Source organism: Carcharhinus amblyrhynchos, chromosome 8 (genome assembly GCF_965287045.1).
Source record: "Carcharhinus amblyrhynchos chromosome 8, sCarAmb.v2.hapA, whole genome shotgun sequence".
In the NCBI taxonomy this organism is placed as follows: Eukaryota; Metazoa; Chordata; class Chondrichthyes; order Carcharhiniformes; family Carcharhinidae; genus Carcharhinus; species Carcharhinus amblyrhynchos.
This window is the reverse complement of record NC_137331.1, coordinates 7732704-7854599: the sequence shown is the minus strand read 5'-3', so window position 1 is coordinate 7854599 and position 121896 is coordinate 7732704. Positions and strand designations below refer to the sequence as shown.

The window sequence follows — 121896 nt, the reverse complement described above, 5'->3', positions numbered from 1 at the left end:
TTAACGCTTGTCTATTAGTGCTACATCTAAACAGGTTAGACAGTAGGCCCATCACTTCTAGGTGTGACTCTAGAGAGAGAGAGCTTAACACATGACTGACTGGTATCAGTTGTACATCATTACCTATCATATATTTGCATATCCCATCTGGTAACCCTTTATACTCAAGTTCCCAGACTGAATGCAGGATTCCAGATGAGAATCCAAGCCAAGTTTCCTGCAAAAGGAAATGTTACTCCACTTTGTTTCCGAGTTGGTCCATCCTCAATGCCCAAGCATATTATTAGTGCAGAGCTGAAACCCGTTCACTCCAATGTTAAGTTTATGGTGTAACATGCCGGTTGACGTTGTGAGGCTGTTTTAAGAAGCAAGTCAGACACTGTAATACATTATTTCTAGATGTTTCTTGTTCAGCAAAACAGTCAATTGTACCACAATGTTAAATCTAGTTCAAGAATAACAAATAATGAACTAACAGACCCCTTGTAAATAGATCCAGATGTTCTTTGAACTTTGGCACTCCAATTCTCCAAGATTTGCACATTTGGTTTTTATTCAGTCACTTGGGTTATTCTGGCTGCAATCTTGTTAGTGACAAACATGCTCACTGTCTGTGTCAATCTCAGAGCAAGACACTGCAGAGCTAAAGAGATCAACAATACTTTAGCTTCTCAATTATCATTATGAGGAAACATAAGTAACCCAAATAAATGTGTTATAGTTGGACGGTGGCTGGACTCTTTGCTTACGATGAAGTGGCTTTTACAATAACAGAATGAGAAGAACTTGCACTTCTACAGCATCTTTCATGATCTCCAGATGACCTACAGCACTTTACAATCACTGAATACTTAAAGTTTAATCCCATTGGAATGTAAGAAACAGCAGTTTACACACAGCAAGGTCTTACGTACAGCGATCATATAATGATCAGACAACATGGCCGTAATTTTACTGCTTCATCCACCACAGGAATTGGAGCAGGCGAGGGGTGGACCATGGGAAGGTCCATTGCCCTCGGGTGGGTTTTTCGATTTCGGGATGAGTAAGGCCGTAAAATCCCAGCCCTTATGTTAGTGATGTTGATTGAAGGGTAAGTATTTGTCAGGAACCAGGGAGAATTCTCTAGCATTTAGAAGACGGGAACAGAAATGCTGGGGAATGTCATGCAGCCTTCTCATGGTCCACCCCTCGCCTGCTCCGATTCCTGTGGCTGGTGAACCAGTAAAATTACGGCCATGTTGTCTGATCATGATATGATCGCTGTACGTAAGACCTTGCTGTGCGTAAACTGCTGTTTCTTACAGTCCAATGGGATTAAACTTTAAGTATTCAGCGATTGTAAAGTGCTGTAGGTCATCTGGAGGTCATGAAAGATGCTGTAGAAATGCAAGTTCTTTTTATTCTGTTATTGTAAAAGCCACTTCATTGTGAGCAAAGAGCCCAGCCACAGTCCGACTATAACACATTTATTTGGGTTACTAATGTTTCCTCATAATGAGGATTGAGAAGCTGAAGTATTGTTGATCTCTTTAGCTCTGCAGTGTCTTGCTGCTTTGAGATTGACACAAACAGTGAGCATGTTTGTCATTAACAAGATTGCAGCCAGAATAACCCAAGTGATTGAATAAGAACCAAATGTGCAAATCTTGGAGAATTGAAGCGCCAAAGTTCAAAGAACATCTGGATCTATTTACAAGGGGTCTGTTAGTTCATTATTTGTTGTTCTTGAACTAGATTTAACATTGTGGTACAATTGACTGTTTTGCTGAACAAGAAACATCTAGAAATAATGTATTACAGTGTCTGACTTGCTTCTTAAAACAGCCTCACAACGTCAACCGGCATGTTACACCATAAACTTAACATTGGAGTGAACGGGTTTCAGCTCTGCACTAATAATATGCTTGGGCATTGAGGATGGACCAACTCGGAAACAAAGTGGAGTAACATTTCCTTTTGCAGGAAACTTGGCTTGGATTCTCATCTGGAATCCTGTATTCAGTCTGGGAACTTGAGTATGAAGGGTTACCAGATGGGATATGCAAATATATGATAGGTAATGAAGTACAACTGATACCAGTCAGTCATGTGTTAAGCTCTCTCTCTCTCTCTCTCTAGAATCACACCTAGAAGTGATGGGCCTACTGTCTAACCTGTTTAGATGTAGCACTAATAGACAAGCGTTAAACAGATACCAGAATACGCCTTCAGTTTGTCTAAGTTCCAAGTCCAATGACAAGAGTTGAAGATAGAAATACCAATCTTAGAACATGGTGACAGCAGTGGCGAAACCTGTGTAAAACAAACATAAATATTATTGAAGAAACCACCATTCAATGAAAAGATGATTGCTTAATTTTCCCATCCGTTACCCATACCTTTTTACTCCCCCATAGTTCAAGAATCTTTCTCGACCTTAAATAACCCTGCCTTCAGTTCTCTGGGGGGTCACAAATTCCAAAAGATTCACAATCCTTAGAGATTCCTCCTTGTGTCCATCTTAATTGGGAGACCCCCTAGTTTTGAACCTATTCCTCCTAAGTCTAGATACCCTCATGAGCGTCAAACATCTTTTCAACATCTGCCCTGTCAAGTTCCCTCCGAATCTCATATTTCAATAAGATCACGTCTCATTCTTCTAAACTCCAATGATTATAAGTCCATACCTTTTCTTATAAGATAACAGCTTCAGCCCAGGAATCATCCTTGTGAACCTCTGAACTTCCTCCAACACAAATACATCCCTCCTTAAATAAGCAGAGCAAGGACATCTGCAAAATAGTGCCACTGAATCAAGTTAATGCCTTCTCCGAAATATACATCAATAACAAATCACAAGGAGGCATTTGTTCAAATTGTAAAACTTCTGTTTTAAACATATATTCAATTCAATGCTAATATATTAAGTGCCACTTTCCTTTTAAACCATCAGATATAGCACATGCAATACAATAACAAGATTCATTAAAATAACATCTTGAATCCATAGATAGCTTTCACTTTGACAATAAAATGTTTCTCCAACACTGCCACCTGGCGAAACAAAGTTGAAATTAATCCTAAAGCTGTTTGAATGGATCCTCCCATGAAGAGTCCTGGGTTAATCTTCAAACAAATCCTTCACTATCTCATTGGAACCCACTCTCAATTCTTCAAACCACAATGTTCTCAAAAATAGCAGGATGAATAGCGTTCAATCCTCATTTTACTTGCACTCTATACGTGCAACATTTCATTAGAGAATACATCTACTTCCTGTATCAGAACAATGCTCAGTGGTATGAAGGCTTAAACTGGTGCTGTTTGCAAAACAATTTTTATTGGCTTGTTTGTAATGTTCTATAGATAAGGTATTGAACCCACAATTATGGACCTATAGTATTGAACCCACAATTATGGATCTATAGTATTGAACCCACAATTATGGATCTATAGTACTGGACCTACAATTTACCCAATCCCAGATTCACATCCTTCCAGATTAGGTGCAGCACAGGGCAGACAGATAATTGAACTCCGTGACCAGAACACCTGACTCCAGCTCCATTTCTTCCATGATAGTGCAATGGATAACAGCCAACTAGAAGGTGGAGGATTACATGGAGGAATATATTTTAGTGCTCCTCAGGAGTTGACATGGCTCAGTTTGCAGGAGCTCTTTACAGCTAATTGCATCTGTGTAGTTTAATTCTATTTTGTTTGGACTAGCAGCACAAGAGGAAATGCTTCATTCTCAGAGGTATGATTATACGTCAATAACAAAGCCCACACTTAGTTGTCTTTTGCCCTTCCTGAGCTATTGCAGCTATTCTGGTACAGGTACTTCCACAATTGTGCAGTTGGTTGTGGGTCACCATGGACAACACCGTGGCTCTCCCTGAGTTTTCAATACCTAGTGCTGCGAGAATGGAGATGATTACACGTTATGAATCCCGTTGTTGTTAGCTGCAAGAGCGTATCAAAACCCTGAAGGATAACCTGAAACACTGATTCCAAATGGTGCACATTTGTTTGGAATAATGTGAGGAACAATGAACAACCCAGGGAGGAACCATCCAGTCATTGTGTAAACATTTAATAAAGATTACTTATTAAAGTAAAAGAAAAACACATACAAAAGAAGAAAGGCTAATATAAACTACAACATTTAAGTATATTGTCTAAACACACCATTTCATTTGAAATGATCTTCTCAAAATATACCCACGTTCCCTGAACTCACCAGACCCTTTTTCTCAAACAACATTCAATTTAGTAGCTCCAGAAGTCAAATCAAGCTCGTCGCTATCACACAATATAGTTTAGATGACCAAATGTGGGAGAACTTATTTTCCTGATTCAGCAAAGACACAAAACTGCGTCTGAGAATATCTGCAATCTACCATGTGAGATGGAACAGGCCTGCATGGCTCTGATCAGAGCTGGAACCGGCTTCTGTGAAGATTAGACAGGAGCTAGCCTGACTAACTGCTTGCTTTCCCAATGAGGATGCTGGCAATTATACTTTTCAGTCTCTTTGATATTTCATCCTGTGGATTCATCTGTCCACATCTCACAAATTCCTTGGCTTTAGAAGTTGTGATCTCTGGTAAACAATGTTTCCAATATGGCAATTCGCACCTCAATTTCACTAGATGCTTGCTAATCTCGTTATTTGTTCTTTTGTTTTCATATCAAGTTCAACAGTTCGTTAACTCTCCAAATTCTTAACATAGGAATCTGTTCCTCCCCTCCAGAACATACGCACCTCGTGTTTTGTTATCGTATACAGTAGAACACTATTCCCTTGGTTCCTGTTGTTTAATAAACAGATAGTCAACATAGAACATTGGTCCATAGAATGGGGATCCAAATGCAAGCCCCAGAAAACACTAGAAAGCGACCTGACCTGCACAGCCCCTTCATCCTGATCCCATTTGCATTTATGTTTATTATTGTTTTACAGATTTACTCTTGTTGAATGGGGAGGGGGCTGGGAGTTTTAAGAGGGCTGCTTTTTGTGCTGTTGCATCACCGGTGATAAACTTTAAATGCTAGCCAATTGCAGAAACCCACTTAGCCATTATGTTCTGAGCCTTGCTGGAACAGGTTGGTTGAATACAGTCAGGACTTTGCTTATTGCAAACAGCTGAAGGGATGTGCTATTTGACATGATCCACATGTCACTGGGACACTTGAGAAGACATACCTAGCATCACGACTACACTGAAATTCATGATCCAATTGTGTGGTAGGCAGAACATATTTTTGGCTTGAAGGCAGCATCCAGTTAGTAGTACATGAATTTCAGTGTTGATGTCCTTATATCCGTTTGGCTGTCCACAATAAAGTGCTGACTGCACGCAATCAGCTTAAGCTTGCAAAATTCAGAACATGTCTAATGTTAGATCTCATTCTGTGATTGGACAGCACTTGCTAAAGAATTACACTATCAATTTAATATTATCGTGTTCACAATATCTCTCATTTATACTTGTTACAAGGTACATATAGTCATACACAGACCTGTCCTCTGCAAGCAAAACTTGTCCAGACATTTAAAAAAAAGTACACTGGTGTAGTCCCCAGTGCACGACCTCAACGAGAGTTGACTTGCCAACCCTTTTCTCATGCATACAAATTGTTGCTCCCTTTGAAAGTGGCATTTTTGCATCTGTCTAGATGGATGCAGGACAAAAGATTTCAATAGCGTCTTGTCAAAAATGTATCCAAGCCAAAAAAGGAGACATTAAGACAGGTAACAAAATATTTGGTTGAAAAGGTAGTATCTTAATGCAAGAGAGAAGAAATTTAGGGAGAAAACTCCATGGCTCATACAGCTGAAGGCATAGCCACGAAAGGTGGGGGGGGTAAAGAAATTTGATGATACAAAACTTCCAAACTAATCCTCTGTGTCCTGCTGAATAAATTAGGTTGAAACTACTCCTGTCAGTTTAATCCTAATTTCCTGATCTGCTGCACGTGGAAATTCATCTTCTGCATCACTTTGAAACATCTCTGCAACATGCAATACAGATGGCAGGAGGATGAGTTAGGGCTTTGCTGATGATACAAAAATTGACTATGTGATTGACAGTGAGGAAGAAAGCTGTTGACTGCAGGAAGACATCAATGGACTGGTCAACTGAACAGAAAAGTGGCAAATGGAATTCAATCCAAAGAACCATTAGGTAATGCACTTTTGAAGGGAAAATGGTAATAAATGGTAGGATACTGAGAAGCATAGAGGAGCATAGGAACCTTGGAGTACATGTTGACACATGCCTGAAGATACAAGCAAGGAGGTGGATTAAAGATATTTTGCCAACCTAGACAAAATGGAACAGCAGGAAAGTTATGCTAGAACTGTACAAAAGATTTTTTTTCCCCACAGCTGGAGTACTGCATAGAGATCCGATTACATTGCAGGAAGGATGTAATCATACTAGAAACAGTGCAGCGGAGATTTACAAGGATGTTGCAAGAAATCCTGGGTGATGAAGAAAGATTGGCTACAATGGGGTTGTTTCCTTTGGAACACAGAAAGCAGATGGAAGATTTAATTGAGCTGTTGAACATTATAAGCAGTCTAGTTAATGGATAAGAAAATCTATTAGCATGAGTTTTTTTTTAACCCAGGGTGGTGACAGTCTCAAATGCACTGCCTGAAAGGGAAATAGATGCAGGAATTGTCATCAGGTTTAAAATAAACTCTGATAAGCACTTGCAATACTGTAACCTATAAAGCTGCAGACCAGGAGTTGGAAAGTGGAATTTGGCTGGCACAGACATACTGGGCTGAATGGTCTCCTTCAGTGCCATGGGTCTCTGAGTGATTTGATATGATGTTAATCAGGGCATGACAATACTGTAAAATAACTCAATAGCATACATTGTCATGTCTTACTTAAAAAAAAGCACACAAAAAACAATTTCCTCTTCCAACGTGTGGGTCACAGTTTTGGCTTCAGTATTTATAACATTATTGCTCAACCTGGGATCAGCATCAGAGCTGTTAGTGTGAAGCGTCAGTCGGCATTTCCCACACACGTACTCCTCCCCAAAATTCTTTCCAATACAATGGCAATCAACTCTGGAACATACCAGCTCTTTGCTTCAAAGTTTAATTTTCTCCTAAAACCCTAACATCTCCCTAACCAGTGTCATTAGCTTCCTTGAGCCAACTACACATGTCTAGTAAATGAAGGCAAGATCCAACGTTGCATTACGCCACACACATTATACGGCCAACCCAGCGCTTGAATCTCGGTCTGTGATTGTAGCTGGAACTGCATTAATTCAGAGGCAGAACAGGCATCGTGGGCTGACTAACCTTCTATGCTGCAACATTCTATGACTATAATAGGTTTCAGTTGTCCAGGCTGAAGGAGCAGAGAGAAAAAAAACGTCAGAGCATTTATCTACTGGCACTCACTGGAATATGTGTCAGTACATTGATAAGAGATGATTGCTGTGATTACAATTAATCCACTACAGACCCAGACAGAGGAAAACCTCAATGGTCATGGGTTTTAGGAATCATTGATTCAAAGTCATATGTTCCTCTAAAGCTACTATACTTTCCATCTTTTGCCTCAAATTAGTCAAAATCTATCCCTCCTCTTCTTGCATCTCAATTATCCTTCAAATACATGCCACGTCCGCTAGTTCTATGGTTCTGCAGAAAGTGAAATAGCTTGCTATGGCTCACATTATTCAGTTCCTTTAGATTCCTAAAAATAGAAAGCACATCTAAACCCTCTCATTTCCAGTGAAAACAGGAAGAAAATTGGAAACATTAACAAATAGTGGAATACAAATACTAAAGTGTTGTTTATTCAAGAAATAGGACCAAGGCAGTGAGCATAGTGATTATTTTTATTTTACAGGATGTATTTTCCATCCATCTAGATATAATTTACACCTTTACTGCATTGAAATTCCACAGCTTAAAAAAAAGACATATACTCAAACAATGAAATATTTGAACAAGCACAGCATATTCTCATTGAATATCCCTTAAAAATAATACAACAAATCCAACAGATTTTTATACATAATTCAAAACCAGATGGTTTACACCCTTTCCCCAAATTCCAATCACATTAAGTTCAACCCCTTACACACAATCCAAAATCAACTGATTTCAATCCCCTTAGACATGATCCAAAATCCCACAAATCTACACACATCCCTTCACCATGATTCTCAATGCTTTACTTAAAGTTTATTTATTAGTTACAAGTAAGGCTTGCATTAACACTGCAATGAAGTTACTGTGAAATTTCCTATGATCAACACAGTTGTCTTGTAAGTGGTAATCATTTAAATAAAACATTCATGGACCACCTACTGAATCGCCGAACAATGTCACAATTGGAGCTGTGCAATGTATGCGTAGTTCAACCCTCCCTGTGTCTCTGATGTGAAGCAGTAGGTAACAATGTGTAAACTGAACAACACATCAACCATAAAAGTTTTTAGTATATTGGACACACACATCTGTTGTTGTTCAGTATGCCTGCTCTTCTCCTTATTACTGTATTTGAACAATTGGCCCATCTTTTTATGGAAGAGATAATTCAAGACATGAAGTAAATGTTACTGATGCAGATGACACAAACAATCCCAACCAGAAAGTGAAGATTTTTATAAAAGCAAATTACTGCAGATGGTGGAATCTGAAACCAAAAGAGATGAAGATTTTTATTCTGTGCTTACCATCTCAGTTATCAGGACTCATTATTATTATCACTTATTCTTCCTCCCAAGATATTTGGGGTGATCCAAAAAAAAGCTTTCAATTCAAAATGGAATGGAAAATTCACAAAGTTGACTTCGAACACCTGGTGAAAGGAGATTTACAGATTATCTGTCAGTTTCCATTATTCATGGAGATGGCTTCATTATGTGAATGCTAGATTATTGAACATATTCAAACCTGAGTTAGACAGGTTATTGATCTACAAAAGAGTCAAGAATTATGGGGAAGTGGCAAGAAAGTGGAGCTGAGACCTTTTTCAGATCAATCATGGCTTTATTGAATGACACAATAGGCTTGAGAGGCCGAATGGCCAATTTCTCCTCCCGTTTATGTTTTTATGATAGTTGATTGAAGGACCGGTGGATTTTACTTATATTGGTTGAATGTTTTCTTTGGTAGTGAATGGTGCAACAATATCCAGCTGGGTCTATAATGGGACATGCTGACCCAGAAATTGCTAGAATGGCGGGTGCATCATGAGGTAACTGCCAAGAATTTGATATAGTTTCTCACCCTAGAGATAGATGCTACTATATTTGCAATACAAATTGCTGGAAATGTAAATGGTAATGGCAGAGCCATTTTAAAGTCAAACCGAGCAATTTGTGAATATTGGATCCAGTGAACTGAAAAAAATAGAGAAGAAACACAACATACGATTGGTAAAGAAACAGGATCAATTTGAGTCAATTTTGGTATCAAAAGAGAAATAAAGAGAGTAGATTAAGGGAGAAAGAAGGTGGTACACAGAGGAAAAGTAGAAACACAAACTAAAAGAAATAATTAGAGAAGAAATTGTGTTTGGGATTTGTTTTCTTGTTCCTGGAAGTGTAAATGAGGAAATGGAAGGTATAACATTCTTGACTAATGAACTACAGAAAAAGCAGCAACAAAAACAGAAAACACATTAGAACTCTGACAAAGGGTCATCTAGGCTCAAAATCTTGGCTCTATTCTCTCTCCACAGATGCTGTCAGATCTGCTAAGATTTTCCAGCGTTTTCTGTTTTTGTTTCAGATTCCAGCACCCGCACTATTTTGCCTTTATCTACAGAAAAAGCAGCCCATCACGATTATGATCACGAAGCTACCTTCAAAGAAATTAGGAATTGCTTAAAAAAAAAATGCCCAAGTTCATCTTGTTTGCTTTCAACCATTCTGGTAGTTGCACAGCACATCAATATGGAGTCACTTATGACAGCATTCAGTCTCTATGAATAAGGCCAATGCAGATCCAGACAAACATGTACGAACACTTAGTGGTGAAGAGCTTTGGAAATGACCAATGCCATTTTTTTAACTACCAAGAATGCTAAATTACTCACCTTACATAAAAACAATTGTGTGAAAGAAATCATTCTAATCTGCACTTTTGAATTAAAGCAGTTTTAAAAACTTCTAGGGACAACACCTGCTGGATTGAGGGATGACAGTGTCAAGTGTTCCCATTTAGAGCCTGCAGGGTTGGAGTGTCACATTTAGGACCATGAATCTGATCATTAACAGCATCCTTACAGAATTGAATACCAACTCCAAATAGCAGCGATGAGAATAATTTGCAATTACAGCACAAATTCCGAAATTTCATGATGTAATGGAGGGGCTCACAATGCGATCTCAATTTTTTAAATCTTTTGCATGGCTAATATTAAATCGTCCACAATTTGTGCAGAGTTGGAACTCATAATGTAGTTCTCCACTTCAAATTGCAGGATAATTTGTGAATTGATAATAAAGCTAATTCATCATTATTTTCCAACAATTACTAGTACAATGATTAACTATTTTAAAAAAAATCAACATTTTAGTTGACTTGTTTCCCCATTAAGGCTGCTTCTACTTTCTTGAATTTCTGTAGCTCAGCTTGAAGCTCCCAATATGCAAGATATATCCACATTAACCTGCCATTTTGTCTTTTGTCCAGGTTATGCACAGTTGCACAGTGTGTTTCATGTTTAAATATATCGTTCAAGCCAACTTCAATATCTAACTCTCTAGCTACTGGGTCTGTAGCAGCTTGGCTAAGCATCTTCCTTTCTAATTCCAGTCTTTCTTGCCGTGGTCTAAAGTAGCTGCAGAACAGGCTTTGCCTGTTGACCAGGGATTTTTCAAATTCTTTAATTAATGATCTAGCTTTGCTTTCCCACACGCCTTCCCTCTCCACCATATCCTGATACAAAGCTCCTGCTACACCAGAATATTGCAGGGAATGTTTCTTCTGCTCTAACTTTAAGCGTTCTTGCTCTAGCTGTCTGCGTTCTTCAACCAACTGCCGGCTCTGTGATGAGAGGGCTTCACGATAACTCTGGACTTTACTTCTGAGCTTCTCCTGCTCTAACTCACAATGTGCAAGTAAGCGCCGATTCTGAATAATCGTGTCTTCATACTTCAACTTGAGATCTTTTTCCACAGTGTCTATTGTGTTCTTACATGCTGCTCTTACTTGATCAATCTCTTTCTGCGAGTCCCTGGACCAGATCCAACCTTGAGAAACAAAATTAAGACAACTTTCATTCCAATTTGCTCTTTTTTCAAAAACCTGTGGGAGAAAAACTTTCAACTATAGATAGCAGACATCAAAAAATAACTATGAAGTATGTATATCTTATCATACAACAGCAATATTATTAGCATAAGATCGATGGAGGAGTGGTTATACACCGAAGGAAAAAAAAATCAGGATTTTGAGTTGCCCACTTCTGTTCCCAGGTCTGTTTTTACTCCCAAAGCACTGTTTTACAATGTTAAGGGGGAAAATGGTACAGCCAGAACATGGCATCATAAATCTCAATTCACAACACTTACGGAAGGCTGCCAGTCCCAACATAGGCACGAGTAAAGCATAATTCCATTTGCTTCCATCACCTCCACCATCCTGGCGACCAGGGCAAATATTCCACACTGGTTCGTTGAGGTTATTCATGAAGTCACAGTCAACTAGCTATCTGGATTCAGGTAATAGGAAACACAAAGTAAAATACGTAGCATTATATTGAATACAGCACAAAGAAAGAAGTCATCTGAGCCAACCAGTTCATGCTGGCATTTATGCCCCCTTCAGGGATGTTCCCATCCATTATCACAATCATATTAGAATATCCCTCTCTCCCTGTCTCCTTCTTGACTATCTTCCCCTAAACACATCTGTGCTATCTGCTTCAACGAGCCCCTTGTGGTACTAAGTTTCTTTTGAATTCTGCATTTTATTTCTTGTATCAATAATCTCAAGTTTGCTCATCCCCGCACACTGGGTAGCCACTCACAGTGTAGCTATTTCATCAAAATCTTTCATAATGTTAGAGACCTCTGGCAGGTCACTCCTCAGTCTTTTTCTTTTTGAGAAAAGAGACCCAGTCTGTTTGTGCACATCTGATAGATGTAACATCACAGTTCTGGTATTAAGTTGCAGCGACTTCTATTAAATTATCTTTATATGCTGCACTGTGGGATGATATTTAGAATCATAAAAAAAAAACTTGTGACCAACAATCTTTAGATTTTCTAATCACACATATGATGCAAAATGTAATAGGGTTTACTCAAATACAGAACTGTAATTCCCCAATTCTAGCATGCTGATAAAAGCAAAGACAATTGAACCTGGTCAATATGTTATATCTTCAAGTTGATGGATTCTTTTGTATTGTGCATTATTGCCACTCCTTCTGTCAGATAAATGCCATCTTATCAAAACATAAATTATACTGTGGGTAATTTGTGCTATATTTCATCTGGGTGTGTTTGATATGGCAGTAATAAAGGAAATTTTATTTTGCCTCTGTATTGTGCCCATGCTCTATAGCGCTTTATATAAAACCAAAAGCCATTAAAAAGTCAATAGCATTTTGTCTTTCTACTCTCACACTTTGGTGGTTATCAATCAAGCATCTAGCCCTAGCTCTTTCTTTTTCTCCCAAAATATATTGTCTCACACTTAATCAAACTAGACTGCATTTCCCACATAGCTGCCCGTTTACTAACTTCGAGGTAATTTTATAGTTCATCTCTATGTTTGTGTTGCCAGCAAAGCATTTTATTTCATCAAAGTTCAAACCATCCATAAAGGCAAAAGGACAATTAGACTTCAAAAGTATTCCAGCCGCTGTAATGTGTTTTGGGGCTTCTGAGGTTGTGAAGGGCACTCTATAAATAAAAAGTCCTTTCTTTCTCATGTACTCTGATTTAGGAATATGCAAATAATGAAACAAGCACACAATGAAACTGAATTAACATGGCTTATTTGAGTGATCGTACATCAAATCGCTACCAAAAGGTATTATGCTAGAACATCATTTTCTGCACAACTGAAATACCATTTTACTAGAAAAACATTTAGTGCATAAAGTTTAGCAATGTAAGGCTGAATTCTTCCTGAAAAATAAATATGTTAATGCACATTGTTATTAATGTTAAAATCATAGCAAATTCAGGAGACTGAGGCAAGCTGTGAATTGTGCATCTCTAGAACTTGCTAATCAATTTAGGTCACTTCACTGTTTAATTTGCACACAGAAAATACTGCCCTTGGCCTCATTATTTTTAAGAGCTTGTTGGATTGGCATATTAATTGCATATTAGAAGTGAAGTCTGGCAATTAGGAGCACACATACCTTTTCATTATCATGCTAATTATTAATGCAATGTCAATCACCATATCTGGCCCAAAATAGGAAAAAAAACTAAGTGTTGAGACTCATCCATACTTCGATACAAATTTTAAAAATGTAAAATCTTCTTAAAAACCTTACTATTCCTTTGTCTCTTTTTCTATTCCTTAACCCAAACTTTCTTTTCCATTTCCATGACACTGCAGGGAGATTCATCCCTATCTGAACTCATGTCAAAAGCAGAGCATCTCCATAATGCATGCTAGTGTCTTGTTTTAATATAGCCATAGATCAATGCTGTCCAAAAGAAATCACTGGGCTCGGGACAGATGTGGCTCTGGTGATACCATTATAGCAGAAATTGCCTACTTTCTCATGCAAAAGTTTGCTTCTGCATATTTGTTTAACAAACATCTGCCATCATTCAGTAGCTGAGGAAGTAAAGCACTCGTGTTCATTAAACACGTGCAGTCAGCTTTTTGTCTTACTATTTTACTAACAAACGTGCTAAAAAGTTAAAGCATGAATATGCTGTGCAGGTATGGGACTGAGATCACAAGTCTAAGTCTACTTCGCTTTATTTATTAATTATAATGCATTTTATCTTGAATCCCAATTAGCAAGATTTGGTTGCTATTTATTGAAAAAAAGACAAATTTATATACTGTGTTCACAGCTATCGGATACATCTTTACCTCACTTTCCTCCTTTAAAACATTTCTTAAAACTTACATACTTTACTAAGCTTTTGATCATCTTGCCCAATGTCTGCTTATATGGCTCATTAATCATATTTTGTTTTATAATGCTCCTGTTAATCAATTTGGGATGTTCTATTAGGCTAGTAGTGCTTTATAAACTGTTGTTTTATTAATTTTTCTCTGGGAACAAAACTGTTTGAAACACAAGACATTCAAGCACAGAGGTCTCTACAATATAGAAGTAGATATGGTTATTTTTCCTCCATTAGGAAAGACCCCTGTCGCAGTTCAGCACAAGTTCTATGGCATGTTAAGGTCACAAAAAGGTTCAGTATAGACTCACCAGGATTCTGCCAGATATCAAGAAATACAAGTAAGAAGAAAGGCTTAGATAAGTGGTTGAAGGAAAGGGTGATAAAAATTCATGGGAACAGGGCAGACACCAGGGCTGGAAATATCGAGAGACAAACATCACCATGATCTGCTTAGGGGTTACGGGGATGGAGCCTGAATGGGACGGTCTGTTGGAAAATTGATGCGGACTTGATGAGCTGAATAGCCTCCTTCTGCACTGTAGAGATTCTATGTCACAAAGCACTTAGCAGTCACTGCAGCATTTTTGAAGTGTAATCAATGTGTAGTGCAACATAGGAAACATGGGAGGACAATTTATACAGAAGAAGCTGTAACAAATAGCATGATCCTGACCAGATCACCTATTCAGATGTTGACTGAGGGATAAATATTGATGTTGATTGAGGGATAAATATTGATGTTGATTGAGGGATAAATATTTCCCAAGACCCCAGTAATTACTTCCCTTCCTGTCTTCAAAATCTGCCACAGATCTTTTACAGCTACCTGACAGAGCAGACTTGGTTTACTGTTTCATCCAAAAGACAGCACCTCTGACAATGCAGCACTCTGTCAATAATTTAAAAGCATAATAGTGAATGCTGGAAATCTGAAAAAAAGAAAATGCTGGAAAAATGCAACAGGTCTGGCAGCATTTGTGGGGAAATAAAGGGTTAACGTTTTGAGTCCAATGATCAAAGAAAATTACAGCACTGGAACAGGCCCTTTGGCCCTCCAAGCCTGCACCGACCATGCTGCCTGACTTAACTGAAACACCTTAACCTTCTGGGGACCATATCTCTCTATTCCCATCCTATTCATGCATTTGTCAAGACACCCCTTAAAAGTCACTATTGTATCCACTTCCACTACCTCCTCTGGCAACGAGTTCCAGGCACCCACCACCCTCTGTGTAAAAAATCTGATGTGGGTATGCCGGCGTTGGACTGGCGTAAACACAGTAAAAAGTCTGACAACACCAGGTTTTAGTCCAACCTATTTATTTGATAATACACTCACAAGCTTTCAAGGGGACTGCCTCTTCGTCAGGTGAATGGAGAGTTCTGGCCTCAGACAGAGCATATAAATCAGTAATCTCTAAACTGTCTGTGCTTTATATGTGACGGGGAGGGAACAAAAAATTTTTGTATCTAAAAAAAGGGTCAAGATAGAGGAGAAAGTTTACAGTCTAAAATTAGCACCCTGCTCTACTCCTTCATCACCCCAACCCCTCATCTCCTTCCCACTGCAGCTGCTTATGCAATCACCTCTTTACCTTCTCTCTGCCCAAGGCCCCAAAGAGACTTTTTAGGTGAAGCAGCTTACACCTCCTTCAATTTAGTCTACTGTAATGACTGCTCCCAACAGGGTCCCCTCCACCCTGGGGAGACTACTGAACCTGTTCCTGTGCTGTAATTTTCTTTGTTCTTTGGACTCAAAACGTTAACTCTTTATTTCTCCACAAATGCTGCCAGACCTGTTACATTTTTCCAGCATTTACTTTTTTTCAGATTTCCAGCATTCAGAGTATTATGCTTTTAAATTATTGAGACTGGATGATCGCTTTGCAAAATACTTATACACACAGCTACACACACATATAGCTTTTACAGTCCTAAACATCTTTGTAAATCTCTCCTAGTTCATACAAAGCACTGATCTTCCATTTTACTCCATCTGCTCCATCCCCTATTATAAAGTATAAAATCCATCCTATTTCTCTCTCTCAATACCTCTGAAGAGTCATATGGCCTCAAAACGTTAACTCTGTTTCTCTCTCCACAGTTGCTGCTAGACCAGCTGAACTTTTACAGCATTTTATGATTTCACTCCAACAGTAATGTCCTGGAGTGTCAACTAATTTTTTTTGGTTCCAATTTTGGAGCAGAACTTGGAACTGGAACTCCTGACTCAGAGGTGAGAGTGCTCCAACTGAGCCAAGACTGACACTGAACACAACTGAACAACACAGCTGCTGTAGCATAAATGCATTTGCTATATTCCAAGTTACTGCATCATACAGTGCTATGCTAACTGGAGAAGATTAAGTTGTTATGTGCATTGCAAATAGTTTCTCTATATTAAGTAATAGTGGCTAAGCTAAAACAATTCAGAATGTGCTATTAGGTCAATGGATATTATGGGAAAACATGACACAAGATATTTGAACTGTGTTAAATGTTTCAAAAGCCAGCAATTACCCTCATCATTGAAAGTTAATGATGTGTGGAAATGACCTTGGATTTACAAGCTCTCGTAGCATAACTGACTACTAGATGCCTCTCACCAAACTGTTCAAACTAAATGCTGTATCTACATCCTGGCCTTATCTCAAGAACATTCTGATCTTTTGACGAAGTAATTTATATAGATGAAACTTTAAATCTCTATGAATGCGTATCGAAGCTGAGGAGTGCACTCTGACGAAACATTGGCTCTACTCTCCCCATAGTTGCTGTCAGACCTGCTGAGATTTTCCAGCATTTTCTGTTTTTAAGTGCATTACACAGTTAGCAACATACTCAAGCTCTTTTATATCAAGTTATGATTTGCTGTACCAGATGAAGAATTATTCAGAAAGGCTGAGCGACTGCCATTTTTACCAACACTGAATACATTCTATTCAAAATTGCAGCATAGAGGTAATAGAAAGAAATACTCTATAATCAATGCTTCTCAAACTATTTTCCACATAGAGTTTTACAGCACATAAAGAGGCCCTTCAGCCCATCATGTCTGTGGCAGCCATCAAATACCCGTCTATTCAAATCCCATTTTCCAGCACTTGGTCCATAGCCTTATATGCTATGGTGTTTCATGTGCTCATCTAAATGTTTCTTAAATGTTGTGAGGGTTCCTGTCCTACCACCCTTTCAGGCAGCAAGTTCCAGGTTCCTACCACCCTCTGGGTGGAAAAGATTTTCCTTAATTCCTCTCTAAATTACCTAAAGTCTATGCCCCCTGGTTATTGACCCCTCTAGTAAGGGGAAAGTTTCTTCCCATCTACCTTATCTATATCCCTCAATTTTATACATTCTGATGAGTTCCCCACTCAGCCCTCTCTGCTCTAAGGAAAGTAACCCCAGCCGATCCAGCCGCTGTTCATAGCTGAAACATTCCAGCCCAGACACCATCCTAGTGAATCTCCTCTGCAATCTCATCCTTCCTATACTATGGTGACTAGAAGTGCACATGGTACTCCAACTTGTGGCCTAACAAGTGTTTATACAGCTTCATCATAAACTCCCTGTACGTATACTCTATGCCTTGGCTAATAAAGGCAAGTATCCTATATGCCTTCTTAACCACTATCTATCTGACAGCTGCCTTTAGGGATCTTTGGACATGCATTCCAAGGTCCCTCTGGTCCTGTATACTTCCTAGCATCCTACCATTCACTGTGTATTCCCTTGCCATGTTAGTCCTCCCAAAATGCATCACCTCACACTTTTTAGGGTTAAATTCTATTTGCCACTGTTTTGCCAATCTGACCAGCCTGTGAATGTGATGTCATTTTAACACTTGAAAATTAACATGATCCCACAGACCAGCCAAGTTCACTTCTTACAGATCAACATATAAGTCACCGTATAAATATGAAAAGCTGAGTTTTAAAGTACTTAGTAAAAATGTTCTTTTATGTACTTGCGTGGGTTGCATCTTATACAGCAAAAACAAAATGCTGGAAAATCTCAGCAGGTCTGACAGCATCTTTGAAGAGAGAATAGACCCACTGTTTCGAGGCTGGATGACCCTTTGTCAGTAGGGTTCTGCCTCGCCATAGTCCCTACTGACAGAGGATGTAGTAAAACCCCTCCCCACAAACTCACAAGTCTTTCTTCCCAACCCCCCTCACCCATTCAAATAGCAGTCCCACTTTCTCTCCCACTAACTCAGCAGCAGATTAATAAGTGGCTGGTGAGAGCCATGTTGGGTGTGTCAGGCAGATATGTTTTAGTTGAAAGTAAGTCCCTCAAAAGCAATACCCATGTAAAAGACAACCTCTTAACTTTCTAAAAAGGTTCATCTCAAAACCTCGACTTTCACGTGTATATTAGATATTGGCATTTATGCAAACTTTTCATGATCCCAGGATGTTCCAAACCAGTTAAGTGTGTTGGAAGTGCAATCGCTGTTGTTTATTTCAGAATTCAAATCCAAATGAAACCATCTATCATGGTGAGACTCAAATCTGGAATCCCAAAGCATTGCTTGAGGTTTGTGGTTTACCACTTGTCAGTTCAATTCTCCATCTCACTTTCACACTTATCTTTATCCTGTTCCAATGAAGTTCAACACTAGCACTTCATCTTTCTCCTCAGTTATTCAATCTTAATGTTGAATGTAATAACTTTAATTCTCAGCCGCCACTCTCATTTTCTCTGGGACAGCAAATGCCATTAATGGAAGATGACTGCACCAGAGCCACTCGAGTGTAGGTTTGGGCTGGTGCTTGAAGTGGGGACCACCTATTGGTACACAATCAACAAGGAGGTAGTTTGTACAACATGAGGTTCACTGCCTTTCTTCCGTCACATTCCCGAGCTATTAGCGGCGTTTCCTTAATCAGATTTATCAGACTTCTCCCGATATTCTGCAGTAACTACCTACACCTCCTCCTGACCCTTTTTTGTCTCATTATTGCCTCCTTTTGCCTTCCAACATCATCACGTGTTGTCCTTTACTACATCACAGCTCTTCTTCATTCTTTCTTCCAAATCAATGCTTTCTTAAACGTTGTACACCTCAAACATTTTCCAGTCCTGGTGGAAAGTAATTGACTTGAAATGCGAACTCTCTATACAAGTACGGCCTGGCACGCAACATATATCCAGAAATTTCATTTTTTATTACCAAAACCTCCTACTATTATTATTAGGTACATGCCCATGTTCAACCTACTGAATCTCTTTCTGATCCATGGCCACGTTCCCACACAGTGCAAACTCCCTTTCAGTACACACTGATGCTTGACACGTTCTAACTGGAAATAGAAATTAAATACATGGAGCAAGTATAAAAACAAATCAGAGTAAAACACTAACAAGGCCAGAATTATTCATGACCCTTCCCCAGACCTGCTCCCACCAGCTATTTACCTCCTAACTTGTTGCATTGGGCAAGTTAAATGTGCATGCAGATGGTAGTATTAGCATGGATAGAGGATTGGCTAACAGCCAAGCAGAGAGTGGGCATAAATGGAACTGTTCCAAGTTGGCAAGTAGTGAAGAGCAGAGTACTATAAAGGTCAGAGTTGGGGCTTCAGTTACTTTACAATCTTTATTAATGATTTAGATGAAGGCAGAGAAAGTAACGTATTTAACTTTGCTGATGAAACCAAACACGATGTGAAGATAAGCTGTGGGGAGGACACACAGAGGCTGCAAAGAGATTTAGACAGGTTAAGTAAGTGGGCAACAAGATGGATTATAAAGTAAGGAAGTATGAAGTCATTCACTTTAGTTGAAAATAGAACCAGATATTTTTTAAAAAGGTGAGAAGCTTATTAGTGTTGATGTGATGGTGACTAGTGGAGTGCCCCAGGGGTCGGTGCTGGGGCCTCAGCTTTTTACCATTTATATAGATGATCTGGAGGAGGGAACCGAGTATAGGGTGTCGAAATTTGCTGATGACACCAAGATTGGGGGAATGGCAAATTGTGCGGAGGGTGTAGAGAGTCTGCAGAAGGATCTAGATAGGCTGGGCGAATGGGCCAGGAAATGGCAAATGGAATTTAATGTTGGCAAGGGCGAGGTGGTCCACTTTGGTAGGAAGAATGGTAGGAAGGACTATTACTTACGGGGCGAAAAACTGCAGCAGGCGACGGTGCAGAGGGACCTCGGGGTCCTTGTGCATGAGTCGCAAAAACCCAGCTTGCAGGTGCAGCAGGTGGTCAGGAAGGCAAATGGGATGCTGGCCTTCATAGCGAGGGGGATTGAATATAAAAGTAGGGAGGTCTTGCTGCAGCTGTATAGGACATTGGTGAGGCCGCAGCTGGAGTAATGTGTGCAGTTTTGGGCGCCGCACCTGCGCAAAGATATTTTGGCCTTGGAGGGAGTGCAGAGGAGGTTTACTAGGCTGATACCGGAGTTGAGGTGGTTGAGCTATGAGGAGAGGCTGAATAAACTGGGCTTGTACTCGTTAGAGTTTAGAAGAATGAGGGGAGATCTCATTGAGACGTATAAGATGATGAATGGGATGGATAGGATAGAGGTGGAGAGACTCTTCCCGCTCAAAAAAGACAGTAGGACTAGGGGGCACAGCCTCAAGATAAAAGGGGGGCGGTTTAGAACGGAGTTGAGGAGGAACTTCTTCACTCAAAGGGTGGTGAATCTCTGGAATTCTCTGCCCGTTGAAGTGGTGGAGGCTGCCTCGCTAAATATTTTAAGACGCGGGTTGATGGGTTTTTGATAAGAGAGGGGATTAAGGGTTATGGGGAGAGGGCGGGAAAGTGGAACTGAGCAGCGACAGATCAGCCATGATCTTATTGAATGGCGGGGCAGGCTCGAAGGGCTAGATGGCCTACTCCTGCTCCTATTTCTTATGTTCTTACGTTCAAACAAGCTTTTTCTACTCGTACAAAGCTCATAAAAAGTTAACACAGCAAGAAATTAGCAAAGGGCATGCTGGCCTCTTATTGCAAGGGGATTACAGTGCAGGAAAAAGAGGTCTTGCTATGATTTAACACAGTTTTGGGGACGTCACATCTGCAGCACTGTGTGCAGTCTCAGTCTCCAAACCCAATAAAAGATTTCCTTGCATTGGAGGCAATACAGTAAAGGTTCACTAAAATTGGTCCCTGGGATAAGGATGCCATCCCATGAGACAAACAGGTCTATTTTCTCTGGAGTTTAGAAGAATGAGAGGCAATCTCATTAAAATGTACAAAATTCTGAAGGTGTTGATAGCACAAAACTCAGAAATTGTGTCTGCTAGTCAGCTCTTTTCCCAGGGCCTGATGGGATATACCCCAGAATACTGAAAGAGGCAAGGGAGGAAATTGCTGGGGCCTTGAGAGAAATCTTTGTATCCTCACTGGCTGCAGGGGAGGTCCGAAAGGAGTACAGCCAACGTTGTTCCTTTGTTTAAGAAGGGTAGCAAGAATAATGCCGGTAATTACAGGCCGGTGAGCCTTACATCAGTGGTAGGGAAGTTATTAGAGACGATTTACTCCCACTTGGAAATAAGTCGATGAATTAGCGAGAGACATGGTTTTGTGAAGGGGGGTGGTGTCTCAATAACTTGATTGAGTTTTTTGAGGAAGTGATGAAGATGATTGATGAGGGTACGGCAGTGGATGTTGTCTACATGAACTTCAGTAAGGCCTATGACAAAGTCCCTCATGGCAGACTGGTGCAGAAGGTGAAGCTACATGGGATCAGAGGTGAGCTGGCAAGGTGGATACAGAACTGGCTCAGTCATAGAAGACAGAGGGTAGCAGTGGAAGGGCGCATTTCTGAATGGAGAGCTGTGACAAGTGGCATTCCTCAGGAATTGGTGCTGGGACCTTTGCTGTTTGTAATATATATAAATGATAGAACATTATAGCACAGAAACAGGCCTTTTGGCCCTTCTTTGCTGTGCCAAACCATTTTTCTGCCTAGTCCCATGACCTGCACCATATCTCTCCACACCCCTCTCATCCATGCACCTGTCCAAGCTTTTCTTAAATGTTAAAAGTGAGCCCACATTTACCACTTCATTTGGCAGCTCATTCCACACTCCCACCACTCTGTGTAAAGAAGCCCCCCCTAATATTCCCTTTAAACTTTTCCACCTTTACCCTTAACCCATGTGCTCTAGTTTTTTCCTCCCCTATCCTCAGTGGAAAAAGCCTGCTTGCATTCACTTGACCTATACCCATCATAATTTTACATAACATTATCAAATCTCCCCTCATTCTTCTGCGCTCCAGGGAATAAAGTCCTAACCTATTCAACCTTTCTCTGTAACTCAATTTCTTAAGTCCCAGCAACATCCTTGTAAACCTTCTCTGCACTCTTTCAACTTTATTAATATCCTTCCTGTAATTTGTGACCAAAACGGCACACAACACTCTAAATTCAGCCTCACCAACATCTTATACGACCTCACCATAATTTATATATTTCTTTCTTAATTACATTCAGTGACTTAATCCATAGCATTCTGTGATAGATAATTCCACTGGTTCACTAACTTCATTAAAGACATTCTCTTCATCTCAGTCCTAAATGGCCTATACCATACCCTGAGAACATGACTTCTTGTTCTAAACGCCTCAGTCAGAGGAAACATTATCTGTAGGGATAATGTTTTCAGCTCTATCAGAAGTTTAAACATTTCAGTGAGGTCCCTTCTCATTCATCTGAACTCTACTGAATACAGGCTGAGTTGACTTAACCTCTCCTCGTATGACAATCCTCCCATTCCAAGAATTAGTCTGGTGAATCCTTTAAGAAATACTCTATCTTTCTGTTATCCTAACAAAGTGGATAACTTTATTCGTTGATATTATATTCTATCCACCATTTTCTTGATCACTCACTCAGCCTGTCCAAGTCCCTTTAAAGCCTCCTTGAATCCCCACAACTTAAGTTCACACCTAGTTTAACGTCATCAGCAAATTTAGAATGATATTTGGTCCCCACATCCAAATCATTTATATAGACTATGAACAGCTGGGGCTCAAGCACTGATCCTTGCTGTTTATTAGTCACAGCCTGCCATCCTGAGGATGATCCATTTATCCCTACTTACTGTTTTCTACCTGTTAGTCAATTCTCAACCCATATCAGTCTATTATCCCCAATCCCATGTCCTCCAATTTTGTCTACCCAGAGTGTTTCTCTATACGTTTCCTCCTCACTTAGTGTCTCTGTATAGCCTCCCTACTGCACCTCTCTGTAATCCCCGCTCTGCAGGGTCTCTATGTAACCCCAGCCCAGAGGCTCTCTCTCTATACTCTTGTCCCACAATGTTTCTCTTTATACCCCCTTCCCAGGGTCCCCCTGTCTGTTGACCCTTTTTACCCACACAGTGCCTCCTGCCTCTGTCCCCTGCATTGCTTCCTCCCCTCTTTGCCCCCCACAGCATCGTTCTCCACCCCCCTCCCCGTGCCCCCCACAGCATCGTTCTCCACCCCCCTCCCCGTGCCCCCCACAGCGTCGTTCCCGCCCCCACGGTGTCTCCCCCAGTATCCTCCCATGTCTCCCTGTGTTGCTATTGGAAAGCTAGAACAGAAAGTAAGAAAGGAGGGGAAGTTTCACTTTTGATCAGGGAAAACATCACGACAATCCTGAGAGGGGATATATCCGAAAGTTCGGCCACTGAATCTATACGATTAGAACTGATAAATAAGAAGGGGGAAATCATTTCGATAGGGTTGTACTATAGGCCCCAAATAGTCGGCAGGAATTGAGGAACAAATATATAAGGAGATTACACATAGCTCCAAGAAAAATAGGGTGGTAATAGTAGGGGATTTTATCTTTCCCAACATTGACTGGGACAGCCATAGTATAGAGGGTTGGATGGAGAGAAATTTGTTGAGTGTGTTCAGGAGGAATTTCTCATTCAGTATGTGGAGGGCCCAACAGGAGAGGGAGCAAAACTTGACCTCCTCTTGGGAAATAAAGAAGAGCAGTGACAGAAGTGTTAGTGAGGGATCACTTTGGGACCAGTGACCATAATTCTATTAATTTTAAGATAGCCATGGAGAATGATAGTTCTGGCCTAAAAGTTAAAATTCTAAATTGGCACAAGGCCAATTTTGATGGCAGGAATTTTCAAAACTTAACTGGGGGACTCTGTGGGAAGACAAAGGGATGTCTGGTAAGTGGCATGCTTTCAAAAGTGTGTTAACCAGGGTTCAGGGTAAACACATTCCTCTTAGAGTGAAAGGCAAGGCTGGCAGAAGTAGGGAATCCTGGATGACTTGGGATATTGAGGCCCTGGTCAAGAAGGAGGCGGCACATGACATGCATAAGCAGCTGGGATCAAGTGAATCCCTTGAGGAGTATAGAGGGTGTTAAGAGAGAAATCAGGAAGATAAAAAGGGGACATGAGATTGCTTTAGCAGATAAGGCAAAGGGAAATTCAAAGAACTCATACAAATACATAAAGGGCAAAAGAGTAACAAAGGAGAGAGTAGATCCTAAGGATCAATAAGGTCATCTATGTGCGGACCCACAAGAGATGGGTGAGGTCCTAAATGAACATTGGGGAAATAAATAGTGATGTCTTGAGGAGTATACATATTACTGAGAAAGAAACACATCAAGGTAGATAAATCTCCAGGACCTGATGAAGTGTATCCCAGGACATTGTGGGAGACTAGGGAGGAAATTGCGAGCCCCCTAGTAGAGATATTTGAATCATCGATAGTCACAGGTGAGGTGCCTGAAGATTGGAGGGTGGCAAATGTTGTGCCTTTATTTAAATAAGGGCTGCAGGGAAAAGCCTGGGAACTACTGGCCAGCGAGCTTCACATCTGTGATAGGTAAATTGTTGGAAGGTATTTTGACAGACAGGATCTACAGGCATTTAGAGATGCAAGGAGAGGCCAAGGATATTTGAATCATCGATAGTCACGGGTGAGGTGCCTGAAGATTGGAGAGTGGCAAATGTTGTGCCTTTGTTTAAAAAGGGCTACAGGGTAAAGTCTAGGAACTGCAGGCCACTGAGCCTCACATCTGTCATGGGTAAATTGTTGGAAGATATTTTGAGAGACAGGATCTATAGGCGTTTAGAGAAGCAAGGACTGATTAGGGACAGTTAGCATAGCTTTGTGAGTGGAAAATCATGTCTCACAAATTTGATTTGAGTTTTTCGAAGGAGTAACCAAGATGATAGATGAGGGCAGTGCAGCTGATGTTGTCTACATGGACTTTAGCAAGACCTTTGACAAAGTACCACATGGTAGGTTGTTACATAAGGGTAAATCTCAAGGGATCCAGGGTGAGGTATCTAAATTGGTACAAAATTGGCTTCTTGACAGAAGCCAGAGGGTGGTTGTAGACAACTGTTTTTCAAACTGGAGGTCTGTGACTCGCCGTGTGCCTCAGGGATCAGTGCTGAGTCCATTGCTATTTGTTACTTATATTAAAGATTTGGATGAGAATATAGGAGGCATAGTTAGTAAGTTTGCAGATGACACTAAGATTGGTGGCATGGTGGACAGTGAATAAAGTTATCTCCAATTGCAATGGCAGATGGAGCTTAATTTAGATAAATGTGAGGTGATACATTTTGGTAGACTGAACCAGGGCAAGACTTAGTTAATGGTAGAGCACTGGGGAGAGTTACAGAACAAAGAGATCTAGGGGTACAGGTTCATTGCTCCTTGAAAGTGGAGTCACAGGTGGACGTAGTGGTGAAGGCAGCGTTCGGCATGCTTGGCTTCATTGGTCAGAACACTGAATACAGGAGTTGGGATGTCTTGTTGAAGTTGTACAAGACATTGGTAAGGTCACACTTGGAATACTGTGTGCAGTTCTGGTTACTCTTTTATAAAAAGAATATTACTAACCTAGAAAGAGTGCAGAAAAGACTTACCAGGATGCTTGACAGTTGGAGTTATAAGGAGAGGCTGGAAAGACGGGAACTTTTTTCCCTCTGGAGTGTAGAAGGCTGAGGGGCGATTTTATAGATTTCTATAATAATGAGGGGCACAGATCAGCTAGATAGTCTGTATCTTTCCCCAAAATAGGGAGTCTAAAACTAGAGGGTATAGGTTTAAAGCGAGAGATACAAAAGTGTTCAGAGGGGCAATTGTTTCACACAGGTGGTGAGTATCTGGAACAAGCTGCCAGAGGTAGTAGTAGAGGCATTTAGATAATTACATGGGTATGATGGGTATAGAGGGATATGGGCCAAATGGCAGCAATTAGGACTAGCTTCGGGGCTTTAAAAAATGGACAGCATAGACAAGTTGGGCCGAAGGGCCTGCTTCCATGCTGTAAACCTCTCTGACTCAGTAAGAAGTCTGACAACACCAGGTTTAAGTCCAACCTTGCACACACCTGACGAAGGAACACCGTTTCCGAAAGCTTGTGGCGTTTACTATCAAATAAACCTGTTAGACTCTAACCTTGTGTTGTCAGACTTCTTACTGTGTGGTTATCCCAGTCCAATGCTGGTATCTCCACATCATGACCCCTCTGATTCCCAGTGACTCTCCCTCCGCCCACACAGTGTCGTTCCACCCCACCCCCCTCCGCCCACAGTGTCATTCCACCCCACCCCCCCCACCACACAGTGTCGTACCCCCCCACCACACAGTGTCGTACCCCCCCACCACACAGTGTCGTACCCCCCCACCACAGTGTCGTTTCACCCCACCCCCCCCGCCCACAGTGTCGTTCCACCCCACCCCCCCGCCCACACAGTGTCGTTCCACCCCACCCCCCCGCCCACACAGTGTCGTTCCACCCCACCCCCCCCGCCCACACAGTGTCGTTCCACCCCACCCCCCCCCGCCCACACAGTGTCGTTCCACCCCACCCCCCCCCGCCCACACAGTGTCGTTCCACCCCACCCCCCCCCGCCCACACAGTGTCGTTCCACCCCACCCCCCCCGCCCACACAGTGTCGTTCCACCCCACCCCCCCCCGCCCACACAGTGTCGTTCCACCCCACCCCCCCCCGCCCACACAGTGTCGTTCCACCCCACCCCCCCCGCCCACACAGTGTCGTTCCACCCCACCCCCCCCGCCCACACAGTGTCGTTCCACCCCACCCCCCCCGCCCACACAGTGTCGTTCCACCCCACCCCCCCCGCCCACACAGTGTCGTTCCACCCCACCCCCCCCGCCCACACAGTGTCGTTCCACCCCACCCCCCCCGCCCACACAGTGTCGTTCCACCCCACCCCCCCCGCCCACACAGTGTCGTTCCACCCCACCCCCCCCGCCCACACAGTGTCGTTCCACCCCACCCCCCCCCGCCCACACAGTGTCGTTCCACCCCACCCCCCCCCGCCCACACAGTGTCGTTCCACCCCACCCCCCTCTGCCCACACAGTGTCGTTCCACCCCACCCCCCCCACACAGTGTCTCTCTCTCCCCCCCCACAGTGTCTCTCTCTCTCTCTCTCCCCCCTCTCGCAGTGACCCTGCTGGGTGTCGGGGTGTTTGGCTCTTCTCTTTCCCATGGCCCTCCCGCAGGCCAGAATCCCTCCCCCATTTCTTACTTCGGTGGCGCAGTTACTGACGGAGCCCGCGGACACGGACAGCCATTTGAGACAGCGGGGGCGAACAAGCTGCAGAGATTGAACAGTAAGACGGTGTTTTTTTTCTCCACCCCGCCCCACACGGTATTTACCTGACCGATCTGGAGCTCCCGTGTTTACTTATTTCCCACTGGGCCTGCGCGGGAGTATTCCCCCTTCAGAAATGGGCTGATCCGGCCCCTGGCTGTCTGGCCATGGATTGATCTGAATCTCCCCCCCCCCGGGGCCGGGCAGTGGATTGGTCCAGCCCCGCCCCCCTTCTCCCCCTCGCCCGGGGTTTGGAATGAGCCAGTCTGCCGGCAGTACGCCTGCGCCGGCTGTTGCAAGATGGCGGCCCGTTGCCTGGTGGCGGGTGTGAGGAGGGGGCGGCTCAGCCAGGTGAGTGGGCCAGGGCGGTCGGTGCTATCAGGCCAGGGCTACCTGGCGGTGGGCGGCACTGGAGTCCAGCCGGTATTCCAGCTTCTGATCACTTGCCCCTGATTCTTGTAGGTCACTGTAGGGCTTCAAGGTTATTCTGGTTATGTAACGACAGGAAGTAAACTCGAGTTATATAAATAAATGCTGATGCGACCTCAGGCTTTTGCACCTTTTTCCCGGTGGAAGGAGGTGGGAGGGAAGATGTTGGGGGTGGGTGGCTGCAGCAGGCGACGGTGCAGAGGGACCTCGGGGTCCTTGTGCATGAGTCGCAAAAACCCAGCCTGCAGGTGCAGCAGGTGGTCAGGAAGGCAAATGGGATGCTGGCCTTTATAGCGAGGGGGATTGAATATAAAAGTAGGGAGGTCTTGCTGCAGCTGTATAGGGCATTGGTGAGGCCGCAGCTGGAGTACTGTGTGCAGTTTTGGGCGCCGCACCTGCGCAAGGATATTTTGGCCTTGGAGGGAGTGCAGAGGAGGTTTACTAGGCTGATACCGGAGTTGAGGGGGTTGAGCTATGAGGAGAGGCTGAATAAACTAGGCTTGTACTCGTTAGAGTTTAGAAGAATGAGGGGAGATCTCATTGAGACGTATAAGATGATGAATGGGATGGATAGGATAGAGGTGGAAAGACTCTTCCCGCTCAAAAAAGACAGTAGGACTAGGGGGCACAGCCTCAAGATAAAGGGGGGGCAGTTCAGAACGGAGTTGAGGAGGAACTTCTTCACTCAAAGGGTGGTGAATCTCTGGAATTCTCTGCCCGTTGAAGTGGTGGAGGCTGCCTCGCTAAATATTTTTAAGAAGCGGGTTGATGGGTTTTTGATAAGAGAGGGGATTAAGGGTTATGGGGAGAGGGCGGGAAAGTGGAACTGAGCCACGACAGATCAGCCATGATCTTATTGAATGGCGGGGCAGGCTCGAAGGGCCAGATGGCCTACTCCTGCTCCTATTTCTTATGTTCTTATGTTCTTTCCGAGGCAGCAGGAAGTGTAGACAGAATCAGTGTCAGGGAGGCTGGTTTGTGTGATGGACTGGGCTTCGTTCACAACCCTTTGTAGTCCCTTCGTGGTCATGGACAGAGGAGGAGCCATACCAAGCTGTGATTCAACCAGAAAGAATACTTTCCACGGTGTATCTGAGAGTCAGAACAACAAACATAAGAACTAGGAGCAGGAGTAGGCCATCTAGCCCTTCGAGCCTGCCCTGCCATTCAACAAGATCATGGCTGATCTTTTTTTTTGTGGACTCAGGTCCACTTACCTGCCCGCTCACCATAACCCGTAATTCCTTTACCGTTCAAAAATGTGTATCTGTCCTTGCTTTAAAAACATTCAATGAGGTAGCCTCAACTGCTTCACTGGGCAGGGAATTCCACAGATTCACTATCCTTTGTGTGAAGAAGTTCCTCCTCAACTCAGTCCTAAATCTGCTTCCCCTTATTTTGAGGCTCTGCCCTCTAGTTCTAGTTTCACCCGCCAGTGGAAATAACTTTGCTGCTTCTACCTTATCTATTCACTTCATAATCTTATATGATTCAATAAGATCTCCCTTCATTCTTCTGAATACCAATGAGTGTAGCCCCAGTCTACTCAGTCTCTCCTCATACGTCAACCCTCTCAACTCCAGAATCAACCTAGTGAATCTCCTCTGCACCCTCTCCAGTGCCAGTATATCCCTTCTCAAGTAAGGAGACCAAAATGTACACAGCACCTTATACAGCTGCAACATAATCTCGCTGTTTTTAAACTCCATCCCCCTAACAATGAAGGACAAAATTCCATTTGCCTTCTTAATTACCTGTTGCACCTGCAAACCAATTCCATGAGATTCCTGCACAAGAACACCCAGGTCCCTCTGCACAGTAGCATGCTGCAATTTTTTACCATTTAAATAAGAGTCCATTTTGCAGTTATTCTTACCAAAATGGATGACCTCATATTTACCAGCATTGTGCTCCATCTGCCAGACCCTTGCCCGCTCACTTAGATTATCTGTATGCCTTTGCAGATTTTCAGCATCCTCTGCACACTTTGCTCTTCCACCCATCTTAGTGTCATCTGTGAATTTTGACACACTACACTTGGACCCCAACTCCAAACCATCTGTGTAAATCATAAACAATTGTGGTCCTAATACTGATCCCTGAGACACACCACTAGTCACTGATCGCCAATCAAAAAAACACCCATTTACCCCCACTGTTTGCTTTCTGTTAGTTAACCAATCCTCTGTACATGCTAATACATTACCTGTAACACTGTGCACCTTCATCTTATGTAGCAGCTTTTGATGCGGCACCTTGTCAAATGCCTTCTGGAAATCCAGATACACCACATCCACAGGTTCCCCATTGTCCACTGCACATGTAATGTTCTCAAAGACTTCCACCAAATTAATCAAACATGACCTGCCCTTCATGAACCCATGCTGCATTTTACCAGTGAGACAATGCTGCGTCTTAACAATGGGACAGTCGTAGCTGACAATCCAAATTTCCCTAGCCTCCTGAGAAAGTAGAGGTGTTGTGGGCTTTCTTAACTATTGCATTGACGTGGAGGGACCAGGACAGGTTGTTGGTAGCATGGACACTTAAAGACTTGAAGCTCTTGACCATTTCCACTTCATCCCTGTTGATGTAGACAGAGGCATGTCCTCTTTTAATGCTAGGATTCTTTCAATCCTACTTTAACAAATTTCACTGGCTGTCTCTGCCCAACCCCACCTTCCCCCCAACCTCCTATCCTCACCATTTACTATATTTCTTAAATTTCAAGGCATCTTCAAACTTTGAAATTATGCCCAAGTCATTAATATATATCAGAGCCAGAAGGCAGAATCGATTTGATCCCTGGGGCCAAATCGATTCTGCCTTTAACCCTAAAGCCACTTAATTCCTTTCTAATAATGTAACAATATCTTTGATCAATGCTGCCATGTCCCCCCTTCCTATTTCCCTACTCTGGTTTTCTTGTTTACAATGTAGCCATGAATATTTGCTGCCTATTCCTCCCCTTGTTTGACTCCTGTCTCAATTGTCATTATATCATCATTCCATGTGACTACTTGTACCTGAAGGTCACCGTTATCAATTGCATCCGGTGCCTTTTGCACATTCGTTCCGAATCCATCTTAGCCTGTCTTGCATTTCCTCCTAGTGTGATACCTCCTATTTCTGAACAAATGATTTGTCAGAGGCAATGCATTTGGCTAAGCTGAAGGTGCTCTCATTTCTGTTAGTTCAGATGGTCATTAAAAGTTTTGTCGCCACTTTTGGAAGAAGAGTCGGGGTTTTCCTGAAGTTCTGCTCAGCATTGTTTCCGAAATCAATAAAAAACAGAAACTGAAACATCAAGCATTTGGTTGGCTGGATCCAAAATGGCCACTTCCTTACCCTCCACGAATGTTACTGCATCTTGAAGTGATTGATTCTATTGAAAGCACTTTAAGAGATTTCTGTTGATTGGGCACTGCATGAGTGCACATCATTTCCCTTTCATGTTTTTTGGGAAAATTTCAGAGATCACTTGTTCTGACAGTTTGAAATTTGTTTCTATTTGTGCCAGGAGTATTGATCTATCATTTCTAATCTATTGAATTGTTTTTTTTAAATACAGGTTCCTGCAGTGTTTCAAACTGCAGCTCGCAGATTCCACTTTGCCGTCAATGGGAAACGTAACAAAAGTGCGGCCAAAGTTTCAACTGCAGTGAGTAAAGATTCGTAAGATCAACCGTCAGCCTCTTAGTGTAGCTATTGGTTAGAGTTCTGTGATTCTTTACATGATCATCAATGCCCAGCACTCAGACAGAAAATTCTAATGTGTCCAAATGAACCTTGTTGATGTTTTCTGGATTTTGAGACCCATGCATTTTTAAAGCCTGCTGTTTTTTAGTAAGACCTTATTTCAGTTTAATGGTTTCAGTCTGTGTTTGTTGGAAAATGCGACTTGCTTACAGAGAGGAAAAAACGCAGTCCCACCATGACACTAGGGATCTTTGGATTCTCCAGGGCCACAAACCTGTCCATTGGGTGTCATCGTGACTGAATTAAGACCAAAGTCAGAGGTCTGGATGAGGGATGATGGGAATCTGCTCCATAGACCCCACTGCAACCATCTGGGTCATGGCAGGAAACCATAGGCTGGATTTTGGGCATAGCCACAGCCACCAATCAGAGCAACAATGTGAAAGGTCAGTTATTGGGACTTTTCAGAGAGTGGCCTCAGATCTGGGAAGTGTGAGGAGCTGCATCTTCTTAATGGTACCTTTCATGTGAATTGGTAAACCCAACCATGGAGGGTGGGGTGGGCAAGTAAAATCAATGTCAATTTAATGTCACCCATTCAATCTCATCACCACAAATATCTGCCCCATTATCTTACAAAACAAGTACTTTTATTTCTAATATTGATGATAATATTGAACTGACACTTCACAAGAAATAAATCCATTTAAAATCCATTTTAAATGGATTTGTTGCTAGTTTGTCTTAAAGGTGAATGATCAACTCCATGTTTTCCTTCCAGTGACACTTTCAAGACCATCGAAAATAGAAGCAGGATAGGCCATTCGGCCCTTTGGACCTGCTCTGCCATTCATTTTGATCATGGCTGATCATCAAATTCAATATCCTGATATCTGCTCCCCCACTCCCTCTATATCCCTTGATCCCTATTAGCCCCAAGAGCTACGTCTAATTTCTTCTTGAAATCACATGTTTTGGTCTCAACTACTTTTTGTGGGAGTGTATTCCACATATTCACCCCCTTGAAGAAATTTCACCTCACCTTAGTTCTGAAAGGTTTACCCCTCACCTTAAACTATGACCCCAAGCTTTAGACTCCCCCACCATTGGGAACATTCTTTCTGAATCCACCCTGTTTAATCTTGTTAGAATTTTATAGGTCTTGGAGATCCCCTTACACTCTTCTAAACGCCAATGAATACAACCTAACTGATTTAGTCTCTCCTCATATGATAGATCTGCCATTCCAGGAGTCAGCTTGGTAAACCTTCATTGCACTCTTTCTATAGCAAGAACAACCTTCCTCAAATATGTCCATGGTGCTATAACACAAAGGGAAACGAGAATAGGTAGCCTCTAGTGTGCCTCCAGTTTCTAATTTTAGAGTTGAAAACTACCATTCCATCTTCAGCCTGTCTTTCCTTGCCAAAATCCTTGAACATGTTGTCACGTCCCAAATTCTTTCCCAGAACTCTATTTGAATCCCTTTGATCAAATTTCTGTCTTGCCACAAAATCAAATTGGCACTTATCAAAGTTACAAATGACATTTTATGTGACTAACAAAGGTAAACTTTCCTTTAGCATCCTTTTTGACCCATCTGCAACTTTTTAAACAACTGACCTACTATCCTCCTCCAACTCCTCCCTCCGGTCATCCAACTGGCTGGGACCGGTCGCACATGGTTCCAGTCTTATCTAGCTAATCGTAGCCAGAGGATCACTTACAATGCCCTCTCTTCCAGCCATTGCACCATTACCTTTGATGTCCCTCAAGCATCGGTCCCCTACCAGCTTTCATCTACATCCTGCCCCCTATTCCTCCTCTGTTGCTAAATTATCAGACTGCTTATCTGACATCCATTAGACGGCACAGTATCACAGTGGTTAGCATTGCTGCTTCACAACTCCAGGGACCTAGGTTCGACTTCTGACTTGGGTCACTGTCTGTGTAGAGTTTGCACATTCTCCTCGTGGCTGTGTGGGTTTCCTCCTTGTGCCCCAGTTTCCTCCATCAGTCCAAAGATGTACAGATTAGGTTGATTGGGCATGCTAAAATTGCCCCTTAATGTCCTGAGATGCGTAGGTAAGAGGAATTAGTAGGCAAATGTGTAGGGATATGGTAGTAGGGCCTGGGTGGGATTGTGGTCGGTGCACATGGCCGCTTTCTGCACTGTAGGGTTTCTATGATTCATTACTGGATGAGCAGAAATTTCCTCCAGTTAAATATTGGCAAGACTGAAGCCATTGTGTTCAGTTCCTTGACAGTTCCTGCATTTCCTAACTCCTGACTTCACCCCTCTCCCTATTTACAGTCTGAGATTAAGCCAGTCTGTTTGCAAACTTGGTGTTACCGCTCATGCTGATTGAATTTCCAACCTTGTATGACCTTGGTGCCAATATTAAGACCACCTTGGTCTGTGACATTCTATACTTTAAACATGGGGTCATCCAAACCTTACCTGTCCACGTCTTAACTCTCAGCAAGTTCCCTTTCTCTTTCCTTTATCACCACTGTGCTCGCTGGCCTACTTTGGCTCCCTGTCAAGCAATGTCTTGATTTTAAAGATGTCAAACTTCGTTTCAAATTCTTTCATGGTCATCTTCAATCTCCTCCAGCCCCCAACCTTCTAGGTTATCTGTGTTCCACTAATTCTGCCCCTGAGTGGTGTGATTATAATTGAGAAATGCACGATCAGTGGTTGTGCCTTCAGTGTCTCAGCTCCAAACTCTGGAACACCAACCCTGCACCACTCTGCCTCTCCAACTCACTTTCCTCCTTTCAGACTCTCCAAAGCCTCCCTCTTTGAGCTTTTGGTCATGTAACCTCGTATCTTCTAATTTGGTTCAGTGCCACTGTTTTATAATGCTTCTGTGAATTGCTTTGGACCTTCCATTGTCTTAAATTTACTTTATAAATATAAATTGTTTTACACACTAGTGATGTTGTCTCTCTAAAGCTTTAATTTTGAAGTCTGTGCTGTTAGACTTGGTAACCACAATGTGTCTGTGTTTTGTTTTCCTGATGCAGATCTCCAATCAGTACCCAGTCGTTGATCATGAGTTTGATGCGGTTGTGGTTGGAGCAGGTGGTGCTGGTTTACGAGCAGCTTTTGGTTTATCCGAGGCTGGTTTCAACACTGCCTGTATTTCAAAACTTTTTCCAACTAGATCACACACAGTCGCTGCTCAGGTGAGATGCACGAATGTTTTTGCCTTGCGTCGCAAGCTATGATGTTTCCTGATTCATGTTTGATTGTGAGCAGTGTACTGACTGGACTGTTCCCACAGCCATTGTGAGTGAAGATCATGAGAGCCATACAGAATGAGAATTGTTGGATTGATGCGTGGGCGTGTGACTGGAGTCAGTGCTAGGAGATCCAGTTAGGGCAGGTATTAGGGAATGTGGCTGGGCAACAGTTGGCTCAGCTGGTGTTCAGGCACGCAGCTGTGGCAAAGGCCAATACTAGCCTATGTGACTTACGTCAGTGCTCAGGGATGTGGCTGGGGACTTGATTGTGGCAGGCGTGAAAGATGTGGTTGTGGCTGGCTGCCACCTGGTGCACAGCAAGATCCCACATGCAGCAATAGGATTAAAGACCAGATCTTTTTAAATCCGCATGGCCAGATGGGGCCTAAGTTCCATCAGGAAATGGCATCTTTGTCAACAGAACATTCTTTCAGTTCTACACAGAATTTTGAGATAGAGTTTTTGGGGTCAGACACAAAATTCAATCTTAGGCAAACGTTGCTGCCTCTGAGCCACAAATGGCACTGTATTGAACAACTTCAGATAAAGGTCCATTCAAGGTGTATGAAAACTGCAGTGTTGTGGATATTGCAATCTGTGCATAAGGTTGAACACAGATTGTAAATGGGCAAGAGTTGGGATGTAAAGCTATACATTTTACCGCAGAAGAGTAGAAAGTATATTCTGCACAGGGTAGAATACAGAACTGCATGGATTGCAGAATGAAGGATGCTGTTTGTGGGATGGAATGTGGAGCTGCCAATTATGGGGTGTATGTTGTGCATCTTCTAGATTAGAACTATGTAAAGACTACAGTAATATCTGAGGAAGTGTACCTGTTACACTGCAGAACTATAATCTTCAGCTCTTATAGTAACTGAAATACACGCAATCAATACTGCTTAAACTGTTGAGTTTCTTGAGCATAGAACACCATCAAGGATACATGGAATAGAAGATGATTCTAAATCTATCACATGACATTTGAGTGCTGTATAGATTTAATGCTTAGTGACAAAGTTCATGACTATTTTAACCTTCTGTAAATGAAATATTGAAAAATTTTAAAGATGGAAAGGATTTGGTTGCTAGTTTAGTACCAGCAAGATGTCAGCCTTACTGGTAGCACTCACATTATTGAGTTGAAAGTTTTGTGGGTTAGAATGCCTGCAGTGCAGAAGGAGGCCATTCAGCACCGACCACAATCCCACCCAGCCCCTCTCCCCATAACCCCATGTATTTACCCTGCTAGTCCCGCTACCACTAAAGGGCAATTTAGCATGGCCAGTCAACCTAACCTGCACATCTTTGGACAATGAAGCAGCAGTGCTAACCATTGTGCCAACATGCTGAGTTAAAGATCTTCTAATTGGCTGCTGTGTTTCATACATTGCAGCATTGAGTAAACATCATAAGTACTTTTATGTAAAAACATGAACTTCCTGGCGTTGTGAAGGCTGCTATCGAAATGCAAGTCTTCCTTTGCTCTCTCATGCCCTCTCTTTTCCTTGCACTTGCACCTCCTCTATGGCTCACTTTCTCCCTTTTGTTTTTTCTCTCTTTCTGTCTTCATCTTTTGGATGAAACATTACCCTTTAAAAGTACTCCCTGGCCGTAAATCACTTTGAGACAATTAATCCTTAGTCGTGAAAGATGTTACATAAATACTTTCTTTCTTATCCAATTGTTCTCTTGAATTTGAATGAAAGAGATAGGAGAATGTTTACTTAAAAGGTGTTGAAATATGTTTGACATTTTTTAATGCAGGGGAGACTGATGGATGTGTGTTCCCTTTTAAGATTATTTCTTGAAATAAGTTTACCTGTTTTAACAGAGCTTCTTTGTTTTTTAATAATAACAAATGACAGCCCAACAATCGACTGTAATTATCCAAATATTTTTACTCTGTTGTTAATCATGATTATTCTTATCAAAAATTGATTCTGATGAGTCAGAAGCTCATTGCTAAGGTTAAGATTAAGAACCAACAATGGGACAAAGTCAAAAGAATGTTTCTGCACTGTTCATCTAATTTGTTTTGTGCTTGACTTGAGAGTGTTTGATGATTTGTATGCTGATTCTAATTGCAGGGAAGAGTTTGATTTCTTCCCTGACACCCTCCAATGACAGCTACCCAACAAATGAAAAGAGGGCTCAGGGAAACATTCTGGTTGTGTTTGCAGGGTGGAATAAATGCTGCACTGGGTAATATGGAGGCTGATGACTGGAGGTGGCATTTTTACGATACAGTCAAAGGATCTGATTGGCTGGGAGATCAAGATGCAATCCACTATATGACCGAACAGGCACCAGCTGCTGTCATTGAGGTAAGATGGCACAAGGAGATTTTCAAACAGCAGGTATGCTTTAACGGTGGAGCGGTTGGGGTAACAGCTCAGCATGCTATCCTTGTGACATAACATTATACCCAGTCCAAAATGCTGGAAAGTTTTATTTTCCCTCTGATAGCCGTTAAAGTCCTCAATGAATTAAATTTGAGCCTTCTCAACCAAATTTTGAGGGGTGTCAGTCCACAACATGAATTTAAGCATATTACTACACTAATTGGTTGATTGACTTGAGGGTATAAGGAAGCTATATATGTGCGGTAGCAATTCTTGCAAGTTTCATTAGATTATAGAATGATTTTCTTGTCTATTTTTGCTATTATTTATTCAAAAAAACTTATCAGTGCATTTCCTGTCAGCGTTACCCCCATTAATGGAAACCACACCTTGGCAGCAGAAAACACTGGGGAAAGCAACTGCTATTATCCAGCTTAGAAGATTGGGCTCGTGGAGTCTAAATCTTTTTCTGCGATATTGAACTGTTGACAAATTTCGTGTTTCTTTTTGTCTTCACACTAGCTGGAAAACTATGGAATGCCTTTCAGTAGGACGGAGGCAGGCAAGATTTACCAACGTGCATTTGGCGGACAAAGTTTACAGTTTGGAAAAGGGGGACAGGCTCACCGCTGCTGTTGTGTTGCAGACCGGACTGGACACTCTTTGCTGCATACACTGTACGGCAGGGTAAGAAATGTTCAAGATGTCAGTTAGCATCCGTAGAGCAGAGGGATAGTTAATATTTTTGGGCATTGATTGTTCATCAGAAAAGTGGGATTAAGCTCTGTACCTGTAAATATAAATTTTTACTTTGCCTTCTCAGTAACAACTTGTATTTCTGTATTATCTTCAATTAAATATTATGCTCCAAGGCACTTCACATTCATTTTAACAAACAAAATTTCACACCAAAGCATGTAATGAAATATTAGGGCAGGTCAATCAATTAAGTAAATTTTGAGGTGCATCTTAAAGGAGGAATGAAGCAGAAAGGTTTATTGGGGGAATTCCAGAACCTTGGGGCCTTGGCAGCAGAAGATACAAGTGCTGCTGATGATGTAATTAAAATTGAGACATGTCCACACAGCAGACTGTGGCTAGTGAATGATGAACAGAAATAGGTCCTCTGGCAGAAAGAACCAAATACGAGGCTGGTTTTAAGCTAAAAATCATATTATTTAATGACTCAAATAACAGTGCAATGTCAGAGTTCATGAAAAACTTGTGCAGGAATAAAAGGAGGAATCTTCCCTGAAAAAGATGATCACGTGTGCCCTGAGAACAGGACCAGCCACTGGCGTCATCTTGGGAAGCACGAATTGGAATGCGTCCCTGATATTGTCAGACTAGTTACAACATCACTGGAAATGCAATGCGTATGAACAACTTAAGTGAGTTGAATCAAACCCTGAATCCAGCAATGATTTCACACTAACAATCAGATGAAGTAGCTGTTTTATGGAATGAAAATGTTTAGTGTTGTGCAGAAGACCAAGATGGCTCGGAGATTACCAAAAGGCCCAAAAGATCTCGATGCCAAAATTTACCAATTTCCAACAATCCTTCATCAGATAGCAGCAAAACACAAATACCTATGATGCTAAGTTATGGCGACATGGTTAAATGCCCTTGAATTTCAATATGATTGGTGACCACGTGGTGGAACGGAAAGGTTTGAAAACTGTTTGAGTAAAAACCACAAGGAATGAGATGAGGAGATAAGATTCATGGTGATACTAGTTTGCATGGTCAATTGAATGAAGTTTCCTGCAGGAATCTTTGTGCATGTTCAGGGGTGAGGGCAAAGTGAGGTTATGAATTGATAAATGTGTGGAATGGGCGTCTCGGGCCAACAAAGAATGCAGCTATTCAGATTCCATATAACCGATGATATCAAGAGCCATCTGTGAAGCAATATCACCCAAATTACAATTATTACCAGAGGATCTAATTTCCCTGTTTCAACCTTTATATGTGTGACTCAACAAGCCAATTAAGGATCATGTTTGTGTTGAGTGGAATATGTGGATGGATGGCAGAGGGATATCCTGGTCCTCATCACTCTCATGGATCAAAATTAATGTCCTCCCCCAATCCTCCATGAGATGCATCTTAATGTAATACCCTGATGCACTCTGTACAATCTCATAGGCTGTTGGAAGCAGCACCAGAAAGATTAGTCTCTTGTTTTAGAACATAGAACATTACAGCGCAGAACAGGCCCTTCGGCCCACGATGTTGCGCCGACCAGTTAAAAAACAATGACCCTCTAACCTAAACCAATCCCTTTTCATCCATAAACCTATCCACGGATCTCTTAAACGCCCCCAAACTAGGCGCATTTACAACTGCAGCAGGCAGGGCATTCCAATCCCTCACCACCCTCTGGGTAAAGAACCTACCCCTGACATCCGTCCTATAACTACCCCCCCTTAATTTAAAGCCATGCCCCCTCGTGCTAGCTTTCTCCATCTGAGGAAAAAGGCTATCACTATCCACCCTATCTAAACCTCTAATCATCTTATATGTTTCAATAAGGTCCCCTCTTAGCCGCCTTCTTTCTAGCGAAAACAACCCCAAATCCCTCAGTCTCTCCTCATAGGACCTCCCCTCCATACCAGGCAACATCCTGGTAAACCTCCTCTGCACCCTCTCCAAAGCCTCCACGTCCTTCCTATAATGTGGGGACCAGAACTGCACGCAGTACTCCAAGTGCGGCCGCACCAGAGTTGTGTACAGTTGCAACATGACGCTGCGACTCCTAAATTCAATCCCCCTACCAATAAACGCCAAGACACCGTATGCCTTCTTAACAACCTTATCTACTTGATTCCCAACTTTCAGGGATCTATGTACACATACATCTAGATCCCTCTGTTCATCCACACTATTCAGAGTCCTCCCGTTAGCCCTATACTCGACACATCTGTTGTTCCTACCAAAGTGAATTACCTCACACTTCTCCGCATTAAACTCCATCCGCCACCTCTCGGCCCAGCTCTGCAACCTGTCTAAGTCTCCCTGCAAACTATGACACCCTTCCTCACAATCTACCACACCTCCGACTTTGGTGTCATCAGCAAATTTACTAATCCACCCAACTATACCCTCATCCAGATCATTAATAAAAATTACAAACAGCAGTGGCCCCAAAACAGATCCCTGAGGCACACCACTCGTAACTGAACTCCATGACGAATATTTACCATCAACCACCACCCTCTGTCTCCTATCTGCTAGCCAATTCCTGATCCAATTTCCTAGATTACCCTCAATCCCATACATCTGCATTTTCTGCAGAAGCCTACCATGGTGAACCTTATCAAACGCCTTACTAAAATCCATATATACCACGTCAACTGCCTTACCCCCATCCACCTCTTTGGTCACTTTCTCAAAAAACTCAATAAGGTTAGGACACACAACAACCTTAACCTGTACAATTGGCTATAAGTGAAATCTCTGCTGTAGTTGTTCAGTGGAGATCAGCTGTTTTGCTTAAATTATGTTTAACACCACATAAACACTTAGCAATACAAATTAAAGAGTTAAACATTTGCTTATTGTATGTGAAAATTGATATCCAGTCTTACAGTTCGACTTTATAAGAAAGTGTGTGTCTTTAAAAAAATAAATAAAAAGGAGAAATTTAAGAAGATTAAATACTGAAGCCATTTAAAACCAGTTCACACATCACACTGGAGCCTGCAACCTACGTTAGCCTTGTAAATCTTGAAACCCAATTGCCATGCAGTAATTGGCAGCCAATCACAATTTTAGGATAAAAACAAAATACTGCAGATGCTGGAATCTGAAACGAAAACAAAAAATGCTGGAAAATCTCAGCAGGTCTGACAGCATCTTTGGAGAGAGAACAGAGCTAACATTTTGAATTTGGATGACCCCTCATTGGAGCTTGGTTTATGCCTAATGTAACACCCCGGGTGAAAAGTTATTCTGACTTGAAATGTTAGCTCTGTTCTCTCTCCATAGATGTTGTCAGACCTGTTGAGATTTTCCAGCGTTTTCTGTTTTTGATGCACAATTTTAATTTGTCCAAATTTCTGAGAAAATGCAGGTGTAATGTATTGCCTTTTTGCTATTGGATAATCAGAGTTGTTATAATGTGTTTTTTACAGTCACTGCGGTATGACACCAGCTACTTTGTTGAATACTTTGCCTTGGATCTCCTAATGGAGAACGGAGAGTGTCGCGGTGTCATCGCACTGTGTATGGAAGATGGTTCTATTCACCGGTTTAGAGCCAATAATACTGTGCTTGCTACTGGGTAAGAATGGGTATCTGCATTTGCTTTGCAAGTGTGCAGCAAATACTCCTAAACTGTGGGAATCCAGTCTACAGAGGAAAGGTTGAAGCAAAGCCTTTTGAAATGAATGTCGAAATTCTCACTCCACATTAGAGTACTTCTAATGTTCTAGTCAGCAAGAGCCCGTGATCCACAGAATTGAAACAAAATGGCTTATTTGTTTCCTGCTTGTGGAACTTTGAGATACACATTTGGTTTTTACACTTTCCAATGTGATAGTAGCAATGCTGAACAAGTATTTATTAGCTGTGAAGCATTTGGGACATGCTATGTACATTGCAAGGTGCTACATAAAATTAAGTTATCTTGTGTATTGCCTGCCACTGATTCCCCAAATGAGGGAGCCACTAAACCAATGCTTCAGGAACCAAAAAGCGCAACAGTACCATTGTAATGTCGTGCTGCCTTCACCGATTAAAAATGGTTTAAGTATGATAGACTAAAATTATTCAAGAAAAGCTATTGCAGCTGGGAAGATGCTCATTGTAGAACAATGCAACTTAAAATTGAAAACACACCATTCTAACGTTTATATTTTATACGTAATATAAAATGCATATATACAGTTCTGATACTGAAGTAATCCTACAGTGTTAGTGGTTTCCATAAGGGCATAATTAGAATTATATAGATTTTTTTTCCAAATTTTAGCATGAAACCACAATGAGGAAAATGTTAAAGGAATTTTATTTTCTCTGCTTAGTACTTTATTCCATCTGAACTCATCAATTACCCCACACAGCTATGTCACTGTTGCATGCTGATGAGCACTCGATCCACTGCATTGAATCAGAAGCAACTTAAAGATCTAAGTTTGAATCCAGGTGCTAAATTTTGGTGGTGCATAAATCAAATGTGACAGGGGCATGAACAAACACAAATATTAGATGAAAAAGACCAGCTGATCAACCTAGTCCAGTGACCGGCAACCTAGGCTAATGAGTGGGCTGCACGAGTAGCCCTCCTTCATTTTAGTGGGCCAAAAGATTAAAATCAAACTTGTTCACTAACCATGACCCCATAAATAAGATTTAATACATGCTGAATATTTCATAATGCGTTATAGAAGATGCTTAGTTTTGTTTTAATAGAACTGTCATCAACTTCAAATGATAAAAACAAAAGAAATGGGTGGCACAGTAAGTTAGCACTGCTTCCTCACAGTGCCAAGGACTTGGGTTCATTTCTCAGCTCGGGTCACTGTCTGTGTGGAGTTTGCACATTCTCCCCATGTCTGTGTGGGTTTCCTCAGGGTATTGTGGTTTCTTCCCACGGTTTGAAAGACATGCTAGTTAGGTGCATTGACCCAAACAGGCGCCAGAGTGTGGTGACTAGGGGAATTTCACAGTAACGTCGTTGCAGCATTAATGTAAGCCTTAATTGTGACTCATAAATAAACTTTAACTTTAAAAACAAACTTCTTATATTTCAAACACAGGGAGAGCGCGTGGCTCTCACAGTCAATGTTTGTAATCAGTATGCATTTCACTTCATTTGTCCTTCTTTTATGTGTGTATCACTTCACTCATACCAGTAAGAATAAAACAGCACGAATGGAAATCAGTGGAATATGGCAACCCTGTGCATGGCCACCGGTCAATAAAGTGCCTCTTGGGCCACAATCAGATCCAGACGGACCACACATGATCTCCGGGAAACAGGTTACCCACTGCTGATGTAACCTGCTCTATAGAGTTTTGATGCCTAATGCATCAAATCAAAGTGACAATCTCCTAGGAGAAGTGTAAAACAAGGAGTGTGGAAAACCTCTCCAACTCCTCTAGATGATTCACAAATGTCCAGGAAACTGACCATGACTTGTGTTAATTGTGTTTGATCTGATCCCTGCCTCAGCCGAGATTTGGTCAAGCCTGGGCTGTCGTCACCTCCAACGTCTATGTTATCTAGCTTGGTATGTGGTAAAATGTGTATTTAACCAGCCCTTATTTAGTGGTAATGTACTTCCATCTATTTTAAATTTTGTGAAGTGCTTTTGTGGAAACAGCCTTATTTTTTGGAGAGGGATGGAATTTATAATGTGTACCCCTGAGTTCAAAGAGCACTTGCACAAGCCTGTCCTTCTCAAGGTCCGTAGGTCCGCTCTGTCAACCTGCAACACTAGACCCTGGTATTTGCCCTGAATAAATGTGGGAAATACAATGGGGGTGTTGCTCATCCTGCAGTTTGTATGGGTCACCCAATTACGGGTTGAAGCATTTCAAATCTGCTGCCACTCAGTGAGATCTGGAACATAATTCCATGTTTTTCTGTATCCCTTAAATTAAGTCTCTTTTAAGGGATTTTATCAAATATCTACTGGACATCCTTATAAACAACGTCAGAAGTCATTCCCCTATCCACTAAGAACTGAATTAAAACTGAAATTTAATGGAGTGATAAATTGTCCTTTTAAGAAGTACAGTTTGACCACAAGATGTCATATAAGATTGTGGATAAGATATATAGGCAAATGCATTCATGTGAAGTTAAGCTGTTGGGTAAATATTTGTTGTGTTTGGCAGTGGATATGGAAGAACTTACTTCAGTTGCACTTCAGCGCATACAAGTACTGGAGATGGGACTGCCATGGTTTCTCGAGCTGGATTACCCAATCAGGACTTGGAGTTTGTCCAGTTTCATCCCACAGGTACATGGATTACTTCCACACATACACAGTGTATTCGTTTGATTTTATTTCTATTTCTTTTTAATGACGATCTTAAGTGATTTTGTGGCAGCAACTAAAAAGGATATGACTAGAATGGCTTTGCAAGCTCAGTGATGCCAGGGGACTTCATTTACAGATTGGGTGCTTAAACAAAGTTTTTCTGTGAGAGGAATGGTTTTGCCACTTGAAATTAAACCAACAACTAACCCATAAGTCAAGGTTACGTTGGGGTCACAGATGATTTGGGCTTGTGAATCTGAGAAAGCAATGACGAATGTCAAATGGAGATGCTATTGGGAGAATCCTGGGGATCGGCATTGAAGTTCTACACATGGCCCTAACCCTAATATATTCTTGACATGAATATAAAAAAGGAAAAACCTCTAGGGAGACAAGGAAACAGCAAGCCGTAACAAGGGTTGGATGCGAGCTGAACGAAAGGTGGCAGAGCAAAAGGAAAAGGGGACATCTCTCTTTATCTGATCCCAAAAACCTAATACTTTCTTGGGTCCGAGCCTCATCAAAGTCTTCAAAATGGAGTCACAATCGGAAAAAAAGTTTGGAAAGCACTGCTGTAAGTAGTTGATGATCCATTTGGTGTTGCTGCTGTTGAATGCATGTTCAACTGTGTACTGGATATTGGTTGAGCTCCACAATGACAGTACTAGAGTGCTGATTGACATCATGATGTCCTTGCTCTGCATATGTCTAGTAGACATTCAAAGCTCACTTGCTCTAATGGCTTCACCAAAATGATGTGTAGCCTGAATAGTTCCACAAAGTGTGCCTACGTGTTGTAGAGCTCTGGGAGCATTCACAATGCCCAGAAATCAGCACAGAAAATCCCAGTTTCTCACCAGTAGGTTTTCAGGAGCATGTTATACAAGCCATGCTATCCTAAGCAAATGCAATTATTGACAAAGGTTATCTGTTTTAGATTTTGATTGATGGGCAAATATTAGCCAAGACACTGGCCTCCTTTTCATTGAACCATGCTGAGGGATTTCATTGCGTCCACCAGCGAGGGCAGATGGCTTCATACTCAAGAATGCACTAGCGTTAGGTTCATATGGAGTACTGCACTGGCGTGTCAGCCCCATGTCTTTGAGTGGGGCTTGAATACACAATCTTTGAACTTAGATGTGGGGTACTGCTACTGAGTCGAGGCTGACTCTTTAAAAAACTTAAAGCATTGAGTTTATAGTACAAGGTGAGTTTACAATGCTTTAAAATAATATGTGACAACTGCTCTTGTCATAACAAAAACCCAGCAGGTCTGACAGCATCTGTGAAGGGAAATATAAAGTGACTATTTTGAATCCATATGACTTCTTCAGAGCTGATACATCTGTGTTGGATAATTGTAGGATGATCAATCACATTGGATTGTTTGTTTGACTTATACCCTGAATCCTGCTTTTAGATTGGGAAATGCCTGAAAGTTATGTTTGTTGTATGCCCTAGGAATTTATGGTGCTGGTTGCCTCATCACTGAAGGATGTCGTGGTGAAGGTGGAATCCTCATCAACAATGAGGGAGAGAGGTTTATGGAGCGCTATGCTCCTGTTGCAAAGGATCTTGCCTCAAGAGATGTGGTTTCACGATCTATGACAATCGAAATTCGTGAAGGACGGTGAGATTTACCTATAGGTTTGTGCCTTTGTCCCTCACCCCACCTTCCGTCTGCCCCACCCTACCCCATGTGGGACCTTGTCAAAGGCCTTGCTAAAACCGATACAAACTACACCAGCTGCACTACTCTCATCTACACTGATCACTACCTTGAAAAATTCAGTCAAATTCATTAAGCATGGCTTCCATCTGATGAGGCCATGCTCATTATTCCTGATCAAACCTTGCCTCTCAAAGTGGTGATTAATTTTCTCGTTCAGAATTTTTTCCAATAGTTTCCATAGCACAGATGTGGGACACACTGGTCTGCAATTCCCTGGTTTATTTCTACTACCCTGCTTGAAAAGTGGAACCGCATTAGCTGTCCTCCAGTCCTTTGGCACCTACCCTGTGGCCAGAGAGGAATTAAAAATTTGGATTAAAGCTGCTGAAAATTCCTGCCTTGCTTTCCACAGCAGCCTGCGAGACAACTCATCTGGACCTGGGGATTTATCTACTCATAGCCTGCCAAAACCTCCAAGACCACCTCAATCTTTGTCAAACTGTTCAAGGACTTCACAGTCCTCTCCCTGAATTCTGTCCCTATGTTCTCTTCCCCTCGAGCGAAGACAGGGTATTTGTTTAACCCTACCAATATCCTCCGGTTCCTGTACAAATTTTTCCTTTGGTCCCTAATGGGCCCTGCTCTTTCCCTGGTTATCCTCTTCCCCTTAATATATTTCTAGAATATCTTGAGATTCTCTATAATTCTACCGAGCAGTGGATTTTCATGTTCCCCCTTTGCTCTCCTAATTGCTTCTGCAAGTTCCCTCCTGCATTTCTCTTTTCCACTAAACCCTCTACTATTTGCTCCCTTTGTAACTGGCAAAAGCCCTCTCTTTTCTTTCTTATTCAGCCCTGAATATTCCTAGACATCCTGGTTCTCTGGACTTGTTATCCCTACGTTTCACCCCAAAGGGAACATGTTGAGCCTGTACTCTCCCATTTCCGTTTCAAACACTCCCACTGGTCCCAGTTTACTTTGGCCAGATGCTGCCTTATCTTAATAGAATCTCCCTTCCCCAATCCAAAACCGTTTTTTACAGACCATCTTATGGCTTTTTCGTAACAAACTTAAATTGTAGCACACAGTTCTGACGAAGGGTCATCCACACTTGAAATGTTGGCTGTATTCTCTTTCCACAGATGCTGTCAGACCTGCTGAGATTTTCCAGTAATTTCTGTTTCCATGTTAAATTGTACTATGTTGTGATTGCTGTCACGAAAATGCTCCCTCACTGCCACCTTAAACATCTGTCTGGCTTTGTTCCCCATAATTAGATCCAACCTTTGTTGGCCTTCAATATATTGACATAAAAAGTTCCCCTGAATACATTTCAAAAAATCCGTACCCCCTCTAAACCCTTTATACTATGACTATCCCAATTAATGTTCTTTCAGAAAAATAATATTGAGGAAATGTACAAGATTACCTTGAGATATACCATACATGGAGTATAGCATGTTTGAAAGAAAGGAATGAATGGGTTTGGGCCTATGATTCCCAAAGCGCTCTGCCCCTGCAGTTTTCCTGTCTGGGTCTGTTGTAATCTAATTAGTTGAGATTCTTTAATCAACAGCTCCATTATCATTGTATCAAGTTTGTATGTGAAGTTATTTTTGAGAAATGTTTTGAATTATTTGCAGCCTGAATGTCCTGTAATGTATTGGAGCACAAATGTCATCTTAATTCAGATAATAGAAGCATCATGAAATTGAGTATATCACAAAAGATCTATGACTTCTGCCAATTATCAATTGTAGGATACATCAGGCACAATTTACTTGAAGCACGTAGACCGTCTAAGAGGAAGGAAGGCACTGGTTATTCTTTCTTGGATCATTTATTTACACTGGGTATCCTCCCTGCACAAGCCCCAGTGCCAGATTTCTCTAGGCAGCCTTCTGCTTGGGTATCAAGCAACAACATCAGCTTACATTTATATAGCGCATTTATTGTAATAAAACATCTCAAGGTACTTGACGGGCAGTATGAAGCAAAATAAGGCAGTGAAAAAAATAATGGCAGGAATCTGAGGACACAGACTCCCTTCTACCTTATGCCAATGTACAGTATTTGTAGATCCAATCATTTTTAATATGGAAGGCTTAAAAAATTACCAGGGGAGGGTAGTGGAAATGAGAGCTCATCAATCTGGAGATTGAGCATTCCCCAGACACAATGAAGAGAACCTGTTCTTGGGTATTTTCCAAAACTGCTTTCTCAAACAACCATGGCTAGAGCTGAAACAAATCTGTAACAACTTGAAACTCATATCTTTCACCCTCTGCCATATTTATTTTGCATAGTCGAGGACAAACTAAAGACAATGTCTGTAATCAGTCTGTTTCCAGCTCTTCTAATTTGTCCTAAAAAAGAGATGATATGGAGATGCCGGTGTTGGACAGGGCTGGGCACAGTAAGAAGTCTCACAACATCAGTTTAAAATCATTTTCTGCACCAGTCTGCCATGAGGGACCTTGTCAGAGGCCTTACTGAAGTCTATGCAGACAACATTCACTGCCTTACCCTCATCAATCATTTTCGTCACTTCCTCGAAAAACTCGATCAAGTTCTTGAGACACGACCTCCCCTTCACAAAACCGTGTTGCCTCTCACTAATATGTAAACTTATTTCCAAGTTGGAAAAAATCCTGTCTCGAAGAATCCTCTCCAATAATTTCCCTACCACTGATGTAAGGCTCATGGCCTGTAATTATCTGGATTATTCATGCTACCCTTCTGAAACAAAGGAACAACATTGGCTATTCTCCGATCCTCTGGGAGCTCCCCTGTAGCCAGTGAGGATACACAGATTTCTCTCAAGGCCCCAGCAATTTCCTCTGTTGCTTCTCTCGGTAATCTGGGCTATATCCCATCAGTGAGAGGAGAAGATAGAACAGAAACCCAGAGAGACATTAAGGAGATTAAAAAGTCTAAAACCTTGGTCAATATAAAAACAAACAAAAAGGTACAACCGAAAAACTCTGGTGCACTGAGCCAACCTCCAGGAGGCCATCCAATTTGAATACACCAGACAAAACAATAAAAGAAAAATCTGAAAAATGTGCAACATTACCTCCATAGTGTTGCAGTTGCTAAACAACAGGAAATAAATACAAACTAATGGATGAAAAACACACAAGTCAAGTGAAGAGACACACCAATGGCAGTCAGTGGCAAAGCACTGAGCAGCAAGCTGCTGCTTTTGTGTACAATTTTGGTGTCCTTATCTGAGGAAGGATGTCTTTACTATAGAGGGAGTACAGCAGAGGTTTACCAGGCTGATTCCTGGGATGGCAGGTCTGTCATATGAGGGGAGACTAAGTCAGGATTATATTCACTGGGGTTAAGAAAAGTGAGAGGGCATCTTATAAACTTATAAAATTCTAACAGAATTAGACAGGGCAGATTCAGAAAGAGTGCCCCCAGTAATGGGGGGAGACCAGAACTAGGGGTCATAGTTTGTGGATAAGATTTTAGAACTGAGGTGAGGAGAAATTTCTTCACTCGGAGGGTGGTGAATGTGTGGAATTCACTATCACAGAATGTAGTTGAGGCCAAAACATTGTCTGATTTCAAGAAGAAATTAGATACAGCTTTTGGGGTTGAAGGGATATGGGAGGAAAGGGGGAATCAGGATATTGAATTTGATGATCAATCATGATCAAAATGAATGGCAGAGCAGGCTCAAAGGGCCGATTAACCTACTCCTGCTTCTAGTTTCAATGTTTTTCCACACTTACACCTCTTCCTTCACCTACACGCTGGGCAACTTTATAATGACCACATTTCAGTTTTCCAGTCATGTGTTTGTCACAACGTCTGAAAGCAATGAGTAAAAATGAGTAGTATTTGCACTTTGAACAAGTTTGGATAGTTTATTGAATTGCCTGAAATGGCCAGCACACTCAATACTTAATAAGGATCAGTTTTATAATAGCTTCCTGTGACAATAGATAATGGTTATTAATTATGCTGTATGGGTATTTGATTGTTAGAAGCATGGATGGCATATGTATAGGGATTGTACTTTCTCTAGATTTCTGTGACTTTGACATTTGCCTTTATTGTCTTAACAGAGGCTGTGGCCCTAACAAAGATCATGTGTACTTACAACTGCACCACCTACCCCCTGAGCAGCTGGCAACGCGATTGCCTGGTATTTCAGAAACAGCCATGATTTTTGCTGGTGTGGATGTCACCAAAGAGCCTATTCCTGTTCTTCCTACAGTGCATTACAACATGGGAGGTGTCCCCACCAACTTTAAAGGACAGGTAATCGCAGACTTTTAGGTTTAATTTCAGCAAATTCTATAGGCATCAGCCTTGGATTATTGGGGACACTTTTGCCTCTGAATCCGAAGATTGTGGGTTCAAGCCTCCCTCTCGAAACCCGAGCACTCAATCGAGACTAGGCTTGTGCAACCCTTTGCAAGGGGGCCACATTTCCATGTTTTCCCCTCAATGACCTAATTTGAGCAATATACATGAATTTCCAAAAAACGTTGAATATCTGTGTGTCATTCCCAGTCTTGTTAACTTGCTCACGGTACGAGTGGTGAGAATGTGTGGGGTTTAGTCTCACTGGCATGCACTTGCACACAGCACACACTTTCTCTCCAGCACATGCACACCCTCTTTCCCAACAGACTCCATCACTCTTTCTCTCTCTGACACACACACACAAAAAAAAATCTCTCCCTCCCCTGACGCACACCCAGGCTCTCTTTCTCACGCTCACAAACATTCCCTCACATTCACACTTTCCTTCTCTCTCACACACTCACCTCTGCATCTCCATCATCCAGGTCCCACAACCTCTTCTTTGGGTCTGCCATACTTTCACCCCTCTCATGAGTCATGCCCCATCCCCAGGCCACCACACCTATATTTCCCAGGGCTCTGGCTCTGCCACACATTTGCCTCTTTGGGCTCCAGCCCTGCCACACCCTCAGTCCCCCTTTCCCCAGTTCTGCCACATCTTCCCTTCCCTGAACCTAAGCCCCACCTTATCATTTTTTTTCCCAGCCACCAGCCCTGCTGCACTTTCACTGTGCCAGTCTGCCAGTCTCTGGCCCTGCTCCTGCCCCTTTGTTCCCCCAGCCACCAGCCCTGCTGCACTTTTGCTCCTCTGGGTCAGACAGCCATCAGCACATTCGCAGCCAGCGGCATTCACTACCTGTTCAATCAGAGACTGTTTGTCTCCCTCATTTGCTGCTGGTGGGCTCGCTAGTCACCAGTGTTATGAGTTGGAATATGAAAATGTAGCACACAAGGTTTAAACATGAATTTTGCCTCTTGCAGGTGATAAACCATACAAACGGTAAGGATGTTGTGGTACCTGGCCTCTATGCCTGTGGTGAATCTGCCAGTGCTTCAGTTCACGGAGCTAATCGACTTGGAGCAAATTCTCTCCTTGACTTGGTGGTGTTTGGTCGTGCCTGTGCTCTAACCATAGCAGAAACTTGCAAGCCTGGTAAGTCTTGTCTTTTATTTCAAATCCAAACAAGCAATGCCAGAGCAACTCATGGCAGTTCATCTCACTCCAGTTTCACAAATCTTTTGAAATGTATATTTTTAAAGACCAACATTTAACCAGCAACTCTCTGAATGGAAATCTATACTCAGAGGTCTAGCATTTTTCGTGACCGAACCGCAGGGAAGTAATTGAGTCTCATGTCTTTCATGTTATCTTTGACCTTAAAAGAGGCCAATCTTACTGACGCTTTTTAGAAAAAGAATTAAAAATTACACTTAAACCTGTGTACAATAGCCAGCACTAAATAATGCGTGCAAAACTATTATCACAAAATGCTATGACTCTGAGGGTTCAGAAGGAGTCTTGGAGAAAATGTGGTGCGAGTAATTCTTTTGCATAATAACCCGCAGTACAAATCAGGAAAAATTGTGTGAGAAGCTTCTGTAGATTGAAATGTGAAGAAAAACAACTTTGCAGGGACTGTTCTGATAAGGGAGCTGGCAAGTTGGATTAGATGCATTGGCCATGCTGGTTCTTCCTCTGTGTACCCCTGCAGATGCCAGACTGTGGCGACTAGGGGATTTTCAAAGTAACTTCATTGCAGTGTTAATGTAAGCCTACTTGTGGCACTAATAAATAAACTTTTAAACTTTAAATTCTAACTATGGATCTTCTTTGCACCTTTCATTCCTGCCTTTCCCCATGTGCGCGTGGGTTTTCTTCCGGGTGCTCTGGTTTACTTCCAAAGATGTGCTGGTTAGGTTGACTGGCTAAATTGCCCCTTAGTGTCAGGGGGATTAGCAGGATAAGTACGTAGGCTGCGGGGATAGTGCATGGGTGGAATTGTTGTCAGTGCAGACTTGATAGATCGAATAGTGGCCCCCTGTGCTGTAGTGATTCTGTGATTCTATGATTTATAATTAATTAATTTGAAATGAATTGATTATTAGAGGGGCATGTGTGGTAGCCAGTATGCTTACAATCAGAACCTCAAGCGATAAATGACCAGTTGAGGGCATTGTGGCACCTTCCTAGTTTTGAAATGATATTGTGAGTTGAAAGACAGCATCACTGTCTTTCAACTCTAATATCTCTCTCTAATATCTATTTCACTCTAATATCTCTCTAGGTGACACTTTGTAATCCATAACGGGCCTTGAACCCCAGAACATCCTGACTTTTGCAGATAATGTGATACCAACTGATCTAAGTGTACTTTGCAATGATTGCTTTGTTCTTGTAAGCTCAAGCTTTTACACCTGGCTAGATTTTGGGGATTTTGCAGCAGAAAGTATATTATTTCCCTTGTGGGGGAATTATTTTCAGATCTCTTCCTAGCGTACTTGAATTAATTCAGTACTTTAAAAACCAGTTCTTGGAATCTGACATACTCTTATTTACTCTTCTGAATCCAGGAGAACCTGTCGCACCAATTAATTCAAATGCTGGCGAGGAGTCGGTAGCCAACCTTGACAGACTGCGATTTGCTGATGGAGGCACCCGCACATCAGAGCTGCGAAAGAACATGCAGAGGGTGAGGGAAGGGAAGCCCCTTTCAGAATTTCCCACTTTATATGTTTCCTGATGATGTTTTTGGACTGCACAGGGTTAATTGTTACTGCTGAAAGTGCAAGCGTTTTCTATTTCTAAGCAAACCCTGCTCAACATGATGAGTATCAGTGCAACACCATTACGGGGTGCAACAATGCCAGGGCCTTATGGCATCAGTAGATGTGCATATCTACATGTGGAGCTTTTTGATTTATTAGTAGTTATTCAGTGATGTTACATATGCAGTTATTTTGTGATGTTGAGATTACTCTTGCGTCATTTGCTGGATAAGTTTTAGATGTAATTGTAATATGGTATTTCTCATGCAGAACAAGCACTGACATCTGCTCAAAAGAATTTATCACTCAGTTATTTGGCTAAAACTCAGGATTTCAGTGAAGGAATACAAAGTGTCTGAAGCTGAATTGCTGTTGCTGCATGTAACTATGAAACCAAAGTATTTGACATTGATTTCACATTTCTTGTTAGTATAATTTACAGATAGACAACTAGATATATTCTAAAGTGATCCCGAAATCATATGAGTCGGCAAGTCAGCCCCTTGAACCTGTTATGCCTTTCAATTAGATTGTGGATGACCTGCACCTGCACTCCATCAATCTTGGGTTCATACCACTTGACATTCTCACCTCAAAATCTACCTAGTGTCTTAAACTCCAATTGTTCCAGCATTCCCAATCTTTTGGGGAAGTGTGTTCCAGGTTTCTATGACCTTTGTGTGAAAAAGTATTCCCTCATTTTACTCCTGAACAGTCTGGCTCTTAATATTATATTTATGTCCCCTCTTTCCTGATCTCCTTCCCAATCCACAGTCCCTTAACCCTGCTACCATAGAAAATAGTTTTTCAATATATTAACCCTTTTGAATCCCTTAATCATTTTAAACACACCAGATCAACTCTTAATATGAGGAACAGGAGCCAGGTTTATGCAACCTGCTCTCAGAATTGAACCCTCTTAAGCACCAGTATTATTCTGATGTAAAACGTAAGTGAAAGCTGACAGATCACATTTCCAAGCAGATACAACAGATTTGTGTTAGACATGATGAAGGTACAAATATAAAAAGTTTATTGGTCCTTATTGACTTCCATGTACGTCAGCCGACATCCGAACATGAAGATAAAAATCAGACAGATTTCTGGCTGTTCGAGTCAGAGAATTTTATCCTACAGAAGGAGGCCCTTTGGCCCATCATGTCTATGCCAGCCATCAAGCACCTATGTGTTCTAATCCCATTTTCCAGCACTTCGTCCGTAGCCTTGTATACTATGGCGTTTCAAATGCTCATCTAAATGCTTCTTAAATATTATGATGTGGAGATGCAGGTGTTGGACAGCAAAAGATCTCACAACACCAGGTTAAATCCTACAGGTTTATTTGGAATCACGAACTTTCTTGCTCCTGAAGGACAGGCACTTCAAAAGTCGTGATTCCAAAAAAGCCTGTTGGACTTTAATCTGGTGTTGTGAGACTTCTTATTGTTCTCAAATGTGAGGGTTCCTACCTCTACTGCCCTTTCAGGTATCAAGTTCCAAATTCCCACCACCGTCTGGGTGAAGATGTATTTCCTCAAATCCCCTCTAAATTTCCTGACAATTACCTTATCCCTGGTTATTGCTCCCTCTACTAAGGGGAAAAATCAGGTACCCCTCAGCCTTCTCTGCTGTAAGGAAAACATCCTTTTAGAGCAGGATATCCAGCCTCTCTCCATATCTGAACCACTGCAGCCTAAGGAACATGCTAGTGAATCTGCTTTGCACCCTTTCTAGTGCAATCTCATCCTTCCTATAATGTGTTGACCAGAACTGCACACAGTGCTCTAGCTGTAACCTAATGAGCATTTTATACTGCTTCATCATAACTTCCCTGCTTTTGTATTCTTTGCCTCAGATAATAAAGGCAAATATCCCAAATGCCCTTTTAACCGTCCTATCTACATATCCTGCTGTCTTTGGATATGCACCCCAAGGTCCCTCTGTTCTTCTGTACTTCCTAGAGTCTTACCATTCCATTGTGTATTCACTTGCCATGCTAGTCCTCTCAATGTGCATCACCTCACTTTGCAGGGTTAAATCCCAATTGCCACCGTTCTGCCCATCTGACCAGCCCATCTCTGTCATCTGGTAATCGAAGACTTTCCTCCTCGATGTGTACCTCACCACCAAATTTTGTGTCATCTGAGAATTTATTGATCATACCGCCACTGTCCAGATCATTAAATGTACTCTACAAACAGCAAGGGACCCAGCACTGATCCCTGTGATACACCACTGAACACAGGCTTCTAGTCAAAAAACAACTTCCGACCATCACCTTCTGCCACCTAAGCCAATTTTGAATCCAATTTGCCAACTTGCCCTGGATCCTATGGGCTCCTAATCCGTGATCAGCCTCCCATGTGGGATCTTGTCAAAAGCCTTAGTGAAAAGCACGTAGACTACATCTAATACCTAGTCGCCTCCTTGGAAAATTCAACAAAATTTGTAAGGCATTGTCTCCCCTTGGCAAAACCATGCTGACTATCCTTGATTGATCCTTGTCTCTCCAAGTGGAGATTATTTATGTCCCTCAGAATCCTTCCCAATAATTTCCCTATCACTGATGTTAGACTCACTGGCCTGTGATTATCTGTGTTTTTTTTCCAACTTCCCTTCTTGAATAATGGCACCATGTTAGCTGTCCTCCAATCCTCTTGCACCTCACCTGTGGCCAGAGGGGGTTTGAAAATTAAATTCAGAACTCCTGCAGTTTCCTCTCTCGTCTCACGCAGCAGTCGAGGATGAATCTCATCTGGGCCTGGGTATATATCCGTTTTTAAGTCCACTAAAACCGCTAACAGTTCCGCCCTATCAATGCTAATCTGTTCAATTGTATCACAGACCCCTTTCTGCTCTCTATACTCATTGTCCTCCATAGAGAATACAGATGCAAAATACTTAATGTCTCACCTACATCTTTTGGCTCCACACATAAGTTGCCACTTGCCCTGATGTGGATTTTCCTACAAATATCAGCTCCCAGTTCACTTTGATCAGATCCGGCCTTCCCCCAATTTATTTCCAGCCCAACTTTGTCATATCCGTAACAACTTAAATCTTACTGAGTTATGGTCATTATCACCAAAATAATCCCCCACTGACACTTCTCCCACCTGCCTGGCGTCATTCCCTAAAATTGGGTCAAATACTGCCCCCTCGTAGGGCTTTCCAAGTGCTGGCTCTAAAGGTTCTCCTGGATGCACTTTTGAGAATTCTGCCCCTCGATGCCTTTCACACTCTGGCTATCCGTATTGAGCTGTTAGTCCTGCCCCTCTCTCAACCATGTCTCTGTGATAGTAATAATATCATACACCCATGTGTTAACACCCTCAGCTCATCTGCCTTGCCCATAACACTCTTTGCACTAAAATAAATGCTTTCCAGCCTTGCCACATTCCCTTGTGTCTTAACATATCTACCTTTGCTCTTCCATCCAGACTAACTCATTTTTATTCTATATTTCACTGTGCACTACCTACTACTATACCTCAACTCTGTAACCTCCCTCGCCACCCCCCCCCCCCCACCCCGCCCCAAAAGAAAGTAATTTAAGCCCTTCTGCAATAGTGCGAGCAAAACTCCCCACTAGAACATTGGTTCCATTCCTGTTCAGATGTAACCCGTCCAACTTGTATAGATTCCATCTTCCCCAGAAACAGACACAGTGGTCCAGGAAACGAAAGCCGTCCCTCCTACATCATCCCTGCAGCCATGCATTCAGCTATTTTATCCTCCTATTCCTATACTCAGTAGCATGTGACACCAGGAGTAACTCAGAATACAACTGTGGTCCTGCTTTTCAATGTCACCTACCTCCCTAAATTCTTGCTGTGGGATCTCAACCCCCTTTCTTCCTATGTCATCAGTACCAGTGTGAACTATGCCTTCTGACTGTTCACCTTCCCATTCAGGATGTCTTGCAGCTGTTCAGTGACATCCTTGATGCTGGTATCAGGGAAGCAACACACCATCCTGGAGTCACATCTGTGGTCGCAGAAATGCCTGTCTGCACTCCTCACTATCGAGTCTCTACCACTATTGTTCTTCCACTCCTCCTCCTCCTCCTCCCTTCTCACTCTCACTCTCTCTCTCTCTCTCTCTCTCTCTTCCCCCCCACCCCATACAGTGGAGCTACCCACAGCGCTGTGAATTTGTCAGTGTGTTGCGCTGCCCAGGGGAACTGTCACCCTTACCATTTTTCATCACAGACAAGCAGTTCTAGAGTGAAATACACTCTGGGTCTTTCCTGACTACATACCTCCCCCTGTTCTTCTGACTAATAGTGACCTATTCCCTCTCTGACTGCACTTCTTTGAGCAGCGGGGCGACTACATTTAAAAACATGCTATCCATGAATCTCTCAGCCTTGCAGATGCACCTCTGTGCCTCCAGCCGACAGATTCTGAAACCTGGTTCTTAAGCTGGTGAAACTGGTGGCATTTCCTACCGATGTAGCCACCCTGACTCCGAGGAGCATCCAGTAATTCCCACATGCTGCTGGCTATGCAAAACAGAGCTGAGCTCCCAGTTAAAAGACTCGAAACTACAATTATTCCAAGCAGAAAAAAAATGTATTTTAAGTTTTTTTAAAGTTAGAACCCTTACTTTTCCTAAACGTAGCTTTGAATTGGAAAAAAACAACTAACCTACTACTTACCAATCAGTGCTCTCCCTTGCAGCCTCTGCTCCACTAGATGCTGCTGACTGTCTGTCCCAGTGTCTGCCTCTCATACTCTCTCTCTAGGTGCTGCTGACTATCCCAGTGCCCTCCCCTCTCAATCTCCTCTAGGTGCTGCTGACTATCCCAGTGCCCTCCCCTCTCAATCTCCTCTAGGTGCTGCTGTTCTAGGTGGTTGCTCTGCAGTTGCTTGTTTTAAACTTGAGTGGAAAATTCCAAATCTACCCAATTAGTATCTATGAAGAGAGAAATTAATATTTCACATTTTATAAGGTGCCAGCTTTTTGCTGGCCAGTTCTGCTCTATATGGTTTTATTGTGAAATTTCACTCCGTTCTTTGCATATGGCTCACAGCTTAGCCATACACTGAAACTGATTCAATCCACTTTGCTGATTACCAAAGTAAAGATTTCCTAATAAATGTATTGTATATTTCACTGCTTGCATTCAGCCTCCATTGGTTTGGCATCATAAGCAGAGTGTTAGACACCCTGCCTCAAGCCGGTTCATGCCATATTCAGCTGTGAAGGCAATAGTAAAAGGATATCTGTACCATTTTAATGTAAATTGACCTGGTGTAAATGAGAAGTATTTTTGTTTAAATTGATATCCTTTACACAAAATCTTAGTGCTCATTCACAAGCAGGGACTTTGTGTGACTAATTCACGTTGCTCATTCAATGGCTGTACTTGAGACTGTAGATTAATGTTCCTTTAATTCCTATTTTCAACAGTGCATGCAGAATCACGCGGCTGTATTCCGGACAGGCTCTGTATTAAAAGAAGGTTGTGAGATGTTGAGTGAGTTGTATAGCTGTCTGGATGACATCAAGACGTTTGACAGAGGTAGATGTTAATTCATTTAATTGTCACATGGGTCATTATCATTTGAATGTTATATTGCATATATATGTCTGCATAACTGTAACGCAGGGTTAATTCTCAGAGGATCTTTGCTACAGGTGGATTTGGGCTCGAGATAGCCCTCCTGTTCCTCAACTGTCATTGACCTGTTCTGTTAATAAGCCTCCACATCAACAGAAAACCCTCAAAATTGTTCTTTAAGCTATTAAATATTAACAATTATTTATAGATCTATTTGAATTTTACTTTATGCATATATAATATTGGGATTAAAATTTTAAATTTCTCTCGTATTGTTGTAAAGCAAATTGATTCCAGATTCCCTCAGTCATTTTACAAGGATGTTGCTAGATCAGGATGCACAGGATTCTGTGTCCACTTCAGTGCTGTAAAACATAAGAACTAGGGATAAGAGTAGGCCATCTGGCCCCTTGAGCCCACTCCGCCATTTAATAAGATCATGGCTGATCTTTTCATGGACTCAGTCCACTTGCTCACCCACTCACCACAACCCTTAATTCCTTTGTTGTTCAAAAATTTATCTATCTTTGCCTTAAAAACATTCAACAAGGTAGCCTCAACTGCTTCATTGGGCAGGGAATTTCACAGATTCACAACTCTTTGGTAAAGAAGTTCCTCCTCAATTCAGTCCTAAATCTGCTCCATCTTATTTTGAGGCTATGCCCCCAAGTTCTAATGTCACCCGCCAATGGAATTAATCTCTCTGCTTCTATCTTATTATTCCCTTCATAATTTTATATGTTTCTATAAGATTCCCCCCTCATTCTTCTAAAAGTTAACACAGGACCAGATTTTGAGTGTTCTGGTTTTGCAGCTTTGCAGTTTTATTTCATTGATAGAGTAAGCTTAAAAAATAAAATTCTTGGGGTGTGGGCGGCTATCCCCAGCAATCCTTGAGATAATGCTGACTGGACAACTTCTTAAACTACTTCAGTATACATAAAGGTGTTTCCTCAATGCTTTTAGGTAGGGAGTTCTTGGGTTTGGGACCAGTTCTGATGGAGGAACAGGACAGTGCATAAGTTGGAAGTGATGGTGCTCCTGTGCACCTGTTGACACTGTCCTTCTAGGTAGTGGAAATCTTGAGTTTGAAAGATACTGACAAAGAAATCTCGGTGAGTTGCATCAACTCACATCAAGTAGATAATCACGCTGCAGTCATGGGTTGATGTTTAACTAATGAATGGAGTGATCAAATGGACTGCTTTCTTCTGGAAGGTATTGAGCCTCCTGAGTGGTTTTGCTGGTATTTAATTCGAATGAGCAAAGTGTACGCCTGTCTCAAAAGCTCCAAACTCATCACAATTGTTTTTAATAATAGAACATAATGATACACATTTGAACTGGCATGATAATGTAGCTGGTAAGCTACTGGATTAGTAGTTCAAAGGTTGAAAGTTCAAATCCCACATGCAAATTGTGCAATTGCATGTAATAAATCTGGTAAATTGTGGCTGGCACCAGGAAAACAAATCGACCATGAGTGACGCCAGATTGTTATTAAAGCTTGAAGGAACCACTCTGGCTACATGTGACTGTAGACCACACAGTGCGGCAGACTTTTGATTCTGTCTGAAGTGGTTTAACAAGCCATTGACCAGGTCAACTAAGGTCAATTGTTAAATGTACCATTTATCAGCAACACCCACATCCTGAGAATAAATTTGTGTCCTGTTCAAATATGCAGTAAATTTATTAAACCAGTACTTGATGTTTAATGAGAGCTGCACTGTTTGTTTCAGGTATTGTCTGGAACTCTGACCTAATTGAGACCTTGGAGCTGCAGAACCTGATGCTTTGTGCCCTACAAACCATTTATGGTGCAGAGGCTCGCAAAGAGAGCAGGGGAGCACATGCCCGGGAGGATTTCAAGGTTTGAATGATATGACAGTGTTGTGATCAAACTGGCTGTCAAAGATACCTTTAGTATTATACAAGCAAATGAGCTACTGATGGTTACAGAATGCGGCTGTGTTTTTTTTTACTGTTTGCCATGTTTTATAAGTTCTGAGCAGATAACATTACTGGACACTGGTCATCTGGAGTCTGTAATAATTTGCCAGGATGGAATTTGGGATGAAAGGGGCTGAGCTATGACAGAAGATGCATAAAAGAGTTATGTTCAAAACTGGAGATGAGGTTAAAGGAGGATCTGATTGAAGTACTGTATTAAAGTAGAGTAGTCAAGGAAAGCTTTCCGGTAGAGAGATGCTGAATAATCAAAATTCAAAAATTCTAGCATGGATTAGGGATGTGAACAAGTGCAGAGAATTTTGATTTTATGAGATAGAGCTGCTATGAATTATGGAATTGACTAGGTCCCTGCTCAAAAGCTATATCTAATGTTTGATGGTCTCAAAATAATGGGAAAGTTTTCTGCTGTTTCAATAATAACATTGTAATAACTACTCCTTTCTCACCAACTACATAAAAAGCCCTAAAGAGAACTGTTTGATCAAATAATGGGAAATAAACCAGAGCAGTTGAGAGAAGTGAACAAAGAAGAGAATCTAGATAAGATTGATCACGCCATAATTATATTTAAGATGATGACTGAGAAAGGCATGAGACAAAGAACAAAGGAAATGACTGGAGGGAGAAAAGGGAATGAGAATGAAATTAGGGAAGGTAAAATGGAAAAAATACTGGCAAACACAAAAATAGAGCAGCAGTCAGAAATATTTTAAAATGTGATTGAGAATTCAGGAGAATTTTTTTCCACTTTGAAAACAAGAACAAGCTAATCAATAATAAAACCATGGCTAAGTAAAGCGAAAAGGACAAAAAAACTAAAGGAAAAGGCAATAAATAGATAATAAAAGGGAATATGAAGGGGTTAAGAAATAAATCAAAAATGCAGTTAGGAACACAAATTATCAAGGAATGCAAGGAGAGCAGAATATTTTAACGCACTAATAGCAAAAAGAGTAAGGATAAGGCTGTTAAGGGATACAGAAGAGTTTGGGCCTATATTTATTGGCGTTTAGAAGAATGAGAGGTGACCTTATTGGAACATACAAGATTCTGAGGCAGCTTGAGAAGCTAGATGTTGAGAGAATGTTTCCACTCATGTGGAATCTGGTTCTAGAGAGCAAGGTTTCAGAATAAGGGGTTTCCCATTTAAGATGGAGACCAGGAGGAATTTCTTCTGGGAGGAATCAATCTTTGGAATTCTCTATCTGAGAGCAGTGGATGCTATATCATTAAATATGTTCAGTGTCAGATCAAGTATGATCTCATTGAAAGGCAAAGTAGGTTCTAGGGGCCAAATGGTCTACTCTCCTATCACTCATGTAATGACAGTAAAATGTCTGAAATAGTGAATAATGACATTCTTCATTAATTACCAGAGTGATTTAATCAGGGTGGGTAAGACCTGAGATTTAGAAAAAACATTAAAATGTAAAGGAAGGGCAGAGATAATTAATGGAATTTTATTCTCTCAAGTTTAATAAATTTAAGTCCAAATGGATTGCATCCGTGTAAATTAAAACGGAGACAATTTGAGAACTGGTTGACAGTTCACATTATTCCTGGAGCTTAAAAAGGGAGATAGAGCAAGTTTGGGGAACAACAGACCAGTTAACTTGATATTGATGGTAGGAAAGATAATGAAATCTTTATGCAAAAATGCAATGTAAATCATCTGGAAACTGAAAAGCACAGGTTCTAAAATGGAAGTTTATGCTTGACCAATTTATTGATTTAGTTGAAGGAGTATCTGAAAGAGTAGGGCTAATGCCTCTAGTATTTTTAGCCTTCCAAAAAACTTTCAATAAAATCATAATCATGACCTTGGGTAAGATCAGAGAATATAATCAAGAAGCAAGTAGCGGAATGGATAGCAAACTGACCGCAAAACAGACCACAAAGTAGGGTTAATGTCTGTTATTCAGATATACATAAGGTGGTGGCGGTGTTTCACAAGCTTCAGTGCTGGAACCACTATTGTTCACTATTTGCATAGATGATTGGCAGTCTGGAATCAGTAGTGTAATTTCAAAATTTGTGTATAACCAATTAAGATAGAGGGAATACTGAGGAAGACTGACAAAATATTAGGCAGTGTCAACAAACATACAGAATGGACATGTAAATGGAAAATTAATTTGAATATAGATATTGTGGGGTATGCATTTTGGAACATAGAATAAGGAGACTTCTTGATCCTTGGAAATTAAATCGGATAGAGGTACAAAGTGACCTGGGGTACAGATTCATAAATCATTAAAAGTTTCAATATAGGTTAGCACGGCCATAAAAATGCAAACATTCTTTTTTAGAGGAATAGAAATGAAAAGCAGAAAAGCTATGTTAACCTTGCTTGGAGCACACTTAGAAGATTACAGCGAGTTCTGGTCTTCATATAATAAAAGAACTACGGATGATGCCAAGACTCTCAAAGTTACAATCATCAGGAAAGACTGAACAGATCAGGGATCTAAGAAAATAGAGAAGGCTGAGGTAGTAACCCCATAGAGGTCTTCAAAATATGAAAGGATTTAATGAACCTAGAGAAAATGCTGTATCTGTGAGGAAAAATCCAAAAGGGCCATAAAAATAAGATATTCAATAAGATCCAATAAGGATTTCAGGAGAAATTTCTGTACTGAAAGGTTGGTTAGATTCTGAGAGTTGCTGCCAAGTGAAATAGTTGGGTTGAATAAAGTACATATAAAGGGCAAACTAGATAAGTACATGAAAGAAAAAGAAATAAATGTTCTGCTGATAGTTAGATGAAGTAAATAAGAGGAGACTCTTATGGAACATAATGCTGGCATAGATCAATTGGACTGAAAAGGTGGTTTCTGTGCTTAACCTGAATGTAATTCTACTGAATATCTTGTCAGCGACCACAGACAGTAAAAATATTCCCCCATAATCCAAATACTCTTGGGAACTCTGCATCTATTGTATACTCTAACTGTTAGAATTTCTCCCCGTGGCTTCCCATATATTTTTTCTGATTCCTGTGCCATGTTTGCCATATGACTACAACTTGCAACATACACTCTGTTCTCTGCACTCTGGCTATTGCTTTAAGAGTGGACTGAGTTAACTCTTCTATGAATTTTCTTTCCCTTTGTAAGAAGCTAATTGGCCTTTATTTGGTCCTCTTGGTTTTTCAGTTAAGATTGGGACTTTGCTTGGAAGCAGATTTCATGCGGCAGCTAAGAAAGCTGATATCTGTGTACAACCATAAGCCAGTTTGCTGATCTCTTTCATCCCTTTGCCCTTTAGTGCAAAGTGTATATTCAGCTAGAAATCACCTTTTGTGGGAGACGATAAACTAAGGCCACCTTCCCCTCCTCTTCAGATAGTGTCCTAAACAATATAAAACTGATTAAAACAGAAAATACTAGATATGGTCTGGCAGCAGGTATGGAGAGAAATGGCATTAATGTTTCAGATCCAAAATCTTAAACTTTGTTTCTCCCCACAGAAGGTGCCAGACCTGCTGAGTTTATCAAGCATTTTCTGTTTTTATTTCAGATTTCCATGATTTGCAGTTTTTTGTTATAAAACTGCTTATCTGGCTATTTACACCTGTGCATGTAAATAGGCTGCTGCATTTTTCTGTCGTGACTGCACTTTGTAAAGAACTTCATTGGTCTATAAAATGCTTTGGAACGTTCTGAGGTTGTGAAAGGTGCTATATAAATGCAAGTTTTTTTTCTTTCAATCCTGCACAATATTACGAGTTACCTGAAGAATTTCTAACATGTAAATAGAATTTTATTTTCCTTAACCATGTGAATGCTTTTAAACACAATTTTACTTCAACATTGTGCTTCATCTCCTGCCATCCAGTCATACAGTCTGCCAGCATGATCCAGGCTCACAGATGATGGTTGTTCACTTGGGGCAGATACTGTGGGTGGCTCATAGTAATGGAACTTTGCTCCAGTGCAACTCACTACCTAGTGAAAAGAAAACACATTCAGAATCATTTCAAATAAAAATTGCAATAAGGAGTGAGGTGAAAGGTGCCATTTTAATAGAAGAAGGAGATTGCAAACTGAGGGCCAATTTCTAACTGTTAAACAAAGAACAAAGAACAACCCAGCACGGGAAACAGGCCCTTCGGCCCAACGAGCCCGCGCCGCCGCATCACCCTACACCTATTTTACCCTGCATGTCTACGAATGGGACCCTACTCAGTCAGATTCAGGGAAGAAATAGTGTCAATTTGGTGGAAACCGATTAGCCTAAGAGCACATCTTTGGGGTGTGGGAGGAAACCGGAGCGCCCGGAGGAAACCCACGCAACCACAGGGAGAATGCGCAAACTCCCACAGACACAGGCCCAAATCCATGTATCTGCACAGCTAGCAGTGCTAGTCACTGAGCTGTTGTGGCGCCCGTCTATCGGTCCAGGATCAAGCACACACACCGACATGAAGTACTAGGCCACTCCTGGACTTCCAAGAGCAGCCCACGCACGACCCGCCGTGTGCATGCCCCTCGCTTGACACAAGGTGGACCTCCACCTGTGGAATAAAGACAAAAAATATTAATCATACAGCCTGCCCTTCCGGTGTCTCCCGAGGTTTAACCCTATTTAATAGCCCCTACCATATCCCTCCATTCTCGTTTCACTCATGTGCCTATCTAACTGCATCTTAAACGAGTCCAACGTTCCTGCCTCCACCACCCTACTCGGTAGCGCATTCCAGACCCCCACAACTCTCTGCATAAAGAACCTTCCTCTTACCTCCAAATTATACCTCCCCCCCCTCACCCTTAAGTGATGACCTCTCGTGTTCGTACCCAGTCTAGGGAGCAGTCTCTCACTATTAACTCTATCTATTCCCTTCAGTATCTTATATACCTCTATCATGTCCCCTCTCAATCTCCGTCTTTCCAAGGAGAATAGCCCCAGTCTCTTCAATCTCTCCTCGTAACCCAGTCCCCCCATGCCAGGCAACATCCTGGTAAACCTCCTCTGCACCCTTTCCAGAGACTCCACGTCCTTCCGGTAATAAGGTGACCAGAACTGGACGCAGTACTCCAAATGCGGTCTAACCAACGTTCTGTATAACTGAAGCATTAGACGGCAGCTTTTATACTCTAAGCCCCTTCCTATAAAGGCTAACATCCCATAAGCCTTCCTAACAACGTTCTCCACTTGTGACGCAACCTTCATGGATTTGTGAACCTGCACTCCCAGGTCCCTCTGTACGTCTATACTCCTAATCGGCCTACCTTTTATCACATAGCTCCTCTCTGCATTATTCCGTCCAAAATGCATCACCTCGCATTTGTCAGGATTAAATGCCATCTGCCACCTATCTGCCCACTGCACCAACCTATCTATATCCTGTTGTATCACCTGACAATCCAGTTCCGTACCCGCCAACCCTGCCATCTTGGTGTCATCAGCAAACTTGCTGATCACACCACCTACGCCCTCTTCTAAGTCATTTATGTAGACTACAAAGAGGAGAGGTCCCAGTACCGAGCCCTGCGGCACACCACTGGTCACTGGCCTCCAGCCCGACAAGGTACCCTCCACAACTACCCTCTGTCTCCTATTTCCCAGCCAGTTCTCAATCCACCTAGCTACCTGGCCTCGTATCCCATGCGCCTTAACCTTTTCTACCAGCCTACCGTGAGGGACTTTGTCAAACGCCTTACTGAAATCCATATAGATGACATCAACGGCTCTCCCATCGTCAACCGTTTTTGTCACCTCCTCAAAGAATTCCACCAGATTCGTAAGGCAAGACCTCCCTCTAACAAAGCCATGTTGTGTATCCCTAATCAGATCGCAACGCTCCAAATGCTCATACATCCTACCCCTAAGTATTTTTTCCATTAACTTCCCTACCACCGACGTCAAACTCACCGGCCTGTAATTCCCAGGGTTATCCCTGCTACCTTTTTTGAACAACGGGACCACATTTGCTACCCTCCAGTCTTCTGGGACCTCACCTGTGTCCAAAGAAGAGACAAAGATGTGCGCCAGAGGCCCAGCAATTTCATCTTTCGCCTCCCTAAGCAGCCTGGGATAAATACCATCAGGCCCCGGAGCTTTATCCGTCCTTACGCTACCTAAAAGCCCTAGCACTTCCTCTCTTGTAATAACTATATCCTGCAACTGAACCTCCGCTCCCTCCAAGAGATGGCACGATTCCGAACCCCTCTCCTTCGTGAATACCGACGCAAAGTATTCATTCAGGAGTTCCCCCATTCCCTCCGACTCAATACGCAACTCTCCACTCTTGTCCCTAAGAGGACCAATTTTCCCTCTAACTACTCTCTTGCCTCTAATATAGGAATAAAATGCCTTAGGATTATCCTTAATCCTACCAGCCAAAGCCATCTCATGCCCTCTCTTCGCCCTTCTAATTCCCCTTTTTAACTCCCTCCTACTCTCTCTATATTCCTCCAGCGCACACTCCGTACCCATTTGTTTTGACCTAACATACGCCTCCCTCTTCTTCCTGACCAAGTCTTCAATATCCCCCGTAATCCACGGTTTTTTATCCCAATCCCATGTACCCATCCATGCCCCGAGTTCATCTTAGTCCTCCATATTATGTTTACTTTTGTTTCTGGGAGCAAGGATATACTTCTCTAGTTTTGGTAGCTTTTCAAAAGCTGTAAGGGTTTGTTTTAGTGTTTTTCAAATACTTGCGGGGGTCTTTTAGAATGTATATTTTCAAATAGCAGTGGGATTGTTCCAGTGAATTTATTTTTAAATAATACTGGCTGTTTGTTATAGACGGCCAATTTTTCAGAATGTTGGCTGCTAACGTAGACCATCACCTTCCGTATGCTGGAAAGTGGTATGAACGCTCCTTCTGATTTTTCACACTTTTCAAATTAATTACTGGAAATTTGTGGGCAGTATTGCCTGAGATACCTCAATGTGTGTCCTGGTAAGGGAGGCTCATTAGCTGCACTGTGCACTCAGAAGATCAGTCATTGTGATGTAAGCCCACTTGTGACATTAATAAATAAAGTTAATCTAAAGTATCTGCAACCAGGTAGTGGGAAAGGGGGAAATATGGAACTTGGACTTAGGTAATGTCTTCCATGATTTTAGGGTATCTTAAAGTGCTTTACAAGCAGTGATGTCATTGTGAAATATATTCCCTGGTTAATGTAGGAAATGTGGCAACCAATTTGCACACAGCAAAGTTCCACAAAGAGCAGTACAGCCTTGACAAGGTCTGGCAACATCTGTGGAGAGAAACAGTTAACGCTTTGGATCCAAAACATTAACGCTGTTTCTCTTCACAGATGCTGATGGGTATCTATTGGTTAGAATACAAGAGAGAATGTCACTGCTCGCTTTTGAATAGTGCTTACAGAATCTTTCAAGTCCCAACAGAAGATGGTTTATGGCCTCATTTGTAAAGCACATTATTGAGGATGTTTCTCTGTGCTTTTGTCTGAAATTTTCTCTTTCTAATTTCTGTTCTCATTTTAGGTGAGAATTGATGAATATGACTTTTCAAAACCATTGCAAGGCCAAGAGAAGAAACCATTCAATGAACATTGGAGAAAGCACACACTGTCATACATGGATCCCAAGACTGGCAAGGTGAGAATTCTTGACTGCAGCAAATGAAAGATAATTTGCATGAGTAGAATTCTTTGAATGTTCTTCTAACCTGAGAGCACTGATGCACCTCTATAAGGCATTCTTTTTTGTAGTTACAAATTTTTAGTTTTAAAATGTCAATATTACAAAGGCTTCTTTGACTGAGTCCTCACTTGCATAAATAAAATAGGAAGTTACAGGTGTTAGAACATAAGAAATAGGAGCAGGAGTAGGCCATCTAGCCCTTCGAGCCTGCCCTGCCATTCAATAAGATCATGGCTGATGTCGTGGCTCAGTTCCACTTTCCCGCCCTCTCCCCATAACCCTTAATCCCCTCGCTTATCAAAAACCCATCAACCCCGCGTCTTAAAAATATTTAGCGAGGCAGCCTCCACCACTTCAACGGGCAGAGAATTCCAGAGATTCACCACCCTTTGAGTGAAGAAGTTCCTCCTCAACTCCGTTCTAAACCGCCCCCCTTTAACTTGAGGCTGTGCCCCCTAGTCCTACTGTCCTTTCTGAGCGGGAAGAGTCTCTCCACCTCTATCCTATCTATCCCATTCATCATCTTATGTGTCTCAATGAGATCTCCCCTCATTCTTCTAAACTCTAACGAGTACAAGCCTAGTTTATTCAGCCTCTCCTCATAGCTCAACCCCCTCAACTCCAGCTTCAGCCTAGTAAACCTCCTCTGCACTCCCTCCAAGGCCAAAATATCCTTGCATAAGTGTGGCAACCAAAACTGCACACAGTACTCTAGCTGCGGCCTCACCAATGCCCTATACAGCCGCAGCAAGACTTCCCTACTTTTATATTCAATCCCCCTTGCTATGAAGGCCAGCATCCCATTCGCCTTCCCGACCACCTGCTGCACCTGCAGGCTGGGTTTTTGCGACTCATACACAAGGACCCCAAGGTCCCTCTGCACCATCGCCTGCTGCAGTTTTTCGCCACGTAAGTAATAGTCCTTCCTACCATTATTCCTACCAAAGTGGACCACCTCGCACTTGCCAACATTAAATTCCATTTGCCATTTCCTGGCCCATTCGCCCAGCCTATCTAGATCCTTCTGCAGACTCTCCACACCCTCCACGCAATTTGCTGTTCCACCAATCTTGGTGTCATCAGCAAATTTTGACACCATACACTCGGTTCCCTCCTCCAGATCATCTATATAAATGGTAAATAGCTGAGGCCCCAGCACCGACCCCTGGGGCACTCCACTAGTCACGAACTGCCAATCCAAATAGCACCCATTAACCCCCACTCTCTGCCTCCTATTTGACAACCAATCCTCTATCCACGCTAACACCCTAGCCCCAACTCCATGCCCTTTTACCTTCTGCAATAACCTCTTGTGAGGTACCTTGTCAAACGCCTTCTGAAAATCAAGAAAGACCACATCCACCGGCTCTCCTCTATCCACCGCCCGAGACACATCCTCATCGAACTCCAATAAATTTGTCAGACACAACTTCCCCTTAACGAAACCGTGCTGCATCTGCTCTATCAAGCAATTCCCCTCAAGATGCCTCGCTATTTCCTCCTTGATGACGGATTCTAACATTTTACCTATAACAGACGTTAAACTAACTGGCCTATAATTCCCTGCCTTTTGCCTGCCACCCTTCTTAAACAACGGCGTAACATTAGCCGTTTTCCAATCTTCCAGCACTTCCCCGGAATCCAGCGACATTTGGAAAATAACCACCAAGGCATCCACTATCACCTCCACCATTTCTTTCAGAACCCTCGGATGCATTCCATCCGGTCCTGGGGACTTGTCCACAATCAGCCCCTCCAGTCTGTCGAGCACCGCCTCTCTAGTCACAATAATGTCATTGAGACCCTCCAGTCGTACCACCTTTCCATCTCTAACACCCGACAAATTATTCACGTCCTCCTCTGTGAAGACCGAAACAAAAAAGTTATTCAAGACCTCAGCCATTTCCCCATCCCCTACCACTAAGTCCCCCCTCTCATCCTCTAAGGGTCCAACGTTCACCCTAGCCAGCCTCTTCCTTTTTATATATTTATAAAAACTCTTGCTATCCTTTTTTATATTGAGCGCTAGCCCAGCTTCATAGTTTCTCCTACCCTTCTTTATCAACTTCTTTGTCAATCTTTGTTGACATTTCAACCTCTCCCAATCCTCTTCTCACCCACTACTCTTAGCTACTCTAAACACCTCCGCTTTTAATTTAACAGTTTCCTTCACCTCCTTCGTTATCCACGGCTTATTACCTCTCCTCCTACGGTCCTTTTTAACCATTGGAATAAATTTCTGCTGAGCACCAAGAAAGATCTCCTTAATGTCCTCCACTGCTCCTCAGCAGACCTACCTTCCAACGCACTCCCCCAGTCAACATTCGCCAATTCTTCTCTCATCCTACTGTACTCCCCTCTGTTCAAACAAAGGACACGTGTCCGGGAACCCACTTTCTCCTCCTCCATCTGCACCAGAAACTCCACCGTGCAATGATCACTCTCCCCAAGAGGATCCTTCACCAAAAGGTCCCTAATTCTACCCGCCTCGTTACATAACACCAGATCCAAGATAGCTCGCTCCCTCGTCGGCTCCAACACACACTGTTCAAGGAAACTATCCCGGCAGCATTCCAAGAACTCCTCCCTGAGCCCACTGCGTCCAACATGGGTCGACCAATCAATATGTAGATTGAAATCCCCCATAATTATCGCCGTTCCATTCCTGCACGCCACACTTCTTTGCGCGTTAATAGCCCGCCCCACCTCCAGATCATTATTCGGTGGCCTATAGACGACACCCACCAGCGTCTTCCTCCCTTTGCTGTTCCTAATCTCCACCCACAATGATTCCACTTTCTGCTCTTTGGTTCCTATATCATCCCTTGCTACCACCCTGATGCTATCCTTAATCAGCAGAGCTACGCACCCCCCGCCCCCCGCCTCCCTTTTTCCTCCCGCCTATCCTTCCTAATACCCCATGGACATTCAGCTCCCAGTCCTGTCACCTTGCAGTCACGTCTCTGTAATGGCCACCAGATCATATCCATTTGTGCTGATCTGCGCCACCAGCTCATCCACTTTATTCCGAATGCTTCGTGCATTCAGATAAAGTGCCTCATCCCAGCCTTCACCTGGACCCTATTTGCCAGAACGCCACCAACCATACTCACGCCCCCTACTCCCTTTATTATTGGGACATCCTCGGCCTCTTCCCTTACCTGTACCCTCTCCTTAACTTTAGACCCCGTAATGTCATCTACCCTCGCACCCTCGGCACCCCCCCCCCCCCAATTAGTTTAAAGCCCTGTCTACAGTCCTATTTACACGATTCGCCAGGACTCTGGTCCCAGCACGGTTCAGATCAACCCCATCCCACCCGAACAGGTCCCACCTACCCCAATACTGATGCCAATACCCCATAAATTCAAACCCATTCCTCCCGCACCAATCCCTGAGCCACCCATTCACTTCCTTCTGTTCTCTGTTCCTCACTGTTCTCTGGAGCTGTGATTTCGACGAGTGGCTGCCTTTTGGTGAGTGTGCTGCATTGTAATTACTATATTTTGACTTAATTCTAGTTCGAGAGGGTTTTTTGATTATTTTGGCGCTCCGTAGCGGGAGATAGGCGCGGGGGCTGCTGGGAAGGGAGCGCGGGAGTATAAAAAGAAGGCCAAGGTAGATAGCGGGCAGCGTCGGGAGCGGGCAGCGGAGTGAGGCGGGAAGCAGAGTGAGAGGTAAAAGGGCTTAAGCTCACTGGGCTTGGGCGAGAGTAGGCTTGGTAACAGGAATTAATAGGACAACTTAATAGGGGGCAAACATAATGGCAGGGTCTAGGGTTACACGTGTTCACTGTGTTCGTTGTCATATGTGGACATTTCTGGAGACAGCACATCTCCCGAAAGCCCACATATGCGGGAAATGTCTAGAGGTGCAGAGATTAAGGGCCCGGGTGAGGCAGCTGGAACTGAGGCTGGAGGATATGTTTTTAGTTAGGGAAAATGAGGAAATAATGGATAGGGACAGTAACACTGAGCAGATACCAGGACCTGGGAGGAGAGACGGATGGGTCACAGTTAGGAAGAGCAAAAAGAAAAGGAGTCGTGGCACTAGGACCGCCCTGGAGGAATTACCCCGGAATATCAAGGGTGGGGTGACAGCTGGGGTAGAGAAGGCAAGGGAGGGAGATCAGAATACCTCGGAGGAAGGGAAGAGTGCAGGGTGTGAGATAGTGGTGGGGGATGGGAGAGTCAAAGGGATTGACAGGCGGTTCTGTGGGCAAAAGCGGGAATCCAGGATGGTAGTCTGCCTCCCTGGGGCAGGGGTACAGGATGTTTCAGAAAGGGTAGAGGGAATTTTGAAGGGTGGAGGGACCAAGTCTGATGTGATAGTGCACATAGGAGAGAAGGATGTAGGAACAAAGTGCAGGGGGGACATACGTAGGCAGTTCAGGGAGTTGGGGGCTAGGCTGAAATGTAGGGCCTCCAGGGTGGCGTTCTCTGGGCTGCTGCCAGTGCCTGGGGCTAGCAGGGCTAGAAATAATGAGATACTCCAACTCAATGCGTGGTTGAAGGATTGGTGTAGGGCAGAGGGTTTTAGATTCGTAGACCATTGGGAAGTCTTTATGAAAGAGGGGCAAATATATAAGAGGGATGGGGTACAGTTAACTGGGAAGGGTGTGAATATCTTAGCTGGAAGGTTAGCTGGAGTGTTTCGGCAGTGTTTAAACTAATATGGAGGGGGGGTGGGGATGTGGACGGAACTGGGATTGGGGATAGGGTAAGCCCAGAGGGTAGGAAGAAGGATCGAATTGTTTCTGAGTGTCTTCGGTGCATGTGTTTCAATGCTAGGAGTGTGACTGGCAAAACAGATGAACTGAAGGCAATAATGTTCGAAAGGAAGTTGGAAGTGGTGGCGGTGACAGAGACTTGGTTGAAGGAAGGGCAGGACTGGCAGTTGAATGTTCCCGGGTATAAGTGCTTCAGGCGTGATAGGGGAGGGTCACAGAGAGGTGGGGGAGTGGCGTTGTTAGTTAAGGATTGCATCATAGCAGTGCAGAGGGAGGGAGGAATAGAGGATATAGGAATCGAGTCGCTATGGGTGGAGTTGAGGAATAGGAAGGGAGATGTTACTATGTTGGGTGTGTACTACAGACCGCCCAACAGCCTGAGGGCTGTGGAAGAAGGGATAAGCAGGGACATTCTAGATAAGTGCAGGAAGAATAGGGTGGTGGTAGTGGGAGATTTTAATCTCCCCGGGGTAGACTGGAAGGTGCTGAGATCAGAGGGTGCTGACGGGGAGGAATTTGTACAGTGTGTAATGGAAGGATCCCTGGAGCAGTATGTGGATAGCCCGACCAGGGAGGGGGCTATACTGGACTTGGTTCTGGGGAATGAGCCTGGGCAGGTGGTTGACGTTGAAGTAGGAGAGCAGGTGGCTAACAGTGACCACAACTCTGTCTGGTTTAAGATATTAATGGATAAAGATGAAGCCTGTCCTAAGGGGAGGGTGTTAAACTGGGGGAGGGCTAGATACAACCGGATTAGGCAGGATCTTAAAGATACGGACTGGGGTAAGCTGCTTGATGGCAGGTCGACGCTGGGTATGTGGGAGTCTCTCAAGGGAAAACTAAAATCTTTGCAGGAAAGGCACGTGCCGGTCAAGAGGAAGGATGGGAAGGGTAGGATTAGAGAGCCGTGGGTAACTAGGGATATTGAGGACCTGGTCAGGAGGAAGAGGGAGGCGTACATTAGATCTAGGCATTTGAGGACAGAGATAGCGTTAGAAGAATACAGAGAATGTAGGAGAGAACTTAAAAGGGGCATCAGAAAGGCAAAAAGGGGCCATGAAATGGCTTTGGCGGGTAGGATTAAAGAAAATCCTAAGGCATTTTACTCCTATGTTAGAAATAAAAGGATGGTTAGAGGGAAGATTGGCCCTCTCAGGGACAGAGGAGGGGAACTATGCTTGGAGCCTGGGGGAATGGGGGAGATCCTGAATGAATACTTTGCGTCGGTATTCACGCAGGAGAGGGGCCTGATGTCTGGTGCTGTGCTTGAGGAGTTTGAGGATCCGTTGAGGGATATAGTCATCACGAGGGAAGAAGTGTTGGGACTCTTAGACAGTATAAAGACGGATAAATCTCCAGGGCCTGATGGCATCTATCCCAGGCTGTTAAGGGAGGTGAGGGATGAAATTGCTGGGCCTCTGACGCAAATCTTTGTCTCTTCTTTGGACACAGGTGAGGTCCCAGAGGATTGGCGCATTGCAAATGTAGTACCGTTGTTTAAGAAGGGTCAGCGGGATAACCCAGGGAATTATAGGCCGGTGAGCTTGACTTCAGTTATAGGCAAGCTAATGGAGAGGATCCTCAAGGATAGGATGTATGAACATCTGGAGCGCTGCAATCTGATCAGGGATACGCAGCATGGCTTCGTTACAGGGAGGTCGTGCCTTACGAATCTAGTGGAATTTTTTGAAGAGGTGACAAAAACGGTTGACGAAGGACAAGCCGTTGATGTTGTCTATATGGATTTCAGTAAGGCGTTTGACAAGGTCCCTCATGGTAGGCTGATAGAAAAGGTGAAGGCTCATGGGATACAAGGCCAGGTATGTAGATGGGTGGAGAACTGGCTTGGGAGGAGGAGACAGCGAGTAGTAGTGGAAGGCTCCTTTTCCAATTGGAGGCCTGTCACCAGTGGTGTGCCGCAGGGCTCGGTACTTGGACCTCTTCTATTTGTGGTATATATTAATGACTTGGAAGAGGGGGTAGGTGGTGTGATCAGCAAATTTGCTGATGACACCAAGATGGTTGGATTGGCGGGTACTGAGGAGCAGTGCCTGGCAATGCAACAGGACATAGACAGGCTGGTAGATTGGGCAGATAGATGGCAAATGGAATTTAATCCGGAGAAATGCGAGGTGATGCACTTTGGCCGGAATAATGTGGAGGGGAGTTATACGATAAAAGGTAGAACTATCCGGAGTATAGATACGCAGAGAGACCTGGGGGTGCAAGTGCATAAGTCCCTGAAGGTGTCGGTACAGGTGCAGAATGTGATGAGGAAAGCGTATGGTATGTTAGCCTTCATAGGAAGAGGTATAGAATATAAGAGTAGGAGTTTGATGTTGCAGTTGTATAGAACATTGGTTAGGCCTCACTTGGAGTACTGTGTCCAGTTCTGGTCGCCGTACTACCGGAAGGATGTAGAGATCCTGGAGAGAGTGCAGAGGAGATTTACCAGGATGTTGCCTGGTATGGAAGGGCTGTCTTACGAGGAAAGATTGGATGAACTTGGGCTGTTTTCCCTTGAGAGACGTCGGCTGAGGGGGGATCTAATAGAGGTTTATAAGATTATGAAGGGGATAGATAGAGTAAATGGTGGTAAGCTTTTTCCGCTACAAGAAATGGATAGAACGAGGGGTCACGGGCTTAGGGTGAGGGGGGCTAGGTATAAGACAAATATTAGAGGGCAGTTTTTCACGCAAAGGGTAGTGGGGGTGTGGAATGCACTGCCGAGTAAGGTGGTGGAAGCAGGCACGCTAGGGTTGTTTAAGAGTCACTTAGACAGCCATATGAGCGGGCTACATATAGGGGGATATAGTAGGCCTTACTGAACATTGTAGGCTTGGGAATACATTTTGCCTCAGGAATGTTAGTCTTTGCCTGTTTAATAATGAATTTTTTTGTCTCCACAGGCATTTAAGTCCAGCAAGGGGCATGCAGGCGGCAGGTTGTAGTGGGCTGCTCTTGGATGTTGCTTCGGGAGTTGCCTATTGCTTCATGTCGTTAGTGTGCTTAAACTGGACCATCTCGAGGGCAACATGACAGCTCAGAGACTATCTCTGTTGCTGTGCGGACACATGGATTTGGGCCTGTGTCTGTGGGAGTTTGCACGTTCTCCCCGTGGTTGCGTGGGTTTCCTCCGGGTGCTCCGGTTTCCTCCCACATCCCCCAAAGATGTGCTTTTAGGCTGATTGATTGGGTACTAAAATTGTCCCTAAATTGGACCTCCCTGATCCTCGCACGTTAGACGTAGACTAAAATCATGAATAGGTCACTGAGATAGTAGGACGGCGGCGCGGGCTCGTTGGGCCGAAGGGCCTGTTTCCCGTGCTGTGTTGTTCTTTGTCTTTGTTCTTTGTCTTCCTTAATCTTATCAACCTTACGCCCGTCTGCACTCGGTTCAGGCAGTAGCCCAGAGATAACCACCTCGTCGGTTCTACTTTTTAATTCCATTCCCAGCTTCTCATACTCCCTCCCCAGATCCTCAGTTCGCATTTTGCCTACGTCGTCGGCACCCACGTTTACCACAACGACCGGATTCTCACCCTCCCATTCCAGGTTCCTCTGCAGCCCGGATGCGACATCCCGGACCCGAGCACCAGGCAGACAACACACCCTTCTGTGCACTTTGTCATTGTGACAAAGGACAGTGTCAATACCCTTAACCCCACTATCCCCAATTACTACTACGTTGCTTTTCACCTTCTCTTTGCCTATGTCCTGCGTCTGCATCACTGTACCGTGTGCAGTTTGCTCACCAACCTCACCTCCCTCGTTCCCGTCCAGACTGGAAGCAAGAACCTCAAACCTGTTATGCACATTGAGAGGCTGAGGCATCCGCTCCCCACCCTCCTTCCTCCACTCAGCAGCCCCCTCTTGTTCCTGACCCTTAGAGTTAGCCAGTCTAGGGGGGGGTGGATGTCACTTGCACCCCATTGACAATGGCACCCTCTCTCCCCTTGATGAGCCTCAGTGTCTGTAGCTCAGAGGCCAGCTCGTCTACCTTGAGCTGGAGCTCCTCCAGCAACCTGCACTTACTGCAGACATGGTCACTGGGAAGGACCCTGGGGTCCACCAGCTCCCACATCATACAGAAACAACACATCACGTGCCCCTCCATTATTCACTGTAGTAATATTGAAAATTTCAACACGAACTTACCTGGCCCTTTTTCTCCCAAGCCCTTTTGCTCTTAAGCCTTAATAGCTCACTCTGCTTCCCTCTCACTCCGCTGCCCGCTGTCTACACCAGGCCTCCTTTTAAACCTGGCGCTGTTTTAAAGCCTGCTCCCCCACAACTCCCTGCTATCCACTCCCTTAGAATTCTTAAAGCAGTAGATACAAAAAGCCCGCAAAAATGCTTTTAAATGATTTAAACAGTTCTACAAGGTAAGTTCTTACTATGAAAGTGCTTTAAACTTATTTAAACAGGTTTTTAAGAGGTAATTTCTTATCTGTCTCTCTGCTCCTTCACTCGTCTGCTCCAGCAAACAATGGAAGGCTTCACCGTGTTCTACCATGACTTTTTATCATTAGCATTAATGGTCAGAAAACTGTGAGCAGTTCTGTATGATGGGACTTTACATGATAGAATACAGGGATTTTCAGGTTGGTTAACTACCTGGCAAGCTACAATGTGAACGCTCCTTCCATGGCCCTGACCATCTTCATATTAGTTGACTAAGTGCTAAGTCCCACATGGTGGAAGAGTTTTACAGGCTCACGACCCACACGATGGGCAAGGGGGTGAAAAATACCCTGAACCAGACACGAGTACCCGCTGGATATCAAACCAGAACGCAGAGCCGGAACTCTGGCCTCTGCTTGTCAGGTTCATCTGCAGAGCGGTTTGAACCTTGCATCTGCTGACACAGGCAGGAACACTACCACTTAGCTGGAGGCTTACTGTGCGAGAGCTTGTATGCAGCAGAAAGTCTGATTAAAATAGAGCATCTGAAATACAGTGTTTCTAATTAGACTCCACATGGGGTTTCTTTAATACGTTAATGAGGAGCATGTGCTTATGATGAGAGGTGAAAAGTAAATGTGAAGCATGAATGCACTAAATTAACTCCCATTGAGTCAGCTTTCATGCAGTTATCCCATTATTTGTGGAACATAAGTTTTTAAACCGAAGTTTCTGTGAACAGCTGCTGGGGCGGTCATCGGGTTTATGTTTTAAAGTTTATTTATTAATGTCACAAGTAGGCTAACACTGCAATGAAGTTACTGTGAAAATCCCCTAGTCGTCGTCTGGATGGGGCTGTCAAATTTCAATCACTTACTGCCACTTTATGAATTAATATCTTTTAATATTTTTCAAAAAGGGATTGGATGTCCGGGTGAATATTTCCATATCTGTGGATCATTCTCCACGTGCAAAAGATTGGAAGCTTCTTAGGGAGCGCCCAGTCCTTGGGAAATTGCTGCCTGAAGTGAAGTAGAGGGATGGTAGAGGCAAGGAACAGGGCACTAAACATGTTTCTGTTCTGAGCATTTATTAAAAACTTTGTTTTAAATTCCAGGTGACATTGGAATACAGACCTGTAATTGACACAACGTTGGATGAAAAAGACTGTGCCACAGTTCCACCAGCAATTCGTTCTTATTAAGTTCAGTGAGGCTGGTAGTTCAAAGGTAGATCCACTACATACTGAATTGACAAGATTCCTCCCTTTGCATATTTAATAAAATTCTCATGTAATGGCAAATGTGATTCCTTTTGAACTGTCCATTTGTTCTAACCATCTGTATATTGTAAAGGATGAACCATACCTTTCATATTAGTGTGATTCTAAATCTGCATGAGCAGTGCTACAGCTGTACATAGTGCTTTTTCAGCAGAATGTGTAGTTATTGCAGTCACATCTGAGAGTACGCACTCTATTGGAGATGCTAGATTTTTTTTCTGCCAGTTCATTAATATAAATCCAGTGCAATATTGCATAACTGTAATTAAAATCAGAAAATCCCTTCTGAATAATTATTCTGTTGGTGGCTATTCTATCTTTCCACTGATGCAGAATACAAATTGAAGATGCACGATGTTCAGCAGAATATTTCAAAGTCAGATAAACATTATTTATTTGGTTGCTAAAGGACAGTACCACAGGATGATACAAAGTAATATTCATGTTTGTATGGTCGTATATGGTTTCTATGATAGTTTGTTATGCTTCACACTTGTTTATTGATAAAATGTATAAAGGCTTTATTTGGAGTTCAAAATTGATTTACGATAGAGTAATTGATTCGCAACTAATCCAGAGGCATGGATTAATGCTCTAGAGACAAGAGTCCTTCTCACACCATGACAGCTGAGGAAATTTAAATTTAATAAATATAGAATAAAAATCTGGTCTCAGTAATAATGATCACAAAACTATTGGATTATTATAAAGCTCATCTAGATGTTCTTTAGAAATGGAAATCAGCCATCCTAAGCTGCTCTGGCCTACATATGACTCCAGTCCCACAGCAGTATTCTTGGCACTTATTTGCTCTCTGAACTGACCTGGCAAGCCACTGCAGAAAAGTCAAATGAGAATGAAACCTAACAGATCACTGGCACCAACCTCAGCACGAGAAATGACAGTGGGCACACTCAGCCCAGTCAACCTTGAAAACTCCTCCTCAGGTACATATGGGAACTTGAGTTGAATTTGGGAAAGCAGACGAGGAACACCTGATGTCCCAGATTCATCAATTACCCTAGCTCAATATGTCCTGTCTGTCAGAAGCTCATGACGCAATGCTACGCAGTCAGAAAGGAGTGACCCTGGGATCTAGACCCTCAACTCTGGACCTCACAAAGTCTCCTGGCATCCTGTCCTGGGAAAGGAAACCTCCTGCCAATTACTACCCTCCCTCAGCTGATTAATCAGTGTTCCCCGGTGTTGAACACGAGGAAAGCCAAGGTGCAGAATGTACCCTGAAAATTTGAAGGACTATCCCCAAGAGGATTATTACTAAAACAGCTGGCTGAGTCCTCAAGGATACGTCTGCCAGCCTCCCAACCATTGACTCTATCTATACTTCCCGCTGCCTCGGAAAAGCAGTCAGCATAATTAAGGACCCACGACCCCAGACATTCTCTCCTTCCAGCTTCTTCGGATGGGATAAACATGCAAAAGTCTGAGGTCACTTACCAACCGACTCGAGAACAACTTCTTCCTGCTGCTGTCAGACTTTTGAATGGACTTACCTCGCGTTAAGTTGATCTTTCTCTACACTCTGCTATGACTGTAACACTCCAGTCTGCACGCTCTCATTCCCTTCTCTGTGAACGGTATGCTCTGTATAGCACACAAGAAACAATGCTTTTTGCTATGTTAATATGTGTGACAATAATAAATCAAGTCAAAAACTATGCATTGGGGTAGGTGGTGAGAGAACTAACAAAGAGGAAATATCTACTTGACTTTGTCCTCGCCAGTTGACCTGTTATAGATGCATTTGTCCATGACAATATTGGTAAAGTATGTCACTGAGTCACATAATGGTCAGGTATTCAAAAGCTTGGTCAAAACAGGAGTTTTAAAGGAGGAAAAGATTGTAGAAAGGTGTAAGGTGGGTGTGGCAGAGCTTGGGGCTTAGGCAGCTGAAGGCACAACCCCAAAAGGGTTGTGGGGCTTGACATTACAGAAAAAGGGAAGGGAGGAGAGGGCTGTAGACTGGTTCGAAAACCAGGATAAGAATTTTTAAAGGTGTCACTTGAAAGGAGCCAGTGCAGGTCAGTAAGCGTGAATGATAATGAATGGGACTTCGTTCAACTTAAGAGGTGGACAGTCGTGTTTTGGATCAGCACAAATTTATAAAGGATAGAATGTGGGAAACCAGACTGGCCACGAGTTGTTGGAGCAAAGGTATTAATAAGCTTTTCAACCACAGATGAAATGGGGATGAAGTAGAACAATGTTAGGGAGGTGGAAACGGGTGTCATGTTAATGGCACAAATGAGATTGGAAGCTCTTCTCAGGATCAAATATGATATCTCAGTTGTGAGTACTCTAGCTTACTCAGACTGGCACCAAAGAGAAAGATGGAGTTGTTAACTCGAGAACAGAGTTTGGAGCAGAGATAGTAAACAATGACTTAACTGTTCCCAATATTTAATTGGAAGAAATATCTGCTCCTCCAATACTGGGTATTGGATAAACAGTCTGATAATTGAGCAACAAGTGAAGATGTGTGCTGGGGTAGAGCTGGGTATTGTCTCACATTTGAAAATTAATACTTTGCGTTTGGATGTTCTCGCTATAGGTGGCATGTAGAAGAGAAATAGAGGGAGCTATGCATAGATCATTGTAGATGTCGCAGTGCAGGAGCAGGATGGCTATGATTAGATAAAAATTGAGCTGTCCCACTCAACTGGGGAGAGTAGAGAGGTATTGAACTGCGTCAAAGGCTGCAGGCCTGGTCAGGAAGGTGAAGAGAGAAAATTTACCTTTGATACAGTTACGTAGCTTATAATTTGTGATTTTCATAGGAGCTGTTTCAGTACTACAGCACGGTACAGGTTAAAGCTCTGGAGTTCTTCAGACGCCATGGGATGAATGATAGCAGACAAGTAACAGGAGGTGGAGGCTCTACAAACATCAATCAACAAATCTGGAATTACCATCTATTGTCATAAAAACCCATCCTGTTCACTAATGCCCTTTAGTAAAGGAAATCTGCCAGGTCTGACTTAAATGTGACTCCAGACCCTCAGTAAAATGGTTGATTCTTAACTACCCTGTGAAATGATATGGCAAACTACTCACTCAGTTCAAGGCCAATTAGGGATGGTCCACAAATGCTAACTTTGTCAGTGATGCTAACATCCCACGAAAGAACGAAAAAGACCAGCATGTTAATTTTTTTGTGTTAGGTGTACAAGGACACCCAGATTTCACTGTACTGCAGCATTCTGCAGTCGCTCTCAATTGAATTAATATTCTGCTTTCCTATTCTTTCAACTAAATCTCACATTTTCCCATATCATACTCATCTGCCAAATTGTTGTCCATGCACTTGACCTAACAGTGACAAGACTGTGACAACCTCAACTTGCTCTTCTACCTACTTTTGTATCGTCAGTAAATTTGGCTTGGATACAGTCAGCCCCTTCACCCTAATCATTAATATAGATCATTAATTGTTGAGGCGCCAGCACTAGACCCTTTGGCACTTCACTAGTTACAGTTTTTGAAGTTGAAACTGACCCACTAATCCTGAGTCTCTGCTTCCTGTTTGTTTGCCAATCCTCTTCTTCAGTTCTTTGTCCAAAGGCAGGTCCTTGGTGACTATTTGCAGAAATAGTACAACAAATACACGATTGTTAACTGTGGGTAGCATGAGGAGGCAGACTATCAATTTACCTGAGCTAGAATGAGGAGTCAAACCCCACACTTTTGGATTAAATCCAAATCACACGCGAGCTGAATTAATGGGCCTCCCAACCATTCTATCCTTGCTAATGTATTACCCTCAACACCATTACACCCTGTGTAATAACCTGGTGTGTGGTATTTAGTGAATGTTTTTGGAAATCCATCTACTGTTTTCTTTTTATCCACCCTGCTTGTTGCATCCTCAAAATGCTAATTTGCCAGTCATGATGCCCCTTTCACAAAACTACGTTGAATCAGCCTGATTGTATTATGATTTTCTAAATGCCTTGCACTCACTTCCTTAATACTGAATTCTAGCATTTTCCTAAAGACTGATCTTAGGCTAGCCATTCCAGCTTTCTGTTTCTGCCTGAGCCTCAAGCTGTGATATAGTTCCAAGTCAGTTTGGCGTGTGGTATAAAGGAGAACTTGAAGCTGCAGGTTGTCCATTACTTGCACGTGCTATACTCTCTTCCTCCATCCCCACACCTCTGACTCTGCAGTTCTTCCTGCTCCTGCACCCCAACCCTTTTGAACACTGTGGCTTTACCAACTTAAGCTTTCTTTGGGAGTCAGAATATTGGCTGTCCTCCTTGTAGCTGAATGGACAGCACATGCAGCACTGCACATGTGCGCAGTAATGGAAGATAAAAGGGCAGTGGCAAGAGGAATTTCCCCAACAGTCTCCCAGTTACTGCCCAAAAAATACTGCCAACGTATGTGACTCAGGGCAAAAACGTTAAATTATGGACCGTTCCCTAATATATGGGATGGTTGATAAACCTGCAGCTTCAAGTTCCCCTCTATACCACACACCAAACTGACTTGGCACTATATCAGCATATCGCTGGGTCAAAACCCTGGAGCTCCCTCTCAACCAGTACTTAATGTGAATGAAGCAGGCTTCCAAACTTCTTTGTAGTGCTTCTCATATATGTTGCTGAAATGCAAATACCATAATTATTATCTGTCAAAGCAAATGCATATTTATATTGCAGCTTTCAGTTTCAGGACGTTCTAAAGTGCTTTACTGCTGACAGAGTACATCTGAATTGTCACTGTTGTAAAATATGATGTACGGCAGGAACTTGCACACAGCAAGATCTCACCACACTAAAATAAATGACCTGGTAACCTGTATTAGGTTATAATTAAGGGCTAAATATTGGCCGAGTCACTGATGCACAGGCCCTTGCACTTTGAATAGTGACGTGAATATTGTATATCAATCTAAGAAGGCAAACATCTCTTAGTTCAACATCTCATCCAAAATACGGCATCTGCAACAGTGTAACACTCCCCACTGACTGCAGTGCCAACTTGGATTATATACTCAAAATCTCCATTGGAGATTGCAACCTTGTGTTCTTGTGCCCATGGAAGCTAGACACAGTTTGTGGAGCTCTGCATTCCTACTTCAATTGTTGCTGTCTTTTGCACAAACTTAATGATAAATTTATTCACCTTAACCATTGGATGAGAAAGAAATGTATTCTCGCAAACTTTTCCACCTCAGTATAAAGGTGGCACTTAAGCTTCTAATACTGGGAGCAGGATGAATGTGAGCAAGCTGCCCACTTCATTAGCATTTACACCATAGGTTGTAGAGAGGGCTCTGTTCGCACAATGTTGTCAACACAGACAGTTCAGGTCTATAATATTGGCTGTCGGAATATGTAATGCACAAATGGATGCTGCCGTTCTCTGCTAGAGACTAGAGTTAAGGAACTGATTGATGAAACTGTAATGTTAATGTACCAGACTCCCCTTTGGTGGCTCCTGCTAGCCTAAACTGGACAATGTACAAGCTGAATATACAACACGGAAATAGACCAACCAGTCTGTACAGTATTCATAGTCCTCTCAAGCCGACACCCCCCACCTTCCTTTAATTACCAGCGCAGCCTTCTGTTCCCCTATAGTTCCCCCTTCCAGGAATGTGCTCAATTCACCTCAACTACTGTTGTAATTGGGGAACAGGGCAGCCAATTTGCACACAGTGAGTTCTCACAAATGTGATCACGACCAGACTATCAGTTCAGAGTAAATTTTGGCCAGGAGTGTGGAGGTAACTCCACTGTTCTCCTTTGTTAAAGTGTCACAGGATAGTTTTCACCTACCTGAAGGGACAGAAGGGGCCTTGGTTTAACGTTTCATCTGAAAACTGGCACCTCTGACAATGCAACATCCCAAAAGAGAAAACGGTGGAAAATCTCAGCAGGTCTGGCAGCATCTGTAAGGGGAGAAAAGAGCTGACGTTTCGAGTGCCCTTTGTCAAGGCAGCATCCCCTCTGTCCTGGGGAAACAGTCTATTATAGAATTTGTGCTGGTCGTTTGTGATTAGTAAAAGTTACACATAAAGCAGTCCAACAAATACTGATTGTGCGTTGGTCATTATAGCTATTAGGCTATTGATTTGTCCACAACATATTGAAGGAAATATTAAAGAGTCTCACCTTGGAGAGAAAGCAAGTCATGTAGTTCACCAATATAACCACTAGGGGTGCCTAAAGCATTACTTTTAGTTAGAATGCATGGAAGGAACATAAATATGGACAGATTTAATTATTACAAATTTAAGGAATTATATTTGCAACTGCAGTTTAAAAGGCAATTCTACAGCTAAACAGCTACAATTCTGACCATATAAGAACCTTTCATTCCACCTAAATTTTAAAATGCTAAATCTGGAACTTCTTGTCTCCACCCATCTGCTGTGCTAAATTCAGTCTTCGCAATCCTACATAAATGTGCAAACCAAACAGTTGCGCTGAGCAACGTAACAAATGTTCATTTAAGAAGTTAATATTTTAAAATTGAAAGGTTTTGTTTGACGGGGTTCTTGTTTTACACGCTGAAGTACTGAGTGTGCTTCAGAACATTCTCTTTAGGCTTCATGTGATTTCCCATCCATCAAAATCCCTGAAGCAAAAATATCAAAGATTTTAAATTGCTCTTTGATTTTTCATTGCTGTGATGGCTTTTTTTTTTCAATTTTCCTCTTTTTCTTTCTACTTTGACTGTTTCTATTTTCCATTTTATTTCCTGTCCTCTCAACTGTGTCAATTACACATTCTGTTGCTTTGTGCGTGCTAAATTTTACCTAGAACCCTACAGTGCAGAAAGAGGCCCTTTGAGTCTGCACCAAACACAATCCCACCCAGGCCCTACCTCCATATCCCGGCATATTATACCCACTAAACCCTCTAACCTGCGCATCCCTGGACACTAAGGGGCAATTCCTTAGCACGACCAATCAACCTAACCTGCACATCTTTGGACCGTGGGAGGAAACCAGAGTACCCAGAGGAAACCCACCCAGGCACGAGGAAAATGTGCAAACTCCACACAGACAGTGACCCGAGCCGGGAATCGAACCCAGGACCCTGGAGCTGTGAAGCAGCAGTGCTAACTACTGTGCCACCTTTAAATTTTGGTTTAGCAATCTATTGTTTCCAGCTTTTTGTCAGATTTTCAGGCACGTTCCGTCTGCACTAAGCCCCGCCCACAGCGCAAATTGTACCGGAAACGGCAAGAACCATATGGGAGTGCTGCTAAGAGGATTCCGGGCTCGGATCTGTACTACTCCCGGATTCGGCCCTTAGATTCCAAGTGGTAAAATCGGGCCCAATGTCTCTCTGTGAGAAGCCCAGGATCCCTTAAGCTTTACTAAATATGCTCTCAATATAGACTGCCATGTTGAAAGATCAATGCAAATGTCCTTCTCTAAGTGCACGCTCTTTAGAATCGTGGCATTGTGTGGATTTGGCCTCTCCTTTCTGTTAACATGCACCACCACACAATTCTTTATACTGGATTCCATCTACCTCCCACCTTCTCTGCCCATTCTGCTAGCCTATCTACATTTCCCTGCAGGCAGTGCATATCATCCTCACCCTTCCGAATATGGTATCAACAGCAAATGTTGAAATTTTGCTCCATTTTCTAGGATCCAAATAATTTATATACAGCAAAAAAAAACCCAGCAATTCTAACATGGACCTTTGGGGAATACCACTGTCTACCACCTTCCAGTCTGATAAACAACCACAATTGCTGGTTTCTGCCATTAAGCCCATCTTTCTTACTAATTGAACGTTGACCATCCTATTCCACAAGACTTAATTTTGTTAACCAACCTTTGTGTGGTATTTAAATGTTGTCTCAAGATCCATGGTATGGCATGATAGCACAGTGGTTAGCACAGCTGCTTCACAGCTCCAGGGACCTGGGTTCGATTCCCGGCTCAGGTCACCGTCTGTGTGGAGTTTGCACATTCTCCTTGTGTCTGAGTGGGTTTCCTCCCACAGTCCAAAGATATGTGGGTTAGGCTGATTGGCTATGCTAAAATTGCCCCTTAGTGTGTCCTGGGATGCATAGGTTAGAGGGATTAGCGGGTAAAATATGTAGCGATATGGGGGTAGGACCTGGGTGAGGATTGTGGTTGGTGCAGAATCGATGGGCTGAAGGGCCTCTTTCTGCACTGTAGGGTTCTATGATTGATTCATTCAGGCAACATCCACCACATTTTCTTCAATAACCTTTTCTGTTACTTCGCCGTTCATTCAGATAGGAAAGGAGGGGAGGAGATTCAAGTGAGACGAATGGCCTGCTCCTGTGCCATTATCCTATGTACAAATTACAAGCCTAATGTATTCTGATCCAACAATCAAGAGGTTTAGGCTGTGCCTATTTATAGAGGCATTTAAATGAACATCCAGTTAATGCTCACTATGTGCGCATGGTTAAACATAACTAATATACAATTAAGAAGCTGAAGGCGGCTTTGCTATTAGATGGGACCGTAACGTAGTTAAAAGGATAATAAATGTTCTTGTGTTGTGCTTTAAAAAACAAGTTTTGTTTACAAAAATGGAAAGAGACCATAGCAACGGTTAAATAGAAGAGAGAGCTGGTTGTCAAGGGTGACATTGCACAATAAAAGTCTGAGAAACTTTTAAATTTTTCCTGAAGCCTTAAGTAGAGCATTAAGAAGGGGAAGGAGGAGAGGGTGGGCTGGTAACTGGGAATGAGATCCACATATAAATATGATGAACCTGATGACCTTTTCTTGTTCTAGACTCTCGTGTGTATAAAGAAACAATCGGAGCTGCTGATTCTTGGCTGCCCCAAAGGAGCCCACAGTTGCACAGTGGTTAGCACTGCTGCTTCACGGCACCAAGGCTCTGGGTTCCATTCCCAGTTTGGGTCACTGTCTGTGCAGAGTCTGCATGTTCTCCCCGTGTTTGCATGGGTGTCCTTCAGGTGCTCCAGTTTCCTCCCACAGTCCGAAAGACATGCTGATTAGGTGCATTGGCCGTGCTAAATTCTCCCTCAGAGCGCTGAACAGGGGCCGGAGTGTGGTGACTAGAGGATTTTCACAGTAACTTCATTGCAATGTTAATGTAGACCTGCTTGTGACACTAATAAATAAACTTAAACAGTTACCCGTGTGAACACTGCCCCCAGTCCCGGGCTTGATCTGACATCTCATCTTAGCCAAAAGACCGAGATGCCTTTGAAAAATTGCATCAGGCAAAGCCAAGGTTTACCTTCATCAGCTATCCTGATCCCTTTACCCTAGCTTAGACAAACAGCGATCACAGACGTCAGCACACCCCAAGTGAAATGGGCTAGCCTCGTCCCCTTTCTATCATTGACTCTCTCCTGCCAGGTAAAGCACTGTATGTTTTCAAGAGGCAGTTAGATATGGCATTTGAGGCAAAGGGGATCAAAGGACATGGAGGGGGGTGGATGGCGTGATCAGGCTAATTAATTGGAATTAAAGTACCGAAAGGTGCCAATTAAAAAAGAAACTACATCCTGCGGTAGCGACTTCCATAGGCTGACCACTCTCGGGGTGAAGAAACATTTCCTCATCTCTGTCCCAAGCCGTCTATTCTGATCCTCAGACTGTGACCCCTGGTTCTGAATCAGCCATGATGGTAATTAATGGCGGAGCGGGCTTGAAGGGCAGGATGCTGCCCCCGCTCCCCACCCCCTGTGCAGGGGACTGTTTTTGAGTATGCAGATGACACAAAACTTGGAACTATTGTAACAGTGGAGAGGACAACGTAGAATTTCAAAAGGGCGTAGACAAGTTGGTGGAGTGGGCAGATAAGCGGCAGTTCAATGTGGAGAAGTGTCAGGTGATGCATTTTGTTTGGAAGAAACATGCTAGACAATATAAAATAAGGGGTAAAATTTCTAAAAGGGATGGGAGTAGAGGGATCTGGGCGTATATGTGCATAGACCATTGCAGGACAGGCGGAGAGAGCAGTTAATAAAACGTATAGTATTCTGCACTTCAATAATCAGAGCAGAAGAGCACAGGAGCAAGGAGGTTATTCTCACCAAGGCACTAGTTCGAACTCAGCTGGTATATTGTGTACAGTTCTGAGTGTCACACCATAGGAAGGATGTGAATGTATTGGACAGAGTGCTGAAGGAGTTTACATGAATGATTCCAGGGATAAGGCATTTCAGTTATGAGGATACAGTGGAGAGGTTGGGGCCACTCTCCTTGGAGAGAAGAAGGCTAAGCACAGATTTGACAGTGATGTTTAAAATCATGAGGGGGTTGGACAGATTATATAGGAAGAAACTGGTCCCATTTGTTCCAGAAACCAGGAATGAGAGGTCACAGATTTAAAGTGATTTCCAGAAGAAACAAATATGATGAGAGAAAAGATATTTTCTCTCAACAGCGAGTGGTTCAGGTGCGACATGCACTGCCTGGAAGTGCATTGGAGACAAGTTCAACTGAGGCATGCAAGAGGGCATTAGATGATTACTTGAACAGCAACAATGTACAGGGGTATAGGGAAAAGGCAGGAGAATGGCACTAAGTCATAATGCTCGTTTGGAAAGCTGGAATCGACACAATGCGTGGAATTTTCTCATTTTTTGACAAAGTGTCAGGTCAGGCTGCAAAAGCGGGAGAGCCCATTGGTTCCACTGCCGGCTTCTCCTGCTATATTTTTTGACACCATAAGACATAGGAGCAGAATTAGGCCATCAGGTCTGCTCCACCAATCAATCATGGCTGATATTTTTCTCATCCCCATTCTCTTGCCTTTCCCACATAATATCCCCGATCCCCTCATTAATCAAGAACCTATCTATCTCTGCCTTAAAGACACTCAATCACCTGGCCTCCACAGCCTTCTGTGGCGAAGAGTTCCACAGATTCACCACCCTCTGGCTAAAGAAATTCCTCCTCATCTCTGTTTTAAAGGATCGCCCCTTTAGCCTGAGGTTCTAGTTTTTCCTACTAGTGGGAACATCCCCTCCACGTCCACTCTATCCAAGCCTCGCAGCATCCTGTGAGTTTCAATAAGGTCCTCCCCTCATCCTTCTAAACTCCAATCTGTACAGACCTCAACTGTTCCACACACAAGTTCTTCATTCCAGGGATCACTCTTGTGAACCTCCTCGACACTTCGTCAAAAGAAATTTAGGAGGTTGCTTCCATGATATCATTGCATGAGCCTGTCCCAACAGTAACTCTGGGGCGGCATGGTGGCACAGTGGTTAGCGCTGCTATCTCACAGCACTGGGACCTGGGTTTGGTCCCTGATTTGACTCATTGTCTGTGTGGAGTTTGTACGTTCTTCCCTCTTTCTGCATGGATTTCCTCCAGGTGCTCCTGTTTCCTCCCACAGTCCAAAAGACATGCTGGTTAGATGTATTAGCCATGCTAAATTCTCCCTCAGTGTACCCGAACAGGTGCTGGAGTGTGGCCGCTAGGGGATTTTCGCAGTAACTTCATTGCAGTGTTAATGTAAGCCTGCTTGTGACACTAATAAATAAACTTTAAAAATTTAAACTTAGCTCTTGATAGATCAAGTCACCATATTTAAAAGGCATCCCAATGTCAAAGAGATAACAGTAGAATTAAAGAACTCTACCAACTATCAAAGCACGGAATTCCACCGTTCCCCCCACCCCCGCCAACAAATGGACACAGTCCCGCCTCCTCCGAATGGACACAGAAACGCTGGCACCTCCCCCTGCCAGTGTTTCCTGCCATTGCCCCCTGGCAGTGCAAGGAGGCAATGCCAGGGAACAGCCCTTTCCCTCCCCTGGGAATTGTCCTTAACTGTGCGCCCCCACGTGTTCTGTTTGCCTGTTCCCAGTTCTTAAAAACCTTTTGTAAATCCCGCCAATGTAGTGTCGTGCCTGGGGATGGGGAGTCACATTTATATATATTGTATGCTTGTCCCACCATGCAATGAACTTCATTACATTACTGGGAGGAGCCAGGACTTCAACTTCTGACAAAAGCAAGTTCATTAAATAGGAAATATTACTTTATTAGTTGGAATTTTCCGCCTTCATTTTTACTGTCAGAGAATTGGAGCGTTTGCATTTCCATGGCTTTGCTCACATGCAGAGAGGCTGCAGAGAGAAGGCGGCAGGTATCAAATTGGAGGGAGATGGAAACGAGGGAGAATGGGTAGTGAGGGGATGGATAGAGGTGCAGAGTTCAAGCGACAGCACAATCTTCTACGGTGCATTTTGAAAGTATGGGGAGTGCTATCAAGACGGAGGAGTTCCTGAGGAAGGGGAGTAAAGCTTCCATGGGAAGAGGGCATAGAAACTGAAAGAACTTGCAAGTGTAAAACGAAGGGAAGGAAAAATATTAAGTTATCTAACACGAGAGGATTCTTTGGTTTGACCTCCTTGTAAGAATCTGACCAAACTTTCAGGAACAATAATTTAGAATAAAATTAATAGTTACTTGGGAAAATGTGGGTTAATTAAGGAAAGACAACTTGGAATTGTTACAGGAAAATCATGTTTAAGTAATTAGTTTGAGATGTTTGATGAGGTAACAGAGAGGATAGATGAGGGTAATACTGTTGATGTGGTGGAGATGGTCTGTGATAAAGTGCAGTGCAACAGGCTTGGCAATGAAGTTAGAGTTCATAAGAAGGACAGCAGCAACATGGATACAAAACTGGCTGACTGACTGGAAATAGAGAATAGTGGTGAACTGTTGTTGTTTTGGATTGGAGGAAGGTTTACAATGGGGTTCTATAGAGATCGGTGTTAAGTCTCCTGCTATTCTTGACATATATTAATAATTTAGACGACACTATGTTAAGAAAGCTCATCTACTTTCTCAAAAGACGAAGGAAATTTGGCAAGTCTGCTATGATTCTCACCAGCTTTTACAGATGCACCACAGAAAGCATCCTTTCCACATGCATCACAGCTTGGTACAGCTCCTGCTCTGTCCAAGACCGCAAGAAACTACAAAAGGTTGTGAACATAGTCGAGCCCATCAGATAAACCAGCCTTCCATCCATCGACTCTGTCTACACTTCCCATTGTCTCGGAAAAGCAGCCAGCATAATCAAGAACCCCACGCACCCCGGACATTCTCTCGTCCACCTTCTTCTATCAGAATAAGGATATAAAGTCTGAAGTCACATACCAACCAACTCAAGAACAGCTTCTCCCCTGCTACCATCAAACTTTTGAATGGACCTGCCATATGATAAGCTGATATTTCTCCACAGCCTAGCTATGAATGTAACACTATATCCTGCATCCTCTCCTTTCCTTCTCTCCAATGTTCTCTATGAATAGCATGCTTTGCAAGAAACAATACTTTTCACCATACACCAATACATGTGACAATAATAAATCAAATCAAATCAAATCAATTAAGGGGCACAATTTCAAAATTTGTGCATGATACAAAACTTGGAAACATTGTGAACTGTGAGGAGGAGAGTGTTAAACTTCAAAAGGACACACACAAGCTGGTGGAATGGGTAGACAGATGAAATTCAATGCAGAGGAGTATGAAGCGATTGATTTTGGTGGAGAGAACATGCAGAAGCAATATAAAATAAAGGCTACAATAAGCAGGCATCTGTGGAATTTTGTGCACAAATCATTGATGTTGGCAGTTCAGGGAAAGGGCATACAGGATGTGAGGACTGATAAATAGGGGCATAAGAATAGAAAAGCAAAGAAGTTAGACTAAGCCTGTATAAAACATTGGTTCAGTCTCAACTGGAGGACTAAGCCCAATTCTGGTTATATACTTTAGGAAAGATGTGAAGGCATAGGGAGGGTGAGGAGAGGATTCATGATTGTGGGTCCAGAGATGAAGAACTTTAGTTACCTGAATAGACTGGAGAAGTTGGGGCTGTTCTCCTTAGAATGGGAAACACTGAGATAAGATTTGATAGTATAGATTAGGAGATACTGTTCCCAGTTGATGGAATGACCGAGAACCAGAGGATACTGACTTAAGGTGATTTTTTTTTTCATTCTTTCACGGGATGTGGGCATTGCTGACATTTATTGCCCATCCCTAGTTGCCCTTGAGAAGGTGGTAAATTAAGCAATATTGACATGGGGAAAACATTTTTGCACAGTGAGTGGTTAGGATCTGGAATGTACTGCCTGAGAGTAAGGCAGAAGCACATTCAATCAAGGCTTTCAAAAGATGAGAATTTGCAGAGCTGCAGAGAAGTGGTATGGGTATGGGACTGGTTAAATTGCTGTAGCAGAGAGCTGGCATGTACATAATGGGCCAAATGTTCTCCTTCTGTGCTATAATCATTCTATGATTCTAGATTTTATTCATTGAGACTATTGACAACATCTCAATGCTCAGCAACGTGATGGAAGAAGAGGTGATTGGATGATAATTTTCTTGTTGAATCTCCATTTTAGGACATGGGCCATTTTCTTCCTTATCAGATGTCATTATTATAGTTACACTGGCATAACTTGGCTGGGGTGTGTCTGGTCATTGTGCACAGAACTTTTGTGTGATGTATTCCTTACGAAGATGGATGATGTCTTCAATGTGGTGTAATGGTATTGTCACTGGACTAGTAATCTAGGGGCCTAAGGAAGCTCTGGGGACCTGAGTTCAAATCCCACCACAGCAGGCGGTGAAATTTCAATCCAATAAAAATCTGGAATTAGAAGCCTAATGATGACCACGAAACTGCAGTTGATTGTCATAAAAATCCATCTGGTTAATAATGTTCTTTCGGGAAGGAAATGCTTACATGGTCTGGCCTTCATGGTCTGACTCACTGCAACTCTTAAATGGCCTAGCAAGTCACTCAGTTCAAAGCCATTTAGGGATGGGCAGTAAGTGCTGACTCAGCCAATGACGCCCACATCATACAAATGAATAAAGAATTTGGAGACCTCCAACTCTGACCTAGGCATTCCAGCCTTAAGGAAGCTCCAGTCCTTCTAAGGCTGAGAAGGGTTTCTGTGTGTCGGCAGGAGCAGGAAAATTGTCCGCTTTTTAACCATTTAGCTGAATATTAGGTGCATAGTCATTTATTATTCTAACCTTCTAAACTTCTCTTGTTCTTCTGTTAGATACACAATTGTCAGAAATATTTTCTGTCCCCTTACATTTTGTTAAAACTGTGATTGTATAATGTTGCACCGGAAAAATAGTTTAGCCCAGTGTGAGTCTCCAATGGCCAGGACATGAACAACAGATCAACCATAGTCAACAATGTCTAGCGTAAAACTGTGATGCCTGACCTCAGCACTGATACATTTCATAAACATTCTCACTGATCCAAGAACACAAGTCAGTCCAAACATTATTTGGAACCATAATCTTACTCATTTACTATCCAATTTTTAAAGCTCTTCGCAAATAACACCAACATCTTTGTATATTTTTCTACAGATCACATCATGGTAATTTGTATATTTCTACCTGGTTTATTACAGAGCACTTTGAGTTTTGTATTGGCAGGAAAACCATGTGTCTCATAGGGAATTTTTCTCACACAAAAATTTTCCTCCGTGAATCAAGCCCCAAGCTCCAGAGAATAACAACTTGTATTTATAAAGAACTCTAGGCTCTGGGTCCTCTTGCCTCTGTTTTGTAAGGAGCCGTATCTCAGTTGGGTCCCTTTCCCCAGAGATGTTGCAACTTCTTTCTTTGAAGCCCTTTCCCCCAGCTCACCCTGCCTGTGGGATTGGCAGTCACAGTGATCTGTAGTTTTGTTTGACTCTTTCTGGGCAACAGCTGATGACATCTGTCATGTTAGCCTGCCTGCCACCCACACCTGGATTGACAGAATTTCCCATACTTGCAGAAGGATATATTGGCCTAGGAGGGAGTACAGAGAAGGTTCACCAGTTTGATACTGAAGATGAGGGGGTTAGCTTATGAAGAGAGATTGAATAGACTGGGTCTGTACTCGTTGGAGTTTAGAAGGCTGAGGGGGGATCTTATAGAGACTTGCAAGTTAATGAAAGGGCTAGATAGGGTAGAGGTAGAGAGATTCTTCCCGCTTAGAAAGGAAACCAGAGCTAGAGGGCACAGCCTCAAAATAAGGGGCGGGGGGGGGGGGTCGCAGTTTAGTATGGAGTTGAGGAGGAACTTCTTCACTCAAAGGGTGGTGAATCTCTGGAATTCTCTGCGCATTGAAGTGGTGGAGGCTACCTTGTTGAACATATTTAAGTCATGGGTGGATAGATTTCTGATAGATATATCCTTTTGCAAATTTGGGAAACATCAGGAAATTGCTGTAGGATTTCCGAAAGTTCAAGCTTCATAACTGCATCCGTGCACTAATCATGGGATCGCCCAATGATGTGGAGATTTCTGGGTATCTCCCAATGAGCCAGTCATCTCAGTGAACCATAAAGGCTTCCTGCTCAGGTTGTAAATTTAAAGCAAAGTCTATTCATTAGTCACAAGTAAGTCTTACATTAACGCTGCAATGAAGTTACTGTGAAACTCTTCTATTCGCCACGCTCCAGCATCTGTTCAGGTCAATGCACCTAACCAGCACGTCTTTCAGACTGTCGGAGGAAACCAGAGCACCCAGAGGAAACCCACGCAGACATGGGGAGAACGTACAAATTCTACACAAACAGTGACCCAAGCCAGGAATTGAACCCAGGTCCCTGGCAGCAGTGCGAACCACTGTGCCATCATGCCACCCAGTCGAGAGCATCAAGTTTCTAGATGTCCAGATCACCAACAACTTGTCCTCGTCTCCTGGTCTCCCCACCCCCCCCAAGCTGGTGCTATTGTTAAGAAAGCCCACTAACACCTCTACTTTCTCAGGAGGCTACAGAAATTTGGCATGTCTGCTACAACTCTCACCCATTTTTCCAGATGCATCATAGAAAATGCCCTTTCCAGATGTATCACAGCTTGGTATGTCCCCTGTTCTGTCCAAGATCCCAAGAAACTACAAAGGGATACAAATGTAGCCCAATCCATCATGCAAACCAACCTCCCATCCATTGACTCTGTCTACACTTCTCACCTTGGAAAAACAGTCAGCAAAATCAATGACCCCAAGCATTCCGGATATTCTCTCTTCTACCTTCTTCTGTCAGGAAAAAGATACAAAAACCTGAGGTCACCTACCAAACGACTCAAGAACAGTTTCTTCCCCGCTGCCATCAGATTTTTAAATGGACCTACCATATATTAAGTTGATCTTTCTCCACACCCTAGCTATGACTGTAACATTACATTCTGCACCCTCTCTTTCCCTTCTCCCCTAAGTACTCTATGAATGGTATGCTTTGTCTGTATAGCGTGCAAGACACAATACTTTTCACCGTATCCCAATACATGTGAAAATAATTAATCAAATCAAATCAATGTGACCAAGCCTGGGAGCACAATATCAGCCTGCTAGTGAAAGGTAAATGAATTCCAACATAGAAACATCGAACTGTTACAGTGCAGAAGGTGGCCATTCAGCTGGTCATATCTGCACAAGGTCTCCAAATGAGAGTGCCGTCTAATTTACAATAAGACCAGTGGCTCTCAAGTAGGTTCAGAGGGCTGGGTGGTTGGGCGTGGGAAAGTGATTGGGGTGAAGGGAACAGAAATGTCCATCTGGTATGCATGGGCAGTCCTCCTCAACTTGAAGGCCAGTTATTATGAAAAGACTTACACCTTTTTCTTACTGAACTCCAGTTTTTTTTTTGAGGACCAGGGGTTGGCCCAGAGCAAGGACAGGAAAGCAGACCTGTGTAAGCCCTGACCAGTTAAGATGAGTGATAAGCCCTTCGCCAGAGACTGTTTAAATTGGGTGCCTGGAATGTCTGAGTTTAATCTGAGGCAAAATGCCGTTGAATTTGTATGAGCTCCCTTGAGCCTCAGGACATAATACTGTGAGGTTACACCTTATTTTTGTTTCCTGTTCAAAGAATGGGTGCAACAAAATCCAATTTCTCCCTCTGAGAGTTATAAGGTTCTGGTTACTTAGCTGGACATAACACTGGAATAGAATTAGAAAAGTCAGATTGGGATCCTGATAGTTCAGAGATGAATCAGATAAAAGCAAGTAAGTGAATTTGTATCAGAGCGCAATAGAAATATGAAAATCAGCTCTGCCAGCTATTGGAGGGCTATAGAAAGGGGAAAGCACTGATCGATTAGGATGATACCAGGAATGAAATATTATTATTACGAAGACAGGATTGATATACTTCAGCTGGAATAATGAAGGCTAATTGAGGATCCAATCAACATATATTTTCAAATTTCGGAAAGGTTTTGAGAAGGCTGGCTGGCAATAGATTGGTTAACAAATTGGTAATTAAAAGTCACAGCAATAGAAGCGATATGATTACGCAGAGTGTTATAGAAATGGAGCATTTTATCACAAGGGGCTGTTGAGACATAATATTCCTTCTGGTAGCCAGATTAACCAATGAAAAGAATAATATGGATGGTCTTTTATCATCGGAAATATCAACAGCTCAAAGAAACACAAAACATCTCACATATTCAATCTGAGTGTACTATTCGGGCTTTTAACATGCGCTCTGTTTAACACACAATGGGCTAATAGGCTGGAGATGTGGGCTGCATTTTTATGAGCACAAATACTTTGAATAAACTCTGCGCAGATGGGGGGGATTTCACATTCCAACCAGTATGTTCCTCTGGTTTGTTAGGAATGAAAGATTCATATTCTTGCTGGGATTTGTGTTTGCAGCGGCATCGTTAGATCGTACAGGCCAGATTCCGCCTGCTTTCCATTCCCGAAATGTCGCGGAATTTCTCTTTAATGATAGAGAATAGGAGGCAGCTCAATGGCAGCATCTGCAACTGCTGCATGTCTGTGGTCCTTTTGGAATGTGACGCAGAATGCGGGATGCAATTGTTAAACAGTCATGTGGGAGACAGGAATCGGAGGAGCGACAGTGTGGGATAATGGAACTCAGGGCACTGGGTGAAAGGGAGAACGCAGAAGCAAAGCGCTGTAGATAATGGATATTTAGGACAGAAACAGAAAATGTTCAGCAGGTTGGCCAGCACGCGTGGAAAGAGAAACATAGTTCATTTAACATTTAAGAAAAACTTGGACAGGGTTCATGGATGAGAGGGGTGTGGAGGGATATGGTCCAAGTGCAGGTCAGTGGGACGAGGCAAAAAAAAATGGTTCGGCACAGACAAGAAGGGCCAAAAGGCCTGTTTCTGAGCTGTAATTTTCTATGGTTTCACGTAGATCAGTGGCCCTCGGTCAGAATTTCATTTGGAATGCTGTTTTCAGAGTTACGAAAATTAAACTGGAGGAAAGCAGAGATGTATAAAAGCGTGGTCTGAATATCTTGTTAGATTTGAGGACTGGTGTCTTTGCTTGAACAAAGAACAAAGAACAACACAGCACGGGAAACAGGCCCTTCGGCCCAACCAGCCCGTGCTGCCATTTTAACATTGTGAGTTCCCTCTTCCACCCATGACCCTTGTCTACGTTTATGGCATTCTACATTGGAAACCAGATTGAGGGCAGACTAATTTAGGGACAATTTGTTACACCAATCAGCCTAAGAGCACATCTTTGGGGTGTGGGAGGAAACGTGAGCACCTGGAGAAAACCCACGCAAGCACGGGGAGAATGTGCCACCTCCCACAGACACTGGCCCAAATCCATGTATCTGCACAGCAAACAGTGATAGTCACTGAGCTGTCATGGTGCCCGTCAGCTGGTCCAGTTTAAGCGTACGCTAACGACGCGAAGTACAAGGCTACTATCGAAACATCCAAGAGCAGCTCTCGCATGACCCACCGCGCGTATGCCCCTCGTTAGACAACAAGGCAGACCGAATCACCTGTGGATTAAAAGAGGAAAATATCCACTCTTATCTGTAGCAAGACGGTAAAGAATGAACAGAACACGGAATTTCAGAAACAACATGGAAAAATAGAACAGGAAGAAAGACTTATAAATTAGCCGGAACAGAATGAGAATCAGCTGAAATGGGGAAGGAAAACAAGCAGTGGAAACAAAATGAGAGAACAGCAGGAAGAAAACGGGAATACTGAAAGGAGAGTAGGAACAAAATAACAATACCACTTGAAGAGAGAGCGGACACAACAGGGACACAGAAGGGTAGGAATAGAGCAGGAGCACACAGCAGAGCACAGCACAGACACGAAGAGCAGGAACGCAGCATAAAGAGAGCAAAAACAGAACAAATGTAGCAAAGGATAGAAGAGTAGAAGGCTGGCAAAACAACAGGAACACTGTGGAAACAGCAGGAAAGCAGATGCGGAAAGCAGGAACACAGGAGAGTAACAGTTGGCTCAGGGAGAGAGGTTTTGGTGGGTAAATTGGGGAGATTTGGGAGTTGGGAGGGGAATCAGGAGAAAGAGTGTAAGTGCTATAATTACCTTGGAGTCAGGAGATAGCCTAGCATTCTTCTGTCTGATGGGTACTATTCAGGCAACTAAGTTGGAACTGTCCAAAGTCAGATTTGGAGACTTTTTTGGGGGGCCCCAGGGAGCAAGGGGAATAGCCCTTTGGACGATGCCCATGGAGTCAGCTCCCACAGAGGTCAGTGCATCGGGACGTCCATGGGGTCTCCATATCCATCTTGGGTCCATCCAGAGACTGGAAGATCTGGGCCATTGTGGGACTAATAATCCAGTTAACTTGAGGTCAAATCCTGCTGTGGCAGTTTGAGAATTTGAAATCCGATTTAAGAAATAATAAAATGTTAGTCTTGGTGAAAATGAGAAGGAAGTTTTCAGGTTGTCACAGAGATGGTTCACTAATGCTGTTCAGGGAACGAAAGCAGCCATTCTTACTTATTCCCAAACCAAGGAGTTTGAATCTTATTTAGCCTCTAAAGAAGCTTAATCAGTCACTCGACAACAATTACTTGCATTTACATAGTGCCTGGCAAGACATCCCATGGTGCTTCACCTGAGTGTTATCAAACAAAATGTGACGCTGAGTGACTATAGACTTTTGCCATTATTGAAGGCTGGAATTCAACCTAAAAATAAGGGTTGTCCATTTAAAATGGAGTTGTGGCAAAAATCTTTCACTCAGAAGGTCTTGAGTCTTTGAAACTTTCTTCCTGAAAAGGTGGTGGAAACAGAGTCTGAATATTTTTAAGTCAGAGGTGGATAGATTCTTGCTAAGCAAAGGGGGTAATAAGTTATTGTGAGTAGGCAAGATGCAGATTTATTATGAGATCAGCCAAAATCTTATTAAATGATGGAGCAAGATCGAGGGGCTGAATGGGCTACTCCTGCTCCTTTTCATATATTTGTACATAACACTTACGAAATAGTTGAAAAGGCTGGAGTCATTGTGATTGATACTTTTGCTTGTATAAATCAACTGCCTTTTCAGCTACAAAATGCTATCCTCACCTGAGGAGATAGCCTCAATTTCTCACCCCAGAAACACACGTTCCACTTACCTTATACTGTAAGTCAGCATATGGGATCAAGCAGGCTGTGTTACGAAGATGTACATTTACAAACTTATCAAATAATAAATGGATTCTCAGAGGCTATTTCCCAGGGTTGGAATGGTCGCTACGAGAGGACACAGGTTTAAGGTGCTGGGGAGTAGGTACAGAGGAGATGTTGGGGCTAAGTTTTTCACTCAGAGGGTGAGTGGAATCGGCTGCCGTTGGTGGTGGTGGAGGAGGCAAACTCGTTGGGGTATTTTAAGAGACTTCTGGATGAGTACATGGGATTTAATGGGATTGAGGGTTATAGGTAGGCCTAGTAGGTAGGGATATGATCAGTGCGACTTGTGGGCCGAAGGGCCTGTTTGTGCTGTAGTTTTCTATGTTCTGTGTTAATTGCTGCAGCGAGGGAATTTGGTGTTAGTGAAAAACGAATGTAAGAATGGAAGGAGGAGGAATCTGCCCTGAAGAAAATGCCCAAGGCCAAATATGCCCTCAGCAGGGACCAGCCACAGACCTGATCTTGGGAGACACGTATCGGAGTGAGTCTTGAAGGATCTTCAGAATGGTGACGCCACCACCAGAAATGCAATGTTCTTCATCCTTCAGTGGGCCAAAGCAATCCTGAGCCCAGCAAAGATTTCAGACTAAGTTTGCGGTCGCTACTTTATGGAAGAAACATTTCCAGTGTTGTGACTCAGATTGCTCGGAGTTAACGAGAGATTTCAATGCCAAAATGAGTAGTTACCAGCAATTCATTATCAGACTGTGGAAAATCACGAGCAGCCATTAACATCAGTAATACGATGAAATGCCCAGGCATTTTGATGTGGCCAGTGTCCAAACTGTGGAGGTTCAAAAACAGTCCTAGTGAAAACCACAGCAAATGAAAAGACAGGATTCACGGTGGTGCCAGCCTGCATGGCCAACAGACCATAATTAAAGCCTTTGGCCATTTTCAAAAGTACAAACGTGCCAAACATCAAGTTCCCTGCAGGAAGTTGTGTGCATATCAGTGAAGTTACGGATTGATAATATATGGCATAGACATCCCTCTGCCTAGGTAAAGTTTATTAATGTGGGACATGTTCAGATCCCATATAATCGATGAGATCAAGAGGCGCATGTCAAGTCAAAAACATAACTGCCACCTTGCAGAGGGTCTAATATCAATAGTTCAACATTTGGATATTTTTCTTACTGAACCAATCATGGAATATAGAACCATAGAAAATTACAGCTCAGAAACAGGCCTTTTGGCCCTTCTTGTCTGTGCCGAACCATTTTTTGCCTAGTCCCACTGACCTGCACTTGGACCATATCCCTCCACACCCCTCTCATTCATGAACCCATCCAAGTTTTTCTTAAATGTTAAAAGTGACTCCGCATTTATATGGCAGCTCATTCCACACTCCCACCACTCTTTGCGTGAAGAAACCCCCCCCCCTCTAATATTCCCTTTAAACTTTTCTCCTTTCACCCTTAACCCATGCCCTCTGGATTTTTTTCTCCCCTAGCCTCAGTGGAAAAAGCCTGCTTGCATTCACTCTATCTATACCCATCAAAATCTTATACACCTCTATCAAATCTCCCCTCATTCTTCTACGCTCCAGGGAATAAAGTCCTAACCTATTCAACCCCTCTCTGTAACTCAGCTTCTCAAGTCAAACAGAGATATCCTTGTTTAATTAACTAATACAATAAGTCCTGTAACATTCATTTAATATTAAATCCTTGTGAACCTTCTCTGTACTCTTTCAACCTTATTTACATCCTTCCTGAAACTAGGTGACCAAAACTCTACACAATACTCTAAATTCAGCCTCACCAATGCCTTATACAACCTTACCATAACACTGCAACTTTTATACTCGATACTCCGATTTATACAGGCCATCATGCTTGCATCGGGTTGAGTAGGTGGATGGATGATGGAGGGAGAAAGTCTCTACAAGGAATGGTAACAATGCAAGGTGCCAAATTAATGTTTGCACAGTTTCACCATCAAATCATAGGGTGCTAATAGTGCACAAACCATCATCGGATTGTTCGAAAAGTGTGGAATTCGGTGGAGGGGGCGGAAGATGATTACTTGTGGTGAAAGTGCAGAGTGCAATCCCGTGATACCATTACTAAAGTGACGTAGAATGAATCCGATCATCTCTTTGTATCAGATGCTGAATAAATTAACTTGATGATTTTAGAAAGGTTCCATTGTCGTTAAAGATATCCTTGTTTAATTAACTAACATAATAAGCCCTGTAACATTCATTTAATATTAATTACCAGTTTTTTTCCGGAATTTCAAATTGGCGATAGTCCACATTTTAAACTTGAAGTATAATTTGATCGCCCCCTCCCCCCACTATTTGGAGAGATTTTTGGAGACTTATACACGCGATCTACAGTACTAGAATTACAAAGTTCTAGTCTCTGTGGTTCTCAATAGCCAAATACTTGAAACGTATAATGTTAATTATGAAAATGATTCTGGGTGTAACTCTGGTTAGAAAATTACTGCAAGGTCTGATAAAATATGTAAACATCATTTCCAAACAACTTGCCAATTGCTTGGTAGCTATTCTATTATTTGACTTGTTTTTGATGAAGTTTTTGTCCCATTTTGATTGAATTTGCTCGTTTGATTACTGTAATTTGCCCAGGGTTGTGTATTAAATCACAATTAATAATCAAATCCAATATATAGCTATTCATCTCATCTATTTTCACATTGAAGTGTTAAAATCTACCAGCTGTTATTGAGGTGATGTTTCTTTTTAAAATAAAGTGTTTGTTACAATCATCAATGAATCTCCACTATGGAATCACAGAATCCCTACACTGCAGGATGAGGTTGTTCAATCCATCAAGCCTTCACCAACAACAATCCCACCCAGGCGCTAAGGCCCATAACCCCTCGCATTTTTTTTTGAAAAGAATACCAAGCAGTGTGCCTTAATGACTATCGGCTGGTGGCTCTGACATCCATCATTATGTACTTCGAAAGGTTGACACGAATCCATTCCAACCTCCTGGACTACCTGGATCCACTACAGTTTGCTGACCACTGCAACAGGTCCACAGCAGACACCATCTCCCTGGCCCTGCACTCAACCCTGGAACACCTAGATAACAAGGACACCTATGTCAGACTCCTATTTATTGATTACAGCTCAGTCTTCAACACCATTATTCCCACGAAACTCATCTCCAAACTCAGTGGCCTGGGCCTCGGCACCTCCCTCTGTGGTGTGAGCTCCCAAAGTAACGGGCACAAACTTAGGGAATGTGTGTCTGGTGGTCACAGATGAGCGTTCATTGAGTGGAATCCCTACTGTTTATGAAAGCCTCCAGATCACCTTCTTAATGACCATGTGAGTGCAAACTATTACACCCTGGATTGGGGGGATCCCAGACATCACAGTGAAACTGTGTGCTCCTTCCCACCTGTTCTATACTGGATAAACGTGCAGATATGTCTAAATATAGCATCAGTTATCGGCTTGACACAACTGTGTGCAGTGTATATGCCACATAAACCCCTACTGAACCCTGACAAGAACTGGTGGTGTAGAAGTTTGAGGCAACTGTGACCTTTACCGTGACAGTATAGGCTGTCCACCAATGCAGTTGGAGGTGATTTTGGGACCTATCATACGCCATATTGCTGCCACTGTATCCCTGGAGAGGTAGAGCACTGAGACTTGGACATTTGGAAGTAGTTTGAACACTGTCTCTACACTCTAGCTGGTAAGTAATGGCAGCTGTGGCATATCCTCCCAGCTTGGCCTCCCTGCTGGCCCTGCGTCGACGGAGAAAGAATGATTACAGCAATGATTTTAACAACAATATTGGCAACATTGATTTTAAAGTTTGATTCTGGCTTAGAGTTAAAAATGCTGGGATTTTCGGTCAATTTAGACTCAAAAACGACGCAGGTCGTAAAGTTGCTGTGAGCCACGGCCTGGTCTGGGAATTGTGATCTGAAGCTTCCTGTGATGATTAAATATGGGAAGCTGTTTCCTTTGAGTTAGACATGAGGGCACCAAGTTGTCTGGGTTCCATGTGAGCTACATGTTATCTGAACCAAGTAGAATGGAGTCATTCACAAGTTGGCTGTTTGAGCAAAGCAATCGGTTTCCGCTTACACCATTGGCTGGGTGTCAGAAAACCTTCTGGAAAAGTTGAAACAATTTGTAGATAAAAGACAGTGTGCTGTCCATTGTCTGTACTAACAACTCTAGAGCTCAACCATCACAAGAAGAAGTGCCCTGAGATCATCTCCAGAGATTATGAGGATAGATTCTATATCAGGAAGTGTTTGGCCAGTTCTTTCTAACTGGGCAGTGTCTACTTCCAGTTAAAAAAATGAGAGTTAATGTTCAGTTAAGAGTTAACATTCAATAAAAGAGTTAAAATGTTGCAACTGCTTTAAGTTTGAGTTGGTACCTAAAGGGTTAAATAAAGGAAGTTTATGAGAATTGTTTGTCACATTAAATTGGAATGCTTGAAAGAGTTTGAATTAGTCTCCGAAAAATACCTTGACCAACTGCCTCTCCCCTTAAAGTTCAATCCCTGGAATCCCTCTCTTCCTCTTCAGGGGAGGTTCTACCAGTAGAATACACCACCCCAGTTAGATCAGACGCAGAGACCAATGCCTTGCTATTGAGGGATCACTGTGCTCCAGTCTGCAGGGAAACTTTCCAGGTAAGCTAAAGTCCAGAAATGCTGAAAGGTAGGCTTGAAAAGCTAAAGAGTTGCTAAGAATCTCAGTGACAAATCTGTACTCACATAGCAATAGACTCACAGTGACAAAGTGCTGCTGCTCCTGGGCCTTTTACCCCACCCTTAGATGAGGTATTGCAAAAACATGATTAGTGCCCATCAGTTTTCCCCACATGACAAACTGAAAATCATATGGGACGTGTAAAATTCTTATCCATTAGCACTATTGCTAATGAATATTGGCACGGTGGCACAATGGTTAGCAATGCTGCCTCACAGCACCAAGGGCCCAGGTTCCATTTCCCTGCTTGGGTCACTCTCTATGCGGAGTTTGCATGTTCTCCCCATGTCTGCGTAGGTTTCCTCCAGGCGCTCCGGTTTCTTTCCACAGTCCGAAAGATATGCTGGTTAGGTGCATTGGACATGCTAAGTTCTCTTTCAATGTATTTAAACAGGCACCAGAGTGTGGTGACTAGGAGATTTTCATAATAACTTCATTGCAGTGTTAATGTAAGCCTACTCATACCAATAACAAATAAACCTTAATTGACTCTATATAATTATTGGCCGCACTTGCTGACGTCAAAATTGTGCACGTGAGCGATGACTTCAGGAAATGCGCCCAACGTCATTTGATGTAATTTTACTTTTGCCCAACCGTTGAATGTAAAATTCTACCGTCTGGGTGGAATTTCCTGGCTGCGCACGCTCTAAGGCTGGAAAATCTTGCCCGAGGTCAAACGGACCTTGGCATAGTCCATGTCCTGCCCGCTAACAATTCTCATGGCGGGCGGGACTGGAAAATTCCGTCCCATGTTTTTTTTTCCCTCATAATCCCATTCCCACCGATGTAGTTCTGTCATGTTGGGTTATTCCAAGTTTTTTCAGTTAAGACTGGCATTCCAGAACGTTCCAGGAAATTGCCACAGAAATATGAAGAGGCTGAACGGGTCTTGGACGGAGCTGAGAATCTTCCAGTTCTATCTACGATTGAAATCATGTGTGCAAAATCAAATGGGTTTGCCTTGATCTGAATGAAGCAGCCCATTTGTGGATTGAAAAGTTCCCAGTCTGGGAACTTGTTGCTTTAGAGAGATTCTAGTGGGACAGATGGACTTTCAAATAAATCTTATGATGGCTGGGGAAAAAAAAACCATCGAAACGTTCAAGAATTAGAAGCAACTGACATTTATTTCGCCACTTACCACATGCTCAAAACACTTCACATTAACTCTCTTTCAATGTCCAGTCATATCTGTGCTGTCAGCAACTGTTCGCTGCCAATTCCAAATGCCAGGACCCATAAACAACCAATTAGCTCAATGATCTGTTTTAGTGATGTTGGCTAAAGGATAAATGTTGGCCAAGGCATTCCAAAAAAACTCCCTGGTGTTCTTCCAATGTGGGATCTTTTACATTTGCTGAACTAGCAGCGAGACCTTGGGTTAACATCTCATCCAAAAAAAACCCATGTCCAATTGTGGGAAGGGGTTGCTTCATCCTCAAAGGCAGGGTAAAGCTTCTTTCAATACAGCTGGGCCTAGGCGGACAGGTCTCAACAATGGGGCTGAGTGGATTTCACATTACAGTGCAGCATCTTAACTGGTGGAGAAGGGGACAGCCATCGCTGTCAGATGACCCCTCCATGGACCACAGAGGGGGTCCCCCCCCGAATGCTGCAGGGATGGGAAGGTTGCCCGTGAGTGGTTCAGTTGGCCATCTAGTGGGCGGCCATGCTCCTGACTAAAATGCCGTGGTAACGATGTCAGGCTCCCTTCCTGTTGACTTCGCCAATCAATTCCCAGCCCTCCTACCTCCCAGTCGGCCTCCATAGGCCTGAGAAAAATTCATCTTATACGTTTCAGGTCATTGGCCTTTGAACTGGAAGATAAAGATGTCACAGATTTTGAGCAAGTACAGAGGGAGAGGGAGAAAGAACGAAGTGGACGGAAGACACAAGAGATTAAATGAGAAAAGGAATGATTGTGCCCGGGAAAGGGGGCGTGAGAAGTAAAGAAACAAGATATAGAACAAAGAACAACACAGCACGGGAAACAGGCCCTTCGGCCCAAGGCCGAAGAGTGCCCTCCTCTACCATGACCTTTGTCTACGCCTATTGGGGAAGATTGAGGGAAGACTAATTTAGGGATAATTTGTTACACCCATATGGGTCTAGAGGAGCTGTAAATGGTAATGGCACATCTTGGTTGTTGCCACAACAAAGGGCACTTTTACGTGGACAGGCAGTTAGCTTTTCTGACAACTCTTGACAAGGAGGGTTGTCTTTCAATTTGCCTGGCTTGGTTGATCCTGCCATGAGTTAAACTCCTGCCAGCTTAGTGCTTCGGCATTAGCCTAGCCACCATGTCAAGGAACAGTCCAGCAGCCAAAGTAACCACGTCATTAGTTTTTCTTTACTTTTTGACAGGATGTGGGCATCCTGCCAAGGCCAGCATTTGCTGCCCATCCCTAATTGCCCGTGAACTGAGCAGCTTTCTAAACCATTACAGGGGGCAATTAAGAATCAACCACACTGCCAAGGGCTTTGGAGGCACATGTAAGCCAGGCCAGGTAAGGACGACAGATTTTATTCCCTAAAGGGCACTAATTAAGTAGATGGGTTTCGATGACCATTGTTGATAGTTTCACCATTATTGAAACTAGCATTATAATTCCAGATTTTACTAATCAAGTTCAACTGCAGGGGTGGGATTTGAAACCATGTCTGACTCCTCAGAGCAGTATGGGCCTCCATTGACACTACCATTACCAGTGATGTTACCATTACACCTTCCTCCACCACTGAATCACAGTAACAACAGTGTGTACTAACGGAAGGTGGATTTAAAGCTAATGTCACACTCACCCTCCCGCTGCATTGGCTCAGCTTCCTGCCGTGACACTCCATAGGGTCCAGCCTGACCACGTGACCCTCAGGGAATGCCTCCTTGAAGGAGCCACACTAACACACCAAAAAAGAGACTGCGACCCAGGCCATAGTAAAAGATAAGGTACTTCAGACACTAGGTAGGTTTAAATTTGAAAAGGAGGCGACATTGGATATGTCATCTGTACTAAAAGTTGATAAGGCACCAGGACCGGATGTGATACATTCAAGGATGAGGCAAGTGAAAGTCAAAACTGTAGAGGCACGAGGTATAATCTTTCCTTTGACTCAGGGTGGTCCCAGAAAACTAAAGAAATGTAATCATTACAGCCTTGTTCAAGAAAAAAGGCTCAGGATAAGCTATTACTGGCTAGTTAATTTAACTTTGCAGGTGGGGAAACTCCTAGAAACATTAATTTGGGATAAAATTAATAGTCATCTAGCCAAATGTGGGTTAATTAAGGAAATTAAGGATTTCTTAAAGGTAAATTACGATAACAAGTTCATGCAAGTTCATGCAATTGTGCCAAGTTCAGCAAGCAATAAGGAAGGCAAATGGAATGTTGGCATCTATTTCAAAAGGATTGGAGTCTAAAAATAAGGAAGTCTTGCATAAAATATACAAGGCACTAATTAGATCACACTGGAATACTGTGAACAGTTTTGGTCCTTTTATCTAAGGATAGGTATTTCAGCATTCGAGACAGTCCAGAGAAGGTTCATTAGGTTGATCCTGGGTGTGGAGGGATTTTCGTATGAGGAGAGGCTGAGTAGGTTGGGCCCGTACTCACTGGACTTTAGAAGAATGAGAGGTAACCTTATTGAGACAGAGAGGATTCTCAGGGTCGATGCTGAGAGGTTGTTTCCTCTTGTGGGGGAGTCTAGAGCCAGGGGCCACTATCCCGGAGTAATGTGTCACCCATTTAAGACAGAGATGAAGAGAGTAGTGAATCTGTGGAATTCTTTACTGCAGAAGTCTTTCGAGGCTGGTCATTAAGTATGTCCAAGATTGAGATAAACAGATTTTTAATTAGTAAGGGATTCAAGAGTTATGGGGCTGAGGAGGGAAAGTAGAGTTGAGGATTATCACATCAGATCAGTCATGGAATCACTGAATGGCAGAGCAGACCAGGTGGGCCAAATGTCCTATTTCTGCGGCTATGTCTAATGGTTGGACGAAATTGCTGGAGTTTTTTATGGAGGAAATACAGAGGGTTGATGAGGTTAATGCTATTGATGTGGTATACATGGGCTTCCAAAAGACATTTGATACATTGCTGCACACCAGTGAGAAAAAGTACAGCTTTAGAATAAAAGGGAGAGTGGCAACATGAAAATGGAATTGGCTGAGCAAGCAGAAAAGGAAGGGAATGGTTAATAGATGTTTTTGTCCCTGCTGGAGGAAAACCTGTAGTGAATTTCCCCAAGGAGTCAGTGTTTTGCTTTTCCTGATGTATGCTAATGAGTTAGATCAGTGTTTCCCAAACTTTTCTAGCCACAGAACTCTTTTGACCTCCCAAGACTCTTGATGGGACCTCTAAGAAAGACAAACCGAAAAAAAAAATTATTTTTGTGCAAACATACCAAAACAAATTTATAAAGGTCATTTCTATTCCTTATATGAATGCATTTATTATAATTAAAAAGTTAACTTATTCAGTAGGTACTTAAGTTGCGTCTTTTTGTCACCTAAGTGAAAAGAGTGACCGTGCATCTTGTGCTCACACATTTGTTTAATACTCAAAGTGCTGCTGGAGAACTGGATTCTCATATTAGGCATGCACACACACACACACACACGTGCGCACACATGCATGCACACACACACACACACGAACAAACACACATGCACAAACACAGGCACACACATGCAAACATACAAACACGTGGACAAGCACACATACACATGTAGACAAACACACATACACATGCACATATACATACAGACAAACAAGTACACACACATTCACAGACACACAAATACTGTCTGTCCAGTCCCACACTAAGGGCTGGATTCCTGGCTCCATGTGGCTGGGAGGACCAGGAAAATGGAGGAGCCACATTGAGGCAGCTGCCTTTGCATTGCAGCTGCTGGAGGACTTTCCCAAGGATGGGTTGCAGCTTGACTACCTGCTCCACACAGACAGCCAGTCAATTCATTGATTTAAGGCCCCTGCTTGGGGGCCACTTGGCACCAGTCCAGGCCCAATCGATGCTAAGCAGCTTGCCCTTTGTGACGTTCTGTAGCATGTATAGATGTTCCCCCTGCGGGATAGTTTAGAACAATAGGTCATAGATATAGTTGGGGATTTTCCTGTCCTGTCCGCCATGGGAATCGGAGCGGGCAGGGGTGGACCACTGACCTCAGGCACGATTTTCCGGTTTTGAGGCAAGTGTGGCCAAAAATTCCCACCCATGGAGTGAGATGGGGAGAAACTCGGGACGGGGATTTTACAGCCTCGCTTGACTCAAAACTGGAAAATTCCGCCCGAGGTCCACGGGCATTTCTATTGTCTGCCCCTCGCCCACTCTGATTCTGTGGCTGGCGGGACGGTAGAATTCCAGTGTACTTCTCTCAGAGGGTCGATGAAATTCACTGTCCCAGAGAGTAGTGGAGGCAGAACCCATCAACAGATCCCAGAAAGAGACAGATATGTTTCTGATGAATAGCTGGATAAAGGGCTCAGAGGAGCAGGCAGGAAAGTGAAGCTGACACCAGGATAAGATCAGTCATGATCATGTTAAATGGCAGAGTGAGCTCGAAGGGCTGAATTGCCTACTCCTGCTCCTAATTCCTATGTTCCTATGAACCTACTCCTGCTCCTACTTCCTATGAACCTACTCCTGCTCCTAATTCCTATGTTCCTATGAACCTACTCCTGCTCCTACTTCCTATGAACCTACTCCTGCTCCTAATTCCTATGTTCCTATGAACCTACTCCTGCTCCTACTTCCTATGAACCTACTCCTGCTCCTAATTCCTATGTTCCTATGAACCTACTCCTGCTCCTACTTCCTATGAACCTACTCCTGCTCCTAATTCCTATGTTCCTATGAACCTACTCCTGCTCCTAATTCCTATGTTCCTATGAACCTACTCCTGCTCCTAATTCCTATGAACCTACTCCTGCTCCTAATTCCTATGAACCTACTCCTGCTCCTAATTCCTATGAACCTACTCCTGCTCCTAATTCCTATGAACCTACTCCTGCTCCTAATTCCTATGAACCTACTCCTGCTCCTAGTTCCTATGAACCTACTCCTGCTCCTAATTCCTATATTCCTATGTTCCTACTCCTGCTCCTAATTCCTATGTTCCTCATAGAAACCCTACAGTACAGAAAGAGGCCATTCAGCCCATCGAGTCTGCACCAACCACAATCCCACCCAGGCCCTACCCCCATACCCCTACATATTTTACCCACTAATCCCTCTAACCTAAGCATCTCAGGACACTAAGGGGTAATTTTAGCATGGCCAATCAGCCTAACCCGCACATCTTTGGACTGTGGGAGGAAACCGGAGTACCCAAAGGAAACCCATGCAGACACGAGGAGAACGTGCAAACTCCACACAGACAGTGACCCACGCTGGGAATCGAACCCAGGTCCCTGGAGCTGTCAAGCAGCAGTGCTAATCACTGTGCTACCGTGCTGCCCACAAATACTGGAAGAGCCTCAGTGCTGTCTTCTGCCCCTATCACAAACTCTGCTTGCCAGCCACTGAATCCATCCTTATCCCTGAAAACTGTTTGAGGCTGAAATAAACTGCTCACAACTTGATCCTCATACTTGACTTCAAGATGAACTTCCAACCACATATCTGCACCATCAATAAGATTGCCCAAGTCCTCTTCCATAACATATGTTGACTCCTCCCCTACCTCAGCTCACCTTGTACCGAATCCCTTACCCTAGCCTTTGTTACCTCTAAATTTATGTGGTTCCAATGTCAGCTTTCCATATTCTATACTCCATGAACTTGAGCTCATCCAAAATTCTATTGCCCATTCCTAACTTGTGCCAAGCCTCATTCACTTAAATCCTCTTGTGTCTGCTGACCTACATTGAGGAGTTGCCTAACCAGGAAATAAATTCTCACCCTGTTTTCCAATCCTCCATGACTTTTCCCCTCTCTATATCCGCAGTCTCATCCAGCCCCACAACCTTCTGAGACATCTGCATTCCTCTTATTCTAGCTACTCGAACATTCCCAATTAAAATTGCTCCTATGAACCTACACCTGCTTCTAATTCCTATGTTCCTGTGTTGCTTCTATGTAGCAACATCTCCTGACAGTTGTTTTAAGTGCCGGCATCAGATAAGAGAGAAAGCTGGCAGCTACTCCTCCTCAACGGGATTCTCTTGACACAGCTGTATCCCCCGAGTTGGCTCATCGAGTATTCAGGCATGCTGTGCCCACAGATTTCCATCTGTCCATTCGCAAAAACATTCAACAGTTTTGCCTGAATTCCTGATGTGGGTTCCAGCTGGCCATGTTTCCCACTGAGTCTCTGATAAAGGAGATTAAACACTGTAAGGCATCGTAACATGATTGCATTAAGCAAAAGCTTTTATAGCACTGAATCCTGAAAACTAGGTCTGTGTTTAAGGCTTTGAATTCTTTTGAGCTTATAGTTGCAGCACTGGCGTTAACTCCAGACGGGGGAAACCCCGTCGTCTTCCAACTGTCGGGGGGCAGTTAGTGAGAAAATTCACCCAACACAGCATTAATTTTAGCTTGTGGTGTGAGGGAAGGCAGAAGGGGTCGGTGAGACGTGGCAGGGGAGAGCAACAAGCTCTACTGGTGGTGTTGTATGAGGGCTGGAGAGGTTCTAACTCCTCTCCAACAGCAAGAGGAAATTCAGGATTTCATTGCTGTTTGGGTTCGATTTTTCTTAAGCCGTGCAACCATTCAGGAACCCGAAAGTTCCCAAGCACAAGTCAGACCCCCTTCAGGTACTGTGCGGCCCTGCAATAAAAATTAAAGGAGTGTGCACTTAAAAATATTGGCATTGTTGGATATCTGAGGCCTTGTTCCTTCTGGGATCCAGAGGAGTACATCTACTTTTTGGGGCCAAAGTAAATTAAATTTACCTATGCCTTATTTTCCTGGGCCTCTTTGGGCTTGGCTCCTGCCTTCAAGTAACATTCATGTTTACAGGCCTAATACCTGGAATGGCCTGTCGCTTTTTGAGGGAAGGTTGGACAGGCTGGGCTCGTATCCACTGGAGTTTATAAGAGATAATAAGAACATAAAAAATAGGAGCAGGAGTAGGCCATCTAGCCCTTCGAGCCCGCCCCGCCATTCAATAAGATCATGGCTGATCTGAAGTGGCTCAGTTCCACTTTCCCGCTCTCTCCCCATAACCCTTAATCCCCTTGCCTACCAAAGACCCATCTACCCGCGTCTTAAATATATTTAGCGAGGCAGCCTCCACCACTTCAATGGGCAGAGAATTCCAGAGATTCACCACCCTTTGAGTGAAGAAGTTCCTCCTCAACTCTGTTCTAAACTGCTCCCCCTCCCCTTGTCTTGAGGCTGTGCCTTCTAGTCCTACTGTCCTTTCTAAGCGGGAAGAACCTCTCCACCTCTACCCTATCCATCCCTTTCATCATCTTATACGTCTCAATGAGATCTCCCCTCATCCTTCTAAACTCTAACGAGTACAAGCCCAGTCTATTCAGCCTCTCCTCATAGCTCAACCCCCTCAACTCCGGTATCAGCCTAGTAAACCTAGAGATTAGAGGATTTGATGATTAGAGGATTTGAGCAGTCTGAGGATTCAGGGTTGACCATTTAGGACAGAGATGAGAAGACATGTCTTCACACAAAGAGTGGTGAGCCTGTGGAACTCATAGAATCATAGAACCCTACAGTGCAGAAAGAGGCCCTTCAGCCCATCGAGTCTGCACCGAACACAATCCCACCCAGGCCCTATCCCCATATCCCTACATATTATACCCACTCATCCCTCTAACCTACGCATCCCTGGACACTAAGGGGCAATTTCTTAGCACGGCCAATCAACCTAACCCGCACATCTTTGGACTGTGGGAGGAAACCGGAGCACCCACGCAGACACGAGGAGGATGTGCAAAACTCCACACAGACAGTGATCCGAGCTGGGAATCGAACCCAGGAGCTGTGAAGCAGCAGTGCTAACCGCTGTGCTCCCGTGCCGCCCATTGTCACAGGAAGCAGTTGATGCCAAAATATTGACCGTATATTTGTGCAGTTGCCCACACACAGGGTGGCCACATTCTACTGACTTCCATCCACCTCAGTTTTTTTTTTAAACATGATTGAAGTGATAAACAAATGCAGCATAGGTAAATGAGGCACACGTTGATTGCACACAACATTGACTGAGAGCCATGCACTTCCAAAGTATAAATATTTATTTTGTGTTTACCGTTTGATGGTAGTTAATATACAAAGGCTTAAGCCTTTTCCATAACTTGTTACAAAATATTTGCCATGTATTAAACATATTTAATCTTATTCATGGGGTCATAGTGAACAAGCCTGATTTCAATCTTGTGATCCACTGAGATGAAGGAAGGCCACTCATGCACCCACTCACCAGCCTAAGTTGCCTATCACTGTTCTAAAGTGAGTAATCACTGTTCCCCTATGTTGGACGAATGCCATCTCCCTTTCCTTGCAGGTCAGACCATCCTCGCACTTTCCCCATCCCCCGCCCCCCCCACCGAACTCGAACAGCTCTGAGGGAGACTTCTCCAACCCCACTCATCACCCACGCCTGGTACCAGCGCACATACTCCCACCTCTGTGGGTTCACTAAGTATGATGTAGAGATGCCGGCGCTGGACAGGGGTAAACTATCAAATAAACCGCTTGGACTTAAACCTGGTGTTGTGAGACTTCTTACTGGGTTCACAAAGTAGACAGGCTTCTGGGTCACTCGCTGGTGAGCATCCCACAGCTGGTGGAGGCAGGGATGTGCCAGGGAACCAGCACTCAGGGGGATGCCAGATGCCAGGACTCTGATAAACCCCCAGGCTGATGATGTGCCCCGGGGTCTTTGCATTCCAGAAGTGATGGAGCTGCAAAGCCAGAGTCACAAGCAGCAGGAGGGGATGGCAGCATCCCTCCTTGGACTGCAAGGCTGAATGGAGGCATCCCATTGCTTTCTGTCAGAGGAGATGGTGCCAGCACAACAAGGCCAACACTGAGATAGTGGCATCTGCACTGGAGACCTTGGTGCAGGACATGCACCCCATGGCAGGAGATGGCCGCACCAAGATTCACCTCATGACCTCCATGGCTGAGGGTTTTTAGCTGCGTGGTGTAAGCACTGGTGGAAATCTACGAGTTTCTGCATCAGAGGATGGCAGGGGCAGCGGGAGTGATCTCCAGCTGCCCCTCTGACCCAATGAGAGCCCAGGGGCCCCCAGGAACCAAAAGGATGACGATCATAGTTCCTGGGGACTCCGGGGGTGTCCTGCTCATCTGACTCCCCATTCTCTGTGAGCTCCAGGCCCACACACCGAGGGCACTGTGACACCCACACTGCCCAAAAGCAGGCTAAGATCTGCAAAATCCAGGGCCACCAGGGGACGCCTGCCAAAGTCATCTCAGGCAACAGGACGTGGAAATCAGCAGACCTCGCCAATCTCAGCTATGGATCCTAGGGAAGAACCTAGACATTGTGCGAAGTTAAGGAAGGATAGAACATAGAACACAAAAAAACTACAGCACAAACAGGCCCTTCAGCCCACAAGTTGCGCCAATCATATCTCTACCTACTAGGCTTATCTATAACCCTCAATCCTATTCAGTCCCATGTACTCATCCAGAAGTCTCTTAAAAGACCCTATCGAATTTGCCTCCACCGCCATTGACGGCAGCCGATTCCACTCACCCTGAGTGAAAAACTTATCCCTGACATCTCCTCTGTACCTACTCCCCAGCACCCTAAACCTGTGTCCTCTTGTGGCAGCCATTTCAGCCTTGGGAAACAGCCTCTGAGAATCCACCCGATCAATATCTCTCAACGTCTTATACATCTCTATCAGGTCACCTCTCATCCTTCGTCTCTCCAAGGAGAAAAGACCGAGCTCTCTCAAACCTATCCTCATAAGGCATGCCACCCAACCCAGGCAACATCCTTGTAAATCTCCTCTTTCAATGACTTCCACATCCTTCCTGTAATGAGGCAACCAGAACTGAGCAGAGTACTCCAAGTGGGGTCTGACCAGGATAAAGCTGCAGCATTATCTCCCAACTAGGGAGATATAGGTACCTAGTTAGTATGTGTGAAGGTAGCTACATGTAGAAAGATCACCACTGTCTATAGTTCTAGAATAAATATTTACTTTTTTAACCCACAGAACTTCCACTATGTCACTTAGTGAGGAAAGCTGTGCAAACCCCAGCCCATCCTGATGCGTGTGAGAATGGGTATGCTAGCTCTTTCCCTCATTGAAGGCACTCAGCCACAGGTAACCCCCCCTCCCCCAAACACTCTGGAACCCTGGAGACCCTTCCCACATCTCCATTCATTAGACCATCTCAGGCACAGGGTGAAACTGAAAATCTGAGCACTTACCCCAAAGTGAGTACCTGCAGTATCTAATGCTCATCTTAAACTATTTATGGAACCCAGCTCTGTGTTAGGCAGGAGTCAGACCCATTGCTGAGGGTGAGAGGAGCATCGCTCTGTCCTCAATGCAAATCATCATCAGTCTCCCACAGAATCTGGCTGCAGCCCCCTGTCCATGACGACGTGCACTTTATGGTTTGTCGAGCTCCCCCCTACTACATTTTTTGTTACCCATTGGTGGGGGGGGAGCTTAACTCCCATCCATCCCTGAAATGTTATAACGGCCACCCTATCCTGGCAGCCCATTCGGGGTCTGCCTCCCTCTTCCTCAGTTTTGTCATGTCTTCCTCCCTCCTCGACATCCTCCTCATCCGAGGAGATGCGGCTCTCACCCACTTCCTCCTACTCCGGGTGGTCTCCCCTCTGCAGTTGCGGACTGTGCAGAAGACCACACCACTGTGGGAGACCCTCTGGTGGCTGTGCCGTAGGGCGCACGTGACCAATCCAGGAAACACATCTCCAGCAGTCCAATGGCCTGTTCCGCCAGCGTGCAGGCCTCATTTTAGCAAGTCTCTGCTGATGTTTGTGGCCTCTGCATTGTAAATGGCTGAAGACCAGTTAAAAGCTCCATACATTCCGCATAGCTGATTACTGTACTCCGATCTAACTGTGGTTACTGTAATAATTAACAATGCCTAAATCTAGTGACTTCAAACATACTGTAGTTCTATATCTTGCAACAATCTTTTTGTACCTTAGGAAGAGATTACCCTTTGAACTGTTGGCATGATAGGTCTGGCCCAAACATTAAAATTCTAAATTGGCCAATTTTAATGATATTAGATAGGAACTTCAAAAGTTAATGGGGTGGGGGGGTGGTCTGTTGGCAGGCAAAGGGACAGCTGGTAAGTGGGGGGCTTTCAAAAGTGTGTTAACCAAGGTTCAGGGCAAGCACATTCCTCTTAGAGTGAAGGGCAAGACTGATAGAAATAGGGCACCCTGGGTGACTCAGAATATTGAGGCCTTGGTCAAGAAGAAGAAGGAGGCACATCACATGCACAGGCAGCTGGGGTCAAGTGGATCCCTTGAAGAGTACAGAGGGTGTAGGAGTAAAGCCAAGAGAGAAATCAGGAGGGCAACAAAGGGGACACGAGATTGTTTTGGCAGATGAGGCAAAGGAGAATCCAAAGAGGTTGTACAAATACATAAAGGGCAAAAGAGTAACAAAGGAGACAGTAGGGTCTCTTAAGGATCAACAAGGTACTCTATGTGCAGATCCGCAAGAGATGGGCGAGATCCTAAATGAATATTTCTCATCAGTATTTACAGTTGAGAAAGGCATGTATGTCAGGGAACTTGGGGAAATAAATAGTGATGTCTTGAGGAGTGTGTATGTTACAGAGAAGGAGGTGCTAAAAGTCTTAAAGCGCATCAAGGTAGATAAATCTCTGGGACCTGATGAAGTGTATCCCAGGATGTTGTGGGAGGATAGGAAGGAAATTGCAGATCCCCTAGGCGAGATATTCGAATCATCAACAGGCACAGGGGAGGTGCCTGAGGATTGGAGGGTGGCAAATGTTGTGTCTTTGTATAAAAAGGGCTGCAGGGAAAAGTCTGGGAACTACAGGCCAGTAAGCCTCACATCTGCAGTGGGTAAGGCTTAGAAGGTATTCTGAGAGACGAGACATATAGGCGATTAGAGAAGCAAGGACTGATTAGGGACAGTCAACATGGTTTGTGAGTGGAAAATCATGTCTCACAAGTTTGGTTGAGTTTTTTGAAGGGGTAGCCAAGAAGGTAGATGAGGACAGTGCAGTTGATGTTGTCTACATGGATTTTAGTAAGGTCTTTGACAAGGTACCGCATGGTAGGTTGTTGCATAAGGTTACATCTCATGGGATCCAGGGTGAGGTAGCTAAATGGATACAAATTCTTTTCATGTCAGAAGACAAAGGGTGGTTGTAGAGGTGGTTTTTTTCAAACTGGAGACCGGTGACCAGCGGTGTGCCTCGGGGATCAGTGCTGGGTCCACTGTTATTTATCGTTACCACCGAATTGAACCCTCATGATTCTCACCCCCACCTGAGAAATTCTTCATGCCTGCTCACCCCCTGCGTTATCTCTCGGAGTTATATGACACTATTCATAAGACTCGCATTGGTAGCCATCTTGTTCCCGACCGCTGCTGGCAGCATTACTGCTTTCAGAGAATCTATTCCTTTCATCTCCCTATATTGTGTTACTGATGAAGTTTCACAAAATGTAACCAAAAGCAAAACATATCCATCTTCGCAGCCCCAGGGTCCTGGGTTCGATTCCCAGCTCGGGTCACTATCTGTGTGGAGTTTGCACATTCTCCTCGTGTCTGCATGGGTTTCCTCCGGGTACTCCGGTTTCCTCCCACAGTCCAAAGATGTGCGGGTTAAGTTGATTGGCCATGCTAAGAAATTGCCCCTTAGTGTCCAGGGATGCGTAGGTTAGAGGGATTAGTGGGTATAATATGTAGGGATACGAGGGTAGGGCCTGGGTGGGATTGTGTTTGGCGCAGACTCGATGGGCTGAAGGGCCTCTTTCTGCGCTGTAGGGTTCTATGATTATATGCTTTTGTAAATTTGAAATACACATGTTTTAAATTCGAAATATTTGTCAATTATGCAGAGCTGTCTCCTGTGGGAACAGCCCTGGCTGGCTTACATTCCCACATTCCAAGGTCATTCATTCTGAAGTTAGTGTCATGTTAGTGCTCCTAAATCTATGGTCATGTGTTTATTAGCCTCCTACATCACATGGAATGTGTGGAGCTTTTAACTGCCCTTCTGACAGCACCAATTAATTTCACCATGGTTTCTCTTGCATTTCTGATTACTGCAGTACTGTACTCATTAATCCGTTTTGTTAAGAGACTGCGACGAAATCTTGAATGATCCCGAGAGCCCTTCTCCTGTTTGAAATCTGGAGGATTATAAGCTTGCCGTCTCGAAACACAGACAGTCTCATACCTTTTCATCCATTCGCTGCATGGAAGTAAAGCTGATCCCTGCTGACACGTGACAAGGTGAAAATAATGATTTACAATGCCAGTTTAACAGCTGGGCGACATACTGAAAATCTATCCTCATTCTCGTCCGTCTCTAATTTGTACCAGGAAGTATAAGAACTACCGATTATACAGTCAGCCAAGCAGATCGGCCCTATTCAACCGGGCCACAACTTCAATGTGGCGGGGTTTTTACCCAGCTATCCTTGATGATCAGCTAGTCATTAGCTAATTAGCATAGGTGTCATGGTTCAACCATTGAGGAAGGAGCATGAAGAAGCGTTGTCTTGCTGGAGCTGAAGAGTGTGGCTTGTTCTTAAAAATTAGATGCAGAAAGTACTTCAACTTAACCAATGGCGCTGGTCTTTGTGACAGGCCTCCGCTGCCTATTTCAAACAAGGACTATAGGGACACACAAGGTTGGCATTTGGTGGCTCCACCTAGATTGTATGTTGGCCTTCATAGTGAGAGGATTTGAGCGTAGGGATGTTTTGCTACAATTGAATAGGGCATTGGTGAGGCCACACTTGAGTGTTGTGTGCAGTTTTGGTGTCCTTATCTGAGGAAGGATGTCCTTGCTGTAGAGGGAGTGCAGCGAAGGTTTACCAGGCTGATTCCCGGAATGGCAGGTCTGTCATGTAAGGAGAGACTAAGTCGATTAGGATTATATTCACTTCAGTTTAGAAGAACGAGAGGCGATCTCATAGAAACTTAGAAAATTCTAACAGAGTTAGACAGGGTGGATTCAGAAAGAATGTCCTGGATGGTGGAACAGTCCAGAACTAGGGTTCGTAGTTTGAGGATAAGGGGTAAACCTTTCAGAACTGAAGTGAGGAAAAACTTCTTCATCCAGAGAATGGCGGATCTGCTAAATTCTTCCTCAGTTGGGCCCGATTTTACCATCAAGTTGTGTCCGTGTTTGCGTGCGAAAACTTGATAATGTCAGGTGTGAGGTGACTAGTGCAATCCACGTCCGCCTCCAAGCTGGTTCACCCTTTACCAAGGCCCAAAAATGGCCGTGATCGGGACTGCGTCCGAGAACAGGTCTAAAAGTCGGGTTTGAAACACTCCCAGTTTCAAGTCCGCCCAGCACTTAGAATCGAACTGGTAAAATAGGCCCAGTGTGTCGGAGTGTGGCAACTAGGGGATTTTCACAGTAACTTCATTGCAGTGTTAACGTCAGCCTACTTGTGACCATAATAAATGAACTTTAAAAGATCTATAGAATGTAGTCGAGGGCAAACGTTGTCTGATTTCAAGGAATTAGATATAGCTCTCGAGGCTAAAGGGATATTGGGGGGAAAGGGGGGAAATCACGATATTGAATTTAATGATCAAAATGAATGACAGAGCAGACTCAAAGGACCAAATGAACTATTCCTGCTGCTAGTTTCTATGTACCTAGGCTAGACTGGGTAGGGATAACTTATTCTTTGCATCAGCGAATCCTGTGCCTAATTTTCTGTACTGTGTGCATGCAATTGTCTGCACATCTATAATAGGTATGTTCAGCAATCTGACTCCACCCCCATATTTCAAATTTGACCTTTAGAATGACTAGCTTTTTTGTTTATAAGCATATATTGTGTTCTAAGCAACTATTGGGTGATCCTCAAATCTTCTTTAGCAAAATAAACCAGTCACTGGTTTTTGTTCATGAAGTCCTATATGGCTGCCTGTAAACCATCACGTATAATTACTCAGGATTATCTGCAGCATCTTATTTTAAATATTTGGGGTTTTGGTGCCAAACATTACACTTTTCCATTTCGTATCCTCTCCAGATGATTGTTCTGTGTGAAACTCTCCCTCTGCTGTTCCCTTTCCGGTCTATCCCTCATTCTCTCTCCACAGATGCTGCCCGACACCTCAGTATCACAGAATAGAAACTCTACAATGCAGAAGGAGGCACTGAGTCTGTACCAACTGTCCGACAGAGCATCCCACCCGGGCCCAATCCCTGCCCTATTTCTGTAACCCTACGCATTTAATCTGCTAATTCCCCTAACCTACACATCTTGGGACACTAAGGGGCAACTTAGCATGGCCAATCCACCTAACCTGCAAATCTTTGGACTATGGGAGGAAATCGGAGCACCCGGAGGAAATCCATGCTGTGTCTCCACCATTTTCTAATTTTGTTTAAAGTAGTAACATTTGCTTTATTTTCATTTAGTTTTCATCTCCCTCATTCATTGTTCTGTTGTCTGGGATACCAAATTGGAGAAAACTTCCCCGGGGAGGATATGGGATTCGGAAAATAAATCTTAGCTTCATACCATCCGTTATCCCCGATCACTACAACCTGGGATCCATCCCACTGCCAAAGTCATACAGGTAAATAGAAATATCTCCCAATGGAGGATTTTCAGTGCCACCAATATTTAGGATAGAATCTATTCTCCCTGTATCCTGACCTGAGGAATTCAGCATTTCCGAGGTTGTGCAAATATCGGTGAACATCTACCTTTCCTCAGGACTCCACCTCCCTGCTGGAATTTTTTTTGAAAATTCCATGCTGGCTACAACATTTAGAGGCTTATTCTCTCTCAGTCAGCCATTCCCTCCATCTTCAAATCACATTGAACCTGAGGCTGG

General features: G+C 43.2%; 2 protein-coding genes across 4 annotated transcripts; one reads left to right on the top strand and one right to left on the bottom strand.

Annotated features, from left to right (window-relative positions):
* Positions 1-7842: 7842 nt before the first annotated feature.
* LOC145346427 (coiled-coil domain-containing protein 127-like) lies at positions 7843-27797 on the bottom strand. 3 transcript variants are annotated; one of them, XM_080193602.1, is made up of 3 exons: positions 27709-27797; positions 11551-11690; positions 7843-11229 (listed from the first exon to the last, which is right to left on the bottom strand). In XM_080193602.1, the coding sequence occupies exons 2-3, from the start codon at positions 11666-11668 to the stop codon at positions 10550-10552; spliced, it is 798 nt and encodes a 265-aa protein (XP_080049728.1). In that variant the 5' UTR covers positions 11669-11690; positions 27709-27797; the 3' UTR covers positions 7843-10549. The 3 variants fall into 3 exon arrangements, with proteins under 3 accessions (XP_080049728.1, XP_080049730.1, XP_080049729.1); XM_080193604.1 differs by lacking the exon at positions 27709-27797 and adding an exon at positions 25943-26037; XM_080193603.1 differs by lacking the exon at positions 27709-27797 and adding an exon at positions 19310-19391.
* Positions 27798-27893: 96 nt separating this feature from the next.
* On the top strand, positions 27894-79240 carry sdha (succinate dehydrogenase complex, subunit A, flavoprotein (Fp)). Its single transcript, XM_080193600.1, has 15 exons — positions 27894-27994; positions 31644-31733; positions 34802-34963; positions 37204-37347; positions 37888-38052; positions 41505-41653; positions 44215-44339; positions 45825-45993; positions 50115-50310; positions 51340-51511; positions 52930-53048; positions 58540-58651; positions 60433-60563; positions 68129-68242; positions 78538-79240. The coding sequence occupies exons 1-15, from the start codon at positions 27944-27946 to the stop codon at positions 78622-78624; spliced, it is 1986 nt and encodes a 661-aa protein (XP_080049726.1). The 5' UTR covers positions 27894-27943; the 3' UTR covers positions 78625-79240.
* The last annotated feature ends 42656 nt before the right edge of the window (positions 79241-121896 follow it).

What these genes read in the sequence shown, in the direction of transcription:
- LOC145346427 (XM_080193602.1), bottom strand. Translation starts at nt 11,668, where the DNA reads ATGAATAACCTCAACGAACCAGTGTGGAATATTTGCCCTGGTCGCCAG. An exon ending in GTTGGGACTGGCAGCCTTCC is followed by an intron (nt 11,230 to 11,550) that starts GTAAGTGTTGTG and finishes TTGTTTCTCAAG; the next exon opens with GTTGGATCTGGTCCAGGGAC.
- sdha (XM_080193600.1), top strand. Translation starts at nt 27,944, where the DNA reads ATGGCGGCCCGTTGCCTGGTGGCGGGTGTGAGGAGGGGGCGGCTCAGC. An exon ending in CACACACAGTCGCTGCTCAG is followed by an intron (nt 34,964 to 37,203) that starts GTGAGATGCACG and finishes TTGTGTTTGCAG; the next exon opens with GGTGGAATAAATGCTGCACT. An exon ending in TGTCCAGTTTCATCCCACAG is followed by an intron (nt 44,340 to 45,824) that starts GTACATGGATTA and finishes TGTATGCCCTAG; the next exon opens with GAATTTATGGTGCTGGTTGC.